This window comes from Parambassis ranga, chromosome 3 (assembly GCF_900634625.1).
Source record: "Parambassis ranga chromosome 3, fParRan2.1, whole genome shotgun sequence".
NCBI classification, from domain to species: Eukaryota; Metazoa; Chordata; class Actinopteri; family Ambassidae; genus Parambassis; species Parambassis ranga.
In genome coordinates, this window is record NC_041024.1 from 7421294 (window position 1) to 7561164 (window position 139871).

General features: G+C 40.6%; 10 protein-coding genes across 20 annotated transcripts; 6 read left to right on the forward strand and 4 right to left on the reverse strand.

The window, feature by feature from the left end:
* Window positions 1–612: 612 nt before the first annotated feature.
* Window positions 613–4926, forward strand: rs1a (retinoschisin 1a). The gene is made up of 6 exons (XM_028401740.1): window positions 613–667; window positions 946–971; window positions 1169–1295; window positions 3128–3269; window positions 3519–3714; window positions 3921–4926. Exons 1-6 carry the CDS (start codon window positions 613–615, stop codon window positions 4071–4073), a joined length of 699 nt encoding a protein of 232 aa, XP_028257541.1. The 3' UTR covers window positions 4074–4926.
* Window positions 4927–7827: 2901 nt separating this feature from the next.
* On the reverse strand, window positions 7828–29084 carry cdkl5 (cyclin dependent kinase like 5). Its single transcript, XM_028401988.1, has 19 exons — window positions 29054–29084; window positions 20461–20506; window positions 20235–20371; window positions 19712–19832; window positions 19143–19202; window positions 18231–18321; window positions 17176–17278; window positions 16189–16275; window positions 15708–15788; window positions 15450–15625; window positions 14032–14870; window positions 13610–13947; window positions 13064–13165; window positions 12628–12733; window positions 12018–12162; window positions 11622–11727; window positions 10332–10454; window positions 9258–9500; window positions 7828–8597 (listed from the first exon to the last, which is right to left on the reverse strand). Exons 3-19 carry the CDS (start codon window positions 20328–20330, stop codon window positions 8193–8195), a joined length of 3222 nt encoding a protein of 1073 aa, XP_028257789.1. The 5' UTR covers window positions 20331–20371; window positions 20461–20506; window positions 29054–29084; the 3' UTR covers window positions 7828–8192.
* Window positions 29085–35713: 6629 nt separating this feature from the next.
* scml2 (Scm polycomb group protein like 2) lies at window positions 35714–54862 on the forward strand. Of its 5 annotated transcripts, none has more exons than XM_028402718.1 (14): window positions 35714–35794; window positions 39091–39164; window positions 39422–39490; window positions 39827–39897; window positions 40101–40335; window positions 40480–40568; window positions 40969–41212; window positions 49928–50232; window positions 50570–50699; window positions 51052–51258; window positions 52198–52371; window positions 52522–52737; window positions 52822–52976; window positions 53055–54862. In XM_028402718.1, exons 2-14 carry the CDS (start codon window positions 39143–39145, stop codon window positions 53178–53180), a joined length of 2043 nt encoding a protein of 680 aa, XP_028258519.1. In that variant the 5' UTR covers window positions 35714–35794; window positions 39091–39142; the 3' UTR covers window positions 53181–54862. The 5 variants fall into 5 exon arrangements, with proteins under 5 accessions (XP_028258519.1, XP_028258522.1, XP_028258521.1 ...); XM_028402721.1 differs by having other exon boundaries at window positions 50573–50699; XM_028402720.1 differs by having other exon boundaries at window positions 35724–35786.
* An 870-nt stretch (window positions 54863–55732) lies between these two features.
* Window positions 55733–102178, forward strand: ace2 (angiotensin I converting enzyme 2). Of its 2 annotated transcripts, XM_028402087.1 has the most exons (21): window positions 55733–55809; window positions 64991–65112; window positions 65187–65453; window positions 95978–96109; window positions 96199–96357; window positions 96450–96543; window positions 96825–96968; window positions 97121–97236; window positions 97332–97437; window positions 97878–97975; window positions 98062–98234; window positions 98709–98935; window positions 99118–99262; window positions 99365–99463; window positions 99552–99674; window positions 99769–99947; window positions 100024–100082; window positions 100151–100248; window positions 100335–100451; window positions 100535–100729; window positions 100809–102178. In XM_028402087.1, the coding sequence occupies exons 4-21, from the start codon at window positions 96041–96043 to the stop codon at window positions 100909–100911; spliced, it is 2304 nt and encodes a 767-aa protein (XP_028257888.1). In that variant the 5' UTR covers window positions 55733–55809; window positions 64991–65112; window positions 65187–65453; window positions 95978–96040; the 3' UTR covers window positions 100912–102178. The 2 variants fall into 2 exon arrangements, with proteins under 2 accessions (XP_028257888.1, XP_028257887.1); XM_028402086.1 differs by lacking the exons at window positions 55733–55809; window positions 64991–65112; window positions 65187–65453 and having other exon boundaries at window positions 95855–96109.
* On the reverse strand, window positions 59898–92944 carry nhsb (Nance-Horan syndrome b (congenital cataracts and dental anomalies)). Its single transcript, XM_028402085.1, has 13 exons — window positions 92665–92944; window positions 66966–67118; window positions 66740–66876; window positions 66312–66359; window positions 66080–66124; window positions 65917–65961; window positions 65556–65618; window positions 65224–65416; window positions 64936–65067; window positions 64577–64729; window positions 61051–64230; window positions 60700–60823; window positions 59898–60531 (listed from the first exon to the last, which is right to left on the reverse strand). The coding sequence occupies exons 1-13, from the start codon at window positions 92942–92944 to the stop codon at window positions 59898–59900; spliced, it is 5187 nt and encodes a 1728-aa protein (XP_028257886.1).
* Window positions 102147–104929, reverse strand: LOC114433494 (uncharacterized). The gene is made up of 7 exons (XM_028402088.1): window positions 104798–104929; window positions 104571–104689; window positions 104022–104118; window positions 103541–103922; window positions 102781–102900; window positions 102523–102662; window positions 102147–102418 (listed from the first exon to the last, which is right to left on the reverse strand). The coding sequence occupies exons 1-7, from the start codon at window positions 104855–104857 to the stop codon at window positions 102200–102202; spliced, it is 1137 nt and encodes a 378-aa protein (XP_028257889.1). The 5' UTR covers window positions 104858–104929; the 3' UTR covers window positions 102147–102199.
* A 1275-nt stretch (window positions 104930–106204) lies between these two features.
* LOC114433934 (uncharacterized) lies at window positions 106205–110424 on the forward strand. The gene is made up of 10 exons (XM_028402751.1): window positions 106205–106368; window positions 106740–106920; window positions 107359–107543; window positions 107623–107838; window positions 108015–108381; window positions 108467–108600; window positions 108677–108916; window positions 109643–109804; window positions 109942–110031; window positions 110119–110424. The coding sequence occupies exons 2-10, from the start codon at window positions 106743–106745 to the stop codon at window positions 110287–110289; spliced, it is 1743 nt and encodes a 580-aa protein (XP_028258552.1). The 5' UTR covers window positions 106205–106368; window positions 106740–106742; the 3' UTR covers window positions 110290–110424.
* A 138-nt stretch (window positions 110425–110562) lies between these two features.
* pir (pirin) lies at window positions 110563–120837 on the forward strand. Of its 5 annotated transcripts, none has more exons than XM_028402754.1 (11): window positions 110563–110861; window positions 111012–111097; window positions 111674–111770; window positions 111847–111939; window positions 112899–112979; window positions 114147–114353; window positions 116166–116250; window positions 117117–117161; window positions 118891–118973; window positions 119445–119511; window positions 119628–120837. In XM_028402754.1, exons 3-11 carry the CDS (start codon window positions 111678–111680, stop codon window positions 119744–119746), a joined length of 873 nt encoding a protein of 290 aa, XP_028258555.1. In that variant the 5' UTR covers window positions 110563–110861; window positions 111012–111097; window positions 111674–111677; the 3' UTR covers window positions 119747–120837. The 5 variants fall into 5 exon arrangements, with proteins under 5 accessions (XP_028258555.1, XP_028258556.1, XP_028258557.1 ...); XM_028402756.1 differs by lacking the exons at window positions 110563–110861; window positions 111012–111097 and adding exons at window positions 111197–111308; window positions 111402–111581; XM_028402753.1 differs by lacking the exons at window positions 110563–110861; window positions 111012–111097 and adding exons at window positions 111197–111308; window positions 111402–111571.
* Window positions 120838–121176: 339 nt separating this feature from the next.
* vegfd (vascular endothelial growth factor D) lies at window positions 121177–125812 on the forward strand. Of its 2 annotated transcripts, none has more exons than XM_028402247.1 (8): window positions 121177–122002; window positions 123466–123682; window positions 123768–123888; window positions 124012–124081; window positions 124316–124443; window positions 124522–124637; window positions 125221–125386; window positions 125706–125812. In XM_028402247.1, the coding sequence occupies exons 1-8, from the start codon at window positions 121889–121891 to the stop codon at window positions 125722–125724; spliced, it is 951 nt and encodes a 316-aa protein (XP_028258048.1). In that variant the 5' UTR covers window positions 121177–121888; the 3' UTR covers window positions 125725–125812. The 2 variants fall into 2 exon arrangements, with proteins under 2 accessions (XP_028258048.1, XP_028258049.1); XM_028402248.1 differs by having other exon boundaries at window positions 123469–123682.
* Window positions 125813–131850: 6038 nt separating this feature from the next.
* LOC114433545 (gastrin-releasing peptide receptor-like) lies at window positions 131851–137125 on the reverse strand. Its single transcript, XM_028402178.1, has 4 exons — window positions 136818–137125; window positions 132976–133327; window positions 132709–132822; window positions 131851–132631 (listed from the first exon to the last, which is right to left on the reverse strand). Exons 1-4 carry the CDS (start codon window positions 137123–137125, stop codon window positions 132356–132358), a joined length of 1050 nt encoding a protein of 349 aa, XP_028257979.1. The 3' UTR covers window positions 131851–132355.
* Window positions 137126–139871: the final 2746 nt, after the last annotated feature.

Genomic DNA, 139871 nt, shown 5'->3' on the forward strand with positions numbered 1-139871 from the left:
AACTATGCTGGAGTCCTGAGGCCCGATATTCAAAAGTCTGGAAACAACAAATCTGATCTGAATTTTTTCTTCCACTGTATAAAATGTAAAAGTTTACTCTGAATAGGGCATGGTTTGTATTGCTGTATTTGTATCTGTATTATTTATCAGCTGATTTTATCTGATATTTTTAAAATAGATATTCAAATAGAAGTAAGAAAGTAAGAAAATACATAATGGAAAATGCCGCAAAAAATCCCACCAGTAGACCTCCTGTCTAGACATATGGATCACAAGGCCCAGTATTAACCATCACTAGCCTCCTGCCCATTCACTTTCACTCTCCTGCACACACGCAAACACATACACACCCAACTGAAATCTGTCCTTGACTGCCCTGGCAGTCGTCCTTACCGGATTTTTGACTTGACCTCTGTGACTGTACAGTGAGAGGATGTACGGTGGTGTTGATGGCGGTGGTTGAACAGCTGTAGGAGGGGCTTTGACAGATAAGGATGGCATTAGGTAAGGCCATTAGCGTCCTGTGGATTATTGTAATCCAGCCTCTCTATCGCTGCTGGGTTGGTTGCTCAGTGTACAGTCGGTCTGGTCTGGTTTGGAGTGGGTTTGAAAATGGCTCTCATCGTGCAGCGTTTCCTGTTGGCCGTGCTTCTTCTGGGAGCTGATGGTATGATTTCAACCTTTACGGTCTGGTCAAGCTGTGTTTAAAGATTTTTTTTTGCAACTCTGAATCTTAAAGGGTGAAATTTATTTCAAACCGAATGATTACATCCAGGTTTTTCTGTGTAACATTCTGTGTGTCTGTGTTTATTTACCTTTTCCTAATGTGGATAAACTGACAGATTGATGCACAGATTTTGCTGCCAGAATGAGTGACTGTTGTGTCCTTACAGTCTTTTTGTTTTTTCTTCCTCTGTGCCTCGTTCTGTCCATCTGGCTGGACAGTGTTCATCAGCATTCATGCTCAGGAGGTATGAAGAAACTTCAGCACAACAAAATATCACAGATGATTTTAATCAGTGTTAAAATGTGCATAAAATTAATTTGTGGACGTTGTTTCCACCTAAAATAATTCACCGTCTTACTGTCAAGTGTTTTTGTTTTATATTGTCAGAAACTAGTGACATTATGAGCTACCGATACTGACAGTTGTTATTTTTGTGTTGAGGCTGCTGAGTCTGAGGCATGGACCAGCAGGTCCTGCAAATGTGATTGCGAAGGTGGAGAATCCCCAACAGAGTTTTCCTCCATAGCGTCTGGCCCCTCTGGGGTGCGAGGAGTGGACTGCATGCCAGGTAAGAGCCACTAAGCACAGTCATCCACCTGATGCAAACAAATAACAGTTAATATATAGCAAGCTTGTATATTGTGTATGCGTGATGGATGTTTTGTTTCCTTTTCCATAATGCACTTGAAATCACCCTCAGTGCAGACTTCATTCCTTATCAGGCCTTTGTAGATTATGATTCAAAACTGCACCTTTAAACTAATATTAGTGCTTGAAATAAGAATTAAATTGGACTTAGTTATTAGTATACATGCAAACCTGTCAGCTGACAGTGAGTGTAGAATGAAAATGCAGATTGAAGTACAGGAGACTGAGTATATAGACAAGTAATTTGCTGAATTTTTACAGATGAATTTACTCTGATAAGCGATAAAATAAAACTGCAAATCTTCAAATTTAAGTGCTAATTTAATTTAAATGCTGAACAAGTTTTATTTATAAATCCTTTTAAGTCTCCATAGCAGATGGATGGAGAGTTTCAATGTGTGTACCTTATGGGAATGTCTATATAATTATGTACATGCATGAGTGCCTTAGACCCCAGATTTGTCACCACAGGGTAGACATGCTCCACTGGACATCCTCAGGGAAAGTGATGGGCATGAAAATAAACTGAAACCGCCCCCACAGCCTGAACCATCCCTTAGATTTATTCAAAAATCCAAAAATCTTCGTCTGCAGACTATTCATTCATATTACAGAGTTTTTATAGACCTCCATATGTGTCCAGACAAGAACTAAACGTTTTAATTCTCCTGAAAATAAAGAAACAAACAAAAATAAACGGAACATCACTGGAGCCCTGAGATCTAAAGGTCTGAGTTGAAGAGATGAGAGCAGAACTGATGTAAAAGTGAATCGCTGTGTGACAACTGAGCCGCAAATCTCATGGCAACCAGTGACGGAGAGGAGAAAGAAGTTCTGCAGATAATCATTATCTCAGAACATGATGCTGAGATTAGGGGGCTCGTAATAGACTGTGCCAATCGCACAATCACAGAAACCAGTAATTACTACATGGACCCAGTGATGACAAATGATGAGTGAGAAAGACTTTCCTGGGCTGCCTCTGTTCTCTGTCTCACCTTAGTTTTTTGTTTTTTGTACTAATTCAGCCATCTGAATACATTTAGTTTTTTTCCTGGAAATACATTAGAGAGGACTGTAGAGGCATTCACATTACTGTTATGTAAACACTTATCTCCTGACTCACACAGACGCTTCTACTGTATGCGTTGTAATGCTGGGATTAGACAGGATGCGACCCTGTGCCAGATAGGCTTAAGCCAGTAGTAAACAAAAGCACAGCAGGCCACTTCCACTACAGCTTTTTCTTCCATGTATCCATGTTTTTTACACTACAACTCTCCCTCGCTCTCATTCATGTGTTTATTTACTAAGTTACCAAACGATTTGCCTTGTGTTGTTTTTTTCATGGAAGTGAGAGCTTAAAACATGAGAGCAACACAGAGCTAAAGCTGTGGAGAGTAGAACATGGCCATCTGTCTGCCTGCCGCCCTAATGGACATCGCTGATCTCTCACTGTGGAGCATTAAACTGCACGCTTTTAGGATAGGATATGGGTCACAATGGGGGGGCCTTGGGAGCTGGACGGTGTGAGGAGTGAGTCGGCAGGGGTGAGGAATGAGGGGAAAGGATAGACAAATGGAGAATTAAGACTCCAGAGAAGCTTAGGGATGATCATTTGCTGTTCATTTCAGTGATTTACAGCTTATCCATACACACACACATGTTGTCTATCAGGGTGGGTGGTGACCTCCACCAACAAAATAACGTTAACTAAACTGAAATCTGCTTCTGTCTCTGATCCTCTCATAGAGTGTCCATACCACAAGCCTCTTGGCTTCGAGGCTGGATCTGTGAGTCCAGAACAGATTACATGCTCCAACCAGGACCAGTACAGCGGCTGGTTTTCCTCGTGGCTCCCAAGCAAGGCGCGGCTCAACGGCCAGGGCTTTGGGTAGGTCCAGCCATGCATGGAGGCTTTAGTCACTTTTTTCTATGACGTAAAAATAAGTCTGCAGAGTTATGATTTTAATCTTGAGATCTGCATTTAAAGGAATTAGGAGGAGATGTAGTGACTTGGTTAGGTTGACACAGCAGTATGCTGTCTTCAAAGACAATGTCGTAACAGGAGTGAAAAACGAAGTGAAGAAGGTGACACTGATATAATAAATACTCAGAGTGAATGATTGTGTTCACGGTCCAGGTGCGCCTGGCTGTCTAAGTTCCAGGACAACACTCAGTGGCTGCAGATTGACCTAAAGGAGGTGAAAGTGGTGTCAGGCATCCTGACTCAGGGCCGCTGTGATGCTGACGAGTGGATCACCAAGTACAGCGTTCAGTACCGCAGCGACGAAAAACTCAACTGGATCTACTACAAAGACCAGACTGGAAACAACAGGGTGAGTGGACTTCACACACTGAGTATATTCTCAGACAGCAGAGGTTCCATACTGACTGAACTCAGGTTGATGATTCATGTTTTCTTACTGCTCTTCATATTGATGCAGTTTACTTTCACATTTTAATGGATGTAACAGTATTGCATCATTATTTAGCTGTATTGATAGCACCTCTACTTTCTGACTTCCCTCTTGTCTTCCCTCAGGTGTTTTATGGAAACTCAGACCGCTCCTCATCTGTGCAGAATCTCCTCCGGCCACCCATCGTGGCCCGCTACGTCCGCATCCTTCCTTTGGGATGGCACACTCGTATTGCTCTGCGCATGGAGCTTCTGCTCTGCATGAACAAATGCATGTAAACCTCTCCTGGCACCGTCCCCAAGGCCTTTATCCTTAACCACACTGAACCCATAGTAATGTCACTGTCCTAAGAATTCATGATGTGCGGTTATACCTCCACGGATTGACCCTAAAAGAAATCTTTTTAAAAGCACAGATAAACAGTTAAAACAGACTTAGGTGATTGCATTAAAAAGGGCTTGTTTGATATGTGCAATGAGCTTTCATTCACTCCACTCTGCATTGTCTGTGTCTCACACTGGGGGCTTTAATTCGGCGAGTTGCTCCAACAAAATGGCATAAATTCAAAGCAATAATTAGGCACAGAGAGGAAGAGGCAGTGTTGCTAGGGGGTTGAAACCGCAGGTCTGACTGAGGTTGAGGTGAGATGAGGTTGACAAAATTCTGTCTTCTTCTCCTCGTGTATAACTGCACTGACTCTTTACTTGTTAATGATCTTAAGACAGGCTTACCTGGAGATATACATTTTGCAGTCTGCAGTAGGTATAGTATGTGTGTGCTGTCTGACATACAGTAGCTTTTATGCTTTATTTTTTATTATTGAGACATGCTTTAACCTAACAAAGTATATATTGAGTCCTGCTGCTTTATCTGTGTAGCAATCATGTCTTAATTTGTAGCCCATAATAGTCGAGAGCAGACTATATGTCCTGTTTTAGACCATCATTTAAAACATAACTAAAAATGTGTATATGATTTATAGCAAAACAATTAGAACACCAGGGGGCTTTCTTTAAAAATGCCTGATGTCACTTCCTGTTTACTCCTTTTTTTTTGTTACCTCAGCCTCTTCTTCAAAATATCCTCAGTGCTACATAAAAGTTGACTGGTGGAAGAGATGCGTGGTTTAGTGTTGTGGTGAATTCCTGTTGTTTTTTTTTTCACCTGATTTCATTTCCCATGGTGCTTTGAGAACACACTGCAGACTATAACTCTGAAGATGTGTTCTTAATAGTATCTTTAAACAATTTCCTTGAATAAACGAATACACATATCACAACTGTTTTCATGTGATGTCATTGTGTGCCACAGAACAAACACACGAGCCATTCAAAAATGTACAGTTGGCATTTATTATGAGACCCTATCATTTTTAAAGTAGAACGGTCAGGATAGATACACTCTATTATTTCTATTTACACCCTGTCAGAGGTGGCAACAGCTGAATGAAAAGAAAAGAAAAACAGATGTTTTAGGAAACACATTCATTTTTGTTAATGATCATCTCGGTTATCAGCGTGTGTGTGTGTGACTGGGTGGGGATGTCGAAGCCTCCATATTTCCCATCTGAAGTCGGTAAGCTAATGTAAGGCTTCGGGTCACAAACAAGGCAGGCTTTGTCATCGATCTGTCACTTTAACCATAGAAACAGTCGGTTACAATCAGAATTTTCTGTAACAGGTTTACCTGTTTGTGGGTCACGTTCAAGGATGAATTGAACATAAAAAATATATTGCAGAATGACGTCTTGATACTATATGTGGACTCTAATCACCGGCTTTTTTCTCTGTGCTATATTTGGCTCCGATTTAACTAGCCACTGATTTGGCTGGTACAATCTGCATCTTTTTCAGATCTTATTGCTTTCAATCAGCCATGCAGTCAATTAGTTCTGATTTAATCCTTTCAACAGACTGTTCTACTCTTTTAACTCTAAGTGAAATTCTCCTCATACTGTGATAGATTTTTCTTTTAAGGAGGAAGGAATGAAGGATCAAAGTTGAAAAAAGTGTCATATGTATGTTGTATGCTTTGCCTAGGCCACAAATAGTGTTTTTTTCTACACAACTCAGTTTTTTAAATCATCCACAAGTCAGAAACAACAAGTAAATGCTTCTATGAACAATCAAGTTAAGTAAAATCATCCCTGATCATGACTGTCGATGTTAAAAATAATACGCAAATAGGAAAATCAAATTCAGATTTACAAAAGGGCGTTTACAAAAAACCTTGTTAACACAAGCTTTTAAAATGCACGCAGAAAATGTAAACACACATTGTAGGATAGGTCCGGTGTTATTTCACATTATTCGCATTGTCAGTAAACTCCCACAGAAAAGCCCAAAACCAACGAGGGGAGGAATGTAACGTGCAAATGTTACATTTTCATGCTTGTGTTTATATCTTTATTGCTTTATGCTAATACTCACCATTTCAGGGGGATATATTTGACATGTTTGTGCGCCTTGAAGTGTTTTCTACTAATGTTCCAATATTTTGTTAAAAAACAAAAACCAATCATAGAAAAAAAGAGAAAAAAATCCCAAATACAATACAAACTTGTGTTGTTGTGTTAAGTGTTGCAGACCCTTTTTTGCCTAAATTGCATCACCAACCTATTTTTTTCCCAGTTTAGAGTTTTCAAATAAGTTTAACCTACATGTACGTTTACTTAAAGGACCACTGTGAACGTTTGAGCGACAACAAGTGTTGATATTTCAGTTTGCTATTAGACTAAATACCCCTCTTTTTGTGCACAGTAAATCCTATGATGGTCTGTGCTTAAAGGACCTTTGTAGTCTCACTGGTTTGTCCACTCTGGGATTGAGTGGAAAAAAAAGTTACAAACAAAAAAAAATCTATTCATTGATAATATCTTTTGAAACAGGCCTCTACTGGCCATTTAAGGAACTGCAGTTGTGGTACTTGGCTACATGTTTCTGCCCAAAATATCAGATTATCCATAGATAAAAATATTATTATGAACGCTATATTCCACCTATGCTAAAGGATCCCCCGGTTTCCAGCACTGGTTCTTTAATGAAAGGGTGTCTGCTGTCTCAGCCTAAGCCAATTAATTCTTATTAAGACATATATAATTTCCTAGCATGTCATATATAGCAAATTGGTTTTGGTTCCTGAGCCTGTGGGAATTTCTGACACAAAAAAATATGACCAGACTTATCCTGTAAGATCTTAAAGGTTGTAGGTGAGGTATGCCTTTTTGCAGAGAGCTTTCGTGTGATCCTTAAATGTCCTGTATCATGTTCAACAGTGGCTAATCGCTCACCAGGGCTGCGTGGTGATGTGGGCAAAGGTGCCCGTTTCTTGCTGTTAAGGCTGTAGACAAAACCAACATGGCAGCATGGAGCTGGATAAATGTTGTCACTGATAAAAGAACTGAGACACATGAAAAAAAAATTAACAAGGCTTATTTTAAAGTGGTGACAAAAAGTGAACGGACAATGTAAAGAACAGAGCCTAACAGTCTCACTCTGGCTGTTCTGCTACCAAACCCTGTTGACAAATAGCCTGACTTGTCACAAAACTTCTAAACTGATGTTATGAGGGTGATGGGCAGATATCATTAAGATGTAATATCATAGATTTTCTGTATTTATCAGTAGTTTTTCTTTACATTTTCATGAAACAAAAGAGGAAAACAAAACATAAAAAATAAAAACAACATATAAATCTGTTAATATAACATATCAAATTGAACAAAAAGGACATTCACCATTATTAAATATTCCTTGTGACATATTGTATTATCAACACATAAATATCTATGCATTTCTTTGTGTCGAAACTAAAGCTCTTGCAATTACACATTTATTTCTATATTACCTTATAATATTCCCATATAGCCTACATACTGTGTCATTTATAGCTTATATCCTTGAATTTAAAACAAATAAATATTTAATAAATAATATTGATATAAATCTTTTTTTTTAATTCTTATCAAATATCTTGAAAAACATTTGAGTTTATTGGCCACTGCTGTGTGACAGCGGCTGAATGATGTGTTGCAGTAGCGTCCTGTGAGCAGAAGATGGCAGCAGAGAGACCACATGGGCAGTGTCTCCTTGACAGGAAAGATCAGCTTATTCTGATCTAATCTCGTAAATAGAGTGACAACAACTGATATCGGGATCAGAGAGGAAGCAAGTGTTCCCCTGCCTTTGTTTCCCTAAACGACACTGTTACTGGTGTTTGGCCTGTCAACATCTAGTCATTGTAGGTTTTAGAGACATGAGCATCAACAGATGACTACATTTCGGAATGAAAACTTGATCCAGTGAAATAGGCTCTTGTGTAAACTTGAACTACAGTACCATGATGTCTGCGTCTGTGCAGATGCTTCCAGGCTGGAACCTTACTGCAGGTGGTGAGGTTTATAGGGCGGTCTCCTTCAGGTCGTTGAGGTTTGGCATCCTGGTGCGAGAGGCTCTGGTAAAGGTGGGTCCGTTCTGCCCCGGCTTGATGCCCAGCTGCTCAGGGGTGAACTGAGCGCCCTCTGCCCGCTGTAAAGCAGACACGTGCCAGCTGGACTCGATCTGTCCGGGGAGCGGGTAGCTGGGCTTGCGACTCTTAGCCTGGGAGGAGCTGCTCACTCCGGAGTGGCCCCTGCTCTCAGGGTGCCCACGACCCTCAGAATAGCCCACTTTGGAGGTGGGCTGAGGGGGGTTGGGAAGGGGGGCTTGGAAGCGCAGGTCTGGAGGAGGAGGAGGAGGCTGGCCTTGGTTTGAGGAGGAAGGGGAGAGATGAAGGAGCCTACGCAGTGACTTCAGAGGTTGGCTCTGCTGAGAGGGGAAAAAATAATTAAAAATATTAAAGGATACAATATTCACTATTCACTAGTCCCATGAAAAGATGATGAACATTCGTAAAGAGCCTGTTCTCTTCAGAGATCAGATATATGAGGACTAATTAATAGACCCTTGAATGAAAAGATGAAATGCCATGTCTCCATCATAGTTTATATAATTTGAGGTTTGATGACGCTCCTTTAATTATCTAATTTCTGCATAGCCTCTTTTGATACAATAACCTTTCTCTGTCTTCATGTACATTATATTATTCCTGAAAAGTCACATTTTGGTTGAAATTTTGGTCACAAATATCGTGTCCTCTAAATGACTTTGACTGACCTGGATCTTCTTGTGTTTAACTCACAGCAATGATGCCATTTTCCCAAATCAGAAAAAAACCTTCAGCATTCTCAGTGTTAACCTGCTGCCTTTCAGAGTATTGTGCACATAAAACTGTGGGATAAAAAAACTTTTCTGTGAAACCTTTGTTGTTGAAATCAGCATTAACTGCCACACTTACAGCCGCATTTCTGGACACAAAACTACCTTGTAGATCTTTCATTACTACAAGCACAGAATTCAGGCTTGGGTGTTTAGGTGCTGTCTACTAATGACTATCATTTCCATGATAAGAGTTTGATGATAGACCTGTGAGTGTGAATCCACTGCTTTATCTGGCGGCCAGTCGTTCACTCTCTCTCTCTCCCTCCCTCTCTCCCTCTCTCGCTCCCGTTCTCTTTCTCGCTCTCGTTCTCGCTCTCTCTCTCTGTCCCGGCTCTGGTCCCGGTCTCTGTCTCTGGATCGTTCGCGGTTTTTCCGCCGGCTGCTGTGGTGAGAGGACGACTTGGAGCTCCTCTGCAGGGACAGGTGTTCCTGTCCGTTCCCGGGAACCTAACAACAACAACACAAACAACACAAACAACAAAATACAGGGATAATATTAGTTATTAAAAATATGACCACTTTCAACACACATCCTAGCAAGGTTCTTCATGCACCCTTCTGGCAGAAACAGACAAAACAGACAAAGAGGGTGGTGATGGTGATAATTTACATGAAAAATGCATAATTTTCTGAAGGTTTTGCGTCTAACTGTGTTTACATGCAGGAGTGCATTTATTTTTATTATCATTTAATGTGTTGATTTTTATGATTAACGTGGTAATAGTATGTTGTTATGTCTAATCAACAGGCCACAAACAAGAAGATTAAATCTACAGTGACACAAAACAAACACTTTTCTGAAGCCGACACTAACGTCTGACATTTTGCTTGATTAATATGATTATCTGAATATGAAGAGGTGCTGATTTGTCTGAATGAGGCCGGCTGCTTCTGTCTGTTTCCAGCTTTTGTGTTACGGAAATGTGCTGAGCATGTTTATGACCTCACAGACAGCACACACTGCAGCATGGCATCGGTCTCCCACAATGCAATGAGTGCAAGGTGACCGCATCTGACATACATTATAGCAAGACAAAATGGACGCACAAACAGCGTGCAGTATTAGATCTTTGAAATCCTTTCAATTTGGGAATATTTCTCAGCTAATCACTCACTCACTCACTCACTCACTCACTCACTCACTCAATCAATAGGAGAACTGAGAGGATTTCAAACCAGCTCATTCTGATGAGTGCGGTGTCAGTTAACATGCAGTCAGTAGTGTCGAGGTTAGATTACTGGTGAGGCAGGGTAGGGCGCGGGAGGCTGGTGTTGTACCATAGGCGAGGCGACTACAGGTAGGACTTTGACAGCTGAGTTGTGCTTTAAGCTATTCTTAGAGCTAAAGAGAGGGAAAAGGCTTTTCTTGATGCTGGGGTTCCTTCCGTCCTCCATGTCCGTCTGTGGAGCAGAAGACGCACAGCCACAACTCTCAACACAAACAACTGCAGCAGCTGACCCTCACAACATCTGCTCAAATATCAGTTATAGACACATCAGTAATAGGCTATGAATCATTACTGCACAGAGAGGATGGAAAATTAGACCTGGGTTAATTCTGTTTTATTACAAACTGTACCTTATTAAGTAATAGGCATGGCAACATCACAACAAGAAGTGGTTGTTCTTTAACACAAGTTTTAAGCTTTTAAAGTGGCTGAATGTGCATGATTAGTAAAGAGGGAAGCATGCTGAGCTTCACTGGTGGTCAAAGTTAAAGTTGCTGAATTTTGTTCTGTGACATTTTAGCTATTTACATCTGGCAATGGTGTTTATGATTTAAAAAAATGTTCATTTTTGTTAACAGAACCAGATGATGCAACCTTTCTGCAAACACTGTCATACCAACAAAATACCAAATAAAATGTGGTACCATTTTACTAAGCAAGCAAAACCAAAACTTCTATTCCTCATCTTCAGTTTCACAGTGATACTGTTAGTGTGCTTTTATCCATAAAATATTCTCAGAATGTTACAAATGGATTGCTGCTCTCACACGAGCATGATCCACTAGAGGAGCAATCAGAAATGGCAATCAGATATGTAAGTGCCAACAAAGAGACTGAGCCACCCTTGAATTAACAGATGAAATGCCACATTTCCATCATATTTTCTATTGTTTGAGGTTTGATTGGGCTCTTTTTTAATTTCCTCATTTCACTCTGTCCTCATCTTACACAATGGCTAGTCCTTATCCTCATTTGCATAATAGTAGCAGATGATGATGTGCATTAATTAGACCTTTCTTTTGCAACTGTCCTTACAATTTGGTCAAAATTTGCACAACGTCTATATTAAAACTGCACAACATTGCATGCACACATGTGCAATATGGTTAATTCTGGTCCAAATCATTTTGACTTTTACAGTCTGTCTGATTATGTGACTGTTTGTGCTCCTTGCTCATACATTCATTTTGTTTTGTAGCGATGATGTCATGCCCCGAATAAAACAGAAGCTCTAAGTTGTTAATATCAGTGTTCATTAAGACAGTAGATGCAAAGCTAGATATCACTATACTTATTTAAAACATAACCATGACAAGGTGCAAATGATGATAAATCTTACTATTTGAGTCTTTTTCTTTTTCTTTTTGATAGCTCTGAAGAAGCCTTGTTTTTCCTTCTCTTTAGCGGGCTCCGGAGGATTCATGACCATTGCTTCTGCAGCAGTCCTGCACAGTGAGAGTGGAAAGGTTTCATGTCACTTGTGTTCATAATTAAAGCTTTAGAGTTAATGTAACTTCTCTTATATGCCAGGGAGCCATCCTCACTAATACAGATAAAGATACAGCACAGCACTGCAGAATAATGTTAAAAATGTACCGTAATAGATCATAATTGGTGTTAATGACAGGCTTTTGTTTGACAGTGAGGAAAATATGTCGGACGATTGACATGGAAGATAAATTCTATTTTGTCACCACCTGAGCATGCCAATTCAGGTCAACAGATGAATTCTCACCAATCAAAGGCTGTCTGGCGCTTAGAGTGGTTGGCCATGGCAACGGGGTCTCCGGGTACGACCGGCACAACGGGTACGACCGGCCCTCGACCCTGCCCGACACCGTCATGGAAAGCGGAGGAGTTATCTGGTCTGGGAGAAGGGACTGCAGAGAGACACAAGGAGGGGAGAACATGATTTGGAGAGCATTGTTCTGCAGGCTTTAATGAGAAGCTGGTAACATTTACAACAGAGAGCCTTTGATGTGATTATACTAACTATTGATCTGCCTAAATTAAGTGTCAAACTCCATTTATTCAAGGCAGCTCAAGTCATTCGACCAGTCAACCATACAGAAAGATACACCACTAAAGGATAGTGTGCAAGTGTTCCCTCTGGTCCTTTTTGGCTTCCTTGGTTTATAGGGCTAAAGGTTTAGATGACTGCTTACTGTTTTTCTGATTTTTACATTGTTAATTTTTTTTCTGTGTTATCCTGTTTTCTCCAAATTTGACTTGATTTAATTTTTTATCAGTTATATTATATAAATACAACTTGTTGTGGTTGGAACATGCTACACAAATACAACCTATTTCTCCTAAGTAACATTTTTTCACGTGTCTACACACACCTCGGTAGAAGCTGCCAACTCTCCGAGGCATGGACTCAGTGAAGATCATCCGGTTCTCTTTGGACGATCCTCCGTCCTCACCATGAGGGTCATGGTACATGCCAACCTAAAAACACACACAAATCAGACGCAGACACACAAGCAAACAAACAAGACGTGGGCACAGAACCAAAAAATGCTCCTCAGTATATCAGCTTCGACATTGATCATCTCATTTAGCTTTCATTTTTAGCTGTTACATTCTTTACTGGCTCACATCACAACACATTCAGGACAATCTTAGAGCTTTTCAGTGAGGTTACATTTATACCAGCGACAACGTGCAATGAAGCTGTTGACCTGAGTAGAAACAGGAAAAACAAAGCTATGGAAACCAGCAATCAGGAGAGCTGCTGCTACTACTGACTGAAGGTAGGGAGGAGTCAGGGGGTCGGACCTCGTTTTTAGAGCGCTGTGTATGAAAAGCAGCAGTGTTGTCCCTCGTAGAGTCTTTGATGGGGGCACAAGGGTGGCTCATGTCTTTAGGAGACTGCTCACTCTGTTGAGAAGACGGACAGGTGCAAGTCAAAGCAGACTGAAGAAGCAGCATGGAGCAGTGGCAATGGTAACATGAGACAGTGACAGTCCCTGCACGCAAGCATCAACTCGTGAAATACCCACACACACACACACTGCACAAAAAGAAATTCATCCTTTGATTCTCTTACATAATATCTTGAATAAGCTTCAATACATATTATGAAATCGTATTTACTTACTTGTACAAAGTAGCATTAGCTATGATTGTAAAAATAGAAATTGTACCAATTCTACCAAAGTTCAACAAACCACAGATGTTCCTGTTACCATGGTAACATCTCCTAAGGTGTCTGTAGCCACAAAAAAAAACAACTAACATCACCAGCCAAGACAACGAACCCTCACAGAGCTTTTGTGTGTGTGTGTGTGTAAGTATTTTACGGTAAATCTTTGTGCCACTAACCCTGGTCATGTCATCGGTGCAGTCCTCTCTGGAGGAGCTCACTGAGTGCCCGGTGAGGGTGGTGCGGTGTTGCAGCTGGGGTGAGAGGAGCTGCAGGCTGCTGGCTCGTGTCGGTATCGCCTGCCCAGGTGCAGGCAAGCCTGCCATCCCTCCCTCAACCCCGTGCGGTCGGTGGCGTTCCCTCCTCACGTACATGGAGTGGCGCTGTGGTCGCTGCTGGGAGGAGAAGGGGGAGGTGTAGCCCAGGCCGTAATGGTAAGACTCGTGTGGGGAAGGCAGAGTGTGGGTGGAGGGCATCCCAGCTCCTCCTGGGTCTAAGAGCTCCGGAGCACCAGCATCTTTTGAAAAAAAAAGGGAGATCAGAATTCTTCCATTTAATTGATTTGTTTAATTAACTTAAAGTCATTGACTCTGAAACCTACCTGGGGCTAAAGATTTATGTCTTGACTTGTGCCTGGCTGAGGAGTCCAGTGTGCTGCTCTCCATGCGGGGGTTGCCGCTGCTATGAGAGGCTGGGCTGTGTCCGGATCGATCACTATGTCGAGTGGAGGGGCTGCCAGGAGGCCCCGGAGGACCTGCAGGAGTGTTAAGGTCTAAACAACTGGCAGGGAAGAAGCGGGCACTTGGCCCCACCGTCGTGTTGGCGTTTGGGTCGTCTGGGTGGAGTCGACCATCACTGAGGTTCCCCACTGATTTGGCATCGCTCAGCGCACTGTGGCTCTTGGACAGGCTAAGATAAGAGGCTGAACTCTTAGAGGACGAGGACATAGAACCATGAGCAGAGTCTGCCATACTATGGGTGTGTCGGCCATGTTGTTTCTCTGCTCCAGACTGTATAGTGTTGGTCTTGCCCTCCAGGAAAGTGTGGCGACTGGCCTGCTGCTGCTGCTGCTGCTGCTGTTGCTGCTGAGAGCGAGAGGAGCTGGGCTTGCTGTGACCGTACTTTAATCCGTGTCCCTGGTCTGACAGCTTTGGAGACGGTCCCAAGTTGAAATCAAACTCCGTCTTGCCTTTGGCTTCTTTGGGACTCAGGAGGTGTGGCAGGTTGTTGTTAGCCAGGTCTTTACTGGACGAGGCAGAGCGGTTGAGGGTCTGGGACATGTACTGGCTCTTTGGGTGGAGCGTGGGACTCAAACTGGACGGGGCCGGTTTATTTCCGTTTAGGAAACTCTCATTGCCGAGGTGATGGAGGTCCCCATGGCGAGGGAGGCTGGAACATTCTTTGCTGTTGGAGCGGCGGCTTGAGCTTTTACTGTGACTCCTGGGGGGAGATTTGTATTAAATTACTTTTCATCTTATTTTTGTGAATGTTGCCAACAATCCTGCTCTGAGTCCAGTCCAGAAAGTCCAGATATCTATCATCTTTAGAATGATCTCTTACAAAAAATGTGATGACATTTTATTTTAAAGAGCTTGAAGATGAAATATCACAACACTTATGACTGTCCTGGCAAATGGTAGCTAACATAATTAGCAAAGTAATGCAGCATGGATATTTCTCTCTCTTTTGGCTTTTTGTGAGACTGGTCAGTGCAGAGTGGAGGACTGCGGGGCAGATTTAACTCACTAATTTACATGACCACAAAGAGGTGCTTTTGTACTGCAATTTGAATTACCGTACGTAAAAAATTGACCACTGCAGTTTTTACAAAGGCTGGTTTATATCAAGGTGGCTATCTATCTGTTGCACCTGAACCATCTGATTTAGACAATACTACTGCATAATCCCCAATATAACCAATATCGCAAACTAAATACATATTTTAGATGTAACTGAGAATTTTGTCCATGTAATCCAACCTTCGTCACTGTGTTTATAAAGAAGTGAAAAAAAGAGCACCTTGTCGGGACGGTGTTCTCTCCGTGATGGTGTGTTTTCCTCTTGGAGGAGCGTGGTGGGTTTGGAGATGCAGGAGGCGGTCTCTCTCTCTCTGCCTGTCTCAGAGGCTGGAAGACTGGATGGTTCAAACCCTGCTCTGTTAGATAACGCTCAGTAGGGTTTAGCAGCAACAGATTCTGATGAAGAAAGACAGGGACAAATATCAATAACTGACAATAACACAAGTAACATCTGATGGATAGCTTTAAAGTCTTTTACCTTCATCAAATCCAACATCAAACCACTCATGATGCCCTGGTATCTTCTCTCCAAAGTCTGAGGATGGGTGACTGAAGGAAACTGGCGCACACAAAGACAGAATCAAATTCATATCTATGTAACATTTCATGAAGATTACTATTTAGAACACACAGTTGATATTTGTGCCAGTATGAAGTAGCTCTCAGTTCAAATCACACAGAAATATATCACTGGATCGCACTAAACAAACTACAAAACACACACACGCAAAGTCTTGTTCAGCCTTCTGAGACATTTTCTGTTGCTGCTAAACTGAACACCAACCACCTATCTCATGAGTCATAGCAATCCACTCAGTCATGGTCCTGGGAACAGTGCCACAAAAGAGAGATAGAAGGAGACAGAGCTCAGAAAAGGAAGAAGTAAAAACACAGAGAAGGAGGAGGAGGATGAGAAGAAAGAAGAAGACGAAGGGCACACGGACGACTACTTTCCCTACCCTGATTCCATGAAATCGAGGGTTGTTGTAGAAGAGTTTCATCTGCTCTGCAGGAAGGGGGCCCAAAACCTTCTGAATGGTGAAGAGCTGGAGATAAAAAGAAGCAACAAGGGTCAGTGGGTCAGAATGTAAAATACACCTTCTACAAACATGTGTGTGATATTTAGGAGAATTTAAAAAGTCTGGTCTCTGTCAGTTTGAGTTGGATTTCCAGGGGTCAGTACCAGAATAAACTCCCTCTGGATGCAATTGGATAGGCACATGACCAAACAGAGAAACAAAGCATGTAATGTAGTCAGGCTAGTATCAACAAAAGACATCCAATATCCTATCTCCATAACAATAGCAATGATATTCATGTATTAAGAAGACAGTGTGCAGCCTTGGGTGTGTATTTGCATCACTGGAAATTATGGTGCAGAGGCAAAATGTTGATGATCACACATTTCAGAGTATCCAAGTGCATTGACCTAAATGGATGCAGATTGTTTCCATACATTTTTCACTGCAATAAACTGTAAATTGAATGCATAATCCATTAATACTCATTGTAGCTTGCGCTTAAAGGCTGAAACTGATTACCGGTATGCTTTCTTTCTGACTGATTATAACTCAAACTGACTGGAATTGTTTGGTCTATCAAATTTCTGAAAATACTTTGCATCACTTCCGAAACTGATTTTGTTGTCTTCCAAGACATTACAGCACAATACCAGGAATTAAACAATCACACATGTTTTTGTATCCAGGTGTTGAGTCCAAAAAACTGTATAACTATGATTACGCTAGAGAAAGCAACATTTCAAACCCAAACAGGAGCTTTGTCAGGAACAAAAGCATCAAACCTTTTTGTCTGAAAAACTGATAAAAAAACATTCACCTTATCTAGAAAGGCTGCCAAACTGGCACACAGGAACAGTAGTTATCTGCTTTATTTATTCTTGGACTGATTAATCAACTGCTTGTTTCATTACTTGGCTCACCAACCTGATCAATCTCGCTTTCCCCTGGAAACAAGGGCTGTCCATCACTCAGCTCCCCGAGGATACACCCCACCGACCACATGTCCACTGCCTTTCCATAGGGAGCCCTGAGATGGAAGGAAATAAACAAAATATGTGAAGAAAATCACGGAGGGTGCATTTGGCCCTGTTAATTCGATGGTAGGGTGATAATGACGATGGTGAAAATAAGAAGGAGGAGGACAGAGGTGAAAATAAAGGCACCAAATGAAGATGAGATGATTATGATGGCTGTGATGCTCAGGGGACGATGCCATTGCTGGTGGTGGCACAGTAAACTCAAAGTATAGATGCTATGTTTCTCATGGAGAGGCTCATAAAGGAGAGGGTCATTTCTGAGGGAACAGAGCTGGGGGGGTCTGGTGAGAAATGGTGAGAGATCTGGCAGCAGAGGAGCGCGGTGGTGTTGGATTGAGAGAGTATTTGAGTGGGTGGCATTCAAACGCTGTCTCAATAAATGTTCCAGGGCATTTGCTAAATCAGGCTACAGCAACAAGGCTAGATGACGTTCAGCTGTCTCCAAGCTAGAATGGACATTCAGTGCAGCAAAAAGCACCAAAACACACAGAGAAATCAACAGAAATGAGATATCAGGACACTGTGATGATCCACAGGTGAATGATCTGAATAAAAAGAGTGTGGATGAAGAGGGGAAGTTTGGGATCTTTGTCCACAATAACTGATTCAAGGTTTAGTACCACAGCATCCGTTTGCCTTGGCCTCATGTCACCGTGCATAAAGATGAGTTTAATTAGCTCTTCACAGAGAGTTTGACAGATTTTAAATTTGGAAAGCACTGGTGCTGGATCCAGATTGAGATTACTGGAGGTGGTATCATGAGAGAAAATGACGGTGCATCTCATGCAGAGTCTTTGGAAAAACTGAAAAATGTAACATATCTGGAGCTCTGAGAAAATCAAAGACACTAACAGCCAACAGAACGAGCACTCCTTCTCTCCCTCCTCCTTTCTCACTTAGTCTCCTACACAAACACACACACAAACACACATAAGGTCTCACCCCAGCAGCAGCTCAGGCGAGCGGTACCATCGTGTGGCCACATACTCGGTGTAGTTGGCATCTGTTCCTTCAGACAGGTTACGAGCAAAACCTGAGCCAGAGTAACAGGGAACATAGTAAATCACTGCTTTCTGCATCATCCTGTGTGACAATTTATAGTCCTTTGAAGAGGGCAAAAATCACCAATTAATAGGAATAAACATGCAAATCATTTGGACAGCTACAGTAACAACATGGTTCTTTTCCCATGTGACCAGACTCTAATTAGTTATGTCACTGCAGGCAGTTTGAGACGGTGCTTTAGATAACTGGTGTACAGAGAGTCCATTTTTAAGCATGAAAAGTCACAATAAACATGATGCCAGCTCCAACAGTGAATAACAAACAAATCTCACCCCAGCTGACTCAGTAGGATTGCATTAGCCAATTATGCAAAGCTAATCGGCCGTGTGATGCTGCAAATACTCATCTAAATGTAGAATACACACCTGGGAAACTGTAAAATGGCAAAACTGTCTCATTTCACTTATAGAGGTGAATCAGGCGACTTACACTAAAACCACTTTCATGAAGTATACAGTAGGCTTTGGCAGATTTATTGTGTTAACAAGCACCGCAGTACAATTTATAGAGCCGGTTGGCTGCTTCTCAGAGGCAGAATTGATCCGTCTGATACACAACTTACAAGGTTGACAAATTAACGGTGGGATTTTTCACAGTCAACTGAGCCCAAGAACCCAAACTGGGCACAGTGAAATCTCAATACACAAAACTCACACTTGATCATGATGAATCTGCACCTACAGGATAAAATCTAAAAACGGATTCACTCTGTTAATGATTCTAAAAGTGTGACATTACTGCATTACACATTTAAATCTCAACATATGACTGCTGTACAGATGAACTCACCAAAGTCACAGAGTTTGAGAACATCATCTGAGCTGATGAGAAGGTTCTCTGGCTTGATATCTGCAAGAAATGTACATAGATGCAGATAGAAGAAGATCAGACCACTTGTTAAAAATACCTGTATGTCACCACAGGGCCCTCTTCCATGGCACACACACAATGTAATTCTAAACCTTGCCACTAGATGTCACTTAATGCTACACACTGGTCCTTTAACCTCATCTGCAAAACTCCTGATGGGTTAATTGTCTCTTTAAAAAGATAATGACAAAAAATATTGACATTTAATCTTATTCACAACAGATGCTTTTAATTGATTATAAGAAATTAACAATGTAATGCCACCAGTGGTGTTGCCCTCTGCTGGTCATTTCAGTTAATATCATCGTCATCCATTTTCAATGACCATTTAGTGGTAGTAATTTTTCTGTAGAGCCTGATAACCTGTAGTTTAAAATGAGTTTAAAATGGCTGACTTTTTAATCTGATTTTTCTGCCACATGTAAACCATGATATTACAATAAAAAATAAAATAATATAGAGACATGTATATCACAATAACACCTCACCTCTGTGCACAATTTCATTTTTGTGACACCAGTTGATGGCTTTGATGAGTTGGTAGATGTAGCTGCGCACTTTGTCAGGTGGTGCACCAGTGGGCAGTTCCTCTAACAGCTCCAGCATGTTCTGAAATATCAACAACAAATTTCTCTCTGTGAAAAGAGCTGGGTTGTGTAGCTGAAGCTTAAAGTGAGCTTTAAAATATTAATGTTGTTAACCCTTGCTCCTTTTTTTCAACTTTTTCTAACCTGACGGGGGGGGACAAGAGGGGACATCAGAGTGAATGACAGGAGTACAGTACGAAAATAAAACCTGTCATAAAATCAACACTTGGCTGGATACCCTGGCAACACAGTGGGGAATACCATTACTCACCCACAGCATAGTTCATATGTTGCCATGGCGATACTTTTTTTTTAATGCTTAACCGGGCAAGCTCAAGATCCTGAAACTCAGAGTCTGGACACAGTTGAACAGAGAATGTGGGCAGGCTCAGTGAAATAATAATGATGATGTTGTTAAGCTGACCCTCTCAACATATTCAAAGACAAGGTAGAGTTTCCCCCTCCTGCGGAAAGCCTCCTTCAGCTCGACGATGTTGTCCTGCTTCAGAGTCCGAAGCATCTTCAGCTCCCGAAGAGTCGTCTCCTTGACCTCCTCATTTTCTGTATGCAAATTTAAAGAGACCAAAAAAAAAATCACGCTCGGTCGTGCTCTTCCTCTCTTGCCATGGCTTTCTCACACTCTTACTCACCCTCGCTGTCTTTGAACTTCTTAATGGCCACCAGCTCATTGGTTTCCTGTGAAGATATGAGGAATTCATGTTATTGTTTTTTTTTATTAAATTCAATAAATTCTTCAACTTGCTTATAATGAATTACAGTCCCTGCTGAACAAAACGTGAAATTTAAATTTCATTCTGTCCAATTTGCTGTGGCGATGCCAACATAGGAGCCATGGTGATGCTCTTGTTTCAAATAATTTCCCACAAGGAGCAAAAAAAACACACAAAAACATCACATCCTTGGCTTTGTTAGTATCTTAGACCTTCTTTAGCTCATTGCATGTGGCTACAAGATGCTTTGAAGTGCAGTGATACTGCTGGAATACAATAGTACCTCAGGTTTTGTTTCATTAATTCATGCTTTTAACACTGTAGTCTGTTTTCAGGTTACTGCTGCTATTATCACATTCTGCCCACGTCTCTACTAAACTATATGACCCCCCCTAGGCTATAGCAGAAGAGGACAGTGGCCCAGAGGGAATTACAACACACAGGACAGTGTCCTCAGCCACTCTATTGTCCTTTTGTCTAAGAGGGGTCAGACAACAGAGTCACCATCAGTGCTGAGAAGAGGAGCCGCACGTCACCGGCAGTGAGCTCTTACTTACACAAAGCAATTGTTTGACTGACTGTGCTTTTCAAAACAAAGTCGTCTGTTTGAGATGTGAGGCGAATTAAACTGATTTACAGCACTTAAGAGTAAAGTCAGTGATTGTATCTGAAAAACAAAGTGTTTACTGAATACAGACAGGTACTAGCAGGCAGTCTGTGGCAGCAGCACCTTGCACAGTGCTGATGATGCTCATGCGTGATGTCATTGACCTTCATTCATTTACCTTCTGAGCCACTGATAAGTCAGCACACACAAAAATAGCAGCAGGCTTGATTCCCTCTAATGACACAAACAGGTCATGACTGTTAGAGCGTTAGTGTTTCATCAGTATACCAACAGGAAGTTCAGCTATAACCATCATCACATACACTAAGTGGACAAAAGTATGTGGAACTGGTTTTTGCACACCATGCTCAGGAGATAATTTGACCTTTTTTGGTTCCATGTTGAACCAAGATGGCAACAAACAGAAAGCTACCATCTAAAGATTCATCATATGTGCTAAAGCTGCAACACTTAGTCAATGAATTGATGTTTTTAACTGGAAACAGCAACATTTTCTGGACATTTTGGCCTATTAGAGGTCTGAATACTTTGATTCAGTGGAAATTGTGCATGATGTCTATTTAACCACACAGTGTAGTATATTAATGAGTCAGGCCAGAGTGTGGTATAATTGATGAAAAACATAGTGTATTTAATTTTTATGTAGTTTCCTATTTAGTGCAGCAGCTGTGGTAGCCTGGCCTGCCATCCTAAATATGTTTGTATAGTATTAGTCTGGTTTCTGGGTACAGTTGTTGAGTGCATATAGATTTCTTCATTGTAAAATTTGGTATCTTGGACCTCCAGAAAGTTGACGAGAGCAGCGATGGCATCGGCGACCACCGAGCTCCTTCTTCGACTTCAGGGAGACGTAAGGCTCCAGATCAGGTGAAAAGGACGGGTTCAAATCTTCTTGACAGCTTACTACTTCAAATCTTCTTCATGTAGCTGTCTCACTGTAGCAGACCGGTGTAATTATGTGTCTGTCATGTCATGAGAACTTGTCAACGATCTCCAGTGTCCAGTGTCTCCGGAGGACCCCGGTGTTGGCCAAATAGTCTCTAGGTGATAAAATCTTGTACAAACTTAAAATGTTCAAATATTTGAAAATAAAATATCACAAAAGCTTTTGTTTATTATTGTCTATTTTTTAACCTCACTAAAAAAATGTATTTAATTACCTCTAACAAGTCAATATCTATCTAAAACTCTTGCTCTGCTTGCAAAATTTAACACAGAAAATGATTTGCTGTTTTTATCTGTCTAACTACAAACAAATAATCAAAGAGTCACCGATTAATTTACTATTTATCACCTATTGGTAATTAATTAAGTCGTCTCAGCACTCACAATACTGCATACTGTATAGGAAACGCTGGCTGGTGTGTAGGTTTTGCTATTGTCATACCCAAATAAAACACAAATTCAAGATAACACATAAGCCTCCATGCACACACCCACATACGCTAATACAACACTTGCATAAAGTGGCAGAACATTGCACAAATGCTGGCACATGTTCACTCAGCTTATTAAATGTTCCATCAAACACATACTCTGACTGTAAAGAATACACCATTTATACAAGGACACACACACACATTAAACATGCTTTTCATTAGTCTGTGGTGCAGTTGTTGTGGCACCTGGCTGGGTTTTTTATTTTAGCCCAGCACTTTATAGTGAGATTATCCGTTCAACCATATACAGGTCTGCTGTAGACTCCTAACGGGGTGACCCATTTACCATCAGCATGTTCAATACCTCCTCCTCTCCATCACACACACACACACACACACACACACACACACACACACACACACACACACACACACACACACACACACACACACACACACACACACACACACACACACACGTTGTTTCTCTCTCCCTCTCTCTGCCACCCTTTTCTCTTTTGCCCTGCTTCCAGCTGAGAAAAGTAAAAATAACTGCTCTCTTGCAGCACAGCTAAAATGCTTTTATTGCCATGGTCTGAGTCTCTGGCTCTGTGTGTGAAAATGAATCCCCTACACTCTTATATAAGTGGGAAGCATGTCACATGTCACTTCTTGGTAAATTCGAGGAAAGAAAAAAGGTTTAACATGGCCACACTCTGACAGCTGGTTGTTAAATTTTAATGAAATGGAGTTACACCGAGAATTCATGGTCCAATAAAATCCAACACGGAACACTGACAATAAAAAAATGAGGAATTTAAAAGTGCATGCTGGGTTTGTGCTCAGAGTTTGAGCTGCAAGCATGAAAACATTCTGAGGTTCTGTCACAATATATTGTATGCCTACATGTTGATGAAGATTCTCAGTCATCCAGGTCATCAAACGTAGAGAAGATTGAAGCAAGGCGTCTGGACTTGTAGAGTTTTCTAGAAGACGTTTCGCTGCTCATCCATCATCTGATGAAGCTGCTTGGATGAGCAGCGAAACGTCTTCTAGAAAACTCTACAAGTCCAGACGCCTTGCTTCAATCTTCTCTACATTGTATGCCTAGCTTTCATGGATGTGAAATATTCCATGCTGAAGAGCTTCTGCTCTCTGTGTGTTTACGACACACATGAACGACACGTACATGAATTATTGATTGACGACAACTGAAATTATGTGATTGTTTAGATGTATATAAAGGCTGCACACAGTTGTACTTCCAGATTTATATCCCATGTGGACCATTAGGTTTTCAGCAACTAATACAGCCCTCTTCCATCTTCTCTCCTTGTTGCATTTCAGCTGCTTTAACAAGTCCACTTCTATGTTTTTAAAAATCTTTTTCATGCAGATCAGAGCTCCACATTGTAATAAGCACAAGGCTGCAGATGGATACACTTGGCCTCAGTGAAAGAGCAGCTGAAATGTTCTTGTTCATATGCAGTAAATTTATCTAGAACACAAAGCGCCCAGCAATCACCTGAATGAGTGTGAAAACCTGACAATGCAGGCAGACGTCCTGCACATGAGGACAGACGTGCCTCTGCTGTGGGTCACATACACCATGTTTGTTAAGGATGCAAGTTGTTGGTTTGTGTTTGAGTAAAAGTTTCAAACAATAATAAAATAATGCATGAGCAGAGGAAAGAGTTAGTTGTACCCCTGTTCTCCTTTTTTGTGCAAAGCTAATCATTAAATGAAACATATACAAGACAAACTGTCTACAAGCCCATAAAGACACCCAACATAAATATAAGAAGAGAAAGGAATATTTTAGTTTTGATTAAATATTGGAAAAAAAAGCCTGCAGTTGTTTGATTTCTTATTTGATTGTGAGGTGTGAGAGCAGAGGTCACATGACCTTAATTTAGTTAAAACAGAGGCTATTGTGGGTCATCTAGCATGGATGTGATGCACTACCAGACAAACTTTAGTCTACATGTGCTTTGACAGGCACGCGCGGTAATTGTGCTTATTTTGTTTGTTGGGCATACGGTTGATTTATGTTGGTTATCCACATGATACGTGAATATTGCCTAGCTATAAATCTGATGCTAACAAGCTTGAGACTCTCGACTATGGATCAATAGGAACTGATACGGACTGGGAAGCAGTTTATTGTTTATCTTTTGTATTTATTTTAATCGTTTTCTTGGAGTCTGTGTCGGGTGTCACAGGTCAGTGAATGAGGGAGAGTGAAATAAAACCGTATGAAGACATCTGTATGAAGCTTCAAGGCTTCTTTGTGTCAGGCTGGTGATGTCTGCATGTGATTGAATTGAAGGTAAATCATGGAGGTTACAGTCCCCCCCCCCCCCCCCCCCCCCCCCGCTCCCCTGCAGTATATGTCACAGCACCGCCTCAACTTATAACCTTCAGATTTATCAACATGCTTGTCCTGCTGCCTGCTGATGTGACTGGCTACAGGAAATTAAGGATCTTTTTGTAGAACACAAAGGAGCAACTCATTTCACTATTGTTTTTATTCATTGGCAGTTTAAATTCATTTTGCTTGCATTTGTTTATATAGTAGGAAGTAAGTATGTAGCTTTCACAACACAGATGTCCTGATCAACAACTAGTGCTTGCTCTCTCTAATGTGTCTCTGTTTCTTTTTCACTCTCATCAAAATACAAATAACAAATTAACAAATTGGCAGGAAAAGTACATCACAAAAAAAAACTCAGTGTACAATGTTTTGATGAGCATTTTTGCAGCTTAGCCAGCAGGACACAAAAGACTCGACACAATCCACTGACTCTGCAGCCACTTTTCTCTGTGTTTGGATAGATTAGTCATCTGTGCATGTAACTCTGCAAACATGAGGACGATCTCACTCCCGTCTGTCCCACCATAACTCTGACAATTACACAATTACACAGCATGTAAATTGTATTATATTATATTATATTATATTATATTATATTATATTATATTATATTATATTATATTATATTATATTATTCCTCTGATATGCAGATTAGTAGCTGAGCTTGTGTTGTTCTGCCTGGGTCGGGTTACACCTTCCTCTCTGATCAACATGTTCTGCTTACCATGCGTTTGCATATTTACAGTTTCACTCACTGTATATAATTCATGTGTTCTTTTTAAATATTTCATGAGTAGCAGCATTGGGGGAAGTAAAGGGCCTTGAATAAATGAGATATGCACAGAAATGGCACAGAGAATAGAATAAAGGGACCACATGCAGGGGAAACCCCGAACACTCATCACACCACACTGAATGAGCTTTTTGGAAAGACAAAGCAAGACATCTGAATTTCATCTTTATCTGTCGTACACGACTAAATACTTAATTGTCTAACTTAAAATTGATCACAGGAATAGAAATGAAGCTAAATCCTCTAAATTTACTTGCATCTTTTGTGCTCACATCTCTCCCTGACACTGCGACTGTCACTCCTCCTACAGTTGTCCTCTCTCTCTTTCTCAGTGTGGCACTAGGTGTTTTTCATAAATATATTATGTTCGTAAATGTGCTGACAGATGGAATGATATAAATTTGGACCAAAAAATGAAATTCTCTGCAGTCAAAGCAGGACAACCACACGGAAGAGTATTTATAGAGCATTTTCTTTGCTCAGTGATCCATAAGTGAGAGTTCTATTTCGGGTAAATGGGTATAAATGAGTGAAGAGACGGCTGAAGCTACCACATCTCACCATTTTCTCCAAAGTAGTTTGAAGAAATAAAAACTGTAATTCACTGTGCACGATGTGGATCATTTGGTTTTGAAGTGTGCCACTCTAACAATAAACTATCCTGAAGGGTCACCTTCACAGTCACTCCTGCTCTCAGGGAAATTAAACTCTTTGTTAATGAAGGCTTGGATACAGGTGTTTATAATCACAGTAATCTGCCATTAACCCCATTCCTGTCTAACCAGGCCAGGATGACACTTTAATGTTTGATTGTTAATGAACGTATATGGCAAATGCCTACATGAAAACTGCAATACATTGAATGGCCACTTGAAGCTGGCACCCAAACCACACTGCACTAACTGGGAGTTATGCAGATCCAGGCAGTGCCAAGATGGCGGCGGCCGGAGCCACCCACATACAGCTTCAGAACTGCTCTTGACAAAATGTTTAGGTTCACTCTTGTGCTTGAACAGCTTTTGTAGCTTACAAACACATTATATCTGTGCTCTGAAACCCTCCATGCACCAGCTTGACTGTTTCAAAGGCCGGTCTGCACAAGCCAGCTCATGCACATACAAAAATCTGAATGAAAGTAGGAAAACTCCAGACATGCAAAACAAACTGCTGTGTTCATTCACCTTGTGAGTGTACTGAATCATTTCAAAGGAGCAGAATTTAAGTGGTAAAGACACTGGATTAAAATTAATTAACAAAATCAATACAAGAGAGGATTGTATAAGTTCACTAAATGTCACAGGCATTAGAGCAGAAGCACCTGATGCACCTGCACCCCTCTTATATTCTGCATCTTTTCATGTCATATTCTGAATGTTTGTTTCCTTATGTGAGTCATAGCAGCAGTCACACTGTGAGAATTTGATCCTGAATTTTGCTGCAGGCAGTGTCTGCTTGCCTGTGCACCAATGTCTCCAATAAAAAAAAACAATGTTTTTGGATGTTCCTCATATTTTTTGAACTTCAGGATGAGAACTCCTTTTGATGGATAAACATACCGCAGAGATCCAAGTAGGGGACAGTACTACAGCAAAAACAAGAGCTGGGAACCATGCGGTCATGGAAAACGCTGCTGGATGAGTCACACCCACAGGCCCTTTTGCATACCAAGTACATTAATGGCATAAATTTAAATACTTTTTATGAAGAGTCACCACTGAAAGACACATGATCCATTAGTCTTTCTGAAATAACAATCAGGCCGTAGCGTGTGAAGCTGGTGACAGTTTCTTAACTCTGTTAAAGGGTACTATTTACAGCATTTTCCTTCTTGAGTTAAACCCTTGACTTTTCATGTAGTTGCATCATCAGGCATGTGTACATGCTGCACTGAATGCCTGAATTTTGACAATGCAGAGTTACCAGTAGTGCACTTATTGAAAATCATTATTTGACCGGCTAATCTACCCAAGCTACCGTCAGCTGCCACAGACTGTAGTATAGAATCATTATAGACCTCTAAATAAACATATGCTGTGTATGAAACATAGTGCTTCACTGACCCTTTCAATCTCAATAATTGCAGCTTTCTAACCCTTTTTTTATCAAGTCAAAGATCAAGTCACAAAAAAGGTGACCATACAGTGCGCTGCATGTTGTCATATTCGTCTGGCTGACAGCACTTATAATAGTATTCAAGTGTGTTAGCATCAAGAAGCAATCTCCAGAGCAGAGAGGGCTAATATAGGAGTTCTTGGGTTGTCACAAAATGGCAACCTCCAGGGCTGAGAAATGAAGCCCCAGTGGAAGTGTTTAAAGACTGCAGTTCACCCTGCAGCCTCTAGGGGGGGGGGGTAGCTCCAACAGTGAGACAATCCCCACAGACTTTCATGTTAAATAGGCCACTCAACATGTTTACAAGCTGGTTCAAACACAATGGTTTTGGTCTCGATTGATAAATGCCTCTTTTGTAACAAGTGTGTAGGAGTGTTTTTTTTTCAATAACTCAGTCGTTTTAATTATAGCAGGACCTAAAATTATGCATAATTATGGGCATGGCCGCCTTGAGTGACAGGCCACTGCAGACAGCACAAGCTTCCTGCTTCCTGCCTCACGTGCACTCACGCTCCACCTCTTTGCCCATATTAGAGGTTTAGATGGACCAACATGCCAACATGGTGACAGTCAGAGCTTCACAGAAGCTTCGTCCATAGCTATGTACTGTCACTGGTTGCCACTTAAAATGCCCAGTTTAAAGCAGAAATAAACCAGTTTGACCTCAGCTCATTTGGACTGGAGTTCAGCACTCTCAATGATGAGATGACAAAAAACTCTTTCACAAAGAGCTTCAAAGCAAAAACCTTGTTTACAATGTGTGGTTTGCATGTAGCAGAAACCACTGCTATGCCAGAGTGTGGAATAATCATCTGAGTGGTACGCATGATGCAAACTTCATGACCTGCTCTCTGTCCGTGGGTATTTTCAGTGTATACATTTTTCTTGCTTGCAGTATGCAACTGTCAGCATCACTGTACTGAAGTGTCCTCAAGACTTAATTATAGCCAGAAAAACTAGCACTAACATTGTATTTATCTGTCTAATTACAGTAGAGATCTGTAAAACAGCAAAGGGGAAGCCATTCACCATAGACTAAAATCTACCAGTAAAGTAGGTTACACCAACTAGAAGCTCAATGAAAATATCAGACATCTTCACAGCTTTTGCTCCATGTATATTTCATTTCTTCATCATTATGTGGTTCCAGTCTCACAAATATCAAATATTTCACAGTATCACAAATGGCAGTAAGACCAACACAAAAAAACTAAACACTGTCTTACCTTATGCCTGCACTTAAGCACCACTCCATATGCTCCTGGATGGAAGGAAAGAGAGAGGAGATCAATGAAGAGTGAGGCTGTGACATGCAGTTAAGTTTCAACATCATAATTATGTTTCAGGCCTCCAAACCTCAGAGAAGCAGGTTCAGAAGAAACAAGTGCAGTAGGTGAGAACCACCAGAGAAAAAAACAGTTAATAGGTGAGGCGGAGGCATACATACCCTCCCACACACTCAGTGTGCAGTTATGCATTTCACACACACACACACACACACTGTAGCTTTGTGTCTTGACTAAGACAGACGAATGTGTCCTTCATACTTCTGATGACAGCCAGACTTGGATTTGTTCAACTTATTGGTTTTCCATTTCCAAACTGCTTTGTGTTGCTGCTGTGATTCTGCTCGTCTTGCTAATCCATCTGTTTTTGTGACGATGCATTTGTAGCCATCTGTGCCACATGGCCTAATGTTTGGGTTTTTATTGCTTGGATATTATGGAGAGTTAGACCCATTTTCCTGTCTACGCATATATTCTGTCTTTCTACAGTCTCTACAGATTTATATGTTATAAATATAAGTTTATCCTTTCACACACACAAAAAAGATAGAAAGTAAACAGTTTGACCAGTTTGGATTGGATTTTTGTTTATGTACAGTTCCACTTTCCTTTTTCAGTGAGGAATTCTCACTGCATGGCTTGTTTGTTTTGATTACTGGAGTGTGTCAGACATCAGAGGGAATAATGCGATGCTGCACATCACAGACAAAATCACGAAACTGTCTCCAGATTTCTAGAAGTCAACATGTTTGCAGTAATTGATCCACAGACAATGGTGCATGAGAAGTGGTCGATAAGGTAAGGTAAGGTAAGGTAAGGTAAGGTAAGGTAAGATAAGATAAGATAAGATAAGATAAGATAAGATAAGATAAGATAAGATAAGATAAGATAAGATAAGATAAAACTTTATTAATCCCAAAGGAAATTCTTGTGCAATGATCGGAAACCTCAGAGTTGAATTAATGGTACAAATGATGAGCACAATAATGCATTTAAACAAAGAGGAGCAGTTATGACGAAACATCCCTTTATTCTTCCTCTATTCTTCCATTCGGTGAAACTAAAAACTTGAACATTTCACTAAGTGGTTTAGATCACTTTTTGGATTCTGGGTCACTTCTGACTGTGATTCAGCTCTTTGTGCCTACAAAGTGTTGCAACAGCTCTGATTCATGACTTTGACAGAACTGTTGTGTACAGCTTTGTCAGCAGAGACGCACAGACAAGTATTTAGTCATGTGCTAAATTGCCACACAATGCAGTTTGTTTAGCAGAAAACTGAAAAAAAAACAAAAACATAAATGTTTCCAGAAATTGAAAGTGAAGCTAAACAATGCAGCAGACACTGAGGAAAACTGATGATCTCACTGAAGGACCGTTAATGCAGCAGCTTCTGCATTAACGGTTCTTCCATCTTTGAACTGCGTTGCTTCTGTACTAATGTGTGTGATGTACATTGTAGTTACTGAAAATTCACAACAGTACAATAAAAACCCAGTTACTGTCTTCTCACATTAGAGTAAAGTCTAGGATGCATGTCCATCCAAAAGTGAAATCAGAAAGAAATGATATTGCCGACCACAAGAAATAATGGCTGCATGAATGGACTGAAGTGGGACACTGAAGAGGATTTATACTCATTTATTTCATTTTCTGACCAGCCATCAGTGTTGTCACTTCACTTCATGGAACAAAAGTTCACCAGACTTTCACTCTTCTTCAGCTAATGAACACTACCCAGTATTTTTAGATGTGAGGGCAAATTGAGTTCTATGGCGTAAGAGTGCAGACAAAAAGAGGAAGAGGAAACAGCTCTGATAATAAGAGAAAGGGGCAATACAAGGGAAACACAAATAACAAGCTGTTTACACAAGAAAACAGAAAAACTGACACTAAAAAGGAGAGATATACATGGGGACTAGTTTAAGGTGAAAATCAATGAAGGTGGGCAAGTGAAAGGGAAAACAAGAAGACAGAACAGACACAAGGACGTACCACTACAAAATAAAACACAAACTATACCAAACTGGAAATTTGTCATGTCAAGGATGCGCACCAGGAAAGAGAACTACCAAAATAAAACAGGAAATACAACAACAAACCCAATTCCATCAATATTACCAAACCACATGATAATCCCAGCTTCCTCTGTTTAACATATTTTATTATTTTTGATTCATTAATTGATTCCAATTCACTTAACTTCTGCTCTAAACATAGTCAATTACACTTAACACTTTGTTCCAACCAGGAAATTAATCTTTTCCTTCAAGCTGCTTGGAGACTTCCAATATATAAAGACCAAATCAGAAGTTTTGAATTTGACTGACCGTGAATCCATGTTTAGAACTGAAGCAACCAAAAAACGTTAGGCAATTAAAACAGTATCCGTAAGAGAGTAAATGCAGAGGATGTTTTTCATTAAGAGCAACTTCAAACTGGTACAGACCAGCAAACACCAAAGCTTCTTACTAAAATCTGATGTTTATTGACCTGTCAAATACATAATTATGCTTGAAATAAAGAGCTGATTAAACTGCAGTTAAAAGCCATAGAAACTAATGGAACCTCATAAACCCATCAGCACTGTAACAAAAATGCCCATCAGAGGGGGAATGTAGGATAAACAGAGCAGGGTTAACATGCATCATTTAACACTGACCACCAGCAGAAGTGTTGCAGTACAACAGCATGCAAAAATTCTGAAATCCTGCACCCACCTTCTCCCACAATGCCAAGGACTTCAAACTTATTCATCACATCACCAGGAGTGGGGGCTCCTCCAGCAGGTGAAATAAGCTGCTCGGGTTCTAGCGAGGAATCTCCTGCTTTGACCGGTGGCTGACGGAGCGAACTGCAGACTCCAGGAAAAACACGGTGAACGTCTGACCACACCCCATATTCACTCCTCTTCAACAATACTGTCTGTCCTCAGTCTTTTCCAGTCTTGTGTATTTTTTTAAATGTCCTTTATTTACAGTTTTGATTCAGGATTTTTTTTTGGGGTCTCTGTTTTATTCCATGTCTTGGTGTCTGTCTTTAATCCAAAACTCTACATGGATGCACCTGGAAGACAAAACAAGAAACAAAACATGAAAACATGTCCAAGGGTCACTGCAAGGTCCAGTTTCCCATGAGCCTTTGCACAGGCAGAAGCACCCTGACACAGATGGTGGCTAACTAGGACAGAAAGGAAACATTTCCTTGAGGACACATTTGAATCATGGATGACTTGCACACACATTTCATCCCATCTATTCAATTCAACCTGGAGGATGCTGCAAGGGTAACGCTCTTCAGTAGACGTGTAATGACTCGCAGCACAAATTAGACCTTTGCTGCTCCAGCACTGTTGTCCCCATGAGAGGAATCCTTCAGGGGGATCTTTTGACATTTCTCAGTGGACTGGTTAAAAATGGGTACATACTATCAGCAGATTAGAGTGTTTCACATTTTCTATGCTAAGTCCCAGCATGTTGAAGTAAACATCACATTTGCTGAGCTGCAGAATGTTTAACTTGTGAATTTGATCTCTTTTGTGCCTCGGCACACAGTTTATCTGTGGGTGGAAAGAATTATTGGATGAACTGCCATGGAATTTAGTGCACGTTTCCATGGTGGTCCATGTGACTATCAGAAGGGTCAACTACATTTCATGTGGCTCCTACTGTATAATTACTATCAGATCTCAAACATTTATGTTTTCTAACCTTGAACCCTGATTTCCCCCTTTGTCCTGTATCCAGAAATACAATGTACATCTGCAACGAAGCAGATTTTGTTTCAGGATGAGAGGGAAAAAAGCAACAATTATATCCGAAGCTTCAGATATCTCCTTCCTGTCATGCATCCAAAAACTGACCACGATTATTAAATGCTTCTTTTGTAATTTGAGCGATGTTGGACTGGAACCATCAAAGCTTCTCGCAGTATCAGTCCAACTTCATTTGTATAACACTTGATTTATTCAGCTGTGTAAAAAAACACTTTAATGTTGATTTGGCTCATGTGCCTGTGTGGGCGTTTTCCTATGCAGTGTACACCCCACACAGCTAAGTCTTTCCAGGGGAAAGAGATAAGGTGGACGTTGAGGTCATCCATGGCTAGCCATTTAAGGATACGGTGCTGCCACAGGGGAGCGATTTCATCCAAACTGTAGCTTCTCCAAACCGACAAATACACCATTAAAACATACAACTGGAGCAACCTATAATAAAATGCATCGGGTCATGCACTCAAGGAAAAATGTTCCAGAAAAAGAAAATGAGATATTGATAAGCTCCAACCAATGTAAGGCTGAAACATCACTGCGCCTTGGGATCATTGATAGAACAGAGATGTCTGCATGGAAAGAAACACCAAGTGAGTTTAGGAGTGTGAATTTAATAGGCAGGTGCATGTGTACATCCGCGTGCACGAGTATATGTGTGTTTGCATGAGGTGAGAGGGAGGGAGAGAGAGAGAGAGAGAGAGAGAGAGGATAGTAATGCTGATCTCTCTGCACCGAAACTGCGTCTCTCCCGTCTCTGCGTTGCGGAGCGCACCACCATTCCATCGCTGTCCACGCGTTTCTCAGCCTACACAGCAGCCAGTGCATACATTATTATAACGTAGTTCACGGACTATGTTCACGAGAGTGTTGCACAACAAGATCCCCAAATAGCGTTTAACCACAAAGCTACAATGACACGTAATCAACGAACGCCAAAAAAAATAAATAAACATAAAAGATTTACATTGATCCATCGCAGCCCGTTCATCAATAAATCCAATCAGAATTTACCTGCAGACGTGTCGCCTGTGTGAGGTGAGAAAGCTCGATCCGTGAAGCACCCAGCATCATGCCCGAGAAAATGATGATGATGTGGGAAGACGAAGAAACATCATGTGGAGCGACAGAGAGGGGGGTGGAGGAAGAGGAGGGGGGACCCGGGCCTGCGCGTCGTGACACGATCAAATATCCTACTCACTCAGTGTCTGGACGGAGATGAGACGGAATCCGCAGACATAACGCTGATGACGGAGAGTCAGTGTACCGTCAACAGTTCTTCAGAGGCTCCGTGTTCATAGCCTCAGCATCAGCTGGTTATAGCAGCAAAGTCGTCATGCCTCTGAGCGACGCTGCGCACAGCCAATAGAAACACGGACGTCTGCGCGTTCCAGCAGTGTGTGTGTGTGTGTGTGTGTGTTTTTTTTTTTTTTTTTTTTACATCCACTCCGAGCTGAGATAAAATAAAACTTTGGGATAGAAATGAAGTCCGGCTAGTTTTTTGTTTAATAAAAATGACACTTGATAATAATCACCTTCTAACAGTGCGCAGATTTTACACTCTCAGGTCCTGATGGTGCTACCGCCCCCCCTCCCTTGGTCATCCCATGTTGTGTCTGAATAAAAATCTTCCTGCAGCTCATCGCCAATCTTCCTCTCATATCTCTCCTCTCACCTACACCTCCCCTTCATGACTGCACTAATTGGCGAAATCAGTGTGAATTCACTGGATCCACAGACGCTGCGGCGACCTGTTTCATAATGAGCAGGTGTTATGGTAATTTTTGTATCTTTAAATACTGAGCAGCTCCTGTAGTCTGGGTTTGACCCCCACCACCACCAGACCAAATTTGGCACAGTCCCTGCGAACCTTCACCAGAAAAATGGATGAAATAATGTACAAAATATAGACTGATAATTAAGGGTTTCAAGATTTAGAACATCTTTACTGATAAGAATTCATAAAGAGGATAAAACCCTTTTTCTGTGCCACAAAACTAACATTATAATGTATATATAATATATAATATCAAGTTGGATTGTATTGATGTGCATACAATTTAGAAACTATGAACGAACAGTTTTATAAGTGGCTCAGACTCAAACCACCATGATGCAGACTGTGTTGTCAGTGTGAAGCAGCCAAGATAATGATTTTTTATTTGTGAAAATGTGAAACTGTTTCTTCTGTTAGTGTGCCATATAACAACAAATTAATAATCAAGCAGCTCAGTCTGTTCTTAAGGGTAGTGATATGCATTCAGTGCATGACTGCTCAGACACATTGACACATTATGGAGAGACAGTGAAGCCTGACTCATCTGAGGACATTAGGTATGCAGTGACATCCTATGTTTGACTCAGAGCAGAGCTGCACTCATAAATCTTTTCAAAGTAAAAGAAAAAAGTTTACCAGGCCCCCCTGGCATTGCTTTAAAATACAACACATCTCCCAATTAAATGTTTTGATAAAATTATGAGTCTTTATAATTCATGATTCATGAGTCAGAATATAAAAAAAAAACATTAATTAAGAATGAATCACACTATTGGTTCTTAATTAGTGAAACAGTTTAACCACCAGTGTGGTCTACCTGCTGTTAGGTGTCATTCTCCTTCTGCAGGGAAAATCCGGAAGCTACAAAACAAACACGTGACCTGCTGTTTCTTATTAACCTCCAACACGCATCAAATCTTGTTTAATTAATAACTCCACTCCTTCAGCATGTCTCTCTGTCGGTCTTTTTTTTTTTTTTTTTTTTTTTTTTTTTTTAATTTAAACCTCTAGTGGAAAAATATGAATTACAGCACTGCGTTGTGGACATGCGCGGAGCTGCAGGGAACATGGCGGCTTGCATCTGTGAGAGAAAGTGAGGAATCTCCCATCCAAAAAAAAATACCCGGGTCAGACGGTTGGTACGGCTCATGTCTCATTGTTTGTGTCCTGTGCTGCGGGCTTTCTCTGTCTCGTTTGGTTTTCCGGGTGAAAAGCGGTCGAGCTCGGCTGCGTTTGTCCGCTCAGTGATAGACAGCGGAGCGTGTTGATACTGTGTGTGCAGACGGAGAGAGGGGGGGGGGGCTCGCTGCTTTTCTCTGGCTGCTTTAAACTCTGCAGGTTTTTTTTGCTTTCTGTTTAACTGGCCTCCTGCAGAGGATTGCCACGCAAAATAAAGGTTTAGCGCGATGATGCAGGCTGCTTGGTACAATGTAACATTAGCAGTGTTTTTAGCCTGTGTGTGTGTAATGAGCGCTGTCCCGCCCACAAAATGTGACCATAACCCAAATGAAAATGCGTCACAGACTTTTCCTCACGTTTATTTGGATTTTCTGCTTGTTCAGCCTTCAGATGAAACGGAATAATACTGATCCACACCTCCACGCGTGCGTGCTGCTGCTGTTTCATGCCACACAGGGTTCCTATAGAGCGCACATCTAGGTGTTTGTTGTCTAATAAAACATTGAGGATGGAGGGAAAATATTGTGGTAAAAGTTATTAGATGTGATGATCCTGGAGGTGACGCCCTGCAGCGGCTCACACCCCTCAGCCTCCCTCAGCCTCCCTCTCAGAGGCAGTAATGCGATCCTGTCTCACTCTCCTGTCACCAAACTGACAAGAGGCCACGGCTCATAATCCGGATTTACAAGCTGATCTCATTATTGTCATTTTTTTTAAAGAGCCAATTACCCCCTTTGTCCCCATAAATAACATGCAGAAGAGGGGAAACAAGATTTTTATCTGCAATTTAAATTATTTATCATTTTAGTTATTATAATGATGAAGCACAAATGCAAACTATACAAAAAAAATCAAACCTTATCTTGTTTATTAATCCTCCTTTGAAAGTCCAAAATATAGGTTCCATTAAAAAGATTTCTGTTCAGAAAATTGGTTTATTCATATATCACATTGTATCTGTGACATATTAAATAATGTTCAAAATCTCAGGGATGTTTACTAAAGAAGAGCAGCACTTCATCACATTGGAACTTGTGACATTTGATCTTTAAATGATTCACTTTTTGTTAAATGATTAAACCGGTAATTTAATTTTCAACCCTATCCTTTGCTCCTCTTTGCTTTATGTGATGGTAAACTGACCTTACTTGGCTTTTTTTTCCGTACAAACAATGAATCACATTTTAGTAACATGAGATTTTCTTTGACATTTTTCAGCCTTTTATGTTTTTTTATTATCCACAGATTTAATCACAATATATAAATTACAGATTTATTATTGATGGAAATAACAAAAAGTTAGAATTTTGTTTTTAATATTTTTTAAAAAAGTTTAATTCCAAAAACTTTATATGTAAACTTTATTTTGTTGTTTTACACTTTCCATAAATGTTCATAGTAATCTTGTGAGGAAGTCAAAGCCTTTTAAAAGAACTGTTTTTACTGCACAGAAAAACATCCACTAACATGATGTAAGGACACTTTCTGCTGGTGTTAACTCACAAAAGAAGATGCTTATTTTTGCAAGGATTTTATTTTATATGTTTGAATATTTGGCTTACACAATATATAACAATGAATAACTGTTACTAAGGTTTCATGGGAACAGTTCACTCTCACAGCTCTTCCTAAAATCCAGCTCTCAGATCCTCTCACTGTTCAGGTTTGTGAACATTACCCTAATCCCAGATCAGTGGCTGCCTTAGTGGAAATGGAGGTTGTAAAAATTAAGTGCTTCCTGGTCTGCAGGGCAGTTTTGTGTCTGACCCTCTTCAGCGAGGCGAGCAGACCAGTGCAAACACTGAAGCAGTCTGCGAGCAGAGAGAGGAGCAGAGCCGGAATCCTTTTCATGTCGGCCAGCAGACGTCCCACATCCACACGTCTTAATGGCTTTTTATGGCAGCTTGGAATCTTTATGGCTCCTTCTCACTGACTGGGATTCATTGCAGAGACAGAAGGCTCTTCAAAAGGGGAGCGACGGCAGTGCAGATGCTAAAACTTTGAAACACAAAGAAAGAGGACGCTGTCTGGAAACATTTGAGAAATTTCTGGATTTAATCTGAAACCTTTTTTTGATGCTGTGGATTATTTATCACTGATTCTGAGCTGCTACTATATGTGCGGGGATTGGGAGTGTGCTGATGGCTTTTCTGCCATATTTTCACCATAAATAGTGTGGTAACTATTGTCAGGTAATATTTGTTCTTTCAACTGCATCATTAGGAGTGCATGTTTTGTCAGGTGTCTTGAATAACAACAATTTACAGCATGGTTTATTTTTAGTCTACATGCAGCATGCAGAGTTTACATTTTGGCATCATGCATAATGAATAACAGCACTGTTTACTGAGCAAAATTAATAGGATTAGATGTTTCTGCTGCTGCCTAATACATTCTTTATGGCTGCTCTGGTTTGATATAATTTTAAAGTTACGGTCAATTATAGATTTATTTTCCAAGTATAAATGTTGATTTTTCCAGCTCTCTATAGCACTAACTGCTGTTTGTTTCCACTGGTGATAAGGAGTGTTTGGAGAAAAAAGATAAAAGTGCTTCCACCTGTAGGTTTCAGCAAACGTCACTCAAGCTAGAGTGTTTGTTAGGGACTATTTTTAGCTGTGGATGAATACACACACACACACACACACACACACACACACACAGTTGATTCTCTTACTTCATTGAGATTGGTTCACAATACACTACAGCATGTGTGGGTGTGTGTTCATGTAAGAACCACCAATGTGGCTCATTGTGTTTTCAAAAGTTGTTTGATAATAATAATTGTGATACACTAAAATAGGCCATCAGACATTGTCTAACCTGTCATTGTTGGGTTTTGGTCTTTTCATAGCATTTGTATGGCAGGAAAAATATATTATGACATGATATAAAAAGAAACATTCGCAATCAAGTAGAAGGGAGGTCAAAAGACAAAATAAAAGGACATTTTTACACAGCTTATAAATAGAATGAAACATCAGTATAGACCTTAAAATGGTGTGAAGGTATCAATAGAGGGTTACACCTTTAATTTAGTAAAAGGCAGAAAGTTCAAAGCGTCTGGTTTTGTCCTAGATAACATGGGAGGTCGGATCTGATTGTACCACAAAATATAAATGATGTAAACAATCCAAGCAATATACTGGTCCTCTAGATGGGTGTAATGTAGTCCATATAGTGTGAACATCTCAACAAATTTGTCACATTAGGGCTTTGGAGTTTTGATCCTGATAATTGTGTTGTCTCCAGTGTGTGTTTAGGTACCTGCTTGACCGACCGCACCTGCTGCAGCCTCCCCATCATGGGCCGAACACCGCACAGAGGTATGTCTGCACGGTGCTCCGTCAGGTCGTCCTTTCTGACTCTCTGATGTACTAATAAGCCAATTTGATCACAGTTCAGACACATCACAAAAAAATAAATCAAAACGTTTCTGATCAGAACTTTTTTTTTCTTTTCTCAGAATGTCTCTGTATTACAATTGCAGATTTTTCAGCCTTTAGTCTCAGTGTAATTAAAGTCTGTATATCAGAAGCTCCCAAATTCTGATGAGCGGTTCAATCACTGTGTTTGATTTCAGATCAAAAAGAGGAGAAGAAGGAGAGACGGAGCAGCATCACAGCAGGCTCTGCCCTCGACAAGTCCAACGGTGGGGCACTCAGATCTCTGTCTTGTCTCTTGTCATTGTTGATCCTTCCATTAACAGTCTGATTGTGTTGAAGATGTGTTGAAGAAAAAAGCTATTAAGTCCAAAAAGTTTTGGACTTAATAGCTTTTTTGATTGTGGCACTACATGCAGTGATCAGTAACTTAATTAGGTTCTGGGGTTGCTCACAGAAGTGCATGGGTTTGGTACCAGAATATGGCTTTTCTTGGTCTCCTGCTGCTTTTCATTTAAGGTTTCCACTTTATTGTGTTTCCTGTCAGAGTTTCTTATCACATGTGATTTTAGTTACCAGCAGTCGGGCTGTTTTTTCTTTTTTAGAACCATTCAGCTGGGAAGACTATTTAAGAGAAACCTCCTCCATTGCAGCTTCGCCGACCTGTTTTAAACAGGTAAGAGGATTTTTTTTTTTACATTTATAGTTGTTGAGTTCCTGGTTGTGTTTTCTATAGCTGTTGATTTACTGTCCACACAAAAACTAGCAGTAAATGAGTGCTGTGTGTGTGTGTATCTGCAGTTCCATTGTGTATTGTGCTGTAACAGGTGTCAGTATTTTGCCTCAGAGATGACTGATGGTGTGGTGTTGTGTCTGCAGTCCAGAGTCCCCCCCTCCAATGACTTCAAAGCAGGCATGAAACTTGAGGCGCGGGATCCTCGCAACTCTAACTCGGTATGCATCGCCACGGTGATGGGCATGATGGGTACTCGTCTGCGCCTGCGTCTGGATGGCAGCGACAACACCAACGACTTCTGGCGGCTGGTAGACTCGTCAGACATCCAACCGATAGGAACATGCGAGCGGACCGGAGACATGCTGCAGCCACCGCTGGGTGAGGCCGGTTTTTGTCACGCACGTTTGATGACATCATGTCATCAAACCAGCATAAAAAAGCAAGTTAGTGCACAAATACTAAGACATGTAAAATACGTAATTGCCTCAAAATAAACTGCACTAGTGTGACTGTGTTTTACAGGTTTCAGGATGAACGCGTCCTCATGGCCGATGTTTCTCCTGCGGACGCTCAGCGGTGCAGAGATGGCTCCTGCCGCCGCTTTTAAGAAGGTGATGATGACTTGGGTCTGCAAACTTCCTCTTTTTAGTTTTTAAAAGCCATGAAAACAAACAATCAGTTTTTATCTTAGAAAACAAGAATAAGTTTAAATAATCGTAGAAACTTAAAATAATATTTTAATAAAAAAGTTTAATAACTTTTTTTTAATTGCAGTGTTTTCTGAGGTTTTGTAGTAACCACAACAGACACAAGGGGGAGCCGCTCACATATCACATGTAATAGGATGCAGGCAGACACAGACAACTGCAGCAAAAAGAGTATTTAGGTTTTTACCAGCACAGTTTTTAGTTTTCTCTGCACCCATGGTTCATCTGTATCTTGTTCATCATCACCATAATTGACATTGTTTTGTAGAGATGTTATGAATTTACATTATTTGTGTGTCTCTAGGAACCAACCAGTCCTGCAAAAAACTACTTTCAGCCTGGTATGAAGCTGGAGGCGGTGGACAGAAAGAACCCCCACCTGATCTGTCCTGCCACAGTGGGAGAGGTCAGAGGTCAGGAGATTTTTGTCATGTTTGACGGCTGGCGAGGTGCCTTCGACTATTGGTGCCCCTTCGACTCCAGAGACATCTTCCCCGTCGGCTGGTGCACCTTGACGAAACACAGCTTACAGCCACCTGGAAACTTCTGTAAGTAACACTTAATGCTTTTTTCCTTACTTTGATTCTTGTGGTTTTTGATGGTGTCTGAGTTTTGGAACAACAGTTTATATTTTGACCAGTAGAGGGCAGCACAGTGTAAATGTTGGCATGTGGCGCACTATAGAGGGTTGCTGTGAGGACAGACAGAGTGTAGTGGAGGTGAATTTGTGAATGAAACAAGGAAATGGCAGTTATAATAATGACACACGGGTCCTAAACAGAACATCATGAATCCACTGAATGCACTTTGCATTGAACACTTTTTGAATAGATTAGCCTCATTTTATGTATATGATTCCTACACAGATGATTTAAATAACTTGCAAATTCATAAAGCATCAAAAAGCAGCCAGGTACGTCACTGTTTAAGGTTTATTTGCACGAGGTGCTTTTTTTTACCTGCATTTTACATTTAATCAAGAGATTATTGTAGATAGAAAATTGTACAAATTTGTGCAACTAATAGTCCAAAATGCTAAGATATTCAGTCACAATGATACAAAACAAAGGGGAAACATCTTTATCTTTTTAATGTAAAAAAAAATAAAATATAGTCTTTTATTTTATATGCCATGAATCTTTTCTAATTCAAGATTCAAGAAGTTTATTGTCAAATGCACAGCACTTTACAGTTACACCGAGCAATGAAATTCTTACTTTGCGAGTTCCCTTCACATGACTTTGTAAACAACTAAACTAAGATAAAAGACAATAGACTTATTTTAGGCATAAGCAATAATAAAAATAAGAATAAACAGTAAGAAAAAAAATAAAATAAGCAAAATGTGCAGTTCTATGTACAGAGGGTTAAGTGTAATGCGATATCCATCACAACTAAAATTGGATTGGAGTGGATTGGATCAAGATTATTGTAGGCAAGATGAGCTGAAAATGGCAAATAAATAATTTAAATAAATCTTATTTATTTAAACCAACAATAACTGTTAATAGTTTTCAGTTTATATTATAATCGTTTAGAGGACATATTGGTGAATTTTTTGTATTTAATAATTGTTTAGTTGTATTTACCCTATTTGATATTGTGAAAGTATAAAATTGTCAATATTCAATAGTAAACTGGTTCAATGAGGTTTAGTTTACGCAGCACCACTAGAATCTGTGTCTTTTTAAATGAGGAATCCAAATGTTGAGGCTTGAATTTCATTTGTTGTTTTGTGTTGAGCTGGATGGCTTTGTCGGATGGTTGTGACCCACAGTTTTGACCTCCACACACACACACACACAGTCTGCAGGGCCTGCTTGAACAGATTCCAGTTTCTGATCTGTCTTAACATATGTCAGTGCTGCTTTACATAACCACGGGCTGTTTTTTATAATGTGAACTTCACCAACGTTTTGCCTCACAAAGACGTGACAAAGGAATGACAGATTATAGATTTTTGAATGCAGACATACCTTTTTTTTGTTTATGAAGGATGTGACTGCCCGTCCATCCATATTAATTAAGTGTGTTTGAGGAAAATAACTGTATGTTATTGACATGGAAAAAAAAGCTCTTGTCAGATTAATAATGTATCCTTTATTAATTATCCACAACCTTGAAAATAATTCACATGCACATTTAGGTCACTCAGAGACCCACTTTCAAAGAAATGGAATGCAGTATTTTTTTCTTATTGACGTTACTCCCTGAAGAACAAAACAAGTTTTGGAGTTTTTAAAATATTTGAAAACATATATCACTTATTTTATAAAGTATATTTCTGTTGCTCTGGCTTTCTGTTGTACTAAAGCTATTGCAAAGACAATATAAGGTTTTTTCGACAATTTCAGACCAACATAAGGCTGACAGATACACAGTCTTGCCTTGATCATGATCTTGAGCTTTTCTTTTGGGTTCTTTGGCTAACGTGTAATTGTTCTCATATGAACTCATTTGCTGGAGCTTTTTCAGTTTACATGCACTGTAACTTGTTTAAAAATACTTAAAATATCTCTTAACCTGTTTTAAAGTTCTCAAAATGTGCATGTTTCTGAAGTCATAAAAAATGATGCTGCTTCCCACTCCCCACTTTTTTTTATGTCATTATTTTGTGGGACTCCTGAACCTTGCTTAAGCAAAACACTCCCAGTGTGTCTGCAGAAATTAGAGGTTTGGTTGATATTATTAAAGTATGGAGGCAGTACTGAGCTATTAATTATCAATCAGGATACAGTTATATGGTAATTATTCTCAGCGGTTGCAGGAGTATATGTCGCCATCTGATTTGCTGTAATGGCGTAGCTTACTGTTGAAGGTTTAGCTGTTTAGTTTCTTTGGCAGATATTTACATGTTTCCCATTCATCAAAATCACTTTGACAAATGTTTGTGGAGTCTGAACTTTGGGTTTTGATCAAGTTTAGCAGGCGTAAAATAATATCAATCATCCATTTATTTGCTGTTAACTCCCTCCTCTGTTGTTGATGTTCCTTAGGTCAGGAAGCATGTGGCTTTAAATAACCCATGCTGCCCGCCTTGATTAATGGGGGGTGTGTTTTTGTTTGGGCTTTCTCCTCATAGCTGATGGATGACAGCAGTAACATGTCTGTCAGAGTGTGTTCTCCTCAGACTTGTGGCAGTGGTGTAGTTTGTACAAAGCTGAAATGTTTATTGCTATTTTCGTATAAAGCAGGAATGTTTCTTTATAAATGGGAAACTGAATTTGTGGAGGGTTTTAAGAAACCATACATATTATGGCAGTGAGGACATAATCACGTGTTCCATTTGAAATCCTTGAAATCCAGTAAATTAGTCTGGAGTCATGAGCTAAACGGCTTCATGCAGCAGATTAATTTGTGTCTTACAGTGACAGAGATTTGCTCTTTGTGTGTCTGGACAAAAAAAAGAAAAGAATGTAAATCACCAGACTGCTCCCGTGTTTGTATCCGGTTGGTAAGTGAATGAGTAGGGCTTGGTTGAGGTGTTAATGAGCTTATAATGAGCTGCTAGTGTGAGAAAAGAAGTGAGAGACTGTAATTACTAATACATTTAAATTTTCTAATTAGCTTTCATCAAAATTTGTCTTGCTGTAACCCTGCTGCATATTTGTCAAATAAGGATGCCAAGACTGGGTCATTTCTTACCCAACATGCTGCAGATGAAGCTTTAAACAGCCACAGCACACTGAGTAACTGAGAACCAGACGCACCAACACATCACGAAGCACGAGGCAGCACAGAATCTGTACAGCTTTACAATATTGTGACTTTGTAAGTGGTCGCATGTTGGCACTACAGCACCGCAGCTTTACTATGAAAAGCCTGCCGGGTCTCATTTCTGAAGCCTGTACAGTTTAAGAGATATCACCTATTTTGGCACATTCATTTAAAGGTCGGGTAGGAGACTTCATTCTGATGCACTTTTTGTTAAATTAGTGTAACTTCTCTTTACAATCTGATAGCAACCAATTAGTTTGGCAGTTTGGCATTAAAGCAAAGAATATTAATCATCTGTGGAAGCTATAAAACACTGAAAACATCAGCCAATCCTCTGGGACGACCCTGCGCAGAGTATTGGCTGGTTGTCACTCTCTTCCTGCTCTGCATGCACCAGAGAGGTACGTGCATGATGGCCGAAGTCACAGACCGCAGCTCGTCTTCAGGTGATGCGCGTCCATGTGATTGGGAGGCGTGGCTTCGGGGTGAGCTCCGAGAGAAAGGGGCGTGTGTTTACTTTTGAAATCTGGCTGACTCTCACTGAGTTTTCAAAATCTCCTACCCTAACTTTAATACATGTGTGTTCACTACTGTGTGTCCAAACCACATGAAACTTGGCACACTCTTAGTCCTAGCCTACATATGTGACTCAAATTTGGCAGCAATATGTTTAAGCAGTCATGAGTTATAACACATTAAGTGCGAGCAGCCACACCCACAAAAGACTTTTAGCCAATCCTGACAAAACATCAGCGGATAATTCAAAATAGAAAAACATCTAATCCACTAATGTTATTTCCAAAGTTTGGTAATGATTGGATGAAATATGCGGAATGAAAAAAATAACCATCTACACTGCTGGACGCCTCCATAATGAATTCATGGACATAAATTATTTCTGGATTTTGGTTTAGTTTTGTTTTAGCTCGTTCTGATTTGGCCTTCAAAGACGAAACAAATCACATTCGCTCTGGGAATTATTGCAAGAATAAGAACAAATCAACAATCATGTTAGATAATTATAGCCATATACGCTCCTTCTTATTAATTTCTTTTGTCTTGTATCGTCAACATCGGCGCTCCGCGAACCAGATTAAGATGTCTTTGAGGGGACTTTTCCCATGCAGACTTCCTCTGGCCGCTGTGCACATTGTTCCAGAGTTGGGGTGATATCCGACTATGCCACTGCTTCCTGATGCTGGACCTGGCCATCTTTCATCAGGGAATGTCTGAATAGTCTAGGGTTACACTGGGAGGGAAGGAGGGGGGGCACCTCCTCCCCCTGGGTTGTGTGTGCACCAACTCCAGGAGTTTGCCCCCTTTCACCCATTTCAATCAGGACTCTTCTGATCCAGTTTAACCTTTTACTCCCCTCCCCAATCACTTCTTTTCCCATCCCCCATCCACACTCTTGGAGCCCTGCCGTTAACCCCGCTCCCCCCCTCGTCATCTCACTCTCCCACAGAGGTTTGCTTGGAAGCAGGTGACTGATGTAGACTGTCGATATAGCCTACAGATAACATTAATAAAGGGCTCAACTCCCCCCACCCTTCCCTATTGCATCCACTCCTCCCTCCTTTACTTTACACCCCTCCCTAGCCCCTATGCAAATCTCCCCCTCCTCCTCCTCCTGCTCATTCATTGGGAGGGAGGCTTTGCAGTGACTTCCACCAGCAGCAGCAGCGTGGGCTTTGTTGTGGGCTACTGCCGGCTCAACTCAAGAAGCAGCTGATAGAGACGCAGAAAAGAGACAATGAAGTGCAGATGAAGAAAATATATTAGAGGAAAAACTGGAAAAAAGGGAAGGTTACAAAGACAGAACCAGGAAGCAACTTCACTCAGTATTGTTACTACTACTACTACAACCTCCACCACTTCTTCCTACTACAAAAGCTACAACTGTTATAGTGAAGTTCTGCTTTGTCCGTGAGCACTTCCTGGTGAGTTTAGCTTTTTTTTTTTTTTTTTGCTTTTTCTTCTTTTATATAGAACTGAAAGAAAAACTTTCACTGTCTCTGTACAGATTTAAAGGATGTTTTGTTTACACAGGTTTCTGAATGCTATATTTTCAGTGAACTATGTTAAAATGATCTGAATAATCATCAATATTTTTGCTTCAGTCAGTAAGTAGTACCTTATGTGTTATTGCTTGTTGATATTCAATAATGCTATCCATAAAATATTAAGAATATTTTGCTCTAAAACTATTTACTTTATGTTTTTGCAGTGTGTAAAAACAAAGTCTATACATCAGATGAAAGTTGTCTCACAAGAGTAGCCGCCTCCTTGTTGGGTCTAAATGGTTAAAACTGCTGTTTCACACGGTTTTCTTTGTTTAGCTTGAAGACTTTTTGAATGACTTGCATTCATTCAAACTCATTGTGAGTGCCTGTTGGCAAACTCCGGCTGCAGAGTTAACAGTAATGTTGGTTGTAATTAAGTTTGCAGCTCCATGTGTTTTCCATCATGTGTTTTTGTGTGCTCGAGACATCAGGAATTAGTTCGAAGAAGGCTCAAGAAAGGATTAGTGGATATCAGATATTTTCATTGCATTGATTTTACCCTCTTTTCTTACTTTGTGAGATTACACAGTTTATATACTTGTTGATGTGTTTTGAAGCAAGAGATTGTGTAGAGGAAAAAACATTGGCATTATTATACTACACAGCCTGGAGTGATTTAAGTCACTTCCCCTACACATGCACATACACACACCTGCATAGCCAGCTCAGGAGTATCAAACTGCTATAAACTCAAAAAAAACAGCTTATGTATGTTTGTGAATGGACTGTTTGCTTTGCTGTTCCTGTAGGGTGTGTGTGTGTCTGTGTGTGATGCATAATTAGATGAGAGGCAACTCTGTGGAACCCCTCCCCCCACCCCCCCAGACAGCAGACACACTTCTCATAGTGCTGTGGTTCTCATGCACACACACACACACACAGACTCATATGCACATGTTTCCCCGGGCTGTGGCTTACACAGGTCATTGGGTCGAGTTGGAATTATATAGTCACGATCAGTACCATATGTCTCTGTTTAGTTGCACCGTGTACTTGCTAATCATGTGTTGGTTAGATTGTTTATGGGGATTTTTCAGGTGACTGATGCAGATTTTGACTTTTGTAGTCATTTATTTCTATTTTTGCACAATTTACTACAAATCACAATTATCAGTGCTGAGTACAAACTGTCTAGCTTTCCTTTCATAGCCTGAACATTGTATTTGCAAAATATATAACACATCTGCAATCAAGTAATGTTTGTCAATACACTTTATTTAGTTCATTAGTAATAAGTAACATGTGTCGTTACAGAAACCTTCTAGATGAAATATAGAGTGTTCTATACTTCCCTGCACCATGTATAATTGTATGATGTGGGGCCTTGCTTCCATTAGTCGTATGATTAAGGTGACAATTGTTTCACATTTCTTTAGCACACCTGTCTAATGAAGTCAGTGTTGTAAGTGCTTGCATATTTAACATTATCATTATGATTTAACAATGTTGGCTACCAGAAAGGTTCCAGATTATTTGTGTAAAGCAACCCTGGCTTTCATTTTCAGCCTCCACATCATGGTTCAGTCATTAAGTCTGTGTAGATCAACAGGGTTTTAAATTACATACAGTCTGTTTAAAGTTCCATGTAAACATCACATAGCTTCAAATACACTGATATAGACCATGCTTGCATGATAGTGTATAATTTATAAGCAGTGTTTTTTGTAAAAATAAGTTTGAAAAAGGTGTTCACTCTTTAAATGTGAAGATAAACAAGTACCATATGACAGAAATCAGTGTGTTGCTCTGGTGGTTGTCTCATAATGTGAATGGATTAAATTCTTTTACAGCAGGGAAAGATCAGAGCAGGCCCCCCCGACTCAGATTTCCTACAGTGAATTAAAACCTGCTGACACTGAGTGGTACCCTGCAAACCAAATTTTTGATCTGCCTTTGTAGGGTTTATGGCTTGTAGCTAAATGCCACTGTGCGTGCGGGTCAGTATCGATGTTGCTCTGTGAGCACGCTTTGTGTGACCGCCCTCGCTGCCCCCCCCCCCCCCCCCCCCCCCCCCCCCGAAACAAGACACGACTCTATTCTACGCCCACTTTCACTCATTTCCCAATTAAGCAGCTTTCAGGGCACCTCGGCTGGCCCCGCAGAGAATACTGTAAACCTTCCATAGTTGCACCATATTGCTTCAGTCAAGGAGGCTCTAATGAAAGCTGTGGCCCCTCGAGAGCTTCCACATGCACTTTCAGTCCCCCGCTCTCACCAAGCCATACAACACTGGTATTGAAATAGGAGATTGTTATCTTTGTCTTCTTCTCCGTGTCTCTCTCTCTTTCACACATCCACTGTGGTGATTATGTGATCATATCTCAGCGTCACGCTCAGGCTAATGAAGACAGAAAGGGGTGGTGGCACTGCTTTGTTCAATTTTTTTTTCTTCTGAACAGTCTTTGCCCTCTATTTCTCATGTTTTTGAGTAATATTTATGTCCTCAGTAAAGTTAAAGATCGTTAATGTTTTATAGAGCACCTTTAAGGAGGCTGCAGGAGTATTTTTAAGGCACACTTGTTGTTTTGTTTAGATTTGTTTGTTTAGTTTGTGTAAAGGAAATGAAGGGAAGGGAGCCAGATGGATGCAATAATAATTTCTGGATAGATCTAGAACACCCGTAGGCCACCAGGATGTCCCTGGCTACTGTGTGTTCATGCACACAACGTACTAGCATCAAGACATATCTGAACATAGATTAATACAGTGTTTACTTTGCAATAACTCTGTTCTACATGCGCCAGCACACTCACCAGCTGATGAGTACGGTAACAAGAAATGCCCGGAACATGCTAAAGGCAGCGAGTGAAAAGTAAAGTTTTTCTGTAGCCTGCATTGTTTATATATATGCAAAAGTTTTGGTGCAGCTATATAAAGTCTTGTGAATCAAGTTTAGTTGAGTCACATATTAACCTAGTAAACATCTTAGTACAATTCCTTTCTAACCAAAACTTTAAGGTCTTTTATGTGTTTAGGATTACAATTTCAATTACAGTTTTTGTTTTGATTAGATATTTATAAGAAGGAAAAGACTTCATTGCCACAGTAAGTAGGCTATTTTTGTTTCTGGAAACAGGAATCGTCCAGCAGGATGGTCTCTGGGGACTCGTGACTTTTGACTCTGATTTCAGTGCAGGGAGGGGCTCAGCACAAAGGACCTGTCAATCTGAAAAAATCAAAACAAATCTCTGCAGGACCACTCACAGATTCAGTTTGCCCCATCTTTTTATCTTGTAGATTACAGACTACAATAAGTAATGTCTTCATCTGAGGCCTTTGTGCATGGATACGGAGCATGCACTAAGCAATAATAAAGGAAATAGTCACATTAATTGCAGCCTTGTGGGTGGCCATGTATGGCAATAAGATGCCATTTTTGGTTGTCTGATCACACTGTTAAAATTATTACCCTTTTTTAAATGTTTCAATGCAAGAAAATCTATATTTATTATATTCTTGTCTTTTCAACCCCTGTTATCCCAGTTACCCTCCCTGGTGCTCTCCTCGCTCCTGTTTCTTCCACCTCGACCACACGTCGCTCCTCTTTCAACTCCTCCTCCATGCAGACCTCATACCGCCTGCCCAACCCCTTGCCACCCCTCCCTGTCCGCAAGGGTGTGCGAGGCCGTCGTCCTAAATCGCAGACGATAGCTTTGTTGAAGGCAGCGGCTGAGGCAGCGGCAGCAGCAGCAGTAAATGGAGCGTCACAGAACCCAGCTAGAACAAGCTCTGAGACTCAACTGGCCCCCAGACCACACAAGAAGAGAGGGCCCAAGCCTAAGAACAAGGTGAGATGTCACAAGAGGAGTAATGTGTTATACTGTGGGCCAGTGACCCTGTCATTTCATGTTTAATGCATGTTGGTAGAAAAGATTCAGATGAAGAGGAGACACAGTCAGAGGTGGATTTGTTTCAGGAAAGAAAGGAGATGGTTTTTGTGGATATTAATGCATGATGAAAAAAAAAGCTGTACTGAGAACAACTTTGCTTTACAAGCTGCTGTATGGCAGTGACATTCATGCGTGGTAAAGTTAAAACACACTATAAATAAATAAATCATTAACTAACAGCCTTTGTAGGTTACAGAGCTTTAATGAGATGGGGTTTGTTTGCTTTTTACTCCAGAAGAAGCCTCGGGTGGTGCCGTCCCTGGGGGCGACGTCAGTTGCAGCTCCACCGCCAGAGAGCCGATTGAGCGCTGGCCATGTCTCAGCAGATGGCAACCTTAGCAACAGCTCAAATGTAGTTTGCACAGGTAAATAGATGATATAAATATTAAAATATAAACCGTTAATCCACCTTAACTGTTAATGAACACATTTCTAAAGCTTTTAGGAGAGAGAAATGAGAGAAAAAAATCGTTAAAAAAGTCTGCTGCTTAAAGAACCTGTGGAGAGACATCAAGACACTTCACAGGTGTTTTCGATTATATTTGACAGAATTTGCCAGGAAAGTAGGGATTAATTTCCCAAATGCAGGTGCAAATTTAAAGCTGCATGAACCGTATCAGCCGAGTGTAAAATGGGTGGAATACTCATATGATGGTTTTAAATACTTTTTACTATCCAATGTTTGCTGATGTTTCCTTTTCTTTTTGTGATCCCAAGTCTGTGTTTATGTAAACAAGCACGGTGACTACGGCCCGCATCTTGACCGAAAGCTAGTGCAGCAGCTCCCAGATCACTTTGGTCCAGCTCCAGTCAACGCTGTGCTTCAGCAGGCTGTTCAGGCCTGCGTGGACTGCACGTACCAGCCGTCAGTGCTGCTGTCCTTTCTACAGAGCCAGTCACACACAGGAGGAGAGGTCATCAGAGGTAAATGAAAGCCACAGGCAAGCAAGCCTCTTTGTTACTTAGCTGGAGGCAGAAGCATTGCTCTAGTAGTGTGTGCATTGTCTACCAGCACATATAATTACAGTACTATGTGTCTTCATCTCACTGTATGTTTCTATGTGACTGTAGGTTGCCTAGTGACAGGCCTCAGTCAAATATATAGCCTAAATTTTTACCTTTGCAGAGAACTGTATGTGATTATTTACATTTTATGCTAAACTTTCACTACACATTTTCACAAATGTGCACATGTGATAGGTTATGTGACAATGGTGGAAAAATGGAGTGGGGACAGTGACGATTACTCTAAGTGAATCATATGAAATTCGTTATAGTCTGAGGTCTCTGCTGTGCCCTCTAGTGGAATCCCTGACTGGTGGTTAAAAAGCAAATGGCCCAACTCCTGGCAAGTGATGGAATAAGCTCAGAAAAAAGCAGTGCTAGATCATTTCTAAGTTCTAACATCCTGGATAGGTAATCAGCCAGGTGAAATTTGGTGAAGCACATGTATGTGTGTGTGTGTGTGTGTGTGTGTGAGAGAGAGAGAGAAAGAGAGAGGGGCGAGACAGGAGGATTAAAAATGGTGCCCGTGGCTGCAGCTGATGTGAGCAGTGTGTCTGTAATCAGAAGTGACATGTGCGTCTAACCTGGTTTGGGATTCTGGGATTGAGTCTCCCTTGGGGGGCTGGATTGGGAATGGTGTGGGTAAGGCTCGGTGGGGAGAAGGGATTTAATTTGTGGATTTGTGCCGGCTTGGCTTGGGTGGGAGGGTGGTGGGCAGAGTGGGATGGGGTTGAAATACACAAGGAGGGAGCTAACCCTATACCATCTGCTGTGTTTTTTAACTGTGAATGCATGTACTGTTTGTGTGCGTGTGTGTGTGCTGTATGCAGACTGATAAGTGTTCTGTTCTGCCCACAGTACGGTCTGAACATGGTATTCGATATGTGAAGCTGCCTTCGGCCTCCAGCGCGTCTTCTGTGTTGCGGTTCTTGGAGAACATGTGCCAACATCTGGAGAGTGACAGTCTCTTCAGCTCACAGCCATTTAGCCCTTACAGCAACAACACACGCTTCTACAGCAGAACCAAGTCAGGTGGGAAAATATATCTGTATGTGTGGAGTAATTGTAAAGCAAGGACTAAGTAAAGTCTTGTTTTTGTCCTTTGTATATCAATAAATAAAGTTGAACATGGAGATTCTGTGTATGGAGCCTAAATATCTGTCCCGTCCTGTCTTGAAACAGAACCGCTGTCCCGCACAGAGAACGGGCTGTCCAACGACAATTCTGTGAAGGATCCCACTCCCAGCACACGCCCCATTCACAACACATCAGACTACAGACCGGCAAAGAGGGAGCGGCCATATTACCCTGAACACACACAAACGCCGCCACCACTACGACGGGTCAGCTCCAACCCGACTGAGCGTGGCCCCATGTGTGCACACAGACGAGTCGAGGGTAAGGCTAAACCCACACACACAAAAATTCTGACTTCAAAAATGATTCTGATGAGGTTTTTTTTCTCTTACTATCTTACATCAGCAAGTTCAACAACGGGCCCAGACCACGTGAAACAGGACAAGGAGGCTTTGGCTGTGAACAACGCTTCTTCCTGGTCAGTTGACGATGTCATACGGTTTGTTCAAGAGGCTGATCCGCACACTCTAGGCCCACATGTCGAGCTCTTCAGAAAGCATGTGAGTATTTCCGTTTCCGCCATTCCAACACCTGAACCTGTGCGATCTGCCTCTGACATCACGCTCCTCTCATGGCAGGAAATTGACGGCAAGGCACTGATGTTGCTGCGAAGTGATGTCATTATGAAGTACATGGGACTGAAACTCGGCCCAGCGCTAAAACTGTGTCATCACATCGAGAAGCTGAAGCAGACCAAACAGTAGATGAAGACACTCATTTCTCACTGGACACCACACACACACACAAACATGTATTGCTCTACAGGGACATACATTAGAGCAGTGTGACTCCACCTGAGCCAGGGACGTAGCTATCGGCAAAGACACTGAGGTTGTGTAGGAGCTACCTTGTGTGTTTGGGGAATTTTAATAATCTCAAGAGAGAGAGAGTCTCCATTTTTACATCTTATATATGATGGATATTGTATGATCCGAGGACAGAGGAGGATCATTCCTCAATATTTTACTTGTGGCAATGTGGAGAAGACTTTAAATCTGCATTTAGGCCGTTTTGTTTGGAAAGTCAATAGAAGGGTTAATCAGATGTTAACACACTAGGTATACATTGGGTAGTTTTTTTCGTTTTTACTCTGTGACTCACATCATGTGACTGTCCTGACTTGAACATGATTCTTGTTTTAATTTTTAGGACACATTTTAAAAGAAAATACACATTATTAGCTTAGATGTCATAAACTGAGGATAAGAAGTATTTTAATTTCTCCTTAAATTGAGTTTTTTTTCAGTTTACCTCTATATTGCCACTTTTACACACCCACACAGACATACACACATCTTTATCTAGCATCCTCCCTGCTCATAACTTCAGGATGGACGCTCTGCACTAAAGACCGGGAGTGGTTAGTTCAGGTACTGGCAGTGAACGTGTCTCGCTGCATCATTTCTAACAATGCAATAAAGGTTCTGAATGGCTGCGTTTCTTCCAGACTGTCAAATGTTATGCATGCCAGTGAATGTATTACTGCTAACAGGTACTGAACAGCAGGAGGTGTTGACGGGTTGGAGAAGTCTTATTCCCTGAAGTCACTGCATAAATGGTTCTCCTGTCCTCCAAACACTTAAGTTGTTATCGATTATAAATCAACATTGGCAGCATTTTTATTTCAGTGGTGGCTTCTTCGGGAAGGAAAAAAAATATACTGAGGAGTTATGCCTCATTTATTTGTGTCTGTCTGTATGCTGGAAGACATTCAGGCTACCCAGTCTCAGCTTGAGCAAAGATGTGGCTTTATGATTGTGAAATATTTTAACAGTCACACTATCACACGCACACACACACAAGAACAGTTGATGACTGGAATACTGTATGTGTTTTGACATCAAATATAAAATTATATGGTCAAGATGGAGTGCTGTACAGGAAGTTAAAGTGCTTCTTCCCCAGAGAGTAAAAATGATGGAGAAACTGTTTTTGTACAAAGTTAAGCTAAGAGGTTGTTTTTGATATCATTTTGTACTGTAACAAAGTGTATCAACCTGTATCAAGCGTAAGTGTATAATCATTTTATTTTCTGCCTGAAATAGTTTTCGTGTGCATCATCAAATAACTACCTAGAGGACAATATTGTGTCTGAGTAATTATTCACAAGTATTTATCTGATTTTGATGGCAGAAAGTCTCATTTTCTGAACATTTCAGAACCATGTTTGAACCAAATCATGTCTGTTGTAGCTGCATTTCACACTGTTGCTCTCCTGTAGTGGTAACAAGTTGATACTTGAAACCGTCTTGCTTTAATGTGAATCTCAGGTTTAAGTAAGAGTCGTTTTGAATTTTCATCGTTAGCTTTTTGTGTTCATTACTACAACATAGACGGGACTGCACAATAACAAACGATGTATTTTTTATGCCTTGTCATCTTTTTGCGCCGCAGCATTTTATTTGTGTATATATATTTACAAGTTTTTACTGTAAGTTCAACAAAAAGATGTTTGTTAAAAATGTTTGATATGCATTCACACAATTAAACATTTGTTTACATCACCTTAGTGTTTGAGAGCCCAGCACAAGATTAACAACCTTTTGACTTGTGACTTGCTGAAACAAATTATGTCTATTCATAACCCATATTTTTAAAAATAGACCAAATCAAACAGATTTTGTTGTTTAGGCCTGAAGGGTGAAAAATGAGGGATAAAGAAATGCTTAAAAACATTCATGTCTATTTAGTTTTGGTGGGTTGTGTGTGTGTGTGTGTGTGTGTGTGTGTGTGTGTGTGTGTGTGTGTGTGTGTGTGTGTGTGTGTGTGTGTGTGTGTGTGTGTGTGTGTGTGTTTGTGCAACGGGTTAAGGGGTTAAAGGTCAAAGGATCATGGATTCCTTATTTAGGAAAAGTGACAGTCCATGGGGAATCATTGTTTAAAAGATCAGCAAGTTGAAAAGGTTTACCAGATGCAATCAGGATCAACTGGCTTATTCTGCTAATTCTTAGGAATGGCCCCCGTCCCCCACCACATGTTATTAAATTATCTAAGTGATATTTAAAGGAAAGCAGGGACAATATGCCAATATATTTACAAATAACTAATAATGGTACAAAATCAGTCATTTTACATTGGACTATATCAGGGACATGAAACTACTTAAAAAAAAAAAAAAAAAGCCATTCAACGGTATTAATCATAAATGGGGGCGGGGGGGCCCCGCTTAATTCAAACTGTTATTGACGATGGGAACAGTTGTTTGTAGTTCCTGTAGAGGTCGAGGTCATTATAGCGGTGCACCGACTGGCTAACAGTTAGCATCCCGGGTTCATGTAAACAATCACTTCGCTCGTCTCGTTCTTCATCCTGAAGTTTTGGCCTCCTATGACAGTAAGTTTAACTGACACTCAGATACAGTATTATGAGATATACGAGCAGGTAGTGCGGTTTATTTATAGCCGAAACTTTGTGATATGCTACCGTCTTTTTATCTGGATACATTTCTAATCTGTTTTTTGCTCAGCTGAAGGTAGCTCAGTCGTGTTAATTTAATATAGGTACAATTCTTATGTGATTTAAGTAGGGAAACCGTCAAACGTTTCTGTAGTTGAAAGTGATAAAAGTGGTCCTCAATTGTTCTTCTGTTGGCTGCATATCTAAAGCACAGTGATGATGAATCTGAGTTGGATCTAAAAATGAAAGAATCTAACCTGCAGCATGTAGCTTAGGCTGAAAACAAATCACAACAAAACACTGCCATCTAGTGGAAGGGGTCTGTCAGTGCACCTGTTTCTGGGGGGCGGAAATGAATTGTCACACAAAAGGCCTTCCATGTCAATGCAATCACATTTATTGGCTTTTTTCTATGCACAGTTACTAAGCAGCCTGATGAGCTGTTAAAATGAATTAGTTATAGAATAATGGAATTTTCACAATGTTGGAATACCCCTTACCCTCCCATCAAAAATAAATACAAGACTGAAGGTGTTGCACAGCTCCAAAATATACAAAGGCTTGAAAATGTAAACTTTCAAAAAAAAAACTTTTTTGTTTTTAATCTTTTATTGATTTATTTTACAAAAGAAAGAATTTGCATTTTTTTTCTTTAAAAACGTATTTACAGGTTTATACAAAAATACAAAAGTGATTCAAATCTGTTAAGTCCTAGCTAGTTTTAAACATGGAGCTTTTTTTTATATATAGATACAGTTTGGCGTCAATGTATTTTTTTCAGTTCTCTCTCACTTATTTAAAGTCTGTTTAGTGTTATTCCATACTGTACACATCTGAATAAAAATATCAAGTGGTTGTTTCATACTTTCCTCAGGGTAGAATTGCGTGCAGACATTGGAAGCAGGTTGGGAAAAATCTATAAAAATTATAGATTCTTCTTTTGATATATATTCCCAAGCTGTTGAGGACTTAGGGGGCAAAAATGAAGGCTAAACTAGAGTCTGCATGACAATGTTTATCTGTCTTATCAAATTATGTCAAGCAATCCTTTATCCACTGCTTTTAAAAATGAAGAAAACAGTCTTAAATTTCCCATGTAATGCCAGGTACAGTACGGTAAAATCACACTAAACAAATACTTGAAATTTTAAATGGCAATTCACAGAGTCACATTTCATTTTATGCAACACTGTAGTAATCCTACACATTGGTTTATTTCTTTTATTTTATTCGGTAATAATGTTTTGTGGGAGTCAAAAAATATCAACGAGTCAAAAAGTAGATGGTGTCTTCCTGTTCACATCAAAGTAGGTTTTGGGTCTACGGATTGGTATTTTTTCCACTTCTGTGTTTATTTTGTTGTTGTTGTTGTTTTTAAAAACATTTTATCCATAGTGTCCGATATGACCTTTAAATGGAATCAGCAGTTTCTCCTGGAAAATATTTCTCTCACTTCCACAGCTCCAGCATGACTAGGACCCAGCACCAGAAGTGGTCAGATTTCCCCCTCCCAAAAGATTCTATATCATTTTCTTTACAGTCTCATATACTTATGATTGTCCAGTGAGTAGATATACAGTACAAGATAAACCCCTGTTTGTGATCACAACTATACAGAACAGAATTAGCCAGACATTTTGTACATCTATAGAACACACTATTGAACTTGACATTTGAATGGAAAATACAAAATCTTTTTTTTCTCTCATGGAGACATCCCTCAGATAAAAATAATGATTTGGTGGTGTCCTTTTCTTCTCCTTTTTTCCCCTCTTCACTTATTGCATGCGATAGAAAACACAACAAATAAAACAATGAACAGGAACAAGTGCGCTTCAGCAATATGGGTATGATGATGTAAAATACTAATAATCAGTTCACAGCTTTTTACTCTCTCCATCTTACACAGTGTCAGTTCTGCAATTGAGATTCGCTGAGTATCAAACAGTTGTGGTTTTCTATCTATCTATCTATCTATCTATCTATCTATCTATCTATCTATCTATCTATCTATCTATCTATCTATCTATCTATCTATCTATCTATCTATCATTTACAGTAATACAGTAATATGCTTGCTGAGGTATTCACAGAATACAGTGAATGGTTTCAATTGAAGTAAGGTCTCTGAACAAAAGAAATATGTGTGTTGTGTTGCTGCTGTTGTAGGCAGGTGAGAGTTCAAGCTTTCCACTGATGATAGTTTGCTCCTGTAACTGAATACTTTGCATGCGTAACATTTATCAGAGGGATGAGGAAGATTTTACGGCACACTAACCCCTGTGTTGAATAGAAAAGGCTGTAGCAATGCAGTGGTTGCAACTTTTAATAATTATTAGTGGTGCAGTATGTACTCCTTGTCTCCTCTATTTCAGATTTTGTGAGTGAGGTTTTGAGGATAAGACAAACGGTGTACACCAGCCGCTGAGTTGAGCTTTCACCTGTCTAATGCTACTGGGTCAGTGCAAATGAAGGAGAGGCAACGAGGAGAGGAGAACAGTGTACATCACTAAGATTCATGTGTAATGTTGTGAGACCTGTTCTTCTTTGCTACACTCGGATTGATTCCCTATAAAATTTCTGCTCATCATTTTATATAGATATGATTTTTTTATATGCAGTACAAATATACATATGCATTTCATTATAAGATATATTTTCTTTTCAAGGAGTATACTTGAAGAATAATGAAGTGCAAAAGCAAGGTTGGTTCTTGGAAAACTTTCCAATTTAACCTCTAGTCAAACCGATTGAAGACCTTCTAAAGCATTTTTACCGTCTGCACTCAATGGTATGTTTAAATCTGCTTTAAAATGTTCCTTTTCCACTTCAAGTCAGCACAGCAAGACTGGCCAGCACCTGGAAAGGCTGTAATCAGTCTAGGCGAACTAGATTTTTAAGGTTGAGTTTAAAATCAGTTTGTGATTAAATACTGGTGGAACATGGCACAGCTCCATGTATGTGCAGGGATTTCTAAATGCCCAGCTTACAACCACCTCTAGTAGAGAAAGGCCACTGTGCGATTGTCCAAAATTAGCCTGTATCTTAGACAAATAGGCGCAAGCCCTTGCTCCTTCTTGTTTGACACTCAAATCCAAGTCAATTTAGATCACTGGCAATGTGGTAAAAAATGTCACTAAAATCTCTTGCAGTGAAAGATTAATTATTTTTTTATAATACAAAAGAACCACAACAATGTTAACAGGATCCAGGGGATGTTTCCATTTAGGGTCATGCAACATGGTGAAACTTTGTTCTGAGGCGTAATTTTACAAAAATACATGCATCATGTTATCTTTTGGGATATAATTTATGTGAAGATTCTGGCTCTGTGTGATATACTCTCAATGCCAGGTCAGCTGATGGAAATATAATGAGTTGGTTCTGTTAGTAACTTCCACTATTTAACAACCCTTGATTTATTGGCAGGATTATTGAGTATTTACTCTGATGTCTGAGTGATGCTTTGGGCACCATAAGTTAAAAGAATAGGAAATACTGTTATAGTTTTACAACAGTTTTACTGTTGTAAATTTTTATAAGAAAACCGTTCTTTAATGACACACACTCACCCACACCATTCAAAAGTAGAAATATTAGCAGATGTCGCATGTGCTTGTTCATGCACACCCACACCTGTTTGTATTCCATAAAATTTCTTTTGATATCATCATCTTGGGTTGTTTTTTTATTTAATATTTTATTATACTTTTTTTTTTTTTTTAGAAAAAGACAGTTCAATCAAAATAGGTCTTGAAGTTTTAACTATGAGAGAGCTATTCTTTAGATACAGTATTTAGGTATATCCTCAAGGTTTTTCATAATCATCCCTTTAATTCAGTATTTCACAACAGTCTGGAATTGTATAGTTCTAACTTGGTGCATTTCAGCAACAGTCAGATTTTGTGTGTTGCAAGAATGATATAGGCCTCCATGACACTGCTATCCAAGATTGGAAGAGTAGACAGGGCCTGTTCAAATGAAGGACAAGGCTAAGAAGTAAGGACATCTCTTATCGGGTGGTTTTAGGAGGATCTGTCATCATGGGGGCTCCCATCTGAGTTCTCCGTCTCCCCCTCAGAAATGGCTTGCATGGGGGCTGTGTACAGTCGACTTCGTGTACTGTAGCGACTGCTGTTAGCTACAGGGGGTATCCGAGAACGTCCCTGTCGTGATGCAGCTGACATTGGCAAGGTTTTGGGGGTGAAACTTTCAGAGTTGGCCCTGGGAAAAAGACCTGGTATCTGGATTGGTTCCAGGCCAGAAATGGGGGGCTCTTGAAGCATAGAGGGTGGCTCCTCAGCCTGTCTAATTGGCCCTTCCTGAACAGTCTCCCCAGGTGTTTTCGGGGTGATAGGGCTCTTCAGAATCTCTGTGGCTGACATGCGGTAGCTGGAATCAGACCTGCTCCCTTTCTTAAGTAACAGGAGTTTAAATTCCTCATTGGACGTGCTGGACTTCTTGGCGCTGCGATAGATTGGCACTGGGGCTCTTTGTGATCCAGCAGCACTGGCTAAGGTTGCTGGAATATTGAGTGGGGGCGCTGGAGGAATAACTACTGTAGAGACACTGCTGGGGGTTACTGGTGCTGTAGGGCAGAGACGGGACTTCACGTTTAGGTCTCCAGAATCTTTACGGCCCAGGACCTTCCTCTTGGATCTGAGGATGTCACAGTATAGTCCCAATTAATTTTGGACAGTTAATTAATAGATTACATAAATATATGAAAAAAGATAATAAAGTAGATGAATCACAATTGAACTCTGATAACAATAGCAGTGCATAGATGCTCAAATAGATAAACCACCAATACAAGATTTACAGCACCTGTGTATCATGGCAAACAGGTCCTCGGTGGTACGGGTCTTGTTGGGTGATGTGATAATAATGTCATCATCCACTTTGGTGTCATCCATCAGAGGGGAGAGTGAATTATCACTGGGTGTAGAATCTGCAGTACACAACATCCCTATCACATGTCATCTGATTGTCCGATCACTTAAAATTATTATTCTTTAAACTTTATCTATGAGCAAATGTTGCTCTGTAGTAAACACCTATGGTTACAGTTGTATTTATGTAAATGAAAGAAACAGCATGGTACTATTTTTTTATGTAGTTGTTACAAAAAGAGAAGCCATACTGCTAAATCAATCTAGTTATTGTAATTAATCTTACCTTTGCTGAAGTAATCCTCTGTGTCAGGAGTGGTCGAGTCATCTTTGTTTTCCTGTGGCTGCTGCTGATGGGCACTTCTGGTAGCACCTGATGTCACTTCCTCCTCTTCTTCCTGCTCTTCTTGTCCTCCTTTCCTTGCATCGCTGATTAAGTAAGGATGCGATGTCTCCATTGTGTTACCAGGCACTTTTACAGGACTAGCCCAGGGCCCTGAGTCTGAGTGGGATCCCCCAGCAAACTCATATGCTGGGGGAGGAGGGTGGTCCGATCTCATGCCACCTCTGGAACATGCAGCCCTTGGCGGCTCTTTCACCGGCTCTTCCTCTTCCTCCTCATCATCTTCATCATCATCATCGTCTTGAGAGAATGAGCGCTCTCCCAAAACCCTTAATTCAGGGTGCGCATGAGAAGAGTGAGTGAGCCCTCTGAACTCTGTGTGTGAGTGGATATGTGTGTGTAGATCCACAGGTGACGGGTGGGGAGCGCGTGGCACTGGTCGATGCAAGGGTGAGCTGTCCTCAGAGTGGTCTGATGTTGGATCCATTCGAGTTCTGAAAGCTGTCATGGCCCAGAATGTCCCAGGTCCATAGCGGTCCTGTCTGAGTATCAGGCTTTCATAGGATGGAGGTCCATCAGGGTGGCGGCCAGGGGGAGGTGGTTGCGAGTGTTCAGGTGATGAAATGTGGTCATGAACTGGGGGTCTGGGAGGAGGTCGGCGAGGAGGGAGAGGCCTTGTATTAATAGGTGGGGGAGCCAAAGTAGAGCCACTAGGAGAACATTTGGGTCTTGTAACGTTCTCTACTCCACTTGGTGTTTCATGGTTTGAAGTGGAGGTACTCTGCAGATCTGTAGATTGGTTCGTAGAATGAAGCTGCATCAAACGAGGAGCAGATGGAGTTATCACCTGTAGACTTGAGCTGGTAATTGTTGTAGAAGAGTTTGAACTTGGTGTTAAGTTGGTATGTGATGTATCTGGGGTCAACAACTTTGTCCCAGTGGCTAAAACATTTGCAACTCTGTGTTTGCTGTGGTGAAGCGTGTGCATATGGTACGTCCGGTGGGAAAGTGTGTGTCTGACATAGCCACCATGGAGAACATTGAGATCAAGTTGAGAAGGTGGAGGTGGAAAATCAGGGTCTCTCTTATAGCAAGAGGAAATGGAAGCTCCATCTCTAGGGAAGTGCTGCAGGGAAGAGAGAGAAGACTTCCTCTCTGGCACTTTAGGCTTTCTCTTGCCAGTTGACGGAGACAGTGGTCCTGGGAAGAATGCTGCCGAAGATGAAGGTAAGGTTGACGTTGGAGTCTCTGATTGGCTGGAATAGCCACTTGATGGTGAAGCCAGGCCTGCCAGCTTCTCAGGTGACCCAAGTTTGAAGTCTCCAGGGGGTGGACTAGCTGCCCTGGTCTCTGAAGCCTGTGCAATGACCTGGGTTTGGGTTTCTGTGGAAGAGGAAGAGCTGTCTGGTGACTTCATACACTCCATGACAGTAGTACCTGTGGCTGTGCTGGAGTTGGACATAGATGTGTACTCACCATTAGACTTCAGCTCAGAGTTGTGAAGCCACAGGTCTGCATAGTCAGATTGCACAGCACCTTCATCTTTAAATGAGTGTGTATCTGCAGAGCTAAATGACATGGGCTCTACTATGTCTACAGTTTCACCCAGTCCCCTTCCCCATGTTCCTAAAGGCTCTGTCACAAGACAAGACGTCTGTAATGGTTCTGGGGCACCCCCAAGCTCTAGGTCGAGTTCCAGCTTCATATCTGTGGAAGACAATGTAAGATCTTGCTCAATAACCATCTTTGGTTGACCCTGATCTGCTTGCGTGTCTGTTCCAACATCAACACTACCACTGGTCTCCTTTAGTGAGGAGGTTCGTTTGGGTGGCGGAGGTTTGACTTTCGGTTTTCTCAGTGGACGACAAGTTCTCCCAAGGGTCATAGTGCTTGTTCTGTAATCAGTTGAGGGCTGGGGGTAAACTCCATGGGATAGTGGTGCTGCCACAGTGTTGGACTGACCACAGTCAGACCCTGGGTCTGCATAGTTATACAAGTATCCTCTGTAACTCTGATTACATTCCCCAAAATGCACAGAGGAGTAGAAACTCTCTGTATCAGATGGGTAATGGGAGCCAGGGTCTTTTTCAGTGTTAATTGTCTTATCATTGACACAGGTTTGATCTTCTATACCTTGTTTGGAGCTGTACTCTGGGACAAACCCATGGCTCTGGCTCAGATGTTGGGACTGGTCAGGGTCTTGGTCTGGATCAGTCTGGTCTTGGTCTGGAGGGTATGTCCACTCCCCCTCACTGGCTGTACTGACTCCTGCATCGTCTAGCTGGTCTGTGGCTGAGGATGTGAACGAGCTTGATCTGTGACCCTGTCCCTGGGGTCTGAGGTCAGAGTGATATGAGGGATCCAGGGAGAATCCCTCATCAATAGCATTGGGCACGGTGTTGAGTGACAGCTCCGAATCACAGTGGGATGAGCCTGTGAGAGGTGGAGAAGAGGGCGGGGGGATGGTTTCAGATGTTTGTGAAGGGCATGTGGAGCTGGAACCACTCCAGTTCCCACTTGATGACTGGTGGTCTTCTTTGTGGTCCACATGGCTGCCTAGGACTCCTGTAGTAGACACTGAGTGAATAGGGCTGCTAAAGGTGTCTGAACTCGATGAAATCTCACAGCTGCCCATGTCAGCCTTGCGAGGCAAGCGAGAGCGTCCTCTCTCCATCCAACTATGCTCTGGGCTCCCACCTCCTCCGCTCCCCCTGTCTCTTTCACCAGACCGCTGCAGCCTTTTTAGGCTTCCAAGTTGCAGTGGTTCAGGTGGTGCCTGATCATCAGTGCTTTCTTCCTCATCCTTCATCATCATCATCTTCATCCGTGGACTAGGACCAGGTGGAATAAAGTCCTCTGCTTCGTATGGTGACAATTCCTCATCTTCATCATCGTCATCATAATTGTCATCGTCATCATCCTCGTCACTGTCCATCAGACGTCCTCCCTCTCGTGGTAGACTACGTGAGCGTAAGCGTCCGCCATGTGATGTGGCCTTAGTGTATGTGGAGTCTGACTGGTCGCCCAGGGAAGAAATGTTTCCTGTTGAATGGGACAGAGAAGCGGGGATTCCCTGATGGCCACGTTGAGCTCTAATGCGCCTTCTGGAGGGAGCAGCTGTGCCTAAAGAAGGAAAACAGAGAATTTGTTAATTTCTGTAGACTGTACCACTTTATAATCAAAAGATTTGTATATAGTTTGAATTTCAGATGCACAAAGAGTAAAGTGTACTGGTACACTTTACACTTTACAAGTAGTTTTTCAGTTTAAATGTAATCTTGACATCTATCTTAAAAGATAAAGTATTGATCAAAGAAATAACTGCAAAGCCAAGCATTTTGTAATGGATTGTATAGCAAGAAGGACTCAAGTATACTTCTTGTCCTAGCCAATAGTCCCCTTTATGAGAACCTGACTGTCTCAAAGGAACTACAAAAAAGAACCCAATGTGTTTTTTCAAAAAACTTACATGCTATAAGAAAATCATCTGTCTGGCAGCCAGAGTCACGAGTGTGATGCAGCCGACCGCTAACTGAGAGGTCTTCCTGACAGAGAGAGAGTTGGTGTGGGTTGGCATGGATGATCACTGTGCGCTCTCTCGCTACTGGTGATTCATCTGAGTCTGAAAGCAAAGAAACAAAATCTCTTGTTTTGAATTATCATTTAGAAATTTTTTCTTGAGAGGGCATAAAGTCTAAATAACTAAAAATGGAGCAATGAGCCACAAGACAAGAAGTCTATTGAACACTTCTTACTTTTTTGTAGTTTATTTCCATATTTGCAAAATTTAAACACATACACTTTTTGGTGATGTGCTCTCTGACATACCCATGTCCTGTTGTACTCTTTTGGGTATTCCTGTAATAGTCTTCCTCCTCCTCAGCTTTCTTCTCCTCTGAAGAACTGACTGGGAATGAACAAGAGAGCAACGTGCACTTGCTTCCCTGTCAAAGCCGACCCCTGCATAATGACACAGAAACCATGAGACATCAAAAAAGCTAAAGAGTAAGTACCATTCCCCTGTAGTATTCTCAAGTGATTTCAATGATGTTTTTACACAATTCTGCTTTGATCCTTAGGGAAAGGCAAGCTCATTGGATTTTTTTTTTATTTTACCTGTAACATTGATGGGGATGATGCAGGAGGAGATGGCATGAGAATCACCAGATGCCTTCTGATCTGATGGCGGAACGTTTTCCTTTGACCAGTTTGTCTGCTTATCCTGGGTTGATAGGGCACTGGGAGCTGAGGTCTTGGCTCTGTGGCCCAGGGGTGCCTCACCACCTTCACCTTCCCCTGTCGAGGTAGCCTGTTGGAGACCGGGATCAGCACCATTATGAATACTGGTAGGTGCTATACAGTTGCAACAGTACAGTTATGTATTGACTACTACGCCAGAACATAAGATAATTAGAAGATAAAGTTGAAACAATGCAAATACTTGATACCTTTCTATTCCATGGAATGAAGATGCAACCATCAATAGAGTGAAGTGAGTAAAAGCACTCAAACTATGAACACAAAATACAAACAAAAGAAAATCAAAAAATGGATGACATGACTGGCTTATACAAAATCAAATAGTTTTAATAAAAAGATAAAGGGAAAGGTGATGGATGATGAGACAGACAATGAATTTTCCTTTTTCCACTTTCCTCAGAACTCAGAACTGACACGTTCTTTCTCCTTCTGACAAAAAAAGTTTTCCTGTGCTTTCTTCAAATCTGTTGCTTACATTAGGGAAAACCTTAGTTAAAATATTTGGCCGTAGATGTGTGTTGCAGTTAAAAGTCTAACTCTCTTTCTTACCTTTCTTTGGATCGGTTGAATGTCTGCTTCTCTTCCTGGCCTCTCCTTTTGTAGAAAAACACACATACAAACAGGCATTGTTGAGTTTGGATGAAATGACCTTCTTAAATGAAAATAAACAAATTGGAGAAGCAACATTTTTCTAGCTATGTGATGTTCTTACTTTTCTCTGTATGGTCTGTATCTCTGTTTCTCTCACAGCCCTCTCCTTTTAAACATGAAAGAAATTGGGGTAAAGTTAGTGTGATTACAAGAATACAAAAACATGCTTACAATTATGCTATAGAGTAAGTAAATATATAGAGAGCGTGAAGACACAGCAGCACAATCACTTTATAATGGCATGTATTGATATGTTAAACGTTCAAAGACTCACTGACCAATTTGTTTCTTACCTTTCTGGGCTGATAGTCTAACTCTCTGTCCCTCTCTGCTCTTTCTTGCTGCAAAGGCAAAACAATAAATGTTCAAATCAACACATTTAAACAGCATTAAGTCATAAGTAAGACTTCTGCAGCGTTACAGCAAGTAAGTCCATTTTGTTGCTCAACCCGTTCCAAGATGATGGTTCAGGTGTTAGTAGTAACTCTGTTGTGTTACATATTGTTTACAGTGTATTCAAGGTTTTAATGGCCTGCTGTAACTTGTGTGTGTGTGTGTGTGTTTTAGTACTCTTTTGGTGGAGAATTTAATTTGGGTTATATACTTTTGCATAATGAATCTAACAGCTTATTGATCCTGTTGTTTTCACGTTTGCATGTTTTGTCACTGATCTAGCTTACTGGTATTTACCCATGATATGTAACCCCCGGTTTGAACTTACCGCTCGTGCCAGGCGACTCCGCTGTTGCCTGCGGATGCTGTGTGGTGAGGGGAAAGACGGCATTGGGGGTGCCACTGAGATTGAAATAGTCACCCTGTTTCTCTCCCGGCTTGTTGACCGCTGGTGCTGTTGTTCATCTGTGAGGTCCAAACATATGCATAAAAAATCAGAACTTATGTGACTTATTGGACCATAACATAATGCAACCGGGATCAGGCTCTCTCACCTCGGTGCAGAGCTCGAAGACTGAGCTGGGCGTTTCTGTGCAGCTCCTCCAGACATGGTGGTCGACTACAGGGATGAAACATGTTGTGTTGCTGATGCCATGGAGCCTGATAGTGAGCTGACAGCTTGCTCTCTATATCCAGGTTCGACACCGCTAAAAAGAGATAGAGACAAACCCTGTTAAATATAATCTTCATAATGACCCTTTTTCTCCAGATTTTTCTTGCCTCTGAAGAAAAGGCAACAGTCTGGTTTAACATGGATGATTGTTGTACATCTTACCATGTCATCTGTTTAAAGGCAAAGTTGTGTATGTATTAAGGAAATGCTTGGTGGAGTGAAAGGTTGTGGACATCCAAACCTACAAAACCTTTTGTCATGTATCTCTTAACCTCATAGAACCATGACCCTATGGGCTTCTAATTGTCCTTTTTTGTCCTTGTTTATACTATGCAGCAGTTGAACTACAATTCATCAAATTACTGCAAACCACTGACATAGATCCTCTATATTTTTTGTTTTCTTTGCTCCTAAGGCCTCTGATGCTACACTGACAAAAATACAAGCTTAGATCCAGTCCAGCTTTTACAATTTACCGACCATTGTCACATTGGTATCACATAGAAGCCTGTCAGCACACAGATATGCAAAATGAAGCAAAATAATATACATTTGTACAGGGAAACCTATGTTCATATGTTGACATCAGGGATATCACATCCTTAGGCTGTCCCAGTTGTGCAGTAAGATATGAGACCTGGCCATGACATGCCAGCAGGTGGCAGCTAAACCACTCAGTCTGACTCCACACACACACACCAGCAGATTATCATCCTTGTATGTTGGCGCCTACAATGTACTATTATCACACAACACAAAAACCTTTGCTGTCTCAAATAATGGCTAACTCAAAACAGTTTAGACTGAAAGGCTGTCTATCACTCTTATCTGCTCTCAGAGCCCTGTTAGCTTTATTTATGATTCCTTTTTCACCTCTTTTAATTTTGAATTTGAAATGCAGTCTTGTCCTTGAAAGCAACAGTGTACATCAGTAGCCTGGGCAACCTTTCATTGCTCATCAAGGCTTGTATTTGCCTGCAATTAATTCAGTGAGCTCACATCAGCAGCAAACTACAAGGCTAAAGAAGCACAGAGTGAGTTCATTTGCACTAAATAAATAATGACACAGATTTATGCCCTAAAGACAAGCAGCATTAGCTACTCTTTTTTTGTTTTGTGTGTCATACCTTGTGTCTTTATCAAGGTAATAGTTAAAACTAAAAGACTGTGTGTCAATTGCATTGTATGCTTTGTAGTAGGAGCAAAAACACAAGTTGAGATATAATACTTTCTACTTTCCTTATTCACCTATTTAATGTTCATAACTTATTACGTTGTTTTTTGTTTGTGTAATTATTAGTGTTAAAAGAGGCACGGTAGTAGTAGTATGAGCCAGGTCCTGCTCAAGGGTTCTTCCCATAAAAGGGGAGATTTTCTTTGCCGCCAAGTGCTTACTAGGAGGTCGGGCTCTGGGTTTATGTAAAGCACTTAGGGGCAGTTCTGATTGTAAAAGATGCTATACAAATAAAATGGAATCGAATAGTACAGTCTTTCAATCAGATGCAGGCCAAGTTAATAAAACCATTTTTTCCCTCAAAAGTACAGTTGAAAAAAAAATGTGTCCATATGACAACGCAAAAGCACACACCTGTCTGAGTGTGCCAGACCAACAGGCGGTGATGTAACCTCAACCCTAAAGCCATGGGGGAAAATCAGAATCCTGAAAAATCAGCCTGCTGGCTCAGCTCTGTAGGTCTGTGTCATGGGCTGTTTGGATTATGTAGCAGTGACCTCTGGCGTATTCTTGAATTTCTGTATTGTATAACAGTATAGTACTTTAATGTGTAAACATGTAAAAGTCTCGATGGCAAGGTTAGCAGCAGCACTATTTTGACCACTTTTACTAGAGGCATTGTAAAAAAAAAAATAGGACTCAAATTCTGATGTGAAGGAGGCATCAGTGAGCCTGTCAGCTAGACATCCACACAGCAAATTGGCTTTAAATAATTAGTGTGTAGGTGAAAGATAAAAATCTGTAATCTTAATATTGTTCACCCCGGTGGTACTAAAAATATTCTAACAGACTCAAACATGAACAGCTCTTTGCAGGGACCTTAAACACATAAAAATAGTTTAAAAAGAAATTACAAACCAGGGACCAGCAGCATGTAACAACAAAAAACCCCTTTCTTAGTGTCCTGCTCCCTCCTCTCTGTAATCATCCTGCAGTTCCTAAAGAGACCAGTTGTAACCTCTAGCTATCTAATGTACTGTCTGTCTGTCCTGCAGTCTTTCTTTCTACTACCTCCTATTTTTACTATATTCCTCCATCTGTTTCCCCCTTCATCCTGATAGCTCCAGGTGCTGTGTCAGCAGCTTGCAGTGTCATCATCCAGAATTGCGTATGGCATCAGCAACGGCACCAAGAGTAGAGAGGTGCTATAGTAAAAGAAATGCAGTGCAAAACAGAATAAGGAGAAATTCAGCAAATTACAGGTTCTCATTGTTAGAAAATAGTAGTTCAAAGTTAGTAGAGTAGCAAAGCAAATGTTCATGGTTGACTTCTGTGTGAACTTTGGTTTGATTCAGGGGCTATATGTGACATTATGGTGATAGGTGGTTACATTAGGTATGATAAACAATGCCTGCATTTTACATGTAAATTATCATCATAGATACTTTATTATTTATTAGCATAATAATTTGAGACAGGTGGGGTTTAAGAATTTCTGTAAATTTGTATCTGTTCTTTTTTGAACAGCTTCATCCACCGCTTTTTGTTTGTAGAAGCTCTTTTATGAGTAACTGTAGAATACTAAATGGGGTTTTCCTCACTTTATTGGATGCACTTATAAATTGTGCATTTCAAAACTCCAAACTAAACTACAGTCCAGTGTAAAGACACCATTCATTTTTACTTTCTAAACTGTTTGTTTTGATGCACTTTGTACTTGACAAGGATGTTTGTCTTTCACTGTGCTCTCCTAATTTGTTGCAGAAAGACTGGTTTCATGGTCTTGCATTTGATTGCACCAAAAAGGCAAGGGTTTTCGCAAGACTTTAAAACAGAGAGATAAATTGACAGATTGATTAATCAACAGAAGAAAGTCTCAAGTAATTCACCTTATCATCTTCAAGATGGCCAGACAGGAGAAAATTTGTCAAATTTATGTTGTATGTCAGGAACACTTCAAGTAACAACTGCCAGTGTTGATGCCAAGGTTTAAAAAAAATCTGATGTACAGCTGGTTAGATGTTGTTTGTATGCGTCACTTCAGCCTCATCTTGCTAATGGGTTTGATTTTTATCACCTGAATTACTTTTAAAAATGATCTGGAAGGCTGGTAGGATTTATGGTCTCTAAGATTAGCATGCTTTTAGGGAAGAGGAAGAAAAGGAAGGTGAAAGGAATCCTTACAGGCTCATATTCTAAAAGTTAAATCATGGCACAAGAATCAGTATCAGATTTCAACAAGCCAGTAAACATCTCTATTTTGTTACATATAGAAAACACACAGGATAAAAGGGGCTCAACAAACTATAAAAAAGACCACAGACAGGTACAATCTTGCATGTCTATTGCATCCAGGACACTGTTTTTTAAATCTATTTGTACAGGTATATGATTTTGTGTACATGTCTCTCTGTCCAGTCCAGATGTGAGTGAAAGTAAGTCGTTAGTGGAGAATGTATTATGGTGTATCTGGGTCAGGCAGCACCCTCCCTGTGGCAGCCGCTGCAGAATCTTGTTGTAGTAGACAGCTGTTATACAAGAAACACTAGCTGGCCAGTTCTGCAGAACCTGTGCACTCTCTGTGCTCCCACAGAAACGCACACTATATACAACCTTAGTAGTAGTTCTGCATCACTTTTTGAATGTTTAAGCAACTTGACGACTACACATCTGCAGCTGATGAATTATTATTGTGATTATTGTCTTTCTGATTTTCTTCTGATAGAAGTTCAAAAATATGATGTGTTATGACTGTGTTGTTCTAATACAGACAATTCTAGTACACCATTTACACATAATTGCATAACAACATACAGCACAGCCTGCATATATTGTAGCTTTACACATTTTCGTAATCCAAAGTCTAAGTCTGCATCTTGTACATCTTGTACATTGATGTCTGTTGTAAAGTCCAGTACATTACAGATAGAACAACATCTTTTTGTTGCTGGCAGATGATGCCTGATATTATATTGCCACACAGTAACATCACCACCATAGTCAGATTCCTGTTTTAACAGCACTGGGAAACAGACTGATAGTACCTTTGGATCGCACAGGGACGCAGCCGAGACCAAGACAAGCCAAAGCCATGGTCAGCAACTGTCTGCTCTCTCCTTTTCTTTTCCTCTGTTTCGTTTTTCTGTCACTCCTCCTTTTCCTCTGCGCACCCCTTATCATCAGTGACGCCAGCTCATTTACTCCAGTAGGCCTTCGTAAAACATTTCTGTGCATGTCCAACATCCAGACTAACAACATCTGCAGACACAGACCCTCCCTCCCCCCTACAATTCCTCACCCACCCACCTGCTGTCCCAATCTCTCCTCCCTTCAGCTGCCCCAACACGTCACTAAAAAGAAGTGTTTCTTCTCCGGTCACAGAATATGTAAATGCTTTTGCATGCACTTTGGCCTTGCTGAAAACCACATCACACTCACAGGGAATGATGCACCCTACATTTTATCACAATGTCAAACCCTATCCCATCCTTGTCGTCTCTATGATTCACCCCTATCCCCTGGTGTCAAATGGTAGGATCCTGTCTGTGCATGGCCTGTCCCTGACCGTAATCTCTTTATGATGCAGTAATATGTGAAGGGAGGGGGGTTCGGCCACCAAGTATTAATGTATTAATCCACCACATGCTAGGAATATGTATCACATGCCCTATCTTTCCATTGCTGCCACCAAAGATTGATGATCCAGGAGTGAGTTGTGTGTAAAATCTTTTTTGTTTACAGTAGTACCGTCAGTAAACTTTGAAACCTAAACTTTAAAACTTTTAGGGCACAAAAATGTAAATGTAGTAACTCCATTTTAAAAAACTAAAAAAATCTTTAAAAACTTCTTCCTCACTGATAGTGAGTAGTCAACATCCCCATGTGGTTACAAAATAAACACACACACAGTAAGTGTATGGGCACCCTGCTCGGTAATCTGCTGTAATCTGGAGCTCTGGCAGTTCACAGACTTTTGAGTAGAGCTGGTTGGAGCTGGCAGTCTGCTCGAGGAGCTTTCAGCCTCCCGCCGTGCCCAGCAATGACACAGACATAGCAGCAATATGCCAACACACACCGCGTGTCTACACATGCCTTCAGTGTGGTCACTATGAGCACAAAGAGAGGAGATCGTGGTCATGAATATTAAATCTACAGTTGCTCCTTGTGGCTTGCCTCAGTTATTTACAGCTGATTTCCTAAACAGGACGGCTGGGAGGACCCTAATAGCTTGTGGTCCCTGGGGTTGTTTGTCAGTTGTGGTATTGAGTGTTCTATGAAACATCAGTGCTGGATCACAGACCTTTCAACCACATATTAACTGCTTGGTAACCTGAGCTTCTTGGATAGGACCCTAATGGATTGTCCTGCCTGAGGAGAGATTTAGGCATTTGATCATTTTATTATTCTCCTCTTCTACTCGACTTAAAACTCACTTTTACAGACTTGTTTTCTAGTTTACTATTTATAATTTAGATAGATCTCTTGGTTCTTTTTCCTCAGAACATGAATAAATCATAGCACCCCTATTCCCTCTATCCACAGCTGCACACCTGCACTATTGTTCAGCCTCCCTCCTCCTCTGTCCCTCTGTTCATGTTATAACAAGTGTGGTCTATGTGTATTTCTATCAGACTGTGAGACCTCTGTAATGGCAAACAAGGGTAAATGACAAAAAAAAAACAAATAGTCTTATTTATAGTAACCTGCCACGTCACAGTAACCTGCCACGTCACAGTCAGTCTGGAAAGCCACAGAAAATATCAACAGTATAACAGCAGGTTAAATGTTCAAGGGATTATTTTCTGGCTCTGCACTCGATGTTTACCCAATATTAACAGATTCCACTGAAAGTGCTCCAGTACTGCCCCTTAGTGGCACAGTATGAACACTACACAGAGTCAGAAAAACAATGTATTTGTGCACTGAGGGAAATGCTGGGCTCATTTGTGAGTGCTGCCATATGTTAATCATACAGTTTCTATATAAAAAGATTTACCAAAAGGATGATCCAGCTGAAAAACAAATCTGTGTATGCATATGCACAGCTGTAAACATCTTTATGGAGACAATAGGCTTCCATTGAACAAAGCAGCATTTTATTAATCTGTGCTTACCATGTAGCTCACGTGTTTAATCTTTAGTATGAGATCTGTGCACTTTAGGAAATATTCCCTTTTTTGTTTTTTCAAAAATCATCTTGCATCTTTTTTTTTGTTTTCATATAAAAACAGTTAAGATGATTTTGAGGTTATTGGTATAGGTACTGGTTGAGAGTGCTTGAGGTATATATTTTTTGCAGTTGAGTGTGAGGCACAAGAACATCAACAGTCACAATCCCGGAGCATGTTTCTGTGGACACGCTTGCTGAGAAAAGTGGCAGCAGGAGATCAATGTTTTATCATCCTGTGTTGTTGTAGGGCCACCTCTCCTCACTCAGTCTTTTTGAGTCTTCTGTATTTCCCCAAACCTCATCAATATTGCAGCATTGTTCCTAAAGAGGCAGTAATCAGGAAAGGAAATATGGAGAGAATAATAGGGCTGCATAAGCCAGAGGAAAAAATGTTTCTATTTTGTTCTGTTTGGCCAATTGTAATATCTTTTGTCTGAACAGGGTATTAATTTGGAAACATGCAGACAAATTAGCATAAATTACTCCACAGATACACACACATTGACATACTGTATCTACAAACTAGAACATTAACCAGCAGGAGCTTCAGTTAAGCCTACAAGTAAATCAATTTTAAAGCCAAACTAAAGAATAGTTGTATCTGAATACTGAATGAAATGACCTGATGTGCACTGTGTAGGAAGTTACTTGTGAATTATCACCACATCGCATTACTGTTTTGGTTCCCTCAGTTCTTTCTAAATCCAATTTCCAGGCAAAGCAGGCAGCTGTTTTAAACTATAAACAGTATTATAAATTTACTGTAAGCTATGCTTCAGGAGAGGGTGAAAACTGAACCTACATTCCTCAAGTCACAAGAAACAGATGAATGAATGTTGCTGTGCATCTGCTGGATGAGTAACTAGGCAACTGAGTTCAGCATGTTAACTTTATTTTGTGATTAACAAAAAAAGATGCCGGTAATTAAATTTGACTCTTATGCTATAGTCTAACCTGCATTAAAGCATAATATCAGTTCTGTGTAGATCAGTGTCAGGAGGGTGGGAATAAATGCTGGTATCATGTAGCAGTGATGAGTCTGGCTGTGTGTCTGTGTTGTTCTCTACATGCGCTTGTCACATACTTCAGCCAACACTATTCTGCCAGTGTGTGTGTGTGTCTGTGTGTGTGGCTGTTTGTGAATGCTTCAGCCATGTTGCTGGAATGGCACAAGACAAGCCATCGCCCATGTTATTTTTAACTGCGTGTCTCCATGGAAACCGGCACATATTCTGGGAGGGGGTGATCTCCTGCTGTGTGTGTGTGTGTGTGTGTGTGTGTGTGTGTGTGTGTGTGTGTGTGTGTGTGTGTGTGTGTGTGTGTGTGTGTGTGTGTGTGTGTGTGTGTTAAGGAAGACTCCTACTGCTGGTCATAGTGTCAATGGGTGTGTGTGAGGACTTTATTTGTTATTCCATTGTTATGTACTGTATCATCATTACATGTAGTGTGTGTGTGTATGTGCAAACATCTATATCTTCCAGATATATATTTAGACACAGATAGAGAGAAGGGAGGGAAAGGGCTTCTAAGGCAATGGAGGGAACACCGAGGTGCTGTACTAGACAACAAGGGGGGATCATTTACCTGAAATAACCCAAGCTGGGCTTTCAAGTTCACTGAACAAAGGAAATATCACTGTGCCTGATCTCCTATGTAGATAAGCTGTGACTTAGCAGTGTTAAGCTTCCAATGAATTCTTGATTTGTGGCTGTCAATACTTAGGAACAAGCACTAAAACCACTGTTTATGAAAGTAATGACACAATAATGCAATAAACATCAGGTAGGGCTTGCTCACAGGAGCTTTAGAAATGCCAGTTATTTTGGTCCTCTTTGCTTAACATGCTCATCAATCATCAATACTGGCATTTTGTTATTTATAATCAGCGGATCAATGAGTCTACAATGACTAAGACATTCCTCTGTTGTTGGGTAGTGGGCGAGGTTTTTGTTCGGTGAGAACATTCTGCTATAGATTCAGAAGCCATCCACCAGTTATCAAGTGAGTGAACGTAGTTGTTTCTATGGAAACAACTTAAAGATTAAAGCTGTGAAGAGCGAGAGCTGTGCCAGAGTGATTCCCATAATGCCTTGTGCCTGGGGATCTCAGGGAAAGAGCGAGGGAGGGAGAGAAAGAGAAAAGAGGCAGACAGAGAGGGACAGAGGACGAGTGTGTGTGTGTGTGTGTGACTGCTCAGTTTGGTGTCTTTGGTCATGTGAGCTGACACTAAGTGGGGATTTGTAGCACAGCACCTTTTGTGCTGAGAGATACACACACACGTAAAAACTTGGGTGTTGTTAGGTAGGATGTCACTGCATCGACTTAATCTGTTTTCACACATGAACTCTGTCCGACTAGGTCTGGACATTGCCTGGAGTCACCCTTTAACACATGTAGCACACAGCAGGAGAATGTCACTAATGTCTCAGTTACATTGTTGTAATACAAATATAGGCTATAACCTCTTTAATCAAGGAAGTATAAAAACATATCTGGTGGCTTTGTAAAGTTGGATTTTGTCACATTCACTTATAATGGGAACATGCTAATTTTTAGCAGATTCCATGTTTGCAGTGTTAGATTATCTGTTTAACATTTAGACAATATAAGTCATTAAAACATCTCAAGGCGAGGCTTGTCATCAGCATCCATCCCATGGGGATCCTACATGTCACCAAAATCTTATGGCAATCCATTACATAGCTTTGTTGCCCAAATAAAACAAACCTGCACCGAGTCTAAACCCCTAAATAGTGGTTGTTTATTAGGTTTTCATCCCCACGCCGTGAAGAAACATAAATTCAACACCCCAATTATGTCCACAAAATGTAAGTGGAAACACACACACACACACACACACCCTTAATTGCACCCCTGTCTCTAATTGTTGCCTTTTCCTCACACTTCACAGTCTTTTCATCTAAACAGCTATTTGCATCTTTTCTTCTTTTGGATTTAATGTATGTGCCTCCTCCCTGTGTCCTCCTCTCTCTCCCTCTCCCCTCCCCCTCCCCCTGGGTGATGCCAGTGCTGTTGTCAGGCTGGAGCTGAAAGCAGCCAATCGTGTGGCTCTGTGCTGAGGAGCTCTGGGGTGATGTTAGGCAGTTTCATGCTCATACGATGAGCTTTGCCAAATGTAGGTCATGCTTCTCTCTCTCTCTCTCTCTCATACTCTCACTTTTAAACACACACACACACATAAACCTCTTCACCCCTTCCCAGATACACTCACACAGACAAGGTATAAGGAAGCGTGCATTTTGTCACATAAGTACACACTCATAGGTACAGAACCACAAAAGTGTACTTGTATCATGCAGATCCCACCACACACACACTTGGTCTGACACTAGGCAGTGTGGCACTGCTTCATGGTAGCACTCTTGCATATTTGGTAACAACTGGTGTCCTCACAGGATGGGCAGCTTGGGATTCTGCTATTGTAGCCAGTATATTCACAGATAATAAAAAATTGATTACAGGGTAAAATGGAACAAAAAAACTACTCCTGCCTTCCTTTGCCTGAACTCTTGTTCAACTGCTTCTGTCTGTGCTGCAGTATGGCACAAGCAGAATTATGATGTGAACAGCAGCAAGAGGAGCCTGCAGATTACATATAGATGATATATCAAAGAGTTAAAATGAGCACACTGGATTTAGAGAAATAATGCAAAAGAATGTATGTTATGGTGGAGATTTTCATATTACTAGAATAATTATGTCCAGCAGTGCTGCCATAACTTTACACTTGCCTTTAAAGACATTTCCAGAAATATCCCTGGTTCACGACAGTGTCTACAGGCCTGTTGCTGAGTGTTTTTTTTTTAAATCTATACAAATATTTATTTTCACAGCAAATAATAACACAGTGGTTTTAAGGACTTACACTTACTTTTCTGGGCCTGTCTGATGTGGGCAGCATAAGGCCCTACCCTCATCCTATGGTATATATTGTTATTTTATACAAAAACGTGAGTCCAGTTAACTTGAACTGAACAAGCCTATTGTACTTGGATACACCATCGCTGACTGTAATTAACTATATTCACAGACATATGAGAGGATACTTCACAATTTAGTAGTTTGGAAAAACCATTACTGAAACTACTGACATTGTAGTTTATATAAATACATAACAGGTCCTGCCTCAAAATCCTCCTGAAGTAAAAGTACTTTTATTCATTATGGGCGTTAGACTCATATTTAAATAAAATCAGTAGTAATATTTTACAATTGTACAGTGTAACAAAGACCCCAGTCTAGAGAACAAAATTACAGTAACCTTTACATGAGTTTGGTTGCCTGCAGGTAAACAGTGTGTGGAGAGCAAAACAGTCAGTTACACTGTGTTAACAAACAAGCTAACCCATCATCTTTGTCAATAACATCTTAAACAAAGCCATTCCAGCCATTTACTCTGTTCACTAAATGGTCATCAACAATATGCCTTAGAAGTTCATATGAAGCATCTAAAGTTGGTTGATGGACATTGGCTAAAACTGAAAACACCTTTCATGTCTGTATGTATGTGATGTGACATAAGTTTGTCAGATATCAGATGTTGCCAGTTACTGTGCATGCACTAGAAAACTAAACGAAGTGGCTGTGAGAAGACCTTTGTCTTAACATCTGTTTTGTCTTTGGCTTGTTTTTGTATCTTCTTATGTGCAGAGTTGATAAGACTTTGAGAAAATAGGAAAGTAAGTGAGTCAGCGGGGCACACTAAGGGACTGCTCATGTATAGAGTGCAGAGTCTAGATAGACATTTAGCTGAAATCATCAGACTTTTAAGTGATGGGTTCCAAGACTGGTCAGAAATAGATAGCTGTTTAATCAGGTGTCACGGTAAGTTTGTGTGTACTGATGTTTACCAAATGGATTTATTATATCACACGATCAAATTGCATAATGACTTTTAGCTCCTTCATTGACACAATGAGAGATGTTTTCTTTTAAACTGCTTTATTGTAGAATATGAATTAGCATTATACCAGGAGCTACTGACAAATATACAATACACACACACACACACTCACACAAAGCTCCTCCTCAGAGAGAGAATCATTTCTACTTCCCTGGGATGCCACTGCTAGGTTGACCTATTTTTGTCCAGACCTCTCACTCTTTCTCTCCCTTTTTTTCTCTCTCTCTCTCTCTCTCTCTCCCTCTCCCTCGTTCACCCGCTCCAGCCCCATAATTCACCCTGCTTAATAATTCACTACAGCTTTATAAGCCTCTACTCAACTAAACAACAGACTCAGGGAAACAACAGATATATTTTGCAAAGCCACATAAATAGAATAATGTGCACATATAACAAATAATGGACTGTATCTAAGGATATGTGTATGTCTGTATGGAAAAGAAAGGACATAGGTGTACTGTAAGCAACTTTTAGCTGTAGTATAAGCCAGGTGAGTTACATGTACCACAGGGCATTCATCACTTTTAGATGATGAACAGACTTAGACTCTAACATTAAAAGAAACAGAGATAATGAGGGTGGTGCTGGAGTGTTGTTGCAAAACAGATTATTTGCAAGTCTATGCACAGAATCACTCCGTCTTACGTGATTGGATGGCCAGATTGGGCATGAACCAATAAGGGCACCAGGAGTAAGAGAGCAGGCATGGAGAGTACTCTCGCTGATGCTGGGCACACCCTGTAGCCCTGTGTGTGTGTGTCAGTCAGTGGCTATAAAATTAATGTGTATATAAGTTTGTTATTATTTATGTATTTTGTGTTTAAAAGCCCAGATATTTTTTTCTTCAACAAAAAATTTCCAGCCTCTATTATTTTACATCTACCTCCCCCCCCCTTTTTTTTTTAAATCTCCTCTCAGGAGCCGATCCAGAACAAAGGCAACTACTGTAATATATTCTGTGCCCATATTGTCATTGCATTATAAATAACACTTGCACCTCTGCGGGATTTGCATAAGCCAGTGTACCTGTGTGAATCTTTAAATTTCATGCTGTTATTTCTGAATTTCCTACTTGGTCTATTTTTGAGAGCTTTAGCAAGAATGAGGTTATCCAATATGTTTATTTGCACTCTTGCTGAGATAAGGTAAGAATACCACTGTTACTTCTGTCTTACTTCTGTTTATCATACAGCTAGTGGCTAGTTAGCTTCACATAAAGACAGAAACCCAAGGAGAGGGCTTATGTGGCTGTATCTAAAGGTTTCAAATTTTTACTACCGTACTTTCACCTGGCAATGTTATATCCTATGTCTCTGACCACAAAAATATTAAAGTCTGATTTGTGGTTTTTATAGGGGTTAGTTCTCACACAATTTTGCTGCCACATTGGCTAAAATTTACACATATAATTTAAAGACTTTTTTAGTTTAGTTTATTTTAAAACATCAATTGAATGTCTAAAATACCCCACACATAAATCAAGGTGTCATTTTCTCTCTCATATGGAGCACCAGCAGTACTTGAACAGATTGGTTGGAATTTTCCGACTATAATATTTACTCTGTTTGCATGTATGCCAGTTTCACCGCTGGTATAGCCAACTTCTTTGATTTAAAATGTGAAAAGCAAGCATTTTTTTAGGTATCTGGCCTAGGATGGTTTGCTTCTCATCAAAAAGCGTCTTCACTTCTTACTGATCCGATTCCCAGCTTTTTGTTTTTGCAGTTGTTTGATAGCTGTTCCACTGATCCACACCAACAGTGTATGATACCCAGTCTTCATGCTATGCTAAGCTAACTGCTGCGCCGTAGATTCATATTTACTGTTCTGTTGCACATATGTAACTTTATGTCTACTATAACTATTACTTTAGGTAAAACCATCTATGACAGCCTTCTTACTTCATTCCCATGCAACATATTCAACAACGAGAGCGCAGAAAGAGCAGGGGTGTCAGCTGCGTGAGCGTGTGTGATGCTGTAGTCTGATCGATGTGACAGTGAGAGTGAGTCTCCTCAAAGAACCCCGGCCTTATTGCTCTTCTCTTACACACTGCCCCTTCACACACATGACAAACTGTGTCACACATACAGCATATTTTATATTCTGCTCCCTTCACTGCTTCTTCTTTAGTCCTTCTCTTTCTTTCTTTTTTTCTTTGTACACTTCAACTCTCAGCTGCATCTCGGATTCCAGCCGACTGCAGTTATCGCGTTATCTCTGTTCCACATCCTCAGCTGACCAAATACTGGTGGCCTACAGCCAAGTTTAGTGTCTAAACCATCATAACCTTTGCAGAAAGAACGCCTACAGCAAAGTAGCAGCAAAACAGTAAAGATTGGTTGTGAGACATGAGATTGGTTAAAGATTGGAGGAAGCTTTTCAGTAGGACTAACAGATGCCCTTTTAAACATAAAACAAATAAAATATATGTACAGAATACGGAGTTAACACACTTTTTAGGAAATAGCTCTCTGACTATTAAGATATCAGATGCAGTGTTGGATTGTAACAATGTAACATTCCTTGAATGTATCATGTAAACATGCCATTAGTGCTTAATCAATGTAAAATCTAGCACAAGAAAGTTTCGCCTGATTAAATAAAATGAGGATCCAACTGTTAATTACCTCCTTGATCTGTTGAAGAACTCTTGACAGTTTTTGAAAGAGCCCGGAGATACAGACAGGTTTTAAACCCTGGTTGGGGATTTCACTTACATTTAATCCCTAAAGAGTTGAAGTAGATTGTCTGTGGTGTAAAATGTGGAGGAATGAATAGAACTGCTGCAAAGGGTTTAACATGGCTTTAAAAATTTTGAAGTTTGATAAAACTGTCTCACTAAAAGGTTTATGAATAGCTGTTCTGGAACTTTTGATCATATCATGAGTTTCTTCACTAAAGAAAAATTTGTCACTAATTTGAACAATTGTTCTGATGATTGCTGGCATAAGTTCTCTTAATTGGGCAAATTTGCAAATACAATAACTCAAAATAACCCTTGTCTTATTTCTACACTGAAAGAAGCTGTCCATCTTAAGACACTGTCCATAAGATTCTTGTTTTGACAGATTTGTGTTTAAAGGTGATGGAAACATGTATGGTTTCCATGTTTCCATCACCTTGCAGGCAGGGTGGGCCTGATGGTGATCATGTGGTACCAAGTTCACAAAAACCTAACTTTCAAGCCCCAGAACAGCTGCTAAACAGATACTATTAGGTTTCTGTATACTGGTTATCTAACCCTGCTTGTCTACATAGAGACAAACTTGGGACAATACTTAAAATGATTCATCAGTGATCAATGATCACTTCAGTCCCTAAAGCTGTTTATATTTGCTTGTCTGCTACAATATAATGAAGAATGACTGGCCTAAGATGATGAGTACATAACCACAGTAAAATCACACACTTCTGCATTCACATACTCATCATGCACACACACTCACACTTGCAGTAGAACTGCCTGAAAGCGGATTTGTAAATTATTGGAGGGATTTTATGTAGACAATAATAACATGACAAGGTTCTATAGGTGAAGGAAACATCTGTTGTTGAGTTGCCTTTATCCCCTCTTCTGGACTTTGAAATATATTTGAAAAGATCTGCCAACACATCATGACAGCAGCAGAAATGAGGAATAACAACATCAAATCAACCAATATGTAAAACAATTATAAATGCTGACAAGCTCAAAAAGTCATCTGTCAGCCACACTGTGGCTGTGATTCTCCAAACTGCTCAGACAAGAGGATCAGTGTAAACAGGCTAATAAGCATGGAGGCTATGACTCCTGTTTTTAGATTCTGACTCAGTGTGAGCTTATGGCACAGCTCCAATCTGAGTTAAACAAAGCATCATTTTGTTTTTGGCAGTACTAAAAGTTATCTGTTGCTATCTTTTAGCATTTCTTTGTCAGTTTCATAAAAAAGGCATCACATAAAATATAGTATGTTAAATAATGCCCACTAAGAAGATTATTTAACTTACACTTTTGCATCTTTTTGATTGAGTCACAAACTAGAGAACAGTCTTAAAATTGCAATAATACAGCATAATAATAATAATATTTACCTTTTTCTTGAGTGCTACTGTGACATGAATAAGAAATGTTAAATGCTATGAGAACAAATGAAACATTTGACCCCCAGCAGTAAGCTTCTGTGCAGCTATATTACAAGTTCTAAGCTGAATCCTGCTCTCAATCCTGCCTCTCCTACAAAAGGACACAACGTAACAAGATCAGTGTCAGTCGTATCCAATCTATCTGTTTACTGCAGAGTTAAGCAAGGTATTTACTGTTTAAATCTGTTTAAAGGCTTGGATACCCCAACCCCATTACTTGTTACTGTGGCTTTGACAACAGATACCCCATATCAAGCCATGGTCTTAATATGTGTTTATGTACAGCTAAACTGTTTTCCCACTTTTTGGGGACAATCCAAATGCTAGACTGAAGAGACAACTGTTTGACAGACAGTTTGTCAATTCATTAGGTACACCTGCTTAAAACTGTAGAGGGTCATAAGGAGATGGCGCCAGCTGTATCCGAGCAGTCTCTCTGATTTTCAGATACACTGAAAAAGATCGCTGGTGATTATGCAAATTGTTATTTACTGTACTTAACCACTGGTCTACACATAGTATGTATGCGCATATATTGACAATTTTACATTCATTTAATATAATACTAATGAAAAAGTGAGCCCTTAAAAGAGCATGTAATGTTTGAAAAAGTGCACTCAACACTGACGACTGTTAAAACTGTAAGACGGGGAGAACTAAATAGCGTATTCCTGCTACTGAGCAGCAGTCTTTTTTGCATAATCTACATTTCAATAATCCTAAAGTTTTAAAATCCCTCTCATTCATCAACTTCTCTTTATCTGCATCTGTGATTGGTATAGATTTACTGTTATAAATCAGAAGGGATTAATGGCTTTTACCTAGATTCACCTCATCAGTGCATTTCACAGAACCATAAAGAGCATCTGACAGCCTATAGACTCAACAATAACATGATATAAATAATGAGCAAGCTGATCACTTTATTTATAAATGTTAATCTGTAATCATAGATGAAAAAATGCCTTAAAACAGCTGCAGTGAACTATTTAGCCATTGTGACTGAACATCTCTGGCAACCGTGGAAGATGGGACAAGCACTAACATTTGAGGGAAAAAGACACAGTTGTGTAGCAAGCTTTGTCTCATTAGGAACGACCTGTTTTTAGGCAGAGCCTCTGACTGTACTGTAATGAGCTGTTAAAAAGAAGAAAAAATGTATAATGTATTATCTCCCCTTTTATCCTGAGGATGAGAGGAGGGCCGGTTTCTGTGGGACCTCCAAGTTCTGGTCATGGATCTGTGTACATGTGTATTTGTCTGGTGCGATGTACAAGTATTTCTATCTATTTGTATCTAGGCATGTAAGTGTTTTTACATTCAATCTTTTGTACATCTATGTACAGAGAGGAAAGTACACAGAGATGCAAGAGAACAGCAATAGAACAGCACAAGCCTAGACTTTTTTTTTTTGATGGAAATGAAATTTAACTTCAGTAGAGCACAGGAAGGAAAAAAGGAAAAAAAGCCAAAGCTACATTGCTTGCGTAAGCGGTTTACCATACGTGATAATGAGTGATGTGATTGTGTGAGATCAGTTCTATCAGGGCTGTGACCACGCTGCAACGATAAACATCAGATGGTGTAAATGCACTGCACAAAGGTTCAGCTGGGGCACTATCATCCTCAGGATCACTGCTTCTGATCCACTGCAAACCATATGGCTCTGCCTCACTTTAACATGCATGGATTAAATGTCTGGTTGCCCATCTACACATACTTGAATTTGTCAGTTCTACTTTATGTGCAACTCAAAGATAAGTAAGTGATTGCATTTTTAAAAAAACACCCATGTTATTTCTTAAATACACCAGTTAACAATAATGTTTTGCAGTTGACTTAGACACATAAAGCTGTACATCAAAATAAATAGTATAGCAATTATTGTGTTTCATTTTCCATAATGATAAAGTGAAAGCAGAGTTCATCTGACTGGTGAAGTCCTCAGCTGTTAGATCTTAACTGATTAAGAACTGACAAGGGGAAATAATAGGGATTGTGACTTTAATATGTTAGGCTATTAATCTGCTATCACATTTCATCTGTGGGGACTTGGCCTCAGTGGAGTAATCTGCTGGGTAAGCCTCAATCACACACACACACACACACACACACACATTCACACACTTAACGCTGAGGAGTAGGTCCCACAATTGGTTAATTGCAATTTCTTGCTACTGTAATTATTCAACTGTGCAGTGATAATTACTAGATCATAGAATGGGAGCAGGATCTGTCAGGATACTGTAATTATTTTTTACATATTGTATCCAGAGTATTATTACTGGATAAACAAGCTATTTCACCTCCTTTCCTTGTCCCTGGATGCATTTATACCTGAAGGGGTATTGGATGGACTGGCTTTGGTACAACCATAAATCCTCAAAGAAGCATACCTTAGAGACTTCAGTCTTACTTGAACTGAAAACATCCGAATGCTGGGTCAGGTAACCCTTGGTACCCCATACCCCATGCCAAATTCTGTTGGTTGACATTCTGTAAGGACTGTGACGGTTACACAACTTTTACTTAGTTCAATTCTTGTTTTTGATTTGAAACTTTTCCACACAAACTTCCCCATCAGGAACAAGCTTCTCCACCATTTTCGTAGTTGTCATGGTGACACATCTGAGCCTTTTATAATGTGTTTGATGCTACGTTGCAAGAGCTATCATGCTGAAAAAAAGTGCTGCTTGCATGTCTGTAGACTCTTTATCTCATTATTCCTCTCCTCTCCTCTCCTCTCTCCTCTACTTTGTAACAGATGTGGTTGCCTGCAGCGTTTTGCTTACGCATCTCTGGCCTGTCATCCGGAGGTACATTAGCACACTCATCGAGCAGGCCAAAGTACATACAACACGCATGAAAAAGACCACATACAGTGCATACTCACACTATTATGTTTAAAGTGTCATGTCTCACTATACTTTTTGTCGTATGGAGGTAAATTGGACTTTTTTTAACACAGAGGTTCCTAAAAAAGGAGAGTCTGTCTTTGAAGGAAAATAATGAGGTGTGTGTATGTGCGTGTGCTCGAGTCGTGCGTGCATGCATAATGCGTGTGTGTAAGATACAAAAAAATGGTAGGCTTTGGTAGGATCTCTGATACAATCAATAGTGACAGATATATGGCTAATTAGTGCAGCTCTGGCTCGGCTGTCCTCACCTCTCACCAGCCTGCTGTGAAATTGGATTAATTTACCTCGCCTTAATGCACTGCATCAGTCGTGGAATGCAACCGATGGCAAGTTTCTTTCATGAGAAGAGATTTGTTGCTATTTTGGAAAGAATTGTGTTTACATTTTTGGTTAATCCATAATACGTGTTGTTAGAAACTGCTGGCTCTGTATTTGATACACGTGTCTACATAAGGTGGTTAGTGTTGACTTCTTCAAAGGCAGGGGTTGCAAGTAGTCCAATTAGGTTGGCTCGTCTTTATGGCGTACTAAGGTACTTACAAAGACAATCTGTTTCTAAGGAACTCCTTAAGAGCAGCTCAGTACTTAAAACAAGCAGCAGGCAACCTCTCCTAAGCTTTTTCTGACTCCATCTGTTTCTATCTGTGCTGAAGCTCTTCTTTTCAAAAACCATCTCAACTGTCCTTTGGCTCTTAATCCCCAGTTGACACTTATAATCTCTGTTGTCCATGTTCTGGACCCAGCTAAAGCACATGGTTGGAACATTATTGATATAATTGGCTTCAAATCCTGTTTTTGTCATCTACTAACACCAGGCTACAACCACTGACAGCACTGGTCATTGTTGGTACTAACAGCCCTGTGGAGCTGAGAGAATAACCCATGTCTCAAATACCTGTAGGTGACAGTGTGCCTGGATGATCAGGTGAACATCTAGGTGAGCAAAAATAGTTCTTTCTTGTGCTCACTCATCATTTTTATTTTTAATTTTTATGCATCTTCCTTTTTATCTCTGTGTGTTGAAACATGACTGCTCTGCCAATAGCACCCCTACGAACACCCATCTGTGAGAGCCTCGGCATGGGATTTTCTTGTGATCCTGGGAGGGAATCTCTAAGAGAGTAAAGGAGAAGGCAGATACAGTCAATAAAGGAGAAAATCTATTGATCTAATGAAGCAGATATCACCATCCAAAAAAATAGCAATTATCAATTAATTTTAAAACCAAATCAACAGTAATATATAAATGCTCAAAGAATACTTATTTCATGAGTTTGTGGTAAGAATCTATAGGATCACTGAGGCGGACTGTAGTGCACACTCAAACCATTTTCAGTCACAGTTTAGCAGGTAAAGCCACTAGAAACCTCTTGGTTAGGTTTAGGAAAACGCCACTTAAGGTTGCATCTTAAGGTGGATTTCTCTGACACATTCATTCTTTCAGGGTCCATAAATAAAAACAAATCTCTCAGATACACATGTAATCTAATAGATCCGTCAGATGTTTGTGGAAACAAAGCACTGTACACTACTGTACAGTAGAGATATTCACTCACTGTGCTTTACACACACTCACACACTGAGAATGATTGCTGACTGTGTGCGTTTCTTTTGGTCCCTGGCCATCTGTCAAAGATTTTGGGTGAACAGTGATGATGATGAAGTCTCCAGATAGAGTGGACAGCAGTTTAGAAGAGTTCAGTTTAGCATGTCACAGGAGGCTGGCCCACACACACATCAGACAGACATTTATGCAGGCACAGGCCTACAAGATACACACATGGGTGTATGTTTCTGTAAATATATTGCTTCATAAATTTATTGATAATAAATTATCAATGTAAGTCTAATATCTGCCAGTTAAATACTGACACCAGGTGATAATTAACTTAGCCAACATCAGTGTAAAAAAATAATCATATTAGTGAAATGACCATAGATGCTAAAATATTTGTGTGCATATTAGATGAGGAAATATTTATCTCTATATCTTTTGTAGCAGTCAGAATGCCATAAACATGTCAGCCTTGAGTTGAGATGTGCTGCCAATAAAAGTGTTATAAAGACATACATAAGACATAGATTAATAATAAAAGGCACCTTTAAAACATGACAACATCACACACAGACAGCTGTGAGCAATTATTTGCTGTAATCTTTGCTGTATGGTGCCAGTATTCTCCCACTGATTATGTGAGCCAAATATCCAGTTTGCTGTCATTTTTGTGATAACTGCTCAGCTATACCAGAACCCCAACAACATGAATGAGCCAGAGGCCTGTTTGCGCAGACAAGGAATCACCCTCAGAGAAGCAGCGTTCCAGTCGGCTGACTGTTGTGCTCTACAGACCAAGAAGTCCTGCATGCATGTTTTATTGCAGGCTACAGAGCAATAGCAACAGAGACACGGGCACTTAAAGCAGAATTTCAAATGACAACATGAGAGACGGACAGACGAGGCTTGCAGAGTTCAGCAGATCATGTGTGTCAGGGTGTGTGCATTTTTACGTGCGATTTGGTAGCGTGAGTGTTTCCCTGCTGGTATGGAAAGGCTGATGTGTTGAGTTTGCAGTGTTTGTGTGTTACTGTATATGAGGCAGTGGAATCACTCCAGTCAAAATTACCATGGAGGTAACTGGGCCATGAGAACAGAAAATGTGCAGTGATGATTTTACTCTCCATGACATAAGAGACTCCAAAGAGCTAAATAAAATACAATGCGTGTCTGTGTGTGTGAGCCAGGCAGAGATTGCAGCTGGGTGCTCTGTTGTCTTGTGCGCATAGTAATAACAACACACCCGCCCACGTGTGATAATAAGTGGACATGCTGTCCATATGCTTTGCCTTTATATCTCATTTTGTCATTTTTACTTTAAAATACGAAACAAATTATACACATAAATAAAAATCTTGGTCAAAACATAAAAGTAAACAAATATCTTATGCATTAGACACATTTTCTAAAACGTATTACTAAATGTTAGCATGCTAACTACATTGCCAAACACTACAGATGTGAATGTGTTGACAATGTGCACATTAGTAGCATAGCATTTAGCTTGCTGAGCTGTTTACATGGTTGGCAACTTTACTGGTATTATTTAGCATTTGTCAACCCTGTCAGGGCTGTTAGCATGGCCTCTCCTTATCCTTCTTATCGCTACCGTTCTCTCTGTTATCAAACTCTCTCCTCTCCGGCTTGTAAGTGTCTGGGTGGAAATCAAAGTGCATTAAACATTAAATATGCTGTCAAGAGGCAGAAGTCTCTCCATGCTGCTGATGGGGAAAGTAGGGCAGTGAGGAAGGAGGTATAGATGGAGAAAGAGGAGGAAGAGGAAGAGAATGGACACAGTGATGCAAAGATGGAGGACAGAAAATTAAAACAGATGGAGGCAGAGACAGAGACTCTGGGAAATAAAGCTGTGAGCACGAGAGTTAGTCATCACACATACTGGATTTAAAAAAAAAAACTGAATCGATGCTCTTGTGTGTGTGCGGGTAGGTGTGAGACAGACAAGATGTGCATCCTAACATACCTCGTGCGGTTGACACCAGATCTCCTGCAGTGCGCTTACAGCACCACACACTGAACAGATTAAGGCTGTTGGCCAGTAGTACAGTATGAAATAAGTAAATATGTCTCTAGTCCTTCTTTTATTGTTGAAGTTTTCATGTTTGTGAAAGTAAAAAAAACACCACCAATGATCAAACCACACTGCATTGCTGGCTCTTAGTCTCTATCATTTCTTTTCTTGCTGTGTATAAAACAAATAGTTTTAAAAGACAATATTGTGTGCTCCAGACATAATGCTAGTTGTACCTCAAGTACGAGCAAGGGAAAATGTATGACCAGCAAGAGAGCGGGAGAGAGAGAGAGAAAGAGATTGACTCAGCTGAAAGGTTAAAGCAGGCCTCCTTCTCTGTCCTGTTACTATGCAGACTACAGAGATAGAGTCCCCTGCTGCCACAGGCCATGTTCAAATTCAGATTCAAAGTCAAATTTGCTTTAATCGTATACCAGGAAGAAGCTAGGGTTGTCAGAGCAGTACAATATATTTGCTAAAGACCAATATGCTCACATTAAAATCCACATTGTGTGTCAGGGTGTGTTTGTGTTCTGTGCCTGGAGAGCATAGATTACTGGTAATTCTGCCCCTGAACTCAAATGTGATCCCAGTATGTGTGTAACCCAAGTTCATGTGCATGTAATTGGATCCCACTTCATGCAACAGTATTTAATGTATGAGTCAGGCATTATTCTGGGTTTGTTATACCCTGATTTTAGCTTTGCATTTTTAGATAAGTGTGTACAAGCGGTAATTATGCTTAAGATTTGCTACTTCCTACATTCAAATAGTCAATTGAGATAGAGGGCAGTGGCAACTTTCTTTCACCCAAATTTAACCCCTACATTATTTGTGGCTGAGAAGGAAAAGTTATTGACAGAGGTGTGCTAGAATAGTGACAAATATTCCATCTAGTGGAATATTTGTTCCATCTAGTGGAATATTTGTCAATCAAAAGTTGGGCCATTTATGACAGCTGCAGAGCTGTTAGACCCAGGATTGAATACTTGTTTCAGACAAAAGCCAGATATCAGTAGTCTGAATGATTCACAAAAATGCTACACTTATATACAAGTTAACAATTCATTTGGGTGCTGTTCATGCCATCATGAGGCTTAGCATGAGCAGCATGTCATCCGAGCAGCAGCAGACGCTTTAGTCCTGTGTCTCTGATCAGGACCAGCACTTAGTTGTAGGTCATCATCTCTGTTCAGATTTGCTTCTCATACAGATTGAAACTATTGATTGAATTAAGCTGAGGATGACAGGGCAGAGTACTTGAAAAAAAATCTGTAATAGACTTCCTTTTTAGCTAGCAGACGATTACTAGCACAGACCGCTACATTGTGTTTTGATAACTATCACACACACACTGCACAGTTTTCCATGAAGAGTCTGAATTCTGCCTGCTGCCACTTTCAGGATCAATCTAAGTTTAGCAGCATATTGACCGGCTTGAATCTTGATACACTCCACAATCAGGTGGGGGAACTCATTGTTGTCATTGATACTGAATCTCTGTCTGTGTGTAAACAAAGATATTGAAGCCCTTAGGGTTATTGCTGCCATTTGAGACCAAGCAGGACAATAATAGCTCCTTTGATAGCTGAATAAATACAGCAAAGGACTTCACCCAATGAGCTTTCCACTAAGGAGAACTCAAACTCCGCTGCAACCAATCTAAATCCCACTTACACAGTGTATTTTGTTTTTTTCTCAATATGTTTTGAATTACATTTCTAGAGGAAGGGAAATGCTACCACCTAAATATCAAAGATTCACTTCAATAAAACAACGATTGCACGTTTTTAAAGCCTGCCCACGGCCTACAGAGATTTTATACATTTACAGTATTTAGTCAAACAGAGGTGGGAGGGTGCAATGGTCATTTAAATCACCTTTAGAAATCAACTACTGCTGCTTTTTCGGTTCAATCTTAATGTGTGCTGCATTGTTTTACAGTAGTTTAATGCTTTAACTTGATAGTATTTCCTGCATGATTTAACTTTCAGGTAAGTGATGTGTAGCGTCACAGTAACCTAATGCCAACTTTTTGACTTCTGTGCAGAGTTTAAAAGTTGATTTTAGCATCTCAGATGGTCTCATTTGAAGATTGTTAAGCAGCCAAAAAAGATAACCCTCAGAATTTTATAGGCGAGAACTGAAGCATTCTGTAGTTTTTAAATTCACAAATCTTTAACAGCATATTCAAAGAGAAAACATTTGCTTAGAGTTACTTATTTTTTTGTATCTCAACTGGCTACAGGGATACAGAAGCACAATCCACTCAACAAATCAATATTACAGGGTTTTCTGAGCTCAACAAGTGCAGCAGACAGGCAGGTTTCATGGGTTTTGTGTTGCTGGCAGGTTTTAAAGTGTTTGAGGTGAGTCTGTGTGTTTGTAGTGTGGAGTTGTAGAGATTCAAATGTTTGTCTCAGTTTTTATTGCTGTCCCCTCCAACAGCGGCTCCTCAGTCATTAAAGCAAACCAGTGTACACACAGCAATACAGTGGTGCTGTTTTATGTAATAAAGACATGGCTGCCTCACTGACACATATGCTCAGATGTGTGTGTGTGTGTGTGTGTGTGTGTGTGTGTGTGTGTGTGTGTGTGAGGGGGTTACATCTAAAGGAGAGATATTCATGAGCCTACAGAATCTTTAGGCTCTTTGATGCACCCAACAGTGATGCATCCCAGAATAATAATAAAAATTAGACTATAATCACACAGCTGGGCTTCTAAAATCTAAAGACTTACGCTGAAGGGACTGCAGAGAACATAAATAATATGTGCCTGCTGTAGCTACACAACGCTCTGTTACACTAAAATGCAGTCTCTCATTGCTGCCAATCAGGCTTATTTTTTACATGGTTCCTGTACAGACGTGTAGCCACACAGCAATTATACGACGCTTGACTATCTAGTCATGATCTCTTCATATTTATCCTGCAACACGGACATCTGGATTCATTATTGATGCTGTGTTGGTGCCGCTGCATGTAGAAAGGGTGGGTTTGGCGCACGGGGAGTCGCCTGTGAACACCCTGTCACACACACACACACACACACACACACGCCACATCACATCACAAAAACATTCTTTTACAAAACACCCTCACCTCACTCGAGGCTGAACTTCACATATTTACAGCTTGTGTGGAAGAGATGCCCTTTTTTTGCGAAGCGCAAAATCACCGCCTGAGCATGCTTCAGGTGTGCGCTGCCCGCAGTAACGAGACTGCGATGCTGAGCCAATGCAGCGGCAACACACGCCCCTCCGCTCCGCTTCGCGCTGCCTGCCTGTGTGAGCATACACGCACACACACACACACACCGACTCCCCCCTCGACGGACACACACACACACACACACGAGTCTGGACCGCCAAATAAAATGAGCAGTCAACACGTTCTGCGCTGCGAAAATGCATCTGGAATGGTGAAATGTGCAAACGCACTCGTGTGGCACATTTCAATTGGGGGGTGGGGAGGGGGGGGGGGGGGGGGTGAGAGCGGCCGCATCTACGGCGTGCGTGCGTGCGTGCAGCTGGGTAAAAATAATTTTGAGGTGGGCGCCCTTCGAAGCATGAAGGGACACATGTAAGATGTGAATGAACGGAATCACAGATGGGTCAGGTGTAAATCGTGAGGGGGATTATTTTTGGACAGGGGGGTGCACACACTTGTGGTGGTATACTTACGCACAGCCTCCTTTTTGGGGTCTAGGGCACTGGCAGTCTGCTGTATCTGGCCTATTTTGTTCTGGAGGACCCAGACTCGCTGGTTGGTGCTAAGGATGTCGTTTTCCAGCTCCTGAAATAAGGAGCAGGCGTGCCGGGCCAGGTCGGAGAGCTGTCGCAAGGTCCGGGAAAGAACCACATTGCTGATGGCACACAGGTCTTCGAAAAGCAGACCTTCATCGTTGGGGATCTGGTGTCTGCACAGAAGCTGCGGCTCCACAATCCTTTTGGCGAATGGCATTTTGTACGCCAAAAATAATAAGGGTTGTAGAAGCCAAGTGTAAATTCCCACTGCCTAGAAGAAAAAAAGTAAAAGGGGAAAACAGACAACATCCAAATATATAAATCCACGAGAAGCCCGATAACGTTCAGGCCGAACCGCGCGTTATCCCCGGGCGTCAATCCAAAGTTCCCAGATTCTCCTTGAGATCCTCCATCCTGCTGCTGGTTTCTGGGGATCACTCACACTCCCGCTCACACACGCACGCACACACATGCACACACATGCAGGACACAGCTAAGCTCAGGTCAGTGGTGTGAGGATGCGTGTTGAGTCTGCGATCATGGGTTTGCCTCCGTGCATCGTCAAAGCAGCCAGAGCGAAAAGGAAATGGCGCTCAGGCTTTTCAGAATAAGAATCTGGGTCAAGCAAGTTTATTTTCAAAATCAAAGCGTATGATGTTTGCAGAGTGGATTGTGGATCCATGAGAGATAGTGTAGATAAAACCTATAAACACAACATAAGGAAAAGTCTTGATAATTTACACCTCTAAATACACAACTGTTGTTTCATAACCGGTCCGCGCGCAGTGTGCTTTTATTTTTTTAGGTTGTTCTCGCTTTTCCGGCCAGGCTCTGGTTGTGTTTCTGATTATTGACACAGCCTGTCTCTGTGGCCTGAAGAATGTGCAGGCTAAGAGGATGAGAGAGGAGGCTGAGGTAAAACCCGGAGACGCGGATGTGTGCGCTCAGGGAATGGTTATGATATGATATGATATGATATGATAGATAGATAGATAGATAGATAGATAGATAGATAGATAGATAGATAGATAGATAGATAGAGTTCTGATGGCTCAATAGCCTGCATTTAAATACTGAGGCTCTGAATGAAACTGTAACTTCTCAGCAAAGTTCACTGAGGAGCACAGTGAACAATTATTTTTGTCATTTTTTTTCCTCCTTTTTTTTGCTGAATGTGAGTTTCCAGGATTCTAAGCCTGGCCGTTGTCTGCTTCGTTCACAGTGATTAGCCTGTAGCCTCTGGGCTCTGTCTGTATATAGACATGTCTGCAGTAAACTTGCTGTTGCAGCAAATTTGAGGCAGTGCAGATTGACAGTAACCTGTCACGGGCCTCACTCTGAGCTGCCGAGGAGACAGGCGTGTTACATTCCAACAACCATCCTGTGCAGTGATCATTTATAATGAGCCACGTTTTTAACCATGATTCGATCCTCTTTATCATTAGGCATGCGAGGTATATGGTGATCAATGCAATCAATTTATTTATCTATGCAGCTGTATTGGATCTCAAATACACAGAAGTCACCAACATTTTCATTTAACCTTATACATAGGTGCCTATAGGTGTTGCGTTTGTATGTATCAGTGTGTTAGTTTTGTTTTTTAAATTATCTACCGTACATTTTCACTAACATACAGTAGATGACAGCAACACATGCTTTGCCTGTGTCTGAACTTTAAAAAGAAACATTTAAATTTATCAGATGATTCAAATCTAATCTTATAAAACTGAATTAATGTAAAACTCCCAATCAAGATTTTATATTGACAGATTTGAAAAATCTAATGGTGACACCAACAGTGTCCACAGGGGGGCGCTGTTGCATCAAAGTCTCAGTCTCTGATGTGAAACAGGTGCACTGCCTTTAAGTGTGTTTGCCCTCCTGTTGGAGGTGGACTAATGAAGACTGTAGCATCCAATGTCCTAATTAAAACACACAATTGGTGGAAAAAATAGAAACTACAGAGACTCACAGATTTTTTGTATTGACTTTATGTTGTGGATTCACCAACAATTATTTTATGTTTTATGTTGAGAGTGCACAAGCCAGTATTAAATAATCTTTGGCAATAAATATAAATAATAATCTTTGCCCTTTCGGCTGATTTCTTATCAGTATTTAGGGCCTCACAGTGCATGACTTGCATTTTATCTGCTGCTGCTAAATCTGCCAACAACAGATAAGGTGGTCTACAGCCATTGTTTCTTGTTTTCTTACTCATATTGTTATGTTTAATTTTTTAAATGTTGAAGAAAATCAAAGATGCAAGGTGCACATGAACAAGATGTTATTTTTTAGTGTTTAGTGATAATGTCTACTTTGACTTGTTGTCAATTAATCAGGTGCTCAGTTACTAATTGAACTGTAGCTTAGTACTGGTACGTATCATAGAAGAAGAGTAAGAGCAGAACAAGCATAAACCTGTGGGCTCACACAGGTACTGGCGGCCTCACCCTGTTTTTTTTTTCAGTGCAGTTTTATGTCAGATCAGCAAGACCAAATAGATTAAACACATAAATGAGACTATGGAAACTGAGGACATGTAATACCACACACCAGCTGCACATGCTAAATCCAGATTGTGGGTAGATCATACATAAATTACATTACTTTACATTAGCACAGATCAGTTGACAAATATTAATATTTATTTGTCTTTACTTGATTTTTTTTTTACTTTCTATGATGGCAGGAGCTGCACTGCTGTGACCTTCCTCCCCTAACTGATAAAGTTAAGTGGTCATGTTAATGGAAGTGTTAGTGCGTTTGCCTTGAGGGTCGGGGTGGGGGTGGGGTTTAGTGCGGTCATACTGTGCACTCAGTATATTTTCTGTATATTTTTTGTCCTTTGTTTTTAATGCTCATTGTAATCTGATATTTGACAGGCTGCTTATCTAAAGAACTCACTATACACAAACAAAACTAACTGTGCACCTTTTCAATGAGATAATATATCAATTTGTAACTGATAATATATCAAACACCCTTTATTCTGTGAAGGCAGCCTGGCGACGTACATGTTCCTCTTAAACATCCTATCTGTAAATGACTCTGTTACGACTCAGTTATGACTCTGCTGTCCAAAGGCCAAGGCAGCACACGAGGTTATTGAAACTGTATAACAGAGTGCACTGTCCTTCCTCCTCACAGTTATTGTGTGTGTGTGGACGGAGCTGAAGCAGCTAACATGCTGTCTGCTAGGTTCCTTGTAACATTACTGGCTGTGACCTGCGCCGTTTCTGCCCAGTCACAGGTGGAGAAAGATGCGAGCAAATTCCTGCAGAATTTTGACAAGGAGGCCACTGAGCGCATGTACCAGTACTCGCTGGCATCATGGGCCTACAACACCAACATCACGAAGGAGAACTCTGACAAACTGGTGAGTATTTGGGAGGAACCCCCCTAAATATTGAGTTCAAATGAAATAAAAACAGATGTGGTGTAGTCATCTGCCATCATTCTCTGTAGGCAGTGCAAGGGCAGATTTGGGGAGATTTCTACAGCAAGATGTCAGAAGAGTCCCTCAAATTCCCCATCGACCAGATCACGGACCCAGAAATCAAGTTACAGCTCATCTCCCTTCAAGACAAAGGCTCTGGTGCTCTGTCTGAGGATAAAGCTTCATATGTAAGACCCTTGCCTTCAGTTCAATCTCATTCAGTTACAGATTCTTTAAATATGTCTTTAATGTTTCATGTTTGCTTCATGTTTTCTCGCAGCTGAGTAAGGTCATGAGTGAGATGAGTACAATCTACAGCACAGCAACAGTGTGTCTGATTGACGACCCTCTGAACTGCCAGACTTTGGAGCCAGGTACGCTCTGTTAATCAGGACATTAAGGCGGCTGCCTGCTGCTGTCAGGCACTAAAACCTTGGAAAACAAAATCATTTGTTCAGTGCACTTAGTAAGAAATTTGAGGCCTTGTAGACATTTACTATGCTACACTTTACCGTGCATACTTTACACATTAAATTTAAAGGTTAGTGTTACATTTAAAGTCCTGCACTCAAAATATATGTACAGTTATGCTGGACAACACAAAGGCTTTGCATGTGGATGATATTTAACACTCATGTCCTTCCCCTTTTGACAGGTTTGGAGCATGTGATGGCAAACAGCCGAAACTATTCAGAGCGCCTACATGTGTGGGAGGGCTGGAGGAAAGAGGTGGGGAAGCGGATGCGGCCCTTGTACGAAGACTATGTGGATCTGAAGAATGAAGCTGCCAAACTGAATGGTGATAAATTCAAAGAAAACATTTACGTTTGAATGACAGAGATGTTTCCGATAGACAGATGACCTCAAAGACAGGCTTATCAATAGGGAAAAGTGTTTAGAGATCAGCTGTAGTTGCTCTTCCTTTCCTAACACACGCTCACACATGTGCAGGTTTTGAAGACTATGGATCTTACTGGAGGTATAACTATGAGACTATTGAAGAGGATATTATGTATAAATACACCAGAAATGAGCTGATGGAGGATGTCCGGAAGATATACAAACAGGTATGTCCTCGTCAGTGGTTTGGTCTCTGTGTTACTTATGCATGCTTTATACTTCGACAGCATTGACTGTGAATTAAACACATATTCTTTCACAGATCCTGCCTTTATACAAGGATCTCCATGCCTATGTGAGATCCAGGCTAATAGAGGTCTACCCAGGATACATTGACCCAGAAGGACCTCTGCCAGCCCACTTGCTGGGTATGTTTTCTGTCTTAATATTGTATACTTTACTCAACAGTTCATTTGTTGCCTTTTTTCTCCCTCTATTGTAATTATTCTTCTGCAGTCATCCCAGCCATAGTGGCACAGGTCATCATCATTTATCTCTGTGTCAAGTCCTGCTTGAAGTGGCACTTAAGAGATAACATGATCAACAATTGCAATACAAATTAATCAAATAGATGTAATGTCAGAATAGAAAATTACACCAAAAGGATGTGAGACATGTACATTCTTTGCTCAGAAGTGTCTCCCTCTGCTGTCCAGGTCTCATCACTACCGCTTTGATTCACATGAAAAATAAATACAGGAAGCTGTATGTGGATTTTAGCTGAAGCTTGTTGGCCATGTTTTTTGTAGTCTTTTAAAGTGATTGCATATATCTGATAACATTGTATTTTTTTGTGTTGATTATTCAGGTGACATGTGGGGAAGATTCTGGACCAACCTGTACCCTCTGTCAATCCCTTACCCAGAAAAACCAGATATAGATGTGAGCAAAACTATGGTGGAGAAGGTACAGTTCAGCTTCTGTGTGTAAAATACGCCAAAAACATATCAACCTTTTCAATATGACATTTAAATGATGAACTTGAAATCCAGGGTTGGAGTGAGCGTCAACTCTTTGAAGAGGCAGAGAAGTTCTTCAAGTCTGTTGGCCTGTACCAGATGTTTGATAACTTTTGGAATAACTCTATGCTGGTGAAGCCTGAAGATGGACGCAAGGTGGTCTGTCACCCCACAGCTTGGGACATGGGAAACAGAGAGGACTTTAGGTAGGACAAATCCACAGACATGTTCATATTCTTTGGCTTTGATTTAAGTGCTGTGCTCAGAAGAACACTGAAGATCAGTTCAGATTTACGAGAGCCATAAATATGGACTTGCTGGAACAGTTGTTAATCTCTGAGTCATTTTTTCCTGCTGATAAAGATAATCTAAATCATGTTTGTAAAATATTAATCTGTGTAGTCATCTCAGCTTGTTTGGAGGCGTGCCTACAGTGTTTATTCAATTTAAAATAGTATTTTATGGTGACTTAAGTCTCGATTTTGGTTGAAATTACTAAACCAAAGAAGTCCTTCTGAAACAATGTATGTATCTTTAGACAAGATTTTTTTAAACTTTCTGCTCAATTTTACATCAGACTCATCAGGAACATGTTATTGTCCTGCTGTTTTATTGGTGCAATACTTCTGATATCACACATGTAACTGCTGACCTCCTCACTTCTGCTGCCATGTCTTTAGGATCAAAATGTGCACCAAGGTCAACATGGATGATTTCCTCACAGTGCACCATGAAATGGGTCACAACCAGTACCAGATGGCTTACCGTAATCTGTCCTACCTGCTGAGGGACGGCGCCAATGAGGGTTTCCACGAAGCCGTCGGAGAGATCATGTCCCTCTCTGCTGCAACACCCAAACACCTGCAGAGCCTGGATCTCCTGCCTGCGAACTTCATTTATGATAACGGTACTACTGCTGCTATGATCAATAGTTTAGGATCTTTCAGCTTATTGTATTGATTTTCTGATCCAAATCTGTTGCAGATTTTTTTTTTATTAAAAGCACTTGAATACCACCATAGCCTACTCACCACCAAACTGCAGACAAAAATTGTCAAATTTAGAAGTGTGTGTGTTTTTGCATTGCAGAAACGGAAATCAACTTCCTGCTAAAACAGGCCCTCACCATTGTGGCCACGCTGCCCTTCACCTACATGCTGGAAGAATGGAGGTGGCAGGTGTTTGCAGGGAACATCACCAAGGATGAGTGGATGAAGCGCTGGTGGGAGATGAAGTAAGCAGTGATTAAATATGATTATGACATCACAATAAGTCCAAATGTTTTTATTCTTTTACTGCAGCATGTATTGCTGTTGACTCTGTGGTGTTCTTGCAGGAGGGAGCTGGTAGGAGTGGTAGAGCCAGTGCCAAGAGATGAGACTTACTGTGATCCACCTGCTCTGTTCCATGTATCTGGAGATTATTCCTTCATCAGGTGACTGCCCCGCTCTAAAGATGCACTCAGAGAAATACATGCTTAACGTGAGTTTCCTTTAAAAAATAACATATTGCTTTAAACACAGGTACTTCACAAGAACCATCTACCAGTTTCAGTTCCAGAAAGCACTCTGCAATGCTGCTGATCACACAGGCGCCTTGTCTTCATGTGACATCACTAATTCTACCGCGGCAGGAACCAAGCTGAGGTAACTTCCTGTTTCTCTGTAAATGCTGCCAACTGTTTTGCTAGAGCTGTATATTTCCTGTTTTTATCTTTCACCCATCTTTGTTTTCTTCTAGGGATATGTTAGAGCTTGGAAGGTCCAAGTCCTGGACGAGGGCTTTGAAGACGATATCTGGTGACGCTAGGATGGATGCCGGCCCTCTGTTGGATTATTTCCAAAAACTTCATGACTTTTTAAAGACACAGAATGCGATGAATAACAGAAGGGTGGGCTGGAATGCAGCAATAGATCCATGTGAGTGACAAGCTTCACACTGCCACCACTGTAAAAGGAACAATGTGTTTAGTGAACACATGATTTGTTTTTACAGATTCACAGTACGCTGTTAAAGTGAGAATAAGCTTGAAGGCTGCTCTGGGTGATAGTGCTGTGAGTTCCACCAAACGAGTTATTGCACCTAAAATGCCAGCAAATATTGATAAATATTAATTTTTCAGTATTCCTGGAATGCCAATGAGCTGTACCTGTTCAAGGCCAACATTGCTTATGCTCTGAGGCAGTACTACAGCCAGAAGAAGGAGACCCTTCCCTTCACGTCAGTATCTATTAAAAATACAAAAATGCTCTTTTTTTCTTTTTCTTTTTCCAAGTTTGTTTGAAAGCTTTTCTCTGTACCTGCAGATCAGAGAACATCCTCGTCTATAATGAAACTCCCAGAATCTCCTTCTACATTGTGGTTACCAACCCCAAAGCTCCCTCCACTTACATCCCAAAGGTTGATGTGGAGGCAGCTGTCCGGTGAGGCACAAACATTTTTTCATCACACAAGCAAACATGATAAAAAAAGAGCAGCACTGATGCACTTTAAACACTGACCCCAGGTTAAGCCGAGGTCGCATCAATGACGCCTTCCAGCTTAATGACAAGACTCTGGAGTTTGAGGGTATCCTACCAACACTAGCTCCTCCCAAGGAGCAGCCGGTGCAGGTGTGGCTGGTGGTGTTCGGCGTGGTCATGGGGATTGTGGTGCTTGCAGGCACCTACCTCATCATCTCTGGTGTCAAAGAGCGCAAGAAGTGAGTTCACTCCTGAAACCAATACTCCTGTCTAGTATGGTAGACCAGTTACTTAATGCTGTCTTCTTTGTGTTTGCAGGAGATCTACAAAGTCGGCTTTGGAGAATCCCTATGATTCAAACATGGAGGGCCACAGTAACAGAGCGTATGAGAACACTGACAATGAACTAACCGGGCTTTAAGCCTACAGCTGATGAAGAGAGGGAAGATTGATGTTTGTGTAGTTTTATTGTCTCTGACCATTCATTTTATAAAAATGGGAAAATGTCTTAAAGTCTTTTCCTTTACCAGTGCTGCAAGCCCTCCAGAATTACAACTCTTAAATGTGAATGAACTGTTTGTCAATTGATCCTAAGTTTTTTAAGTGGATTTGACCAGAATGTGTTTACATCTGCCCACAACCAGTACTGAAAAATGTGAAAGTTGGCAGCCCAGTAGTAAAAAAATAAAATTTGGTAAGACCACACCCTCTGACCTCTATAAATCTATTTTGCTTAGACCGCATAGGTCTAAGCAAAATAGATTTAGATTTAGCGTGTGATAGGTACAGATGTACTAGGCCTGTAGATGTAGAGGAGCAGATCATCCGCGTACAGCGGAGATCGGGCGATAGGAGCCACATGAGAGAAGTCTCCTTTTTTAATATTAATGAAATGGAAGCTCTAAGGAAACAAGCTTGTGTCCAATGAATGCATAAACATGCTCAACAAGAGAGGGGCTATTTTGGCCATACATTTTCGTCAAAACCCAGTCATGTGGTTCAGGACATTTGTTGCACTACATTACACCTGCTGCTCGGGTAATAACTTCAGTTGTCATTGACTTCTCTATTTGCATCTTAAATAATGTGTCTATGGAAGGAATGGTAAGTTCAATGGTAAGGAACCAGCTGAGTGCCCTGATACATAGGAGGAGAGGTATACAAGTTTTCTGTTTTGACTAAGAATATTACTAATATCAAATTTTGTGAATTTGACAGAAGAGCCGTGTTTGTCCCTGTTATGTTGTAATATTGGATATATTTTAGTGTCTTTGGTGTATTTGAGTGTCAGATATCAACGGCAATACTTAAATTAGTTAAAGCTACACGTTTTATTACTCTTACAAGACATGCATAATTACAAAAAAATACATTTCAGAATAAAATATAATTATGACAATTATTTAATATGTTGGTATATTGATGTATATTGTCAATAGTTATTTAAATGTTTTTTTTTTTCAAATACACAGTATAATTATTGCTTGTGTTTAATTAAACGTGTAGACATTTTAGTGAGAGTTGTATGATGCATATCTACACACTTCTGCAATAGCAGAATCTGACACAGTGGCATTAGTTTCTGTAACTAGACCAGATGGCCCAAACAAAAGAGTTTTTTTATTTTCTCACCTAAGTCACCTAAATATAAAGTACAAAAGAGTTTTAAATGTTATGTCTATATATATATATATATATATATAAACCTCTCACTTCTTAATGATGAAGAGAAATGACGACAATTCTTCGTGTCCATCAATGGTTGCCACTTCCACACCATCAGGGTTGACGACATGGATGAACCAGCCGCGGTGCAGCGCTGACTCAAACCTCCTCTGTTTGGTCCGGTCAGCCTTCATGTAGAAGACGAAGGACAGCGTGCTCTCATCTGTCATGTAGATCTGCTTCAGCCTTTGCTTTTCGCACGTCTGCAACAACACAAGTGACAACATGATATTTGTTTGGCAGATGTAACACACAGGGTCCCAGACTACTGTCCTAAATAAAACATGACCAGAACCACTGTTGTTACCTCCAGTTGTAGGCACACTCTGTCCCCCTCCTTGCAGCATCTGAGGAAGCAGTTGGACTCAGTGAGGTTTAGGACCACTGGCATTCCTCTGAAATATTTGTCCAAAACATTTGACTTGTAATAGTAGATGGTGATCCTCTCTGAACACAGAGGAAATTGAAAAATCACATCAACTACACCAATAGAACAGATCTGTCCGAGTACCTGAATTAAAAGTCTCCATCTGTGGTTATTTATTAGGTGTTGACGATGACAAACCTGGATTTGGTGAAGTGTAAAGAGTCTTCTGGGAACAGATACCTCTGATGTACTGATGAGTACCCACGTGTTCAACTAAAACCTCTGACACATTTTCATACTTGAAGCTGCCGCGTGGAACTGAAAGTGACACAGTGAAGCATCAAACACAGGCCGTGCAGGTAAGACAGTTCAATAAACAGTCATCGATATATTCCATTAGCCTTCATCTGAAACCCTTGACTCTTCACAGATACCTGTTTATTTGTAATCTATATCGCTACACTTTTATTGTGGAGGAGAAAAATAAGAAGATCTAATAATGATAATGTTTTTAATGGTGACCTAAGTTTTAGGGGACTTATTGCACAGAGAGGATTGTCTTGTAATGTGTAATATTATAGTGAAAAAGGCCTGATTAAATAAATTTATGAGCTCTTCCTACACAGATTTAGCTGAGATGGGATGTCAATACATCTGGTCATCTGGTTTTGTAATTAATATTTTAACGGCTGAGAAAAGATGGCTGACTTACAAGATGCAGTGCTTTATCACAGAAATCCGACAGACTTCCCCTTTTTCATCACTACATCTTTTTTTGAATGATGCATAACTATAGACTGCGACAAACCACAAACCAGAATATTCTGTTTAAATATGCAAAAACATCACTTGCACTTTTCATAGTTTATGTAGGCTATTGAACTGGAATTTTAAAAAATGAATGCGCTACATAAATATTGTTATTAGCGGGTATAATGGGTAAAGAGATATGACTCACCAAGTTTCACTGTGCTGGATTCTGCCACCACCACCACGTCATTGAATATACACCCCGTCCCATGACACCCCTCACACGGGCTCCCAGGGTCACAGCCCCTGCCTCTCACCAAAGAGATGCTGGTTTTCATCATCTCAATGACGAGCAGGTCGCTGCTCTCACCATTCTCCTCATATTCAGGTTTGCAAACATCCTCCTTCACACCCCCTGTCTCCTTCTCCTCTTCCTCCTGCCCCTCTTCATTCTTCTCCACGTCTTCCTCTCTTGTCATTTCCCAGCAGAAGCTCAGTATTGTGGACTCCTTGGAGACAGGATATATAGTGTCCTCAGATGTCAGAGGCTGCTTGGGATGCTCCTTTTTAGTGCCCGGTGTGTGCACTGTCTATAAAGACACAAACACACATTACTACTTTCACACAGGTACATCACTGTAAACTTAATAAGTGTATTTTGTCTTCAAAAATATAACTCATGAACTCACCAGCATCGGACTGCCATTAGCTAACAACTGTGCCACCTCCTCAGGTGTAAGATCCTGCAGGTTGATGCCGTTCACATGCATCAGTTTGTCTCCTCTCCTGGGAGGGGAAAAGAATCTTGTTGTTATAGCTAATGGTTTTATTAATGCTAATCTAAAAAGTGTCTGTGCATCTGCCAATGGGAATAAATCAGACAATTGATCTGCCTTATATCTTGGCTGGTTGGGTACTGTCTGATTTGTACAGTTTCACCTCTTACTGTCTGGAGTTGTAGTGAAACTGGATAAAATTAAATTTGCTGAGTCATGTATTTTCTTAGAGCTCATTGCTCATGAGAAAAGTGAAATGTCGGCTAAGAAACTCAAAAAAGGGGAAACAAATATTGTGAAAAAATGGAACAGATGACACAATATACAGAACTATTACTGCGGTGATGGGTGGTGTATAAGTCTAATCAGATGTTTATGTGTATTGTAACTCATTGTTTAGTCTTTATATAACAATAACAAAGTTTGATTTGCAGTAAACATATAGATGTGTCCAATTTTTACCTGACAAACTTTTTCTCTGCACTCTGCCTGTTTTTCTTCAACACATTTTCCACTTCATAGTGGTGCTTCCCTTCATGAAGATGGTGGAAAATCAGCACGCCTCCATTCACAACAGAGCTCTGAAATTTAGAGATTAAATAAAGCACTTACTTCCTCAAACTATGCAACAATCAATATGTATCTTACACCTTCTGGTGAGGAGTGACAGTTAGATTTTAATCACCTACCTTCAGGTCCATGTTGCTGCCTGTAATGCCAAAGACTGAAGCCCAGAGCGGTGATGACATCTGCCTTTTAAACGAACCATTCTGTGGATTTGTGCTTCTGCTTTGAGAGGGAGGAAGTAGGAATGAGGGGACACAGACACAGCCCGTGATGGGGAACTGATGTTCTGAAGAGGAAGTGAGTTCAGATTAGTAAATCCTGATAATGAAAAGCGGGGGATAATTTAATGAGAAAACAGAACTCGTGCAACATGTGGAAAAATAGAGGTATGAATTAAAAATAAACAGACATATTACATTTCAAGGTTTTATCTTACATTTACAAACCATCCTGTACGCTACAACTGTACAACTGTTACACTTATTTCTTCTTTCACATGATCTGTGCTTCCTTAATTTTAATGATACAATAAATACATTTTATTATGAGGGCTGAATTAGAGGGGAAACGTGGGACATGGGAACTATACTCGAAGATCATAACTTCCTCTACAAAAATAAAGCAGCTCTGTTGTGGAAAGCGAACAGAGTAATTCCTGCAGTGGTCGTTATGAATGAATTAAAAGGCATGTATAGGTTCATTCTGATGTAGTAGCTTGTTTACCCAACAGATAATGCTCTGTGGTTGTAGCTGAAAGTTTGAAGGAAGTTAGTAGAAGTGTTCTGGATGTAAATCTGCTGTCTTTAAGATAAACTTTCTTAATCTGCAAAATGACTGGAAAACACAATAATGTTCATGGCATTTAAATAGGTTCAAACACTGACAGTTCCCATGGTGACGTACCAGGATTTTGATTCTTTAATAGACATTTTGTTGACAACCCAAGATGGGTTCAAAAACATGACTTGTAAGGTCACAGGTCACAGATCTTTGATAACCTGGCTGTTGATGGTATGGAGGCATGAATCAATTATTGTAAAAGGAGGAAACAGCTAATATTAATCAGCTTATCAGCAGGTTTATATTCATTAAGTCACAGTTTAGCAAACATTTAACACTGCAGTTTTAAAGCAAAACGCTTTTTTGAGTAATTCATTAAACCTCACATTAATCTACAACAAAGGAAACTGAGCATGTTTCTAGAAATGCCAAAGTACTCTGTAAACTATTGTATTTATGTATTGTATGTATGTACTTATGTGGCAGAAGCTGGTTTAATTTGTATGATTGTTCTGTCTTGGCCAGCTGGCTCCTCAAAGATATATTTTATGACCAATAAAACTTTTTAACAAGGTAAAAGATTAGACAAAAAAACACAGTTCTTCATATTAATACACGTGACTACAACTCTGATGTTTTGATACTGTGATGAGTTGTGTGACTAAATTTATACATGCACACACACACACACACACACAAACAAATACGCACAGTGGTTATTTTCAGCTTTCCTAGTTGAGCCAGTGAACTCCATGCAGCTAAATGTGTAGAAGCAGATTTAGTTACATGACAGGCACATGCTACTGTCTCAAAGTGCAGGTCTACTCCTGTACCACCGTCCACTTCAGTATGTCCGAGAGAAAGCCACGTTTCCACCATCTCAGAGGCCGCCATTAGCTGACAAAGCACCCAGGTACAGTAACACATACACCATGAGATTGTGCACGATTGTGTGTGTCTGTCTGGTGCCGCAGCAGCTGAAGGTGTTTAATTTTGTCTTGAATGTCCATAAACCTGCTGCTGCATATGCTAATACTGTCCTCTGATGCTCAGCATGAGCTAAACAACGACAAAGAAATACATATTGTGTCTTTTTTGGTTAATGTTCCCTCTGAATGCTTGATACTATAAAGTGCTTATCTGCTGACGTATCAAAACAAACCACTGTTGAGTCAAACTGCTTCCATTTAAAGTGCTAACTCTGATTAGAAAACATTATTATCCAGTGCTCACTTTATCTTTTTTGAGTTGTGTCAGTGTTTGATGTCATTGTGTGTGTTTCAGATCATGGTTCTTGACGTGTTGGTAATAGGAGGTGGCCCTCATGCCCTGACCCTGGTAAGCTTGCTATCCTGCCCTGACCTTGACCCAATCTCAGACCCTTTGAGGTCTCAGCCCAGCCCAGAAACAGCCAACAGCAAACATTCCATCAGCAAGAAGAAGAAGAAGAGGAGGGCAGCAGCAGGTACAGTATGCTTAGTTTCAAGAAAAAAGCACGATTTGTCATCTGGAATTAAAAATAAACTAGTTTTTCTCAGCTTTTTACCAAAATATTCACAGTGCCACCTTGAGTCTCCTGACACCCCTGGTGATTAGATTATTAAGTTTGTTGCATTCCACAGTATCACCACTAGGTGTCTCAAAGTGCTACACATAGGTGTCCTTTAATCTTGTCAGAGTTTGGGGTTTTGTATCAGATGATTTTAGCTTTTCAGGTCAACATATTGACTTTGAATTTAGAATTTGTCAAGTTTCTCCTTTCTCCAATTTCAATTTCACTTCCAGAACTTCTATGTAAATTACTGAACCAATATGTGCTGTAGGTGATTCAGATGTCTAAAACAAGCCTTACAAAGTGAGTGAATTAATTTTTCTGTTTGTTGTTTATGCTTTGCTTCTGCAGGCCAGCCGCAGGAGGAACAATTGTCAGAGTCAACAATATCAGAGAGGGTAGTTTGCCCCCTGCTGAATCTCAGAGTGGTAGATACTTATGGACAGTGGGCAACTCTGTGGGAGAGCCAGTTTACAGCGCTGAACATCCCTCACCTGCGCTCACATACACTGGTGCACACAGACCCTCTCAATAAGGTATGAGCACAATCAACTTCCCCTGAGGAAAGTGCAGTTATAAATGTCAATATTCATGTGTGAATCTTTCTATTTACAGAAAGCCCTTCAGGAGTTTGTTTTGAAGAACGAGCGGTCAGCAGAGCTTTATAGTCTTCCAGACCAGCTGTACATTCTGGATGAAAACGCATTCTTCAATGACATGCGGCTTGGTAAGAAGGAAAAGAAACGACTCAACATCACTTCGACACTGAAGAAGAGCTTGGCCTTCAGTCTGCCAGGAACTAAACTGAGTGTGGATTTCTTTAAGGAGCAGGTTGGACTTGCTTGGAGTGTGTGTGTGTTCAGTATAACACTGAGAAAAAACAGATCTCCAAACAGATTTTGTTCATATTCATGAAAGGATAAGGAATGAACATCATTGTTTAAGCGGCATGAGCACCAAAAACCTGAGCAGGGCTGTTCCCTGAGTTAGTGTATCTGAACATGCAGGTGGAGAGGTACGAGCTGGACAAAGTGCTAGTTAAAGGAACAGTGGAGCGCATCATCCCTGTGACTGAGTACGTAGAGGTGGAAACAGAGTCTGAGGTCACCGAGAGGAAGGTGAGGAAGAGGGTGAAATATTTCCAAGTCCAACTTCAAGAAGGCGACGTCCTAAAAGCCCGCCAGGTTGTCATGGCAACAGGTCCAACCCGTGCCCAGATGGCAAACATCCCATCATGGGTGAAAAACATCAGCGAGAGCTACCCAGAGGAGCGTTTGCAACACACAGTTCACCTCATGCACCAACTGCCAAACTACAAGCAAAAACTCAGACAGACACATAATCAGACACATAAAGAGACCTCCCCCCCTCAAGGTAAGTAAGGTTTTTGATTTGATCATGAGCTAAAATGTCTTCCTCTCAGTGGCTGTTATCACCCTCTATGCTTATGTGTGTTTAGGCCTGTATGCTGTGTGTGAGGCAGGTCAAAGAGTAATGGTAGTTGGTGGAGGTCTGACCAGCGCTCATGTCATCTCAATTGCCCTGCAGCAAGGTGCCAGTCATGTGACGTGGGTCATGAGGAAGCACCTCCAGGTTTTGCAGTGACTTTATATGAAACATGTTGACCAACCATACAAAATTATAATCACCCTCACCTTGCTTTCTACAGCTGAAACAGTTTGATGTGGGAGACGTGGAGAGCCTGGTGGGTCGTTACTCCCATGTGGAGCATGGCATCAAAATGGACGGCCAAGCTTACCTACGGCAGTTCTACAATGAGCGGAGTCTCCACAAACGACTAGCAATGATTCGCCAGGCAAGGAAAGGAGGGGCTGTCACCCCGGAGGCCTACATTCTACTACAACCTTTCATACTCAGTGGACAGGTGGATGTGAAGACATATTGTCAGGTAATGATGACCCTGACCCTTACACAACACCAAGGCAAACGTTGCTCATCTCAGCCATTTTCTTGACTATCATCATCAACACTCTCACCTTGGCCCGAGAGCTCCAGTTGATACACAAAACAATACATTATATGCATTAGTAGAATGCACTTTCATGCAGTTGTATATCTTTTTAAAATCCTCCTTGGTTAAGACACAAAAACTACCTGTAGGTCTAGAAAATGTGGGCCTCATCCCTTCTACTCACAGTGTTAAACTGAGTATTTTTATCTTTACAGCAGTTAGAAGTTCCTCCTGAGCTAAAACAGACTATATAATACCTCTTAAAGCATCATTTTAGGAACTACAATAAAAAAGTCATTCTCAATTCCTGCAGTGCGGACGGACACAAAGAAGGTACTTCCTCCAACATTTAGGCCTGAATGTATATAGTAAAGATCTGAGTGCAGAAAAAGATAGCTTACAGTAGAGAAGTGTTAGATGAGGTGAAATATAAAAAGCCCCTTCTGCTTTCTGTTTCATGCTCTCTGTGCGTATGTCACGTATTTCTGTGAGATCAGGTTGTCTCGTGTAGATAAGCACTGAACAGACCAGGTTAACATTTATTTACATCTTAAGTCCTAGACAAACGTGAGGTTTTTTCTAGATGTATTTCAAATCTGAGGGGTCATAATATAATGTGAGGGGAGGGGAGGAGAGTCAAATTGAATCTCATTGACTGTGTAGGTGAGTGAAGCTAGCTGGTGCTACAGGACCCAGGCCTGGAGACTCTCTCTTAGCAGTGGGGACCACTGGACAGGGGATAGGATTTGGCTCGCCACTGGCTGCAAACTTGATGTTAAAGAGGACCCGTTGCTTTCTGAAGTGATGACAGAGTTCCCAATTCAGGTGGGTTAAACTGACAAAAATTAATGTATAAAACATACAAGGAAAGAAGGAAAAAGCATTTTTAACATTATTTTTATGAGGTGACTTGAACCAGGAAGTAATAGATGAACTAAATGTGCTGTTTGTCCACTATAAAGGTTATAGATGGATGGCCGTGCATATCAGAGAGCTTACAGTGGACAGGCGGGTGCCCGCTCTACCTGATGGGACAGTACACCGCCCTACAGGTTAGAAAGAAGTGGTTGTATGTGCCAGTAACAACGTGCAAAAAAGCTGTACATTACAGACCCTTCTTACGTGACTGTCTCACACAGGTGGGACCTCATGCAGTGAACCTAGCAGGTGGACAGGCTGCCAGCATGCGCATTGCAAAGGACATCATGCAGCATCATCAACAGGACATTGAACAGGCTTCTGAAGTCAGCGCAGAGACATCAAAAACAGAAGAATATATTCAACAGATGAGAGGACTGCTGTGGCTTTAATATTAACTGAGGTGTGAGTCAGATGTTTAGATTTTTTAGTGATGTAAAGTCTGATTATAAAATGCTCTGTTGTGGTGAGACGACGCAGGCCTGCTTCATCCTACCCTGGGATTAAAACATGCACAATGAAGCAGACATTAAGTGTCCTTGTCGTGCCTGGTGAGTTCCATCCATCCATCATCCATTTAACCCGCTTCGTCCTGCAGTGCAGGGTCACAAGGGGGCTGGAGCCTGTCCCAGCTTGCCTTGTGAGTTCAGCTATGGAAATATTTTGTGACATAAACATCTTTTGGGGTTATTTTGTGTATCCGGTCTCTGTATGGTTGCTTAGTGTCTTTATAATGCTTCTGTGTCTGTCTGCATTTATCTGAATTAAGTTACTGATGGGATGTTGTTCATCTGAGTCACCTGTGGCACCTGTTCATAGCAACCAGCCACTGTTAGTGGAAAATATTAGCCACGCCCCCCTGTCTGACTTCCGCCTTCTAGTCTTACCTGAGAAGCTGAAGGAGCCGCGGGTACAACAATAAACACCTAAAGACAGTGAGAGCAGATTCCTGGTATATTTACAGGTAGGTGCGTGTACCTGGAAATAAAAGTTTCTGCAGAAATGTCTGCAGCTTGTAAAAAAAACAGTTTGCTTTTATGTTTCTACTAAGAAATGCCTCTATATCGTGAAACACGTAGACAATAGTCTATATTGTGTTCATTTTATTTGACAGTGACTATACGGAAGTGGATAGCGGCGAACAGCCAATCAGAAGCTTCGTCAATATCTGTTTGTCAGTGTATGATCAATACACGCAGGGCAGTGCGGGGAGAAAACCCCGCTGATCGTCATCAGCAGCTGACGATCAGCTGATCCGATCAGCTGACCGCTGATCAGCTGATTCACTCGTTTGTTTGGCAGCAGTGGCAGAACAACTAAGAGTCTGAGACCCTCCGTTCACCAAAAAAAAAAGCATTTTGAAATCTGGGAAAACACCGTGATTGCGAGAGGTTTCCGGTGCATTGGTCAGGTGATGGTGCATTGAAATGTCCTTCAGTTTGAGTTGTGTTGACATTGAAAAAGCTACAACAAGTTTGAGTTGCTTCTACACCTCTAATTCCAGAAATAAAACAGTGTTATGTAACTGAAGTGAAACTTCTGGTCAGAGTGTTTCCTGCCATTCACCCATGACTGCATGCTGGGAAACTGGGTTCACTGACTGAGGACAGATTTAGATGAACAGATGAAAGTGCATCACCAGATCAGCTTAACTGACCTATGGCCCACTCAATGGTGCTCATGTGTAAATATAATATGTATTTTGTCTATAAATATTTAGTTATCTTTTTAGTAAACACTAAGGTACACTTTGTGTTTTTGTGAATCCTCTCCCAGCACAATGAAAGTGAGGAGGGTGGAGAAGACGGTGCTGAGTGTGGAGCAGGCAGAAGGAGTTGGTGCTCGTGTCCGCAGGAGCATCGGCAGAAAGGAGGTTGCTACCCTAACATGCCAATTCATCATGTTAGAATAAATACATGTACTTATATGTTACATGTTTTATTTCACAGCTGAGGAACCTGGATCCTTTCCTGATGCTGGACGAGTTCAGAGTGAGCAAGCCAGCAGGTTTTCCAGATCATCCTCACAGAGGATTCGAGACGGTAAGAAGAGACTGAGAGCATATGTTCAGCTTCTCTTTATCTAAAAAAAAGTTGCACAGTTTAATAATTCCTATTTTCGGCCACTAGGTGGTGACAGCTGGACAGTATGTGGAAAGAAAGCCCCTATGCCTTTACATAGTGCATGCCAATGGAGGTGGAAGAAATCTTACCTAAAGCTGCATATATTATAGATTTACTATGTGCTGGAAGTGTTATATGAGCTGACCTTTAGTCCAGCAAGGTTTGCATGAAACTCTTAATTCAAAAATCCCCTCTTTTGAAAAAGAGGAACTTCCCTGCAGCTTGTGGTGCGCTGTTGTGGAATCATGAAATCAGTAATTTCAATAACAAAAATATTCTTCCCAGGTTACAGCTTCTAAATGTGGGAATTTTGCAGTCCTATAAATTCTTAGAAAATGGACATACTTTAGTATTAACAGTTCTACCACATCCACTTTGCTGGATGTGGGATGGACTTAAAGTCTGAACTAAAAAAAAAAAAAAAAAAAATCCAGACGTTGTCCTTAGATTGCCAGACCCAAGTGTATTTGATTTGGCAGATGCAACTTAAATCTCCCGGTGTGGTTGGACAGGCACAGGCTTCACTCCCAGCATGCCTTTCAGCAGGTGTGTTTGCTCGCGCTCGCATGGGTTTTGAAACCACACAGCTGTGGAGACAGATCGCATGCAGCTCCCTGCAGGGGCCTGAACTTTCCTCCCTCACACAGATGTTCACCTTTGTATCCTGTGACCCTACACACTGCTCCTCTCTTCCTGTCCAGTCTGATCACTGGGGGGAATGAAGCCAGCGCACATGTGGATCTTACTGTTGTGTGGAAGCGCCTTAGTTGAAATATGAATTACTAATAAAGAGTTTCCAAAAAATGTTTAATAAAGAAACATACTTAACCTAATGTATAAACTGATTTAGAGCTACTCTTGTTCTGTGTGTCTTTTAGGTTACATATGTTTTAGAGGGGGTCACAGCTCATGAAGACTTCTGTGGCCATTCAGGACAACTTAAACCTGGAGATCTGCAAGTATGACCACAATTTTATTTAAGAACTGAATACTTAGACTCTTTCCTGCTGAGGGCTAGAAGGCTTGTAGTCAAACATGACCGCCCATCCATCTTGCCTTCTATAAGCTGTGGCCCTCTGAGGGGTATGTGTGAGGTCTGGTAACAGTGCTCGTATTCCTGTTAAATGAAAGGGTTCAATTTTCTTCTGTTTCAATTACTAGTTTCACATTTGTTAACGGGGTAATTAACATGAATCAGTGCTGTTAATGTGAATGAAGCAAGAATCCCCACAAACATTACATATGCATTATAATGCTGTGCACTCACAATAATTGGATATTATACCCTGTGGGTTGTTTCCTGTGCTGTTAAAGTAGTAAAGTTACATCCACACCACACACACACACACACACACACACACACAGCTGACTCAGCTTTAATCTGCAGCAGAGGTTCAGTCAGTTCAGCCAAAATTTGTTCAAACCCACTATGTGCACCCTCTGTAAGCCCAGACGTCTTGTGGGAGAAGATGAAACACTGTCTCAGATTAAAGTGGGACTGTATTAAAAACAAAAACAAAATGGATGGAGGCATCTGAGAAAATGTTCATTTTTGGCCAGAAAGAAAGAATTTCAACATGATTTGTGATTGAAATCATTTAGCAGCTTGTCTCCAAGTTAAGCTGCATATTTATTGTACCACTTTAGATATTTAAAATGAAATTTTGTTTTCTACAATATTCTGGATTGATCCAGGAGACAGCAATGGATAGAATCCCAACAGCATGATCAACAGTCACAATTGAATTATCCACAATGTTGAATCACTCCCTGAATCCATCTCCTCTCCCTTATTCTCATCTTTAAACAGATATTTTTCCTCAAATTAAGACACAAAATTTGAGCTACAACATGCAGCATGATACACATAAAACAGCCAACAAACAGGTCAGCAGATCAGCAGATAAATAAATGAATTAAAAATCAAACAAATAATCAAAATTACCACAAAAGCTCTGTTAGGAACAATTTTGCTTGCACAAAATTTCATCATTCTGTAACCACCAGCGGTCACGGGAGTCCTTTCTTGTGCCAAGATTCATTTTTAATAAAATCCCCCGAGAGTCTGAAATCTAAGACAAACACAAAGATGAACCTTTTTTAACACATGTCTTCTTGTGCACCAGTGGATGACGGCCGGGCGGGGGGTGGTCCACGCTGAGATGCCCGTGTCGGAGGAGCCTGTGGTGGGCTTACAGCTGTGGGTGAACCTGCCTAGGCGAGACAAGATGGTGGAACCAGCATACCAGGAGCTCAAAGGCTCAGAGATCCCCAAACCCAGTCAGAGAGGAGTTACAGTGTCTGTGATATCTGGAGAAGCTTTAGGAGCCAAGGTGCGTGTCTGTTTTTGGCACGTGTGTGTATCTAGGCAGCTTAATTTTCACTGTGCTGTGGACTGCTGATCACATGATGATTGCTCATTTCTGGGTGCTTAAATCAAAACGGGAAAAACCCACAAACAGTGACATAAACACCGCAGGCACTTGTGTGTGTGTGTGAGAGAGAGAGAGGGAATGCCTGTTTGACCAGATAAGTGTGAGGAGTGTCTGTCTGGAAAGAGGAAACTGTAAATGAGGAGCAGATTGTCTCAGCCTGTGAGGGATGACTTGGCGGTGCTGTGGTGTGTGTTTTTTGTGACTGTTTAAGGAAGTGAGAACTGATGATAAACTGAGGCCACATCTGAGAGTGAAGGTGGATTCTTGGGATTTGATTAGAGCACAGGTTGTTGAGCATCCATGGGAGGACTATGATGAGATTAATGGCCATGCAAAGTATTGACTAAGTTGAAACTCAGGTTTGAATTAGTTTAAGGTCTGTTCTCTGGGATAAAGTTTTGATGCAATGTCAGTGTAAGAGGTGGGGGAAGGCACCGTGTCAACAAGGGCCCTTATAAAGATATAAGTACAAACATGTGTGTCTGTGTGTATTGCAAAGAGCAAGGTCACTGCCGGGCAAGAGACAAGGCCAGCATCAAAACATCTGTTTCTCTTTATTTATTGTGTTTATACAGTACAAGGTTCATCATTTTGGGCCTATTACAGATAACTTCTGTGAAGTCACACAGATTTAACACCAAGTCAGATATTTCCTGACTCTTTCAATCACACTTTAAGGAGGTCGTTGATCACGTTTCCTGAGGGAAATATGTAACTCTGAAGCTGCTCTTGTGTGATTGTGGTGTAAAGTATTATTAGAGGTATTAGAGGTGGTGCGACACAATTTGCCCTGAGCGCACAGATATCATGCACATGTGTTATTTTACAGTAGTAGTAGTAAATGCCTGTGTGGAGATGAAGGCAGGACATTGGTGTTTTTTTGGAGACTTCACACATCCATTCAAATGAATACATTGGTACACAAGCAGTAAAGCAAAATTATGTGTTATATATGGGTACAAATAAAATTTCAAATTTGAATGTCCAAGATCCACCAAACTCCAAATGTGGACGTTTGTTGGCCTTGGCCTGTTGGTATGGTCTTCTGACCATTAACGTGAGACTGGGTTTTGCAACAGGATGTCTGCAGCTTACAGTATGTTTCCAGAGCATGACTTACCTCTTAGAAAATATTTTATTGCCTTTTTCGGTGATATAATTTATCACTTTTAAATCCAGATTGAGCAGCAGTGGCTCAGTGCAGGGTAGAGCAGGGTTGTCCAATAATCGGAGGGTTGGCGGTTCGATCCCAGCTCTGCCTTAGTCATTGTTGTGTGTCCTTGGGCAAGGCACTTTAGTCCAGTGCACTCACTGGTGTATGAATGTGTATAAGTGAATCGGCAGTGGTCGGAGAGGCCGTAGGTGCACCTTGGCAACCACGTCTCCGTCAGTCTCCCCCTGGAGAGCTGTGGCTACATCTGTAGTTTACCACTGCCACTGTGTGAATGTGGTGTGAATGAATAATCTGTAAAGCATCTTTGAGTGTCCTAGTAAAGCGCTATATATGTTCAATGTATTGTTATTATTATTATCAGATAACAAACTCATCAGCATTGAGAACAGCAGCATAGATGGCTCTGAAATGACCAGTCACTGGCGCCACTCTACAATATTTGCAGAATGTTTTCTATTTTTTTAGAAAATATCAAAAGCTTGTGGTTTAACTGTGTGTGCATGCATATTCTTACTCTGTTTTCTTCTTCTGTTTAGTCTAAGGTCTTCACAAGGACACCAACTTTGTACCTGGACTTCAAACTTCAGCCTGGGGCCGTGCACGTACAGCCAGTCCACACAGGTAAGACAACAACACTGATTGTGTTTCTGTGTAGTCAGTTAGGAAAGATTACATACACAGAAACATTGTGTTTGCTTGAAGACTGACAGCTTCCACTTCCCGTTACTGGAGCCGTACATGTATCCTGACGTGTCCTTAGCATTTACCACAGACCTCACTGAATATTGAATTGTCTCGTTGTGGCAGGAAACAGAACAGTGAGTGATCCTTGAGAACAAAACGTGGAAATAAAAAGCAGAACAATAACCCCGGATAAATGAGGCCTTCAGTGTAAGATGATGTAGCTAGCATATAGTGATATTTAAAGTAAGTTAGCACACACAGTGGTTGAGTTGGTTTTACATGGCATTTTATACATATTAAATGCATTGCTGTACCTTCAAATTGTCCCTTTATTACTGTGACTGCTACTTTATGATCCTCCTTTTGCTATTTTTTAGTATCTACCATTACAGGACTATAGCCATGTAGCTCTGCGATTCAGTAGATTTAGAAAATCAACCATAGACTGTAAATAAAGATGGATAAATCCTTTATGTCAAATATAACACATTTAAAGCCACCATCTAGTGTCCAACTGAGGAACTGCAAGTCCATTAATACAACAATATAATAATTTTGCATGAGTTCATAGTGATGAAGGCACAGAGCCATCACCAAACATATGTTTTTCTGTCTTTAAAGTGAGTTTTTGGTTAGGGTTAGGTTGCTACTAGACCTGTCCCTGTTTGTTTACACTCTAATTGCATTTTTACCTTTGAACAATCTTAACAAGTCAGTGTGTTCTGAGGTTTGTTTTTCTGAGGTGTATGTTATTTTAGGGAAGATAACTTTAGTTTGGTTACAAACATTTCTTTGTCTAATAGGATGGACTGCTTTCATCTATACACTGTCGGGATCCATTCATGTCGGTAAGTTTCGTCTGGTTGATGGCTTGTTACATTAAACGTTTTGTATTGTCAACACTTCACTTGAGACGGGGAAGAAACCTCCAATACAAACAGCCTTTGGTGGACTGTGCGCTCCCTGGCTTCCTTTCTTGCTGGTGCCATATTTATGTTACAAATATGTGTGTGATCTCAGTCCAATTCAGTATTCAGCCAAAAGAACCATGTGTTCCACTTTAAAGACGATGGATTCATACGGTCACTGAGCTATGATCTGTTCAGCCTTCAGAGGAAACCATCTGCATTCTACTGAGCGTCCCTCAAAGTATTATTGAGTAACTGTGAAGGAAATGTGACACTCTGCAACACTGAGCTTATGCTGCTTTCTACCTTGAACAGCGTGGTGTGTTCAGGGAGTTCCCCTCGCATGAGAACAAACCCTTTCTGACAGTGAACTCATTTTCAGAGGATTTGTTGGTTTGTTGAAACTTGTTGTTTTAAGTCAGAAATTCCCCTTTTATAATTCCATCCCATAAAATCTCATTATGATTTGATTTTTATCCATCATTGCACTGCAGGACTCTAAGGCCGGTTGTAATAATTCCTGGCAGTTTTAATGACACGACAGGATGAAATTAGCTGCTGAGATTAAAGTAGGCTTTTGAATCTATAGTCTCCGACTCTACATGTAGTCAGGCCAAATCAGGACCAGCTGGATTTGATTGAATTATTCCAGCACAAGTGGAATCACCTGGCTGGCTCTCTCCACATTTATTCTTAATAAGTGTTGCAGCTTTTGTGGGATCCTGAAATGATTTCTTTGATGCCCATTTTCACTAATGAAGGCTGTGTTTCATCAGGCACCATCTTCATCATCCAAACAACAGAGCAGGTTTTATTTTACTTTCCCCATTCCCCTCTTACTCCCAAAAGTGAAAGATATTCCAAATGTTTTTTAAAGAAATATCCCACCACAAATCAAAGCATTCATTTTAAATTACATGTTTATTGTGGACATGACTTCAGCAGCAGTGCTGTTATTCCAGAACTGAGAGACGGTCATTGGAATAAGTAGGAACAGAATAATGATTAGATGACAGACGTGTTGGAAACCAAAGAACATCATTTACAATGCTTTATTATGTTTGACCTAATCTTTGTTTGTCTCTAAAAATAATGGGAGCCTGGGAAATACAGTTGTGGTCTGTCTTAAGAGAGAGCTGAGTCTGTCCATTTGTATTGTAGCCATTATTTGCAGTGCCGGGTGTGCTGTAGCTCCTAATAGTTTTGATTTAACAGTAAAAAGCTCATTAAAACATGCTTATACAGTAGTTATGGCAGCTAAATGATGCAGTGTTGATATCTGCCATCGATTTAAACATCTTCGCCCCCAAGTCGCTCTCAGCAGCTCAGTTTCTAGATGGTCTCCACCGGCCCTGACCTCTTGCAGCTTCCCTCGGTCCATAGGGAGCAATGGATGTACCATTATTGATAACTTTACTGATCCATTAACAGCTGTAACTTTCGTCTCAGGAAACACATTTGCACAATCATTGTACTTGTTAACTTGTTTGTCCCACTCATTGGTATCAGTATTGATGTATTTATTGTAATGTTTAGTTTTTTGTTTTTTGGCCAATAAAGCTGATTCTGAAAGGCTATAGATTTTTTATAAAATGTGTTACAGAATAATAAATATTAGGCTAATTGAAACCATAATAAAGTCAGTTGTCTAAATATCTTTGTTTTCTAGGCCCAGATGAGGAGCAGCAGCAGGTAGAGCCCCATCACACTGTGGTGTTTGGAGATGGAGACAGTGTCAAAGTTGAAAACAAGGTATGAAAATTAGAAGAAAAAAACTTTTTTCTCCCTTATTCTGCATCTTTTTTGGAAATACACATCGCTCAGATTTCTTGTTTGCTTGGATGAATCCATCTCAGCAGAGTCTTTGGTAGGTAATCTGCCTCCATTTGAAGCTCATCCATGTATATCAGCGCCGCCATATTTCAGTAGTGATTTTACTGCCATCATGTTTTCTGTTCCAAGGTTTTAATCTTGTTAGGACAGAGTGTGCCTTCCCAGGTATCCAGTGTGGAATCCCTCAATCCTTTTTTATATCACTGATGTGGACCATTTTAAGCTCTATTGCACAAGTGTTTTTTTCCCTTTATATAAAGATTTTTCGATGCCTTCATCTCTGATTTCCCATGAGAGGCTCCAGTCCATTACTTTGCAAACTGCTGATTTTGAATCCGTATTCTGTCAACACAGGCAAAGATGATTGCAGACCTCTTATTTCCTCCTCAGGGCTCGGAAGTTTCCCATTTTGTGCTGATCGCTGGAGAACCAATCAACGAACCTGTTGTACAACATGGTATATATTCTGTGTTATTCTGTACATGTTGCCAACAACTTACAGAAGACAAAAAAAGCTTCAACTTCATCAATGTCTGTAATTTACTTCTTAATGTGTGTGTGTCTGCCCTTTAGGTCCGTTTGTGATGACCACAGAGGAGGAGATCAGACAGGCTTTCAAGGACTACCAGACTGGTAAAAACGGCTTTGAGAGAGCTCTGAAGTGGAGGTCAAAAATTAGAGACTCTCTGTGAATGCTATGAGGAAACATACTTATAGGAACTAATTGTACTTACATAACAGTTTTGCTGTTTAAAAAGTGTGTATTTATTATAATAGGGATTTGTGCGGTCATGTGGGTGTGGAGGACCTACTATATTTTATTGTATATTACAAATTTTGGGCAAAACATGTTTTTCCACTGCTGCCTTCTTGTAACTTCCTTCTGTGGTTTTAAATAACAGCCAGTAAAAAGTTCAGTGGAACTGCGTGTATGTGGTTTTAAAACTCGGTTATGGGAATGTCCGCTGTTTTGTCAGTCCATCCATGCACCACAAACCCCTCCCTACTTTGACATTGTGGCTCTACAACTACATCATCTTACTTTTGTTGTTGCGTCATTATTATGGCCCTTTAAGGGCACTGTCAGCTCCGCGCACTTCCACATCTCTAGTGCTGCCTTCAGGTGGACACAAGAATTCAAAGAATTGCAGTAAAAGTTCTAGAGCAAAGATGGTAATGGAGAAAATGTAAACATTTTGTGTTATTTGCAGCCTGTTCTCACCAGAAAAAATGCAGCTTTAGGTCAATATTTTAGTCCTTAAAGACAGAACGTGTGTGTGTATTTCTGTGGCTGACTCATCCTAAAGCTTACGGTGTCAAGGGGAACTGGAACCACTTTGGATACCCATCCACCTCCTTATATTATTATATTTATATATATTATTTTCAGTCATTTGTTTAGATGACATCAGATAACATTGTCATATGTTCTGTTAGCAGAAGCGTAACATTATTGACTATATGTAGTTTTATGAGCATGTTTTGGTTATTTTGGTAATTTAGTTTTTTTGATTTACTCTGAAAATATTGAGAATTCATTCCTTTGTATTGAAATAGCAGCAGAGAGACGTCACCTCAGAGACAGATGTAATCTCCGTCCTCTCAACCAAAGTAGAAGGCACATTTTCTCCTAAAACTAACCGTGCACAACTTTTCCACCTGTTTGCACCTTCTGTATTTTTCATTATATCTATTTCCAGCCATCTCTCTCTCTCTCTGTCTCTCTCTCTCTCTCCACTAGCCTCTACTGAGTCTTGCATACATGTAACATAACAGCATACATTCTCAGCAAGACAAAAATGTTGTCATGTATTTTAAAGATGGCTAATTATCTCCTGGTTAAAAAAAAGAACACAATTTCTAATGAAGAAATATTTAACCTACAAGTGTTTTTATTTGGCCTTGTGTTGACTGATTTCTGTTGTTTTCAACAGTCATTTGCATATTATTTGTTTTTTTTTATCAGCATTGGGTGTGTGTGTTCCTGGCAGATTACATCCTGAGTCAAATGGGCCTGGATTGGCGAGTGGGTGGGGTGTCCATTGGACAGGGGTGGTGCTGGCATCTTATATCCCCTCACACGTTACGGAGGTCTGGATCACATTTAAAACACATGTTACAGCTCCAGAAGAAAAGACACTGGTAGGGGGATTTAAAAGGCAGGGGACTCGATCACTTGACAGACGGACATTAAAAAGGGGAACACAGGCAAATAAAAAGGGAGAAAGGACCAGCAGCAGTGGAGGGAACACAAGGGCAGAACAAGCTGCATAAAAGCTTTTTTTTTCAGAATTAGCCTGGATCTTAGAGGAAGTAATTACTGTGTAGCTTCTTTAAAGGTTCATTTTTAAATGGGAAAGTAAGATCTCAAGAAACTGACATGATAGATAGTAACAACTAAAGTTTGATCACAGAGGAGTTTGTGCAGATCATTCAGCTCTACAGGCCCTGAAGTTTCTTAAAGGCCTTTAATTCATTTGGCTAAAGCTGATAAGAAGTCTTTCTTGTGGGGGCTTTCAGAAGCCTGGTTATTTAAAGTGGACACCTTTAAGTTGTGCATCAAAGCTGTAGCAGTGAGAAGTGTGTGTTTTTAAAGCCTCCTTCCCCATTTGGCTTGTGGTTGACTGGGTTGACACTGGTTCACACACTGTGCAGCTTTGAGATCAAGTTAGTGTTGCACATACCTGCACTGAGAGAGCTCTGAGTGTGTGTGTGTGGTCTGGGGGGACTCAGCTGGTCTGGGAAACTGTCAGAGAGGCAGCCAGCTCTGCCGGCAGTAAAAGGAGAAAAGTTCACGCAGCTTCTTCTCAGAAAAGGGGAGTCAGAGTCAGGAGATGGTGATGAAGATGAAACGGACTCTGTGCAGAATTTCTTGCTTGGTGACTCTGGTGGTGGAGCTCAGTTGGATAAATGTGGGCCACAGCATGCACAGGGAAGGAGGAAGTAGGGTAAGTGGTGCATGAAGCTTTTATGTCTTATGTGTAAGAAGCCAGGAATTCATCTGATTTCTCTTGGCTCTGTGTTCTCTTCTGTTCATTATCTCATAAACCTCTCACGTGATCATTTGCTGTCATTTACGGTGTGCAGTAAAACCTAAATTAACACTGATCACGTGCACTGGCATGCTGTTCTTAGAGGAAATGTACCTATCTGCGTCAGAGGCATTATTAAAGCATTTCACGCCTGCTCTTCTCTGGTGGTCACAAATAAATTTTCCTGCCATTCCCCTCCATTATATATGTGACTTTGCTTTCACCCTCTGTTCAAACCTGAAACATCTTCACCTCTCTTTCAATTCCTGCCACCCTTCTCTCAGACACTCTCCCTGTCTGTTTCTCATTAGAGAGTTTATCTGGGAGGAATTGCAGGAGGGAAACTTCCCAGTTGTCGTTTCTTTGATTTAAGTGGAAGCAGTCGGCCAGCTAACCCTGCCCCACCCTCCGTTATGTAACACGCTGAACACATCAGCGGGGCTTAAATCGTTACAATTATATAGAAAAAATGAAGCAAACACTGTAGAGCTCATGACTGTCTTTTCTGCCTCCAGCTGAAGACCTGCCATCTGGTAGAGGGCTTTGCCTTTCCCACCTCAATAATACGACAGGGAAGTTTTAAATTCTAGCTGCACTCCCCACTTGTCTCCTGCTCTGATAGTTTACATCCTTAGCACTTTAAAGTCTATTACATTTCAACAAAAACAAAACAGTATCCAAGTTTGTCATGCTTTCATTTGGTTCTGGTTTGTGTCACTGTGAGAACTTTGCCCCTCTGTGGAAGCATGACATGTGGTTTTATGGTTTTCTCCCACCACTGGATCTGAACTCTGCAATACTCTGTATGGAGAGGTGCCAATCTCTCAGTACACATGTGCATACAATACAGACATGTTTAAGCAGATGGCACTGTAGCCTCCTCTTTAAGTAGGCTACTACACACTGGTGTGTTAATTGTCCCAGCTGCTCTTTGGGTGCATGTCATCCTTTTAGTGTATGAAAATGCTCTTACTCTGGAAGCAGCTCTGTGAGACTTTAGAATAGAATTCAGAAATGTGAAAGTAAGGAGGAAGACTGAGGAAGACGTACAAGTCTGCCGCTGCAGCTGTTGATAATCTCACGCTGGCTAATGGGTCTGACAGAAGGCCAAGTGCTGTGAGGCTCTCAACTCTACAGCACACATAAACTCAATCCAGCCTTAGTTTAAAGCACATGTTTGCACTCCACATCACTGTCTGCTCAGCTGTCATTTTTTGCTACATGTGCTGCAGACAGTGCTGAGAGTGAGGGTTAGAGTGCACTCTGCTGGACAAACTGTGTGATGATGCCATCTTGTCCTGCATTATGCTCTGTAACAACCTTTAATAAAATGTATGTGTGGAAGGCCAATATCAGCTAACACCCAACCCCGATCCCAGCAGGTAATGAAGCAGTGGGAAAGGAAGGTGCGGTCATCCTCCAGCCTGGATGAGCTGCTGAGACTTGCAGACTTTCCTGACTGGAAGCTTTGGAAGTGTCGCCTGAGGCTGCAGCAGCCAGAGCCCCAAACAGAAACCCTGTCCTCTCCACCTTTAGTTGGATCACATCGCTCCACACGCTACGCTGCTGAATCCTACAGCCTGGAAATCCTGAAAGGTCAGATTTAACAGGCAGCACATGTTATCTGCAGGTTCATCTGTGTATATAAACCATGTATTATTTATTTTTTTGCTCTCTTCAGCAATAGATGAAGAGTGGCAGCGGACTCAGTGCATGCCCAGGGAAACATGCATAGATGTGGCCAAGGAGCTGGGCACTGACCCCTCGATGTTCTTCAAGCCTCCCTGTGTATCTGTCCACAGGTTTGTTTACTCAAGCTCACATCTCTGCCTTCATCACCCCAACCTCCCGACTTCATATAGATTTAACCACAGTGTGCGTCTTTTTCACTGTCCTCTGGTGTGACCTGGTTGTCCTCCTGACAGATGCAGTGGCTGCTGTAATCAAGAGGGCGTCACCTGCAGGAACACGACTACTGTATATGTTAATAAAACTGTGAGTAATTACAGCCTTTTTACTGAGAGTTTAATTATTTAAGATTAAGAATACCGGTAGTTTATCTTATTATGTATATAGCTTCTCTTATCTTTTGCTTTCTGTATCTGCCACTGCAAAAATGCAATTTCCCCATTGTGGGACTATTAAAGGTATTCTTAATGTCAATCTTAATCTTAATTTCTAAAGCAGCAAACACTGATATCTCTGTGTGTGTGTGATTCTTCATTTTAGGTCTTAAGTGTGATTCCATTCAAGTTTGTGCCAGAACCTGTGCTAATTAAAGTAGCAAACCACACAGAGTGTAGGTGCATGGAGCCTGCTATAATACGACGTAATGCTCAACCCCACAGAAGCAGCGGGTGAGTCTCTTTCAAACCTTTTATTTCTCAGCTGAATTTAGTGTGACCTTACCTCTAATCCGTGTGGTGTGATTTCAGCTGCTCTCCAATGGGCCAGCTGTCAGGAGTAGAGGATTCCAGGAGACTTTGTGCCAGTGGATGGATTTGGGATTGTTCAACTGATAGATGCATACCCTACCCATCGACTGCACCAGGTGTGTGTGTGTGTGCGTGTGTGTAAACATATTCCTGACCCTTCAGCTAGCCTCATTATCAGGTTTGTATTTTGTGGTTTCGGGGAATGATGGATGGATTGCCATGAAACCTTTTATGCATACTTACCTGGAGATGACACCTTGATCATAGGAAGTGAATACCTGACACGTAAAATCAATGTCTAATCTTGTCAGTTGTCTCCTATGTGGTGAGGATGACTGCCCTTCAGGATGGTCATCAACCAGGATCTCTGCCATATTTGAATATTTACATCTTACTAAAGTGTCAGCACTCTTGTCACCAAGTCCGTGTGAACCTTAAAGAGACTGACATAGAATAGGATGGACACTGTTGTCCATTTTTTTACTGTTCAATGACACAAAAGGGAAATACCACAAAATGTATGTACCGGTAACTAAGAGCTGTTTCAAGTTGAAGTCCATCCATCCATTTCCTTAAACTCTGTGTCCTGTACAGGGTCAGGCTAACAAACACATCCTTTAAATGTGAGAGGAACTCACTCAAGTTGTGATAAAATGAACTGTGTGACATATAAATGTGTTGTTTTCATCTCTCGCTCAGAGCTTCCTCTCACCGCATGGATGCCAGACTGTGAGATAGATGTGGAACGCTGCGACTGTCTTCCTAGACCTGAACCCACTCTCCAGCAAAGACCCATGCATCGCTGTCAGCTCAACTCATCCATCTGCGCCCACAGGCATCAACGCTTCGATCAAGCCTCATGCAGGTTTGACAAGTCAGGGAAAAACTTTTATATGAACAACCTGTTGTATGTTAAATAATTGAAGAGGTTTTTGTTGCTGTTTTTTTGTATAAGAATTTAACAGCAAAATAAAGATGTAGTTAAAAGGAATCAGTTTTGGGATGATGTAAGCAGCTGCTCAGACGTGCAGCATGAACCAAAAAAACAATTGGTTTCTCAGACTCCTGCTGCCTGAGCTCAGGTTCATACAGTGTGAATCCTGCCAGAGAGGTGAACTCTCTTCTCTGTTCTGTCTAAATCCATCTGTTTTTATGCTTCTATCTGATCACTCTTTTACCCACAGATGCAGATGGCCCAAGTAGAACTCCGCTAGGGAAATAAATGACGACAACCTGCCTGCCAAGGATGTTTGGAAGCAGAGAGGAAAGGCTCATAATTTATTTACAGTCCTATTTATGCTGATCACTTTAACAAATGATGATGATATTAACTCACATGATGTTAAGTGATTTTTTTTAAAAGACATGAATATGTTTCAATCAATGTGTAAAGTTTATGATTTGTACATTTGTTCTTTGTGCACTGAATATGTAGTTTATAATAAAAGATTATTTTTATAATTTGAACCTGCTATGCATGTTTGGATTACTTCTGATGGACGAGGTTAATGTCTCACATTTATTCCCACTTATTATTAAAAATAATTAAATCCCCTACATGCAGAACTTCTCTTCACTTCAAGTTAGGGCTTCAAAAAAATGTTTTTCAGCCCAATAATCTTCTTTCTTGGATTTTATACAAGCATCCAAAAATAAATTATTCAGCAGCCTTACAAGTTTATTTTTTATATATTAAATTGTTAGAGGTGGCCCTGACAGAAAATATAAGACACAAAGCACCTCTTTTCATCGTCCAACTCATGACAGCTACACCCAATAGGATTTAGAATCACATATTTAGTGGAATGAGAGCACCTGTGGGTGGTGACGGAGTTTCAAAGGATTGCAGCATAAACACACTCACACACTGTGAGTGCCTGTGAGTTCGGAGGCTAAAATTAAGACCCCACAATACAGGGGTAGGTGCATAAGAGGAATCACTTAAGAAAGGAATTATGTCCATGAATGTCTGCAGAGACCAGATCTCAGTCCGACATGGATGGATGTTGGATTCTGCGTGCATGTGTGCACAAATCCTCATGGCCTCAGCTGCTTCTTAAAATGCACATACACATTATATGCAATTTTTGTTTAGCTCAAAATTGAGTCAGTGGTTTAGAACAAAGAAACATGTCTTTATATATATATATATATATATATATATATATATATATATATATATATATAAAGAAGTTGTATGAATTGATTGTCAGCGTGCCCATTTTCCGGCAGCACTCTGTGTGTGTTGTATTTGTCAGCATCAGTATTGATTTTGCAGCCTCTATAAAAAGGATTGACACCAACATGCTTCAGCGTCGCCCTGTCATTCATAAAGGTGCCTGTGATGGTGACAAGCTGTCCTGTAGCTTGCTTTATATTAATAACTTGTGTCAGTCCCCCTTCCTCTGTGTGTCATGCAGGCTTCATACAGCCTGCATGACACACAGCCAGCAGGTCAGCTGAGAATTAAGTGTCAGCAGCTGACACTTAAGAATTTAAAGAGAGCTTTGTCTCCCTCTTGCTGGGTGTTGGTGGAATCCTGTTACATATTTGTTTAGAACAACAGTGTCATTAGAAGGTTTTTGAGCTACAAATGACTTAAAGGTTAATATCAGAGTTCTTTATTGACACCGAAATAATTAAAAACATGTCACTGTTGAACAAGAAGTTCTAAAGGGGCTTTAAAAATTAATTAGTTTGGGCTTATCCAATCTCCTGTTGAGTACAGTGAGGAAATAACACATTGTTCTGTCAGCTCCTGGCAGTTAGCTGGGAGCACATTGACAAATATCCAAAGGTAGCAAAAACCACACATACATTTCTTCTGTTTGTACAAAAAACAAATTGTTTTCACCTCTATACATACATCCCTTGATGTCACCGAGAGTTTTTTCTATAACGTTTTGAGGGTACCTGAGTCCACCTAATAAACAATTATGCAAATGTGGGCCGAGCAGTGGCTGGTGAGAGGAGCTAAGGTGCAGGCGCAGTCACTTAAACAGGAAGCTCTGCGACACTTAACTCTGCTTCTCTCCCACTGGTGAGTGAATGTGTGAGCGAAAGGGTAAATAGTGTAAAGCGCTTTGAGTACCTTTGAGTAGGTAGAAAAACAAATACAGACCATTTACCTGCCATGCCCTTAATGATGCATAAGTTGAAGCATAATTTACACAAAGGATTCATGTATGTACAGTTGTTTATGGACAGAAAATGTCCCAGAGACTAAAACCATCTTCCAGACTGTCAACGTGTTTAATTTGACTGAAAAAATAAACACGTTTGCTGAAGAATAAGACTTCTTATTGTGGGCGTCTCTGCACCAAGTGGTCACCTGAGGAACAGCACCCTAGAGTTACAATTTTGGCTGTACAGAGGACAGTCGACTTTTTCTTGGTTTTGGATATTGAAGGTGTGGAGGTCGGAGAAAATGGCCTAAGGGATAGCCAAGATCAGCGAGAATACCCAGATGAGTGCCGCTCGCAGGACAATGCTCGCAGTGGTGGTGGAAAGAATTATGTAAAAACATTGTCCCGATTTTACTTCTGCAAACCTTCCAGAAAATGAGAAACAATGAATACAATCTTTATCTGCGAGACATTAACAACCTGGTGGTGTCATGAATGAACCCGAGGAACTGCACCCTAGAGTTACAATTCTGGCTTTACATGGGACAATGGACTTTTCTTGGTTTCCTTTTTTAACATATTACTACTATTGGTAAATAGCACTGATGTTGTGAGAGCTGACAGTCATCCCTACCGTTTCAATTAAAGGTGCAGAATGAGGCAGGTGAGTTTGAAGCTCTGTTTTTGTGAAGAGTAATCAAACCCAAACATAAGACATCTATGGCCACTTTAAATTCCATATTTAAAATGTCCCATTCCCAGATGTGTTTTATGAAAAAGATTAAGTTAGCGAGTCCATCTGATAACATGATGGGGATTTTCACACACTGCAAAAATAGACTCCAAGGTGACTAAGAAGAAAAGCTTGCAGGAACATGCGCAACTAAAAGACCAACCAATTGCATGGAAGACTGTAATTTTACCACTATGGCTGTACAGGGGTTGAAAACAGAAAGATACATACAACATACAACAACAAAAAAATAGCACACGGTTACTCCAAGAAAACCCACTGAGATCAGTACATTACAAAATTGCAGTAAAGATGACTGTTCTGAGAAAACGGCGTATGATGGAAACACCAGAGTGACTCTGTCTAAACGCTGTGTTTCACTGAAAGCTGTCATTACATTGTTGCTGCTGCAAATGACTCCTTTTTTAGAATTATTCTCAAGTCTTTATCTGTTCAAAGAAATTATAGGAAAGAAACAGGTTGGATGTTGACACAAATTTAAAAGAAGCTCAAGCTCTTCAAATGTTTATAAGATTATAAACAGCAGTTTATTATGTGTGGAAAATATGAATTCTTCTGAAGCTGCATTAGGTCAAAAAACATGATGACATTTAATCATCCGACGTCCTCTGACAGTTCTGCTTTTCCTTTGGATGATTTCCAGGCTTTTGCACATACATATGACAAGAGTGCCAGCCATAAATGAATCAATACATTGCTCAGTGAACAGGTGCGGCACCTACACACACACAGTGACCTTTTGAGTGTGAGAGGGTTTAGGAGGGCAGCAAGTTTTGTTTTTAATTTGTGTGCTTCTGTTGAGACATCTCTCAAGGCTCTGCTGACATGAGGAAGACTTTGGATAGGATAAGGATTAGACCTTTAGTGGAGATCAACATTTCACACGGCACCATGTGTGAATCCAACCTTTCTGTATTACATATACGATATATTTCCAAGCAGGCCCCCAAAGGGAGACAAAAAAGAGAAGGTACAACCACACATTCATGTCATAATAAGACCTAATTACACATAATTAGTGGTGTTTTTTTTAGCTTAACATGAATTGCATTGGCTGTCCTTTTAATTTGATCCTACCTCCGAAGGCAATTGCATTTGATAGATGAGTTTCACACGTTTTAATGCACTCGTCTGTAGTTCAATAGCCACACACAGTATTATAATTATAGACAACGCTTCTGTGACATCACCTGAGGTTTCTGAAGAGCTGTTTTAAGGTCTCTGTGGGCAGCTTCAACTGCTGCCATCTTGTCCACCTGAACTCTAAGTCTGTACACTTGTCACAAAAAGGGAGTTTATCAATAAAGATCAGACTGGTTTTTATACCAGGCTTCAGGTATTCAGGTCTCACTCCCAGATGCCCCCACTTGGGAACAGTACAAACTATAGAAGAGTATTCTTAGGAAGTGAAATCTGAAAGGAACAGCATACAAGTTAAATGTGATATGTGGGGGAAAAACAAGCCACACTTATAAAACTAAGAAAAGCAAAAATGCATTCTAGACACATGACTTTGACCTCCAAAGGTTATTAATGAACTAAATGAAGCAGTTGTTGCTGGAGATAACTGGACAACCCTAATGACATTTTATTGAGACTTCCCAAATCTTCCTGAAGTCATTAGAGAGGAGAAGGTTGGGCTCTGCCTGTTTGTGTGACACGCTGTGACTTATTGGAGCAAACACGCTTTGTGTTCACCTTGTCTCAAGACAGGCTGTATGACACTGGATTTCGGCTTACAGGGACGGCAGATGGAAATGACACATGACAATATGTCAACTGGCAAGATGAAATCAGGAATGAAACATGCAAATGTGCATGTGGTATGTGCGGTCAACAAAAACTGTGTTTACCCAGCTTCCCTCTCTCCTCCTGCCTCCATGCAGGTAATGGAGTGCCCTTGTATAAGCTCTGCCTGTCACCACCTATGCCTATGTGACACAAACATTACAAATCACTATGACAACCAGACCACAAAATGGTAATAGTAATATGGCTCCTACACATTTTATGCTACCATTGCTTCAGAGTATTTTGATTTCTTGTGTCCATAACAGTTCAATCAGAGTTAGTTTAGGTTGAATTGAATCCTTGTTATTCCTTTCAAACATTTAAAAGCGGATTTTGTGACCAGAACCTCAGAGGGTTCATTATTCTGATTCATCGCTCAGAGAGCAAAACCACTGTGAGCCAACAGAAAGAGCAGATTGTATTTCAGGGCTGTTGTGATTAAAGGGTCAGAAACTAAATCAGCCTCACTCATCAGAGTGAGACACAGAGGAAAGTGGTGAGAAAATAGACCTGATGTAACTTCTGTTCCCTTATCTGCCAAATGTGGTGGACCTTTTGGTGATTTCCCTACTGACAGAGGCAACCGGATAAATGTAGACATTTGTTACTACAACAGTTAAAGGATGTTCCCTGAATGCCTCATATTTGTGACTATAGATGGCTTCATGGACATGAGCCAAATCAGTGAATCCAGCAGCATTTGAATGCACTTGAGATGCACTCTGTGTGTGGTGGAATAGAGTAAATCAAAGCCATAAGATGAGAGAGAGAGTAGAGTACATGTAATTTAAAGATTGAAGATTCCTCATCATTGAAAGCAGAGTTTATGTTAAAGACAACATGTTCAAATAATTCTTCTTTTAATTTCTGGAAAAAAATCTTTTTTAAATTGATATGACATTCAAGGCTCCCGTAAAAAAAGGAGACTTCGAGCATGTGCTAATGTGCTTTTATTACTCTTAATTTGTGTCTGCTTAATTCCTTAAACTGAAAAGATAGCAACCAATCCTTATTTACATTCCACACTTTGCACAGAATAGGCCTGCCTCTAAAGATGACATGTTAAGTAGGTGGTTGAGATCCTCCAGGACAGAAATTTGGCAGGGCCCTCACACTGCAACATTAAACAAACACAATCCAGACTGGGAATTATGCTCCCACTCGTTACAACCTGCGAATGATCCTCTCCTTCTCAAAACACCAAATTGGGACATTGCGGAGTGATATGGTGGCTGTAAATCTAGCATGTGACGGGGCAGAATAATCACTTCCAGGGAACACAGCGGTGTATACACAATCAACAGGACTGCAACACTAACCACACCGCAGGTCACTTCACACTAGATGTGATACAAAGTACACCAAAGGGGCAGCCAGAGAAGTGTGTGCGTGTGTGTGTCGGGTTAATTGGCCTGAGAAGTGCATGGAAATGGAAAATAAAAAAGGATTTCAACACCATGCATTGACATTCACTGTTTATTCTGCACAATGTAAAGAACATCACCTTGACTTTCACAGTTATCACAGCATCTGATATTTAGAAATATATAGAACACAGGAACATATACAGGATAATATGGAACCATTCAATAGAATATTGACCCACATGACGAACATATTTTAAAGCACATTATTACACAGCTGTGTGTGAATACTGGGTCTGAATAAAACATGCTTACTATATATGCCATGGGCTATCTAAATAAATGTATACATGTGTTTTGTTTTAATCAACTGTTTGTGTGCAATTATTTATTTCTTTGTGTAGTATATCTATACATGTAATAGGCTTAAAGGTCCCACATCAGCTTTCTGTTGTTAAGTTGTCCACAGGATCATTGTACATTATCCCCTGATTTATAGCTACCTACTGCCTAAATGATAAATATGGCCAGTGTTTATGATTACTGTACATTGGTTTTCAGCTCTAAGCCTGAAATATGACCCATAATTTGCTGAAAAAAAATAGATTTTCTTAAAATAGTTAGAATGGCTGTTCATTCTAATGAAAAAGCAAAGCTCAATCAAAAAGGCAAATATCACCGAAGATAGTTTCACTACCACACACTAAATTAAGACTCCATGTTCGGTACACTGATACCACAGACTCCCCGACTACATGTACGTGCTGTACAACTTTGCTGCCTTTCTCTCACACATGTTCTCACACGCAGTCCTCCTGATAGAGCTGTTTGCCGTTAACCATGGTCACACTGGCCATGGAGTGATGTGTGCTGCGAACTGAAGTCACACGTGTGTTGTAATGGCTCGGGCTCTTCTGTTTGAGGATCAAACGGCAGCAGCAGCAAAGCTGCTGGTTGAACTGCTTCTGGAAGGTTTTGCTCAGCAGGTAGAGGGCGAATGGGTTGAGGCAGGAGTTGGTGAAGGCCAGGATACGAGCTGCAATGCTGCAAACAAAGTGCACCAGCGAGGTGTCCACCTGTCAGACAAGATCATTTTTTTACATGTTTTAACCATATTTTTGTAGAATGTAGTCAACATGACATCTGTGTTTACCTGGGAGTAGTGGTAGGAGCGATACAAGTAGATGACATGGCTGGGTAGCCAGCACACAGCAAAGAGACCGACAAACACCAGCACTGTCTTGGCCAAACGTTTTCTTGACTCAACCTGTTGGTTACAGAAAACAAAGTTAAAATCAGAAGAGAAAAGTACAAGAGACAGTTTCACAGTTGACTAAATAAAGGTATTACAAATTTAATATGCCTTTAAATGTGCCCTAAATTGGTCAACAGATCTTCTAATTTCTGTTTTAGGACTGGCCTGTCGTCTTGCATGCAGATTTCCCTCCACTGGAAGGTTAGACGCGCTCCTCATCAGGCTCCGGGCGATGAAGGTGTAGTACACGGATATGACCAGTAGGGGAATGACATAAAAGATGAGGAAGGAGGCCATGGAGTGGATTTGTGGGTGCAGTTCCCCAGCATGGGGATAAGGAGCGCAGGTGACAAAGCTCTCATTGGTGGAGGTGATATTGAAGGTGTGGAGGTCGGAGAAAATGGCCTCAGGGATAGCCAAGATCAGAGAGAATACCCAGATGAGTGCTGCTCGCAGGACAATGCTCGCAGTGGTGGTGGATGTTTGGATGTCCAGAGGCTTCACGATGGCCCTGTACCTGATAGATTTAGATTAATAAGTCATTAGCAAATTAATTTCTTTGTCCAGGTGTTCTGCAGCTCATTTTCCAAAGGGTCAAATCGCCCAGCAGAGTGGTCAGCCTGCATTATATATAAGGGGAAAAGAATTATGTAAAAACATTGTCCCGGTTTTACTTCTGCAAGCCTTTCAGAAAATGAGAAACAATGAAAACAATCCTTATCTCCGAGACATCATCAACCTGGTGGTGTCATGAATGTGGATGAAGTAATCATAATGAAATCTTTGAAAGGTTTAACTCCAGTGAGTGGAGCAAAGAGATCTATCCAAAGCATGTTAACACCATTTTTCATTTGCACCACCTGCACCACAGTCACGCCCAGCCCCTGCAGGTGGTAAGCTATCAGTGAAATGGCCTTATATTCTTCTCTTCAGACTGTACCAAACAAAGCAGGCATTTTTACTTTCAATTATTAGAGATTTAAAAATATACTAATATAACTGGCCTACTTTAGATTTTAAGAAAGCAGCTAGGGAAAGATGGATGGATAGATACTATACTGATCCCTGAGGGGACATTCAGGGGCATGTCACCCTGCTGGTTATATAAAATCTCATGAATTTAATCTTGTTTAATGCAGTTGTGCACAGAAAAATACAATTTGAAAAAAAAAACGTATACATGTCTTTAATACCAAATGCTACAAAAGCCTTTACTCACACACACACACACACAGAGGAGAACCTTCATTTTAATATAAAACATTAAAGGCCCTCTGTACACCCAGCACCCTTAGAAAAAGAGGACCTGGTGTGTACGTAGAAAAGAAGGACTTATAAATAAATGATTAATGATTACAGATGAATAGCACATGCAAAAACAATAAAGAAATAAAATAACGTATATTGCATTCCATTTCTGCAAACATCTACACCTACATATTTGTTGGTATTGGGACATCCGTAATGATGAATGACCTATATGACAAGGATGAAAGCAGGAATGTACCAGTGAACAGAGGATTAGACACACTCATATAACAGCACTGCTTCCAAAAGTAAATTTGACCTCAGATGGTTGCCATGTTGCTGACTGTACACTAACAGAAACCCTTGTAAACAGAAATATATTTCATTCTAAATACAATGAACAATACCACAACTTTGCAACAGTGGGTATCCTGGCAACACCGCTTGGCCCATGGTAACCACTGGATCATTCCAACTCCTCCTTAGAAGTGCATTAAAGATGAGTAGCAGCTGCACACATTGGTTCTAAGGTGCGATGATAATAATAATCATAATAATAATAATGAAGAGGATGAAATGGAGTGAAGTAGAACAGCAATTTCAGGCTGAGCTAGAAAATAAAAAGATGCCTACATGAACAAAACTAAAAAAAAATAATAAAAAACAGAACTCATAAGCACTCATTTCTGCACCACTAAGATCCAGCAGATGTACTGTCACCCACACATCCGGCCCCTCTCTGTTGTTGCAGTGCATCAATAATGACCATGGACCAGTAATGGACCAATAATGCACAACTGTATAAAGTTCACTGAACCTGTGACCACCTGATATTAGGCACCATTTTTATGTGTTTTCCCACCAAGAAGACGTCCTGTCAAATTGTGTAGAACTTCTTTGTGTTGATATTGTGTTAATTTATCTCATGTGTTGGTAAAATAGAAGGTTTTTTTATCAGAAAACCTATAGTGCAGAAGGTTTTGTCTCCCCCTTCTGGTAGTGAGAGTAATTACACTACTACGCTACTACTAGACTAGATTTCTCTGGCAGAGGCTCCATCATATTCCTTTTCCTTACTTACACACATAAAGAGTATGTAAGAGTGGAAGCATCTCCACACCGACCAGCAGGTGACTTACAGAACTAGTGTCCCAGATAAATTCCAAAAGCATTCTTCCACTTTGAACCTGCTGTTAAACAAAAACAAAACCTTTGGGGTACACGTACTGACAGACACAGGCATTTAATTAACCATGAAATGGCTACCCCCTACCAGACATCTCACATTTAATGCATCATTATATGTCTGCATGCACTGTTCTATTACTGCAGCATGCAATTAAGATTATTGAATATAGTGCAGCAAATTGGAGCAATCAGCTATACTGTGGTGAGGACAATAGCTGAATATTAGCTGTAAAAGCTAACCATGCGCCATAGGTACAATTTATATAAAACTTTCTTGAATATCTCCTCACTTATCTGACCTAAAACATTTTTTTTCTTGACAAACTCAGTTGAAATAATCAGCCTAAACATTTCCCTGAAGAAAGATGACTCGAAAATGTTTTCTTTCTTGCAAGGTGCTCATAACATAACATTCTATCAATGCTTATTTTCTGCTCTATAGAAATAGAAAATGGCAAAAAAAATAATAAGAGGGCTTATTTTCAATTCTGCTGGAATCATTTAAAGAGAAAATGATCTTGAAATGAAATGAAAGCAAGTCTGATACAATCTATTTCATGTGATTTGCGATTCAATGGGTCTCAAATGTAAGCAGACCATCAGCAATCATACACGTCAATATGACTGGTAGGCTATCAATAACTACATGTCGCCCTTGTCTTTAAAAATACAGTCCAGACTAAAACTGAATGGAAAAGTTTGACAAAAATAGTTTTAAAGTAGTGTTTCATGATGGTAGAGAGAGTGATTCAAATAAGAAATCACTGTAAAAAACAAAGATTCACCTTTATTTTGCAGTTGATTTATAGACATCCCAATTCGAATATTGAATCCAAGCTTTCACAGATCATGCAAAAAGAAATTTAATGTTGCAATTTTCGTTTTTTTTTCCACCGCCATTTTTTCATCTCATTTAATGGATCAGGCTAATAAGGGGTCAAGGTACTTGAAGAGACAGAGGATGAAGTGGCCAAAGCTGAGAGATGATGAGAGAGACTCAACTATGCCCAGGTTTCCATTTATGCATGTCCTCACACATACATCACACACAAGCCCTTGTGTGTGATGTATGTGTGAAGTGTGTGTGTGTGATGTGTGTATACATCCTTACAACAATATTACTTGAAGTGATGCTCTTGTAAGGACGTATCACCTGCTTTGGTGTCCGTGGTGAGTTGAGACACAGATGTTCGAGTTTCCCAGTGACAGCAGAGATTTGAAAACATTCTGGATTTTATCCAGACTGCAACTGAAAGGCCTGTTGTTTCTGTTTGATATTAAAGGTTTTAAACAAATCACTGATCAATAGTAGTTCTGTTAAAATTGATTACATTTATGGTCCTGAACGTGGCAGCAACACAGATGAGGGGCAGCTTAGTCGTGCGTAATATGCTGCTGATCAATACACGTTTAAATATTTGCTTGAACATAAAGTTTGTACATATGTTTTTATCTGTATGGCGACAGAAAAGAATACACGTTGACAATCTGGCCACTGTAAAGGCCACGCATTAAGTTTTCCCAACTGTAAAGTCAAAAATCTGAATAAAATAAGAAAACCTGTCGCCTACCTGTCGGCAGAGAGGGCTGTGAGGGTGAACACAGACACCCCAACCGAGGTGAGCTGGATGAAGGGGATTACTTTACAGCCCACTCTCCCGAACAGCCACTCCTCTGACAGGTAGCGGCTGGCATCCACCGGAGCGCAAGTCACCAGCAGTAAAACATCACCGAGCGCAAGGCTGGACATGAAGAGATTCGGCACATTGCGGATAGATTTGGCAGAGCAAAACGTCTTGATGAGGGTGATATTGCCGATTAGTCCCAACACACTGATCACACCGTAAACAGAAGCGATGGCCACTCCGGTGTACCACATCGTCTGTGCCGAGCTTTGAGGAGGAGTGACGCTGCGCGACGCATTTGGGTACAGATGCTCCATCTCTCCCATCGTCAATAAAACTCAAGAGAGTAATAAATAAATGTTAAACTCTGAGTGACGTTTGTTTTTTAATAACTAATACTCTGACTTTACGGTAAAATAACCTTTGAAATGTGTGTCCAGATTGGGAGCTGTGAGCTTGTCCCCTTCGGTGTCTGAGTGTGGGGTCTTCTATAGGGGCTGGCACCGGTGATTACGCTCAAAGGAAAACAGGCACCAACAAAAATCGATCAATATGCATATGTGTGTTATTGATAGCAGAAAAAGCATGGACAGGGAAGGATGGGAAAGGGCTACAGGAGATAAAAAGAATCGGATGTCTCATTCTACCTTTTGTCTTTTCTAATGTTGGGTGGAAATGAAAAGTGCGCTTTTATCTGGGATAAGCTGTAAGCCTCGAAAGCAATTTCTCTTTCCAGAAATGATGAGCCCATCATTCAAGGAGCATATCATTCATCCTGATTAATTTATCCACCAATCCTGATGGATTAATAGTTCTGCAGGTCACAGAAAATAAACATTTTATTTCTGGGTGAAGTGTCCCTTTGAAAGGTTGTATTATAGCTTTATAACCTCACACTATCACTTTCCCCATATTTCTTTTCTCCCTGTCAGCCTGGATGCTGAAGTTTCTTTTGTTTTTGTGTGTAATTTTGTATCCCCCTCTATAGGAGACTAGCATGGTCATTGTTTGAAACCCACGCAGGCAGCCAGGCGTAACTGTTTTCCCTCCTGCAGGATTCAGAGCTGGAATGTGCTGAAAGAATGTACTGATGCACTAATAAGTCATGCAAAAGGGATGTAATGTGACACAGATAGTAATGGAGGGCATGGACATTCAGTATGACTGTCAGATAACATTGTGGTTCACCTTCAAATGTCCAGGTGTCTTCAGTCATCTGCACTCTGCAGTTGAGCATTGTATTGTTATATATTGTTATATATGCACTGTTTGTGTTTCTGAAGGACAAACACAACAAAAGAAAGAACTGTTAAGGACAAAGACTACTGAATTAAATGAATTTTCTTTACACTTTTGTCTGTAAACACACTTAGAAGTACAGCAGCACCAGCCACCTGAAGTCCAGTATTCCGTCTCCTTTAACTGTCTTTGTGGTATGCAGTTTTTTTATGTACTGTTAATGGTTATTCCCTTTCAAACATAGGCTGCATATTATTTCTGTGCTGCTCTGTCTCGTTCCCCCTAGCTTCATTCAAACATGCTGGACAGTGACACAGACTGGAAGTTGCTCTGAGCCTGGGAACACAGTCCACATATTCTTCAACAATTTTGTTATTTGCTCAGCAGGTAGTGTAGAGTGTAGTTTTTTTTTTTGTTGAAATAGCGTCCTGCTCTAGCCAACACTGATAGCATGACAGCAGCGAGATTAAAACAAAGCAGTCAGATCGATAAATAAGGAGCTTACACTTGATAAAAAAAGCTTGATTGGGGTAATTATTCTCTGTGGGTGATTCTTTATATGTTGATTGTTTTGGCATTTAATAACCCTTATCACTACACCAAAGGATTTATTATATTTGCATACTCAGTTGAAGAAATACACCACCTTTATGTAACTACACTGAGATACAGTGGTGGTAATGTCAACATGCTAACAACATATATGATGTTACCAGCATTACCATGATAACCTATCCTTATGTAGCATGCTAAGATGCTAATATTATAATTGTTAAATGTGGTTAGTGATAATACTGCATCATTATTAATATTATTGTGTCATGAACCAGAGTTTTAGGCGATGTAAAGTCTGAGCTGAAGGTGGTGCTAGACGACAGATTTGTCTCATAAACAGTACATCCCAGAGGCGCTGAGAATGTGGAGCCCATTTTATTTACTTACACCATCATTTCAGCTCTGTGCTCCAAAAGTGGTTGGCACGCATCAGTGTGAGTCTTGTTGGGCTTTTTGTGAAGGATAAGAGACAGTGATTGTTCAAAGAATGACTTGTTGAATTTACTTGATCTGTTGGTGGCTGCACATCCAACAAATCCCGAGCAGGTTTCTGTACAAATTGATGTCTGTGTGAACACTTTCTTCTGCCATGAAATAAAGGATCTTCACAGGTATCACAGATTAAAAAGGGGATACCAGCAGGCACTTGAACACTGAAGTGTTCCACGAAAGGCTTCTTACAGATCATGCATTGAAACGTGTATTCAACATTGATACAAACACAGAAACAACAAGAGAGAATAATCCAGCAGGGTGTCATCAGAGAGAAAAGAGCAGCGCTAAGCCCTGTCTATCTCTGGATTTTGTCAGGAACTGCCAGGCAATTTTACATGCTTTAATTCCACGAGATAGCAAATGAAAGGTGTCAGGGGGTCTGAAGTCATCATGTGTAGGTGAGATAGAAAGCCAGAAGAGCAAGATATGAAATTGGTTTAGCGTTAAAAACACTAGAAAAATGACACCTGCATGAAGTGGTGTAATGTAGAATTCACATGCACGCACACATACAATTTACACTTATGCACTGGTCTAAAAAAACAGACCCTCATCCTCTGATTGTTATTCAGTTTTAATAAATATTGATTATAGCTATGTGAAAATACAATAAAGAAAATGAATCGTTTGGCAGGAAAAGGTTACTCTTGAAGCATAAAATGCCATGTAAATATCAAGATGCTGTGCTTCAATGAGAAACTAAGTGCTTCA

What these genes read in the sequence shown, in the direction of transcription:
- rs1a (XM_028401740.1), top strand. Translation starts at nt 613, where the DNA reads ATGGCTCTCATCGTGCAGCGTTTCCTGTTGGCCGTGCTTCTTCTGGGA. An exon ending in AGGAGTGGACTGCATGCCAG is followed by an intron (nt 1,296 to 3,127) that starts GTAAGAGCCACT and finishes ATCCTCTCATAG; the next exon opens with AGTGTCCATACCACAAGCCT. An exon ending in CTCAACGGCCAGGGCTTTGG is followed by an intron (nt 3,270 to 3,518) that starts GTAGGTCCAGCC and finishes TTCACGGTCCAG; the next exon opens with GTGCGCCTGGCTGTCTAAGT.
- cdkl5 (XM_028401988.1), bottom strand. Translation starts at nt 20,330, where the DNA reads ATGCTTCGGACTCTGAAGCAGGACAACATCGTCGAGCTGAAGGAGGCT. An exon ending in CACAGCGCTCTAAAAACGAG is followed by an intron (nt 12,734 to 13,063) that starts GTCCGACCCCCT and finishes GTGTGTTTTTAG; the next exon opens with GTTGGCATGTACCATGACCC. An exon ending in CTGTAGTCGCCTCGCCTATG is followed by an intron (nt 9,501 to 10,331) that starts GTACAACACCAG and finishes TGTTGTTGTTAG; the next exon opens with GTTCCCGGGAACGGACAGGA.
- scml2 (XM_028402718.1), top strand. Translation starts at nt 39,143, where the DNA reads ATGGGCCGAACACCGCACAGAG. An exon ending in TGCACACAGACGAGTCGAGG is followed by an intron (nt 52,738 to 52,821) that starts GTAAGGCTAAAC and finishes ATCTTACATCAG; the next exon opens with CAAGTTCAACAACGGGCCCA. An exon ending in TCGAGCTCTTCAGAAAGCAT is followed by an intron (nt 52,977 to 53,054) that starts GTGAGTATTTCC and finishes CTCTCATGGCAG; the next exon opens with GAAATTGACGGCAAGGCACT.
- nhsb (XM_028402085.1), bottom strand. Translation starts at nt 92,944, where the DNA reads ATGCCATTCGCCAAAAGGATTGTGGAGCCGCAGCTTCTGTGCAGACAC. An exon ending in TCATTCCATGGAATAGAAAG is followed by an intron (nt 65,417 to 65,555) that starts GTATCAAGTATT and finishes GGTCTCCAACAG; the next exon opens with GCTACCTCGACAGGGGAAGG. An exon ending in AGAGGATTACTTCAGCAAAG is followed by an intron (nt 60,824 to 61,050) that starts GTAAGATTAATT and finishes TGTGTACTGCAG; the next exon opens with ATTCTACACCCAGTGATAAT.
- ace2 (XM_028402086.1), top strand. Translation starts at nt 95,918, where the DNA reads ATGCTGTCTGCTAGGTTCCTTGTAACATTACTGGCTGTGACCTGCGCC. An exon ending in GCAAAACTATGGTGGAGAAG is followed by an intron (nt 97,976 to 98,061) that starts GTACAGTTCAGC and finishes CTTGAAATCCAG; the next exon opens with GGTTGGAGTGAGCGTCAACT. An exon ending in GCGGCAGGAACCAAGCTGAG is followed by an intron (nt 99,675 to 99,768) that starts GTAACTTCCTGT and finishes GTTTTCTTCTAG; the next exon opens with GGATATGTTAGAGCTTGGAA.
- LOC114433494 (XM_028402088.1), bottom strand. Translation starts at nt 104,857, where the DNA reads ATGTCATCACCGCTCTGGGCTTCAGTCTTTGGCATTACAGGCAGCAAC. An exon ending in TTACACTTCACCAAATCCAG is followed by an intron (nt 102,663 to 102,780) that starts GTTTGTCATCGT and finishes CTCTGTGTTCAG; the next exon opens with AGAGGATCACCATCTACTAT. An exon ending in GAGTGTGCCTACAACTGGAG is followed by an intron (nt 102,419 to 102,522) that starts GTAACAACAGTG and finishes GTGTTGTTGCAG; the next exon opens with ACGTGCGAAAAGCAAAGGCT.
- LOC114433934 (XM_028402751.1), top strand. Translation starts at nt 106,743, where the DNA reads ATGGTTCTTGACGTGTTGGTAATAGGAGGTGGCCCTCATGCCCTGACC. An exon ending in ACACAGACCCTCTCAATAAG is followed by an intron (nt 107,544 to 107,622) that starts GTATGAGCACAA and finishes TTCTATTTACAG; the next exon opens with AAAGCCCTTCAGGAGTTTGT. An exon ending in ATGTGAAGACATATTGTCAG is followed by an intron (nt 108,917 to 109,642) that starts GTAATGATGACC and finishes TTGACTGTGTAG; the next exon opens with GTGAGTGAAGCTAGCTGGTG.
- pir (XM_028402753.1), top strand. Translation starts at nt 111,522, where the DNA reads ATGAAAGTGCATCACCAGATCAGCTTAACTGACCTATGGCCCACTCAA. An exon ending in GGAGCATCGGCAGAAAGGAG is followed by an intron (nt 111,771 to 111,846) that starts GTTGCTACCCTA and finishes TTTATTTCACAG; the next exon opens with CTGAGGAACCTGGATCCTTT. An exon ending in GAGAAGCTTTAGGAGCCAAG is followed by an intron (nt 114,354 to 116,165) that starts GTGCGTGTCTGT and finishes TCTTCTGTTTAG; the next exon opens with TCTAAGGTCTTCACAAGGAC.
- vegfd (XM_028402247.1), top strand. Translation starts at nt 121,889, where the DNA reads ATGGTGATGAAGATGAAACGGACTCTGTGCAGAATTTCTTGCTTGGTG. An exon ending in ACAGGGAAGGAGGAAGTAGG is followed by an intron (nt 122,003 to 123,465) that starts GTAAGTGGTGCA and finishes CCCCGATCCCAG; the next exon opens with CAGGTAATGAAGCAGTGGGA. An exon ending in CCCTGTGTATCTGTCCACAG is followed by an intron (nt 123,889 to 124,011) that starts GTTTGTTTACTC and finishes TCCTCCTGACAG; the next exon opens with ATGCAGTGGCTGCTGTAATC.
- LOC114433545 (XM_028402178.1), bottom strand. Translation starts at nt 137,125, where the DNA reads ATGTGGTACACCGGAGTGGCCATCGCTTCTGTTTACGGTGTGATCAGT. An exon ending in ACAGCCCTCTCTGCCGACAG is followed by an intron (nt 133,328 to 136,817) that starts GTAGGCGACAGG and finishes TAAATCTATCAG; the next exon opens with GTACAGGGCCATCGTGAAGC. An exon ending in ATCTGCATGCAAGACGACAG is followed by an intron (nt 132,823 to 132,975) that starts GCCAGTCCTAAA and finishes TGTAACCAACAG; the next exon opens with GTTGAGTCAAGAAAACGTTT.